General features: G+C 43.6%; 1 protein-coding gene across 1 annotated transcript; it reads right to left on the reverse strand.

The window, feature by feature from the left end:
- Positions 1-5,673: 5,673 nt before the first annotated feature.
- Positions 5,674-81,735, reverse strand: LOC135573291 (uncharacterized). The gene is made up of 2 exons (XM_065022143.1): positions 81,684-81,735; positions 5,674-7,112 (listed from the first exon to the last, which is right to left on the reverse strand). The coding sequence occupies exons 1-2, from the start codon at positions 81,733-81,735 to the stop codon at positions 5,674-5,676; spliced, it is 1,491 nt and encodes a 496-aa protein (XP_064878215.1).
- Positions 81,736-144,179: the final 62,444 nt, after the last annotated feature.

Raw genomic sequence — 144,179 nt, forward strand, 5'->3', positions numbered from 1 at the left:
CCACTTATCAGGCATCCAGGTAGGGTTTATCTTGTTCCATATCACAAAGGCATTGTATGAGGACACATCAATGATGTTATGGAAGATGACCAGGGGCCAGCGGGCAGTCATCCTCCTGCAGCTGTAAGTTCCCATCATCTTGTCCAGGTTGTCCTCTCTTGTGGTTGTAGTCCAGGATGATGGCTGGCTTCCAGTCTTCACGATCATTGATCTTAGCTGTTTTATGCAGTGTGCTCAGGAAGACCACATTATTGTTCCTCTTTGGGAGGTAAGAAACTAGAGTGGTGGCTGGGGTGAAGGCAAACTTTGATGAGAAGGCCTCTCTCCCCCTTGTTGCGAGGAGTGCAGCGGGGAGCTCAGGCTTGTTCTTTCTAACTGTGCCAACCATGGTGATCTTCCTCTTCAGGAGCTGCTGGCTGAGTTCAATTAGTAGCACACATAATCTCATTTTCTCATTGTGTGTGTGTGTGTGTGTGTGTCTTTGTGTTTTTTTGTGGTGTGTAAAATCATTGTATAATGACTCTAAGACAATCTTTGTACCCTGGTGGTGTACAGCTTTCATGGAAATATGAACAAAGGCAATGTTTCACTTTTCTAATGTTGGGGTCACTCTAGGAAAAGTCATCAAATTTCAAGTTGAAAAAATATCATTTAGGTGGATTTCTCTGCTGTTAAACATAGTGGGGGGTTTTGACCCTTAAGACAACACAAGGGTTAAGCAAGTCAGCCATATCAGCTATGTTTTTTTAAAGGCAATAAATTAGGCTTAATGAACTGTTTCGCTGCCAGACAAGTCTCCACTGATAGCCAGATGTAGCGGTGGTAAGGATTCACTCCATGGTTCTGAAAAGAAAGCTCTGCTGTTGGGACAGCTTTATTTAGGTCCTAACAGTTTGTGGGCACCGTTTGTCACCGCTATAGTGCAATTAATGTATTCTTTAGTGTTATGTTGTGTCGTGGCTTTGCTGGCACGGTTTGCCCCACCAAGATTTACATGCTTAAATCACCACTGCAAAGGGGACAACACAGAGAATTAAGATCATTTAATATTGCTATCAAAGCGCTAAGGAGAGTAAATATCAAGGGGCTAACTTAGTAATCAAGAGTCGAATACTTGAAATTGATACTGTTTTTTAGTTACATAATCATTCTTCCACAATGACTAAAGAATTAGCGCATCTTTTGTGCTACTGTATGCTTTGTTATTTCCTGGAACTGCATAAAGGAATATTATTGGAACTGAGATATCAATTTTTATTGTGATAGGACACCACTGCCTGACAAAGGCCACCCCGAAACCCAGGTCTCTTTGGACCTCCCTTCAGGCCAATGAGGAGTCATGTCCCTGTCATTAAATGCCTCCCCATCAGACTGGGCGGAGTCAGGCCCTGTGGCTAATCCAGGATTAGCCTGTAGCCCCTGGTTGTCTCTTTCTCTCCTTTTGCCTCTTGTTCTGCTCTCACCTGCCAATTTATTTACAGTCTCCGTGGTTTCTGGCCATCCTCACGTTTGCTCGCTTTCGGCTGCTGGCTCACCCTGAAAGGAGAAGAGAGGAAAAATTACTCATTATGAATACTTAAAAAAAGAGAAAATAATGGCTGTGTTTACAATGACAAGCCAAACTGCTTGGATGACACTTGGTTTTGTGGGATCCTCACTTGGCAACTGCGGCTAGCGGAGTGCATTGGTACTGCGTAGAGGGTGCCAAGGTCTTTGTTGAAGCGGGGCGAGTGTAGTACCGCCAAAGCAAGGGCTTAGCGAAAGGAAATGTTCTACCGGATAGGCATGGAATCACAGAGACTCTTATTAGTACATCCCACTCCAGCTATAGACCTTTAAAAATACATTACTGACACAGAATTCTGGCTAGGCCTATATCGAGTATCGCTGGAGACTATGTTGGCAGACTGAACCTGTTTTCATTAACCATGTGGAAACCATAAAAATCTTATCCACCCACATGACAAAAAAATAACTCATAACTCATACCTCCCCAAACCCCTTTCTTCTCCAAAAATATCTCTCTACATTCCTGGCTCTATCCCCTGCCCCCTCCCTCCTCTCCCTTTCGGCTCTGCTGAGGCAGGTTTCGGTGCTTTTGAGGAACCAAGCGTTACATAACTGGAGGAGCGAACGTCCAGCTGGGCCAAAAAGAAGACTTTCTACTCAGTGGGGGGTGGGCTGCTCCACATACCCCAGGGACAGCACACATCTAACCATAGACTGAGGAGAGGAAATAGAGGATCCATTCACTGAATAAATGATAGAGGAGTAAAAAAAACACACCGATAAAGCCCTCAATCCTTCCATCCATTAATGCAAAGGGACGAGTGTTAATAAGGGAGTGTTTGATCCTCAGGAACATAAAAGTAGAGGCCTTTCCGGACCGCTGTCCTTATTTTCAGACTGGGTTTACAGTGGACTCCTCTCCTCGTCCCCTCACCTTCATCTGCACTGTTCTGTACTGAAACAAAGAACAGGTGACAGTAATATGGTTGATCCCTATCCAGCACTTGCTTTCACCTGTACATTTCCTTCCCCTCAGAGCAGATGAAGGCAGGAGACATGGAGAGGAAGTCTCTGTAGACTATTGAGATCCCTTGTCAGGGTTTTCTCGCTTTCTCTCTATCTCATCCATGCTGCGGCCCAGTGGGCGCTGTTCCACAATATTGTTGCATTATTTGCAGGCGCACGCAGCTAATGGCATTAAAGCCTTGCGTAAGCCCAGAGCATCCAAATGTGTCTCTGTGTGTGTGACTTTGTCTGTGTATGTTTGTGTGTGTTTGTGTATGCGTGCATGGGTGTGTGTGTGTGTTTGAGAAATAGTATCGAGAGAGAACGAGTGTTTGTGAGTGTTTGTGTGTACAACAATGAACTCATCACACATCACACAATACACTCCCTGAGGGCCCAAACCAGTGCATCTCTCGCTCTCTCCCTCTTTTTCTCTCTGGAGCTAGCTGATGCCGCAAAGCATATATTCAACTGAGAGTGACTAATTATACTAACAAAGAAGATGACGGAGATGATGGATATGAGCATTGCCACACTAATCATCATCATCGTCATCCTCATCAACAATGATATCTCCATAAACACACACACACACACACACACACACACACACACACACACACACACACACACACACCTCCTACTTTGACAAAACACTGCATCATCACATTTCCAACTGTGGATCTAGAGTCATTGTCTCGTAACGGGAAGAGATATTTGTTCTCTCTAATGAGGACAGAGGAAAATACATAGTCAAACATTATGTCAGAGAGAGAAGAGTACCAGGGCTGGAGAAGCCTCCTCTGTGGCTGGGTCCTACCATGGAAGGATGGGGAGATGCAACCTACAGTTCATTGATATGCGTTCACTGTTTGAACTATATATAGTTAATGCTAGGAGAACAGTATAGAGTACGTGCTGTCTATTTCAGATCAGCCACGGGATGGAGAGAGGTCAGGTTAGTGCAGCTGATGCTCCGAGGAGGAGAATGAATGGAAAGAACAGCAGCATATATTTTGAATAGTTGTCTAGACATCTCTCAACATTAATAAAAAATCCTAACACTAAAGTCCTGAAGGCACCATTTCACTTTGATTTCTGTATTTTTCTGTGAAATGTGTTCTACCTTTCCATATGGGTGAATGGCACTCTAACCGATTGTATCAAATGATGGGTCCTATGTATGGGATAAGCACAACAATTTACTGGTGTTTTTTTGGTCTACTGATAATAACTTCTGAATTCACCAACCCTTGAAGTAATTTTCCACACAATGTGCAACCTCAATTTCAACCCAATAAACCTAGAGATTGCAATACCTCCTCCAAGTCTCCAGAGACTTATGCTTGTACGCTACCACCTCCCCACTACAGCAGTAGGGCTAACATATACCATGCTCGTATCTTTCTCTCTCTCTATCTCTCCTGAACTCATGGACACAAGGTGTATCGCTCCAGGAGTAGAAGTCCAACAAATCAAGTGATGTCAGCAATCTGTGCTCCTTCTACTCCTCTGGCCGCCCTATCACCATCTAACCCACAGGTCACCCTCCATCACCCTGTGGAAATGACCAAGAAGTGTTGTCAGGCCCAATTAATGGGCAACACAGCCGCTTTTATAATTAAGGATTGGGGTGGGGGGGTCGAGGCTGGGGTGGTGAAGGGTGAAGGTGAGGCCACCCTGGCCAGGAACAGGAGGTCCCGGAGGGGCTGTGAATGCTGAAATCACCTGGGCCGGGTCCTCCCGTTAATCATCACCTAATGGTAAATCCATCTGTATCTGGACCAGCTCTCTCACCAGGCCAGCGCACACACACACTGACCACACCACCAAGTAACAAGAGAGAGGGAGGGAGGAAGGGGAGAGGGGGATGTAATTGAAAGAGAGACAGAAAAGGAAGAAAGAGATGTATAGAGAAAGAGAGATAATAGTACACGTAGATGGAGATGTGTTTGGAGTGGAGAGAAGAATGAAGACATTGGGAGAAATAGCTAAAATGAAGGGAGGGAATAGCCTGCTGTGTGTGCAATCCAGCTAATAAAGAATGTCTGGATGCCCCGCTGTTAGGACAATGTCTGAAGACCAGACAACATTTTGTGTCGAGACAACAAATGTCGATGAAACATTTGAAAGACTTGTAACTGAATAGCTGTTCATCACACATACTTCAAATATCTTTAAAGGCCCGACATCAACCTTTGTGTTCCAGTCGTCATTTTTCGTGCTGTGGGTGGGAGCCGGAGGTCAGATAGACAACTTTGGGATGAAAATATTTTTGGGGTCCTGCAGATTATTAGGAAACGGACTTCTTTCTTCTTGGCATGGGTTAGCATTGCCTTTTGTATTGATAGCACATATTTGTTGCATTATTCACAAACTCAAAATCCGCTGCTTCGACTTCAATCAGTCTACCTCTCCTCTTCTAGTTGTGTTCGCGAGATCAAGTGTGCCTGTAGTAGTCTGATTGTGTGGGCTCAATGCAATAGAGTAGGCTGCCTATGCATGGGTGGAGAATCACGTGGGGGTTATCTTTCCAAGGAAATGAACTTAAGTATGATTAGAATAATAGTTTAGTACGGTGTCTGTAATTGAATATTAATCATGGAAAGAAGTGAAAGGGGCTCAACCAACATGAGTCGAGGTGCAGTGCAAAAATGTTTCAATAAATATTGATTACCCCATGTATTTGTCTCTGCCTGCAAATCCTCATCCTAAAATGTAGGCTATATCCTATATGCAAAACATAAGAGAAAGTGCAAGTGACCCGCTGTCATCATGCTTGCTGCTTCAAGTTCAGTAGCCATGTGTGGTCTCATAGAGTAGGCTATAGCCTACGCATGGGCGGAGAATCACGGGGCAGTTTATCTGTCCACTGAAATGTACTTAATGAATATGATTAGGCTATAGTTTACTACATTGCCTAAAAATAAATATGTTTGTCTCCGTCTGAAAATTGAAAGTGCAAGTCTTTCCAACTCTACTCTCTTCAAACTAAGACTAGTAATACCGATAGCCTAATATAATGGGCCATGTGAGAATCTCTGGTAATTTCTTTTTTTTCTTTTTTTTCTCTTAGGTTATTTTGGCTTATTTTGATATTAACTATAGGGCTCAGGTTTCCTGGGACTAAGCCTGGCAAGTGTGTTGCGTCACATATCCTTAAAATAGCATTGCTGGACTGTGGTTGGGTTTGGGACCAGTTTTTTGCAGTAGCGGGTGGGAGTCGGACAGATAGCCAGCGGGTGTGGGGCGGGTGCAGTATGAAAAGCTGCGGGTGTGGGCGGGTGCAGTATGAAAAGCTGCGGGTGTGGGGCGGGTGCAGTATGAAAAGCTGAGGGTGTGGGGCGGGTGCAGTATGAAAAGCTGAGGGTGTGGGGCGGGTGCAGTATGAAAAGCTGAGGGTGTGGGCGGGTGCAGTATGAAAAGCAGCGGGTGTGGGCGGGTGCAGTATGAAAAGCTGCGGGTGTGGGCGGGGGCAGTATGAAAAGCAGCGGGTGTGGGTGGGTGCAGTATGAAAAGCAGCGGGTGTGGGCGGGTGCAGTATGAAAAGCTGAGGGTGTGGGTGGGTGCAGTATGAAAAGCAGCGGGCGTGGGCGGGGGCAGTATGAAAAGCAGCGGGCGTGGGTGGGTGCAGTATGAAAAGCAGCGGGCGTGGGTGGGTGCAGTATGAAAAGCTGCGGGTGTGGGCGGGGGCAGTATGAAAAGCAGCGGGTGTGGGCGGGTGCAGTATGAAAAGCAGCGGGTGTGGGCGGGTGCAGTATGAAAAGCAGCGGGTGTGGGCGGGGGCAGTATGAAAAGCTGAGGGTGTGGGCGGGTGCAGTATGAAAAGCTGAGGGTGTGGGGCGGGTGCAGTATGAAAAGCTGAGGGTGTGGGGCGGGTGCAGTATGAAAAGCTGAGGGTGTGGGCGGGTGCAGTATGAAAAGCTGCGGGTGTGGGCGGGTGCAGTATGAAAAGCTGCGGGTGTGGGCGGGGGCAGTATGAAAAGCAGCGGGTGTGGGCGGGTGCAGTATGAAAAGCAGCGGGTGTGGGCGGGTGCAGTATGAAAAGCTGAGGGTGTGGGTGGGTGCAGTATGAAAAGCAGCGGGTGTGGGCGGGGGCAGTATGAAAAGCAGCGGGCGTGGGTGGGTGCAGTATGAAAAGCAGCGGGCGTGGGTGGGTGCAGTATGAAAAGCTGCGGGTGTGGGCGGGGGCAGTATGAAAAGCAGCGGGTGTGGGTGGGTGCAGTATGAAAAGCAGCGGGTGTGGGTGGGTGCAGTATGAAAAGCAGCGGGTGTGGGCGGGGGCAGTATGAAAAGCTGCGGGTGTGGCTGGGGGCAGTATGAAAAGCAGCGGGTGTGGGTGGGTGCAGTATGAAAAGCAACGGGTGTGGGTGGGTGCAGTATGAAAAGCTGCGGGTGTGGGCGGGGGCAGTATGAAAAGCAGCGGGTGTGGGCGGGGGCAGTATGAAAAGCAGCGGGTGTGGGTGGGTGCAGTATGAAAAGCAGCGGGTGTGGGTGGGTGCAGTATGAAAAGCAGCGGGTGTGGGCGAGGGCAGAATGAAAAGCTGCAGGTGTGGGCGGGAGCGGGATGAAGAAATCACTCCCGTGCAGACCTCTAACTAGGAGGTTGGGGAGAATCAGAGAGCTTTTCCAAGCTGCCAATAATAGTCATAATAGAGTCATAACTAGGACCTGACAGTGATCCATAACAATTGAATGTTGCTTTATTCCTGTCTTGACGTGTCTCATATACAGACAGGGATTTATAAGTAATGCTGGTTTCTTTTATTATATTAAATACGTCTTGGGAGATGATGGTGATGAGATAAGGCAAATTAGGGACTAAAGTGGGAATTAAGTGGGAATACATGTATCTGGAACAAAGAATATGATTTGGTAATTCTGTGTTACAGGATCTGTGACTTCATTAAATTAAAATGCAGCTAAAGCTCTACTTTAATATGATTTGTAATTAACACATTTCCCAGCCATATACATAATTTCTCTTAAATTGTGCTTACAGGCTTTTCTGTTTCAACCTATTTTGTGAAACTGTCAAAGGCTTTTATGTGTATTGTAGTGTGTGTGTGTGTGTGTGTGTGTGTGTGTGTGTGTGTGTGTGTGTCTTTGTGGTTATTGTGGTGTGTAAATTATTTTAAAACAAAAATGACCCTTAGACAATCTTTGTAACCTGGTGGTGTACAGCTTTTGTGGAAATATGAACAAAAGCGATGTTTCACTGTGTGTGTGTGTGTGTGTGTGTGTGTGTGTGTGTGTGTGTGTGTGTGTGTGTGTGTGTGTGTGTGCATTATTTGCAACATGATGTGTTTACATGTTTCCTTGTAATCGCCTCTACTGACAACCAGCCTGTAATGCTGAAAAATACGACACCATTATGTTTCACACAGACAGGCTAATAGAGAGACAATGGTATGGTGTTTAGCCAGATGCCCTTCTCAGTCATTGACAATGAGGACAGAGAAGGCCTGCTTATTCTAATGTAGTTGACAGGCCTGCTGCATCTGGTCTTTCACAACATCTGTTAAGACCTCAGAAATGGCTGCCAGTCTTATAAAACCAATGACAAGAGGGACTATTAGCAGCAACAATGCGTGATGGACATGACCTACCATGTTATTGCATTATCAGTTCCTAACTGCTCCAATGTACAACCACAATCATAGATTCTATTCAATGGTTTTACCACCCAGCGCTAATTCACAATTGTATTAACAAATGTGGATACTTAAGACACTGTGTTATGTAGTTCCAGAAGTAGGGAGGGATCGTTATCTGCCTGCCTGCCTGCCTTATTATATATATATATATATATATATACAAATAGAATGAACACAATCAGGAGAGAGATATAGCATTAATATGTCTGATTAAGTGGCTGACTGAATTAGCATGTGGAGTGTAAGGAGGGTTTTGAAGGGAGTGAAAGAGTGGGAGGGAGGGATTATATAAAAAAAGATGTCATTACAGACGGACAGCGTCCCACTGAGAAGATAATATTTCCTGGTTTTACCTCGTCTAGTCTCTTCTCTTTGATTAATTATTTTTGACAAGGAAATGTTCCTCCGATTCATCTGACTGTGAAATTGATTCCTATTCACCCTTCTGTTTTAGGTTTTCAGTAGAACACATACCAGCTGTCAATTCTTCATGAAGGGGAAGATAATTGTTTTGGGCCCCTTGAAAACTTCAGATTCACAGAATAAATGATGAAACATTTTTACTGAGAGAGATACTGGTATTAAAGATGAGTGGGCCTTATGAAAGTGCTTAACTGGGGAGAGATATGAAGGCAGGTACAAAGATAATTTCCTCCTAAGAAGAGAGAAAAAAAGAGACAATGAAGAAGACTGGGAAAAGTAGTTTGTGAAAAAGCCGAGAAGATGAAAGCCCTATATGGTGAGGCACGGGGGAGAGGAGTTAATTAACAATATATGGAATCACCCACCCCTCAGAATGTTTGAGTCTCCTATGAAAGCCTGCCAAACACTGGGATATAGGAAGGTTTCAGGCTTTAAGCATGACACTGAGGGAGTCATCTGAAGACACATTACATGCACATTTCATATTACATGTTTTAACTTTCTCATGGAGCATGCCAGCTGAGTTGTATAATACCCATAACATGTTTACTGTTGAAACTGGCCTCAAATTACACGTTTATTACAGCTGTTTTCTATGGACCTATGTGGGTGGAAAGGGGTTAGGAAACGGAGAGAAGAGAAATAGCATAAGACTAGTGGAGAGGAGTGAGGGAGGGAAAGATCAACATAGTAAAAAGAAAGGCAGAAGAGAGAACGTGATGAGGGAGGCATGGAGTAAAGGAGAGCAGTGGGAAGGAAGAGGAGTGAGGGCAAAGAGCAAAAAAGTTGAGAATGGCATAATGTATGATGGTAGAGGAGAGGAGAGAGTAGTAGAGTAGAGTGATTGGCTCTCATTCAGTAGGCCTACTCATCTGTCCACCACTGAGGCTAGTCTGGGTCACAGGGCGTGATGTCAGTCTGTCTCTCTGGGCCAGGGGAAGTGACCACATCACTCACACACACACACACACACACACACACACACTTGCAGGACCGTGGAGCATACCGGGGCCATGAAGACTCAGGCTCCTGGTCTCTCATCAAAGGGCCATGCTAAAGGACTGGGGTGATTAGACATTAGAGCAACACCTCTGATGTTCCCCTCTCTTACTCCCAGGAGACTCCTCCAGGGATCGAAGTCCTGTTGGTTCCTCAGCTGCCTCACAGGTTGGCTGCTGCTTTTATTCTACATTTAACATGGTCACATAAAGCTGTTGTTAAAGTTAAATTAAATTGTTTAACTGTGTAATAAAATCAACAGTGAATATCTGAACCATTAAGTGTTTATGCATTGATAATGTGCAGGCTTAACTAACTGCATAAAATATTTAATGGTTTGGGAAGTGACAGAGTGTGAACTGAAGATTCTGTCACTCCTTCTAACTGCCTCAGATCACAACCCATCACTCTGTCCCTCCTAACTCTTACAACTCCAACAAACAGCCATTTCCACCGACTTCCATGTATCTAGCACACACACACACATATACAAGTTCCTCAATCCGGATTCTCTGTTTCAGGTATGAGCAGCCTGTATTTGGGAGACTGAAGCCTAGATTCAATCAGATCAAGTGTTAACCAGCGATAGCAGCTATCCGCATAGCAGATGTTTTGGTGGTGTCGGATGCGGCTAAAGCGGATCTGATTGAATCAAGCTTTGTGTGTCTCAGTTTGAGAGAAGCCTCCCAGAGCATGTAAGCCTTGTGTTTCCGCACGCTTACACCCTTCTTACACCTCTCTGCTCCTCCTCAGCCCAATCTCCAAATCCTCACAGACACGTCTCACCACAAAGTGTAACAGGAGAGAACAGAACACGCAACGGGAGGAAACTCATGCGATGAGGTTTTCCATCCTTCTCTCTCAGCCAGAGAGAGAAAGACAGAGAGAGGTGAGGGTAGGTGCAGCTGTCATTGCTGCTTCCTTAAGAAAGGATCTGCCCCTTTTTTCAATTTTCGCCTGAAATGACATACCCATATCTAATTGCTTGTAGCTCAGGACCTGAAGCAAGGATATGCATATTTTTGATACCATTTGAAAGGAAACACTTGTGTGTGTGTGTGTGGAAATGTGAAGGTAATGTAGGAGAATATAGCACATTATGTATGGTAAAAGATAATACAAAGAAAAAAACATGTTTTACATTAGTTTTTTGTACCTTCATCTTTGAAATGCAAGCAAAAGGCCATAATGTATTATTCCAGCCCAGACGCAATTTCGATTTTAGCCACTCGATGGAAGCAGTGTATGCGCACAGTTTTAGACTGGTCCAATGAACCATTGCATATACGTTTATGTTCAAAATGTTGTATCAGGACTGCCCAAATGTGCCAATTGTTTTTAGGAGTACATTTTCAAGTTTATAATTGTGCACTCTCCTCAAACAATAGCTTGGTATTATTTCACTGTAATAGCTACTTTAAATTGGACAGTACAGTTAGATTAACAAGAATTTAAGCTCTCTGCCCAAATCAGATATGTCTCTGTCCTGGGAAATGTTCATTTACTTACAACCTCATGCTAATCACATTAGCCTACGTTAGCTTATCCTTCCTGTGGGGGAGGGGGGGGGGGGGGGGGACGACGACGACAATCCTGTAGAGGTTATTAAGAGGATTTCAGATATCAGCGCTAAGCATATCGTTCATTACAGGTATTGAGGAGGGGAAGTGGATGGTGGAGTTAAGAAAGGAACTGCTGACGTGGTACCAGAGAAGCAGAGTGTAATGTACCGTCTGTAGGCCAGATTAGAAGACTGCCTCGTATCAGAAGAGCTGTGAGCCAGATAGCTTCATACCGCACATACATACACACACACACACACACACACACACACACACACACACACACTCATCTGCTACTCAACAACTAGGATTGCTTGTGTGAAAAATACAGAAGGGGAGACACGCATGCCTGTGTGTATGTGTGTGTGTGCCTGTTTGTGCAAGTGTGTGTATGTGTTTGTGCAAGTGTGTGCTAGAGTGTGTGCATGTGTGTGTGTGCGCGTACTGCATAGCACCAAGGATAGAACTCAAAGGATCACGTCTACCAGATCTCTCAATAGAAACTTTGAGTGGATTCTTTAGAGGTTTAATGATTACACACAGTGCCAACAATATGCTCATTTGGTTATCTTACAAATATATCAGTTTAACAAAGCATGATTGATAAGAAGTACTATCATTTTCACTTGAATATGGACGAAAATCATTTTTTGCTTAAAATGTTGACACAAATGATGATGCTGACAATTATGTGGTTGATAACAGCTAATTGTTATGCATCAACAACAATGGCAACAACAAATAACAATAATGAAGTCAGATGATATCACTCAAATTGATTAGGTTTTATGCTTGAACAATGGCAATGAAATAAGGGGAATGACAGAGCAGAATGGGAGGGAAAAATACAGAAAACAAAGAGAAGAGAAATACAGACAGTCAGAAGGACAAAGAGACAGATAGAAAGCAATCATAGTGGGAGAGAGAGCACTACTAGAGTGAAAGAGGGATGCTTAAGAGAAAAAGCACTGCTAGAGAGAGAGAGAGAGAGAGAGAGAGAAAGAGAGCACTGCTAGAGAGAAAGAGTACGGCTAGAGAGAGAGAGCACTGCTAGGAAGAGAGAGCACTGCTGGAAAGAGCACTGCTAGGGAAAGAGGGCACTGCTAGAGAGAAAGAGTAATTCTAGAGAGACAGAGTAATCCTAGAGAAAGAGCATTTCTAGAGAGAAAGAGTACTGCTAGAGAGAGATAGAAAACTGCTAGAGAGAAAGAGTAATGCTAGGGAGAAAGAGTACTGCTAGAGAGAGAGCACTGCTAGAGAGAGAGCATTGATAGAGAGAGAGAGCACTGCTGGAGAGAGCACTGCTGGTAAGAGAGAACACGGCTTGAGAGAAAGATTAATGATTGAGAGGAAGAGTAATGTTAGAGAGCAAGAGAGCACTGCTGGAGAGAGCTGGAGAGTGCACTGCTAGAGAGAGCACTGCTAGAGAGAGCACTGCTGGAGAGAGCACTGCTAGAGAGGAAGAGTAATGCTAGAGAAAGAGCATTGCTAGAGAGAGCGAACACTTCTAGAGAGAAAGAGCACTGCTAGAGAGAAAGAGTAATGCTAGAGAGAAAGAGTATTGCTAGAGAGAGAGCGAGCACTGCCAGAAAGAGAGAGTCCTGCTAAAGAGAGAGAGCACTGCTAGACAGAAAGAGTACTGCTAGAGAGAAAGAGTAATGCTAGAGAGAAAGAGTAATGCTAGAGAGAGAGCATTGCTAGAGAAAGAGCACTGCTAGACAGAGAGAGCACTGCTAGAGAGAGAGAGAGCACTGCTGGAAAGAGAGCACATTGCTTGAGGGAAATATTAATGCTTGAGAGGAAGAGTACTGATAGAGAGAGAGAGCACTGCTCATCATAGAGAGAGCACTGCTAGAGAGAGAACTGCTGGAGAGAGCACTGCTAGAGAGAGCACTGCTAGAGACAGCACTGCTGGAGAGAGCACTGCTAGGGAAAGAGTAATTCTAGAGAGAAAGAGTACTGCTAGAGAGAGAGAGCACTGCTAGAGAGAGAGCACTGCTAGAGAGAAAGAGCAATGCTAGAGAGAGAGAGCACTGCTAGAGAGAGAGAGAGAGAGCACTGCTAGAGTGAGAGAGAGAGAGAGCACTGCTAGAGAGAGCACTGCTAGGGGAAGAAGGCACTGCTAGAGAGAAAGAGCACTGCTAGAGAGAAAGAGTCATGCTAGAGAGAAAGGGTAATGCTAGAGAGAGAGCATTGCCAGAGAGACAGCACTGCTAGAGAGAGAGAGCACTGCTAGGAAGAGAGAGCACTGCTGGAAAGAGCACTGCTAGGGAAAGAGGGCACTGCTAGAGAGAAAGAGTAATTCTAGAGAGACAGAGTAATCCTAGAGAAAAAGCATTGCTAGAGAGAAAGAGTACTGCTAGAGAGAGAGCACTGCTAGAGAGAGAGAGAGCACTGCTAGAGAGAAAGTGTTATGCTAGAGAGAAAGAGTACTGCTAGAGAGAGAGCATTGATAGAGAGAGAGCACTGCTAGAGACAGCACTGCTAGAGACAGCACTGCTAGAGAGAGCACAGCTACAGAAAGAGCAAGAGCACTGCTGGAGAGAGCACTGCTAGGGAGAGCACTGCTCGAGATAGAGAGAGCCCTACTAGAGAGAGAGAGCACTGCTAGAGAGAAAGAGCACTGCTGGAGAGAAAGAGTACTGCTACAGGGAGAGAGTACTGCTAGAGCGAAAGAGTAATACTAGAGAGAAAGAACAGTGCTAAAATGAAATAGTATTGCTAGAGAGAGAGAGTACTGTTAGAGAGAGAGAGCACTGTTAGAGAGAAATATTATTCCTAGAGAGAAAGAGCAATGCAATAGAGAACAAGCTCTGCTAAAGAGAAAGAGTCATTCTAGAGAGAAATAGCATTGCTAGAGAGAGAGAGCACTGCTAGACAGAGAGAGCACTGCTAGAGAGAGAGAGAGATAACTGCTAGAGAGAGAACTGCAAGAGAGAGCACTGCTAGAGAGAGCACTGCTAGAGAGAGAGAGCACTGCTAGAGAGAGAGAGCACTGCTAGAGACATCACTGCTAGAGAGAGCACTTCTAGAAAGAGAGCAAAAGCACTGCTGGAGAGAGCACTGCAAGGGAAAGAAGGCACTGCTAGAGAGAAAGAGCACTGCTAGAGAGAAAGAGTAATGCTAGAGAGAAAGAGTAATGCTAGAGAGAGCATTACTAGAGAGAAATAACACTGCTAAAGAGAGAGAGCACTGCTAGAGAGAGATCACGACTGGAGAGAGCACTGCTAGAGAGAGCACTGCTAGAGATAGAGAGAGCACTTCTAGGGAGAGAGAGCACTGCTAGAGAGAGCACTGCTAGAGAGAGCACTGCTAGAGAGAGAGAGAGAGCACTGCTAGAGAGAGAGAGCACTGCTACAGATAGAGAGAGCACTGCTAAGGAGGGAGAGCACTGCTGGAGAGAGCACTGCTAGAGAGAGCCCTGCTAGAGAGAGAGAGAGTTCTGCTAGAGAGAAAGAGTAATGCTAGATAGAAAGATAACTGCTAGAGATAGAGCCCTGATAGAGAGAAATAGTATTGCTAGAGAGAGAGAGCGAGAGCACTGCTAGAGAGAAAGAGTAATGCTGGAGAGAAATTATTCTGCTAGAGAGAGAGTACTGCTAGAGAGAGAGAGAGGGAGCACTGCTAGAGAGATAGAGCACTGCTAGAGAGAAAGAGTATTGCTAGAGAGAGAGAGAGAGAGCAGAGTATTCCTAGAGACAAAGAGCAATGCTATAGAGAACGAGCACTGCTAAAGAGAAAGAGTTATGCTAGAGAGAAAGAGTAATGCTAGAGAGAGAGCATTGCTAGAGAGAGAGCACTGCTAGACAGAGAGAGCACTGCTAGAGAGAGAGAGCACTGCTAGAGAGAGAGAGCACTGCTGGAAAGAGAGCACACTGCATGAGAGAAAGATTAATGCTTGAGAGGAAGAGTAATGTTAGAAAGAAAGAGCACTGCTAGAGAGAGTGCACTGCTGGAAAGAGAGCACACTGCTTGAGAGAAATATTAATACTTGAGAGGAAGGGTACTGATAGAGAGAGAGAGAGCATGGCTGGAAAGAGCACTGCTAGAGAGAGCACTGCTAGAAATAGAGAGAGCCCTGCTAGGGAGAGAGAGCCCTGCTAGAGAGAAAGTATTGCTAGAGAGATAGCATTGCTAGAGATAGAGAGCCCTGCTAGAGAGAGAACTGCTAGAGATAGAGAGAGCACTGCTAGAGAGAGAACTTCTGGAGAGAGCACTGCTAGAGAGAGAGCGAGAGCACTGCTGGAGAGAGCACTGCTAGGGGAAAGAGGGCACTGCTAGAGAGAAAGAGCACTGCTAGAGAGAAAGAGTAATGGTAGAGAGAAAGAGTAATGCTAGAGAGAGAGCACTGCTAGACAGTGAGAGCACTGCTAGAGAGAGAGAGCTCTGCTAAAGAGAGAGAGAGCACTGCTAGAGAGAGCACTGCTAGAGAGAGCACTGCTAGAGATAGAGAGAGCACTGCTAGAGAGAGCACTACTAGAGATAGAGCAAAAGCTCTGCTGGAGAGAGTACTGCTAGAGAGACAGCACAGATAGACAGAGAGAGCACTGCTAGAGATAGAGAGAGCACTGCTAGAGAGAGCACTGCTAGAGATAGAGCAAAAGCTCTGCTGGAGAGAGTACTGCTAGAGAGACAGCACAGCTAGACAGAGAGAGCACTGCTAGAGATAGAGAGAGCACTGCTAGAGAGAGCACTGCTAGAGAGAGCACTGCTAGAGAGAGAGCAAAAGCTCTGCTGGAGAGAGTACTGCTAGGGAAAGAGATCACTGCTAGAGAGAGCATTGCTAGAGAGACAGCACAGCTAGACAGAGAGAGCACTGCTAGAGAGAAAGAGAGCACGGCTGGAGAGAGCACTGCTAGAGGTAACACTGCTAGAGATAGAGAGAGCACTGCTAGAGAGAGCACTGCTAGAGAGAGAGCATTGCTAGAGAGACAGCACAGCTATACAGAGAGAGCACTGCTAGAGATAGAGAGAGCACTGCTAGGGAGAGAGAGCACTGCTAGAGAGAGCACTGCTAGAGAGAGCACGGCTAGACATAGAGAGAGCCCTGCTAGGGAGAGAGAGCCCTGCTAGAGATAAAGTATTGCTAGAGAGATAGCATTGTTAGAGATAGAGAGAGCACTGCTAGGGAGGTAGAGCACTGCTGGAGAGAGCCCTGCTGGAGAGAGAGAGAGCACTGCTAGAGAGAAAGTATTGCTAGAGAGAAAGAGTAATGCTAGAGAGAAAGAGTACTGCTAGAGAGAGAGCACTTCTAGAGAGAGAGCACTGCTGGAGAGAAAGAGTACTGCTAGAGGGAGAGAGGACTGCTAGAGAGAAAGAGTACTGCTAGAGAGAAAGAGTAATGCTAGAGAGAGAGAGCACTGCAAGATAGAAAGATAACTGTTAGAGAGAGAGCCCTGATAGAGAGAAAGAGTAATAGTAGAGAGAAAGAGTACTGCTACAGAGAGAGCCCTGGTAGAGAGAGAGCCCTGGTAGAGAGAGAGCCCTGGTAGAGAGAGAGAGCACTGCTAGAGAGAAAGAGTATTGCTAGAGAGAGAGAGAGCACTGCTAGAGAGAGAGAGCACTGCTATAGAGAAAGAGTATTAATAGAGAGAGAGAGCACTGCTAGAGGGAAAGAGTTATTCTAGAGAGAAAGAGTACTGCTAGAGAGAAAGAGTACTGCTAGATAGAGAGCACTGCTAGAGAGAGAGAGAGGGCAATGCTAGAGAGAAAGAGTAATGCTAGATAGAAAGATAACTGCTAGAGATAGAGCCCTGATAGAGAGAAATAGTATTGCTAGAGAGAGAGAGCGAGAGCACTGCTAGAGAGAAAGAGTAATGCTGGAGAGAAATTATTCTGCTAGAGAGAGAGTACTGCTAGAGAGAGAGAGAGGGAGCACTGCTAGAGAGATAGAGCACTGCTAGAGAGAAAGAGTATTGCTAGAGAGAGAGAGAGAGAGAGCAGAGTATTCCTAGAGACAAAGAGCAATGCTATAGAGAACGAGCACTGCTAAAGAGAAAGAGTTATGCTAGAGAGAAAGAGTAATGCTAGAGAGAGAGAGCATTGCTAGAGAGAGAGCACTGCTAGACAGAGAGAGCACTGCTAGAGAGAGAGAGCACTGCTAGACAGAGAGAGCACTGCTAGAGAGAGAGAGCACTGCTGGAAAGAGAGCACACTGCATGAGAGAAAGATTAATGCTTGAGAGGAAGAGTAATGTTAGAAAGAAAGAGCACTGCTAGAGAGAGTGCACTGCTGGAAAGAGAGCACACTGCTTGAGAGAAATATTAATACTTGAGAGGAAGGGTACTGATAGAGAGAGAGAGAGCATGGCTGGAAAGAGCACTGCTAGAGAGAGCACTGCTAGAAATAGAGAGAGCCCTGCTAGGGAGAGAGAGCCCTGCTAGAGAGAAAGTATTGCTAGAGAGATAGCATTGCTAGAGATAGAGAGCCCTGCTAGAGAGAGAACTGCTAGAGATAGAGAGAGCACTGCTAGAGAGAGAACTTCTGGAGAGAGCACTGCTAGAGAGAGAGCGAGAGCACTGCTGGAGAGAGCACTGCTAGGGAAAGAGGGCACTGCTAGAGAGAAAGAGCACTGCTAGAGAGAAAGAGTAATGGTAGAGAGAAAGAGTAATGCTAGAGAGAGAGCACTGCTAGACAGTGAGAGCACTGCTAGAGAGAGAGAGCTCTGCTAAAGAGAGAGAGAGCACTGCTAGAGAGAGCACTGCTAGAGAGAGCACTGCTAGAGATAGAGAGAGCACTGCTAGAGAGAGCACTACTAGAGATAGAGCAAAAGCTCTGCTGGAGAGAGTACTGCTAGAGAGACAGCACAGCTAGACAGAGAGAGCACTGCTAGAGATAGAGAGAGCACTGCTAGAGAGAGCACTGCTAGAGATAGAGCAAAAGCTCTGCTGGAGAGAGTACTGCTAGAGAGACAGCACAGCTAGACAGAGAGAGCACTGCTAGAGATAGAGAGAGCACTGCTAGAGAGAGCACTGCTAGAGAGAGCACTGCTAGAGAGAGAGCAAAAGCTCTGCTGGAGAGAGTACTGCTAGGGAAAGAGATCACTGCTAGAGAGAGCATTGCTAGAGAGACAGCACAGCTAGACAGAGAGAGCACTGCTAGAGAGAAAGAGAGCACGGCTGGAGAGAGCACTGCTAGAGGTAACACTGCTAGAGATAGAGAGAGCACTGCTAGAGAGAGCACTGCTAGAGAGAGAGCATTGCTAGAGAGACAGCACAGCTAGACAGAGAGAGCACTGCTAGAGATAGAGAGAGCACTGCTAGGGGAGAGAGAGCACTGCTAGAGAGAGCACTGCTAGAGAGAGCACGGCTAGACATAGAGAGAGCCCTGCTAGGGAGAGAGAGCCCTGCTAGAGAGAAAGTATTGCTAGAGAGATAGCATTGTTAGAGATAGAGAGAGCACTGCTAGGGAGGTAGAGCACTGCTGGAGAGAGCCCTGCTGAGAGAGAGAGAGCACTGCTAGAGAGAAAGTATTGCTAGAGAGAAAGAGTACTGCTAGAGAGAGAGAGCACTTCTAGAGAGAGAGCACTGCTGGAGAGAAAGAGTACTGCTAGAGGGAGAGAGGACTGCTAGAGAGAAAGAGTACTGCTAGAGAGAAAGAGTAATGCTAGAGAGAGAGAGCACTGCAAGATAGAAAGATAACTGTTAGAGAGAGAGCCCTGATAGAGAGAAAGAGTAATAGTAGAGAGAAAGAGTACTGCTACAGAGAGAGCCCTGGTAGAGAGAGAGCCCTGGTAGAGAGAGCCCTGGTAGAGAGAGAGAGCACTGCTAGAGAGAAAGAGTATTGCTAGAGAGAGAGAGAGCACTGCTAGAGAGAGAGAGCACTGCTATAGAGAAAGAGTATTAATAGAGAGAGAGAGCACTGCTAGAGGGAAAGAGTTATTCTAGAGAGAAAGAGTACTGCTAGAGAGAAAGAGTACTGCTAGATAGAGAGCACTGCTAGAGAGAGAGAGAGGGCAATGCTAGAGAGAAAGAGTATTAATAGAGAGAGAGAGAGCACTGCTAGAGGGAAAGAGTTATTCTAGAGAAAAAGAGTAATGCTAGAGAGAGAGAGCACTGCTAGAGAGAGAGAGCACTGCTATAGAGAAAGAGCAATGCTAGAGATAAAGAGTATTGCTAGAGAGAGAGTGCACTGCTAGAGAGAGAGAGAGAGCACTGCTAGAGAGAAAGAGTACTGCTGGAGAGAGAGAGCACTGCTAGAGAGAAATAGTATTGCTAAAGAGAGAGAGAACTGCTAGAGAGAGAGAGAGCACTGCTAGAGCGAAAGACTATTGCTGGAGAGAGAGAGTACTGCTAGAGAGAGAGAGAGCACTGCTAGAGAGAAAAAGTATTGCTAGAGAGAGAGAGAGCACTGCTAGAGAGAAAGAGTATTGCTAGAGAGAAAGAGTAATGCTAGAGAGAGAGAGAGCCCTGCTAAAGAGAGAGAGCACTGCTAGAGAGTTCACTGCTAGAGAGAAACAGTTATTCGAGAGAGAAAGAGTAATGCTAGAGAGAGAGAGAACTGCTAGAGAGAGAGAGCACTGCTAGAGAAAAGGAGTTATGCTAGAGAGAAAGAGTACTGCTAGAGAGAGAGCGCACCGCTAGAGAGAAAGAGTATTGCTAGAGAGAGAGAGAGAGGACTGCTAGAGAGAGAGAGAGAGCACTGCTAGAGAGAAAGTGTTATGCTAGAGAGAAAGAGCACTGCTAGAGAGATAGAGAGAGAGCACTGCTAGAGAGAGAGAGAGCACTGCTAGAGAGAAAGAGTAATGCTAGAGAGAAATAGTATTGCTAGAGAGAGAACACTGCTAGAGAGAAAGGTAATGCTAGAGAGAAAGAGAACTGCTAGAGAGAGAGCACTGCTTGAGAGAAATAGTTTTGCTAGAGAGAGAGAGAGAGAGCACTGCTAGAGAGAGAGCACTGCTATAGAGAAAGAGCAATGCTAGAGATAAAGAGTATTGCTAGAGAGAGAGAGCACTGCTAGTGAGAGAGAGAGAGCACTGCTAGAGAGAGAGAGAGAGAGCACTGCTAGAGAGAAAGAGTAATGCTAGAGAGAAAGAGTACTGCTAGAGAGAGAGAGTATTGCTAGAGAGAGAGCACTGCTAGAGAGAAAGAGTAATGCTAGAGAGAGAGAGAGAGTAATGCTAGAGAGAGAGAGAGAGCACTGCTAGAGAGAAAGAGTACTGCTAGATAGAGAGCACTGCTAGATAGAGAGCACTGCTAGATAGAGAGCACTGCTAGAGAGAGAGAGAGAGGGCAATGCTAGAGAGAAAGAGTATTAATAGAGAGAGAGAGCACTGCTAGAGAGAAAGAGTAATGGTAGAGAGAAAGAGTAATGCTAGAGAGAGAGCACTGCTAGACAGTGAGAGCACTGCTAGAGAGAGAGAGCTCTGCTAAAGAGAGAGAGAGCACTGCTAGAGAGAGCACTGCTAGAGAGAGCACTGCTAGAGATAGAGAGAGCACTGCTAGAGAGAGCACTACTAGAGATAGAGCAAAAGCTCTGCTGGAGAGAGTACTGCTAGAGAGACAGCACAGCTAGACAGAGAGAGCACTGCTAGAGATAGAGAGAGCACTGCTAGAGAGAGCACTGCTAGAGATAGAGCAAAAGCTCTGCTGGAGAGAGTACTGCTAGAGAGACAGCACAGCTAGACAGAGAGAGCACTGCTAGAGATAGAGAGAGCACTGCTAGAGAGAGCACTGCTAGAGAGAGCACTGCTAGAGAGAGAGCAAAAGCTCTGCTGGAGAGAGTACTGCTAGGGAAAGAGATCACTGCTAGAGAGAGCATTGCTAGAGAGACAGCACAGCTAGACAGAGAGAGCACTGCTAGAGAGAAAGAGAGCACGGCTGGAGAGAGCACTGCTAGAGGTAACACTGCTAGAGATAGAGAGAGCACTGCTAGAGAGAGCACTGCTAGAGAGAGAGCATTGCTAGAGAGACAGCACAGCTAGACAGAGAGAGCACTGCTAGAGATAGAGAGAGCACTGCTAGGGAGAGAGAGCACTGCTAGAGAGAGCACTGCTAGAGAGAGCACGGCTAGACATAGAGAGAGCCCTGCTAGGGAGAGAGAGCCCTGCTAGAGAGAAAGTATTGCTAGAGAGATAGCATTGTTAGAGATAGAGAGAGCACTGCTAGGGAGGTAGAGCACTGCTGGAGAGAGCCCTGCTGGAGAGAGAGAGAGCACTGCTAGAGAGAAAGTATTGCTAGAGAGAAAGAGTACTGCTAGAGAGAGAGAGCACTTCTAGAGAGAGAGCACTGCTGGAGAGAAAGAGTACTGCTAGAGGGAGAGAGGACTGCTAGAGAGAAAGAGTACTGCTAGAGAGAAAGAGTAATGCTAGAGAGAGAGAGCACTGCAAGATAGAAAGATAACTGTTAGAGAGAGAGCCCTGATAGAGAGAAAGAGTAATAGTAGAGAGAAAGAGTACTGCTACAGAGAGAGCCCTGGTAGAGAGAGAGCCCTGGTAGAGAGAGAGCCCTGGTAGAGAGAGAGAGCACTGCTAGAGAGAAAGAGTATTGCTAGAGAGAGAGAGAGCACTGCTAGAGAGAGAGAGCACTGCTATAGAGAAAGAGTATTAATAGAGAGAGAGAGCACTGCTAGAGGGAAAGAGTTATTCTAGAGAGAAAGAGTACTGCTAGAGAGAAAGAGTACTGCTAGATAGAGAGCACTGCTAGAGAGAGAGAGAGGGCAATGCTAGAGAGAAAGAGTATTAATAGAGAGAGAGAGAGCACTGCTAGAGGGAAAGAGTTATTCTAGAGAAAAAGAGTAATGCTAGAGAGAGAGAGCACTGCTAGAGAGAGAGAGCACTGCTATAGAGAAAGAGCAATGCTAGAGATAAAGAGTATTGCTAGAGAGAGAGTGCACTGCTAGAGAGAGAGAGAGCACTGCTAGAGAGAAAGAGTACTGCTGGAGAGAGAGAGCACTGCTAGAGAGAAATAGTATTGCTAAAGAGAGAGAGAACTGCTAGAGAGAGAGAGAGCACTGCTAGAGCGAAAGACTATTGCTGAGAGAGAGAGTACTGCTAGAGAGAGAGAGAGCACTGCTAGAGAGAAAAGTATTGCTAGAGAGAGAGAGAGCACTGCTAGAGAGAAAGAGTATTGCTAGAGAGAAAGAGTAATGCTAGAGAGAGAGAGAGCCCTGCTAAAGAGAGAGAGCACTGCTAGAGAGTTCACTGCTAGAGAGAAACAGTTATTCGAGAGAGAAAGAGTAATGCTAGAGAGAGAGAGAACTGCTAGAGAGAGAGAGCACTGCTAGAGAAAAGGAGTTATGCTAGAGAGAAAGAGTACTGCTAGAGAGAGAGCGCACCGCTAGAGAGAAAGAGTATTGCTAGAGAGAGAGAGAGGACTGCTAGAGAGAGAGAGAGAGCACTGCTAGAGAGAAAGTGTTATGCTAGAGAGAAAGAGCACTGCTAGAGAGATAGAGAGAGAGCACTGCTAGAGAGAGAGAGAGCACTGCTAGAGAGAAAGAGTAATGCTAGAGAGAAATAGTATTGCTAGAGAGAGAACACTGCTAGAGAGAAAGGGTAATGCTAGAGAGAAAGAGAACTGCTAGAGAGAGAGCACTGCTTGAGAGAAATAGTTTTGCTAGAGAGAGAGAGAGAGCACTGCTAGAGAGAGAGAGCACTGCTATAGAGAAAGAGCAATGCTAGAGATAAAGAGTATTGCTAGAGAGAGAGAGCACTGCTAGTGAGAGAGAGAGAGCACTGCTAGAGAGAGAGAGAGAGAGCACTGCTAGAGAGAAAGAGTAATGCTAGAGAGAAAGAGTACTGCTAGAGAGAGAGAGTATTGCTAGAGAGAGAGCACTGCTAGAGAGAAAGAGTAATGCTAGAGAGAGAGAGAGAGTAATGCTAGAGAGTGAGAGAGAGCACTGCTAGAGAGAAAGAGTACTGCTAGATAGAGAGCACTGCTAGATAGAGAGCACTGCTAGATAGAGAGCACTGCTAGAGAGAGAGAGAGAGGGCAATGCTAGAGAGAAAGAGTATTAATAGAGAGAGAGAGCACTGCTAGAGGGAAAGAGTTATTCTAGAGAGAAAGAGTAATGCTAGAGAGAGAGAGAGCACTGCTAGAGAGAGAGTGCACTGCTAGAGAGAGAGAGAGAGCACTGCTAGAGAGAAAGAGTACTGCTGGAGAGAGAGAGCACTGCTAGAGAGTAATAGTATTGCTAAAGAGAGAGAGAACTGCTAGAGAGAGAGAGAGCACTGCTAGAGCGAAAGACTATTGCTGGAGAGAGAGAGTATTGCTCGAGAGAAAGAGTAATGCTAGAGAGAAAGAGTACTGCTAGAGAGAGAGAGCACTGCTAGAGAGAAAAAGTATTGCTAGAGAGAGAGAGAGAGCACTGCTAGAGAGAAAGAGTATTGCTAGAGAGAAAGAGTAATGCTAGAGAGAGAGAGAGCCCTGCTAAAGAGAGAGAGCACTGCTAGAGAGTTCACTGCTAGAGAGAAACAGTTATTCGAGAGAGAAAGAGTAATGCTAGAGAGAGAGAGCACTGCTAGAGCGAGAGAGCACTGCTAGAGAAAAGGAGTTATGCTAGAGAGAAAGAGTACTGCTAGAGAGAGAGCGCACCGCTAGAGAGAAAGAGTATTGCTAGAGAGAGAGAGAGAACTGCTAGAGAGAGAGAGCACTGCTAGAGAGAAAGTGTTATGCTAGAGAGAAAGAGCACTGCTAGAGAGAGAGAGAGAGCACTGCTAGAGAGAGAGAGAGAGCACTGCTAGAGAGAAAGAGTAATGCTAGAGAGAAATAGTACTGCTAGAGAGAGAACACTGCTAGAGAGAAAGGGTAATGCTAGAGAGAATGAGAACTGCTAGAGAGAGAGAGCACTGCTAGAGAGAGAGAGCACTGCTATAGAGAAAGAGCAATGCTAGAGATAAAGAGTATTGCTAGAGAGAGAGAGCACTGCTAGAGAGAGAGAGAGAGCACTGCTAGAGAGAAAGAGTAATGCTAGAGAGAAAGAGTACTGCTAGAGAGAGAGAGAGCACTGCTAGAGAGAAAAAGTATTGCTAGAGAGAGAGAGAGCACTGCTAGAGAGAAAGAGTAATGCTAGAGAGAGAGAGAGCCCTGCTAAAGAGAGAGAGCACTGCTAGAGAGTTCACTGCTAGAGAGAAACAGTTATTCGAGAGAGAAAGAGTAATGCTAGAGAGAGAGAGAGCACTGCTAGAGAGAGAGAGCACTGCTAGAGAAAAGGAGTTATGCTAGAGAGAAAGAGTACTGCTAGAGAGAGAGCGCACCGCTAGAGAGAGAGTATTGCTAGAGAGAGAGAGAGCAATGCTAGAGAGAAAGTGTTATGCTAGAGAGAAAGAGTAATGCTAGAGAGAGAGAGAGCGCTGCTAGAGAGAGAGAGCACTTCTAGAGAGAAAGAGTAATGCTAGAGAGAAATAGTACTGCTAGAGAGAGAACACTGCTAGAGAGAGAACACTGCTAGAGAGAAAGGGTAATGCTAGAGAGAATGAGAACTGCTAGAGAGAGAGAGAGCACTGCTAGAGAGAGAGAGCACTGCTATAGAGAAAGAGCAATGCTAGAGATAAAGAGTATTGCTAGAGAGGGAGAGCACTGCTAGAGAGAGAGAGAGAGCACTGCTAGAGAGAAAGAGTACTGCTGGAGAGAGAGAGCACTGCTAGAGAGAAATAGTATTGCTAAAGAGAGAGAGAACTGCTAGAGAGAGAGAGCACTGCTAGAGCGAAAGACTATTGCTGGAGAGAGAGAGTATTGCTCAAGAGAAAGAGTAATGCTAGAGAGAAAGAGTACTGCTAGAGAGAGAGAGCACTACTAGAGAGAAAAAGTATTGCTAGAGAGAGAGAGAGCACTGCTAGAGAGAAAGAGTTTTGCTAGAGAGAAAGAGTAATGCTAGAGAGAAAAAGAACTGCTAGAGAGAGAGCACTGCTTGAGAGAAATAGTTTTGCTAGAGAGAGAGAGAGCACTGCTATAGAGAAAGGGCAATGCTAGAGATAAAGAGTATTGCTAGAGAGAGAGAGCACTGCTAGAGAGAGAGAGAGAGCACTGCTAGAGAGAAAGAGTACTGCTAGAGAGAGAGAGCACTGCTAGAGAGAAAAAGTATTGCTAGAGAGAGAGAGAGCACTGCTAGAGAGAAAGAGTAATGCTAGAGAGAGAGAGAGCCCTGCTAAAGAGAGAGAGCACTGCCAGAGAGTTCACTGCTAGAGAGAAACAGTTATTCGAGAGAGAAAGAGTAATGCTAGAGAGAGAGAGAGAGCACTGCTAGAGAGAGAGAGCACTGCTAGAGAAAAGGAGTTATGCTAGAGAGAAAGAGTACTGCTAGAGAGAGAGCGCACCGCTAGAGAGAAAGAGTATTGCTAGAGAGAGAGAGCACTGCTAGAGAGAGAGAGAGCACTGCTAGAGAGAAAGTGTTATGCTAGAGAGAAAGAGTACTGCTAGAGAGAGAACACTGCTAGAGAGAAAGGGTAATGCTAGAGAGAATGAGAACTGCTAGAGAGAGAGAGCACTGCTTGAGAGAAATAGTTTTGCTAGAGAGAGAGAGCACTGCTAGAGAGAGAGAGCACTGCTATAGAGAAAGAGCACTGCTAGAGAGAAAGAGTACTGCTGGAGAGAGAGAGCACTGCTAGAGAGAAATAGTATTGCTAAAGAGAGAGAGAACTGCTAGAGAGAGAGAGAGCACTGCTAGAGCGAAAGACTATTGCTGGAGAGAGAGAGTATTGCTCGAGAGAAAGAGTAATGCTAGAGAGAAAGAGTACTGCTAGAGAGAGAGAGCACTGCTAGAGAGAAAAAGTATTGCTAGAGAGAGAGAGAGCACTGCTAGAGAGAAAGAGTATTGCTAGAGAGAAAGAGTAATGCTAGAGAGAGAGAGAGCCCTGCTAAAGAGAGAGAGCACTGCTGGAGAGTTCACTGCTAGAGATAAACAGTTATGCTAGAGAGAAAGAGTACTGCTAGAGAGACAGCGCACCGCTAGAGAGAAAGAGTATTGCTAGAGAGAGAGAGCACTGCTAGAGAGAGAGAGAGCACTGCTAGAGAGAAAGTGTTATGCTAGAGAGAAAGAGTACTGCTAGAGAGAGAGAGAGAGCGCTGCTAGAGAGAAAGAGTAACGCTAGAGAGAAATAGTACTGCTAGAGAGAGAACACTGCTAGAGAGAAAGGGTAATGCTAGAGAGAAAGATAACTGCTAGAGAGAGAGAGCACTGCTTGAGAGAAATAGTTTTGCTAGAGAGAGAGAGCACTGCAAGAGATACATAGTATTGCTAGAGAGAGAGAGCACTGTTAGAGACAAAGAGTATGCTAGAGAGAAAGAGTATTGCTACAGAGAGAGAGCACTGCTAGAGAGAGAGCACTGATAGAGAGAAAGCTTATTGCTAGAGATAATGAGTACTGCTAGAGAGAAAGACTACTGCTAGAGAGAAAGAGTACTGCTAGAGAGAGAGAGCACTGTTAGAGAGACAGAGCACTGCTAGAGAGACAGAGCACTGCTAGAGAGACATAGTATTGCAAGGAGAGAGAGAGCACTGCTAGAGAGAGAGAGTATTGCTAGAAAGAAAGAGTAATGCTAGAGAGAGAGCACTGATAGAGAGAAAGCTTATTGCTAGAGAACTGAGCACTGCTAGAGAGAATGAGTACTGCTGGAGAGAAAGAACACTGCTAGAGAGAAAGAGTATTGCTAGAGAAAGAGACCACTGCTAGAGAGAGAGAGATCACTGCTAGAGAGAACGAGTACTGCTGGAGAGAAAGAACACTGCTAGAGAGAAAGAGTAATGCTAGAGAGAAAGAGTACTGCTAGAAAGAGAAAGTATTGCTAGAGAGAGCACTGCTAGAGAGAGAGAGCACTGCTAGAGAGAAAGAGTATTTCTAGAGAGAGAGAGAACACTGCTATATAGAAAGAGTAATGCGAGAGAGAAAGATTAATGCAAGAGAGAGAAAGCTTATTGCTAGAGAGACTGAGTATTGCTAGAGAGAATGAGTACTGCTGGAGAGAAAGAACACTGCTAGAGAGAAAGAGTATTGCTAGAGAAAGAGACCACTGCTAGAGAGAGAGAGATCACTGCTAGAGAGAACGAGTACTGCTGGAGAGAAAGAACACTGCTAGAGAGAAAGAGTAATGCTAGAGAGAAAGAGTACTGCTAGAAAGAGAAAGTATTGCTAGAGAGAGCACTGCTATAGAGAAAGAGCAATGCTAGAGATAAAGAGTATTGCTAGAGAGGGAGAGCACTGCTAGAGAGAGAGAGAGAGCACTGCTAGAGAGAAAGAGTACTGCTGGAGAGAGAGAGCACTGCTAGAGAGAGAGAGAACTGCTAGAGAGAGAGAGAGCACTGCTAGAGCGAAAGACTATTGCTGGAGAGAGAGAGTATTGCTCGAGAGAAAGAGTAATGCTAGAGAGAAAGAGTACTGCTAGAGAGAGAGAGCACTACTAGAGAGAAAAAGTATTGCTAGAGAGAGAGAGAGCACTGCTAGAGAGAAAGAGTTTTGCTAGAGAGAAAGAGTAATGCTAGAGAGAAAAAGAACTGCTAGAGAGAGAGCACTGCTTGAGAGAAATAGTTTTGCTAGAGAGAGAGAGAGCACTGCTATAGAGAAAGAGCAATGCTAGAGATAAAGAGTATTGCTAGAGAGAGAGAGCACTGCTAGAGAGAGAGAGAGAGCACTGCTAGAGAGAAAGAGTAATGCTAGAGAGAAAGAGTACTGCTAGAGAGAGAGAGCACTGCTAGAGAGAAAAAGTATTGCTAGAGAGAGAGAGAGCACTGCTAGAGAGAAAGAGTAATGCTAGAGAGAGAGAGAGCCCTGCTAAAGAGAGAGAGCACTGCCAGAGAGTTCACTGCTAGAGAGAAACAGTTATTCGAGAGAGAAAGAGTAATGCTAGAGAGAGAGAGAGAGCACTGCTAGAGAGAGAGAGCACTGCTAGAGAAAAGGAGTTATGCTAGAGAGAAAGAGTACTGCTAGAGAGAGAGCGCACCGCTAGAGAGAAAGAGTATTGCTAGAGAGAGAGAGCACTGCTAGAGAGAGAGAGAGCACTGCTAGAGAGAAAGTGTTATGCTAGAGAGAAAGAGTACTGCTAGAGAGAGAACACTGCTAGAGAGAAAGGGTAATGCTAGAGAGAATGAGAACTGCTAGAGAGAGAGAGCACTGCTTGAGAGAAATAGTTTTGCTAGAGAGAGAGAGCACTGCTAGAGAGAGAGAGCACTGCTATAGAGAAAGAGCACTGCTAGAGAGAAAGAGTACTGCTGGAGAGAGAGAGCACTGCTAGAGAGAAATAGTATTGCTAAAGAGAGAGAGAACTGCTAGAGAGAGAGAGAGCACTGCTAGAGCGAAAGACTATTGCTGGAGAGAGAGAGTATTGCTCGAGAGAAAGAGTAATGCTAGAGAGAAAGAGTACTGCTAGAGAGAGAGAGCACTGCTAGAGAGAAAAAGTATTGCTAGAGAGAGAGAGAGCACTGCTAGAGAGAAAGAGTATTGCTAGAGAGAAAGAGTAATGCTAGAGAGAGAGAGAGCCCTGCTAAAGAGAGAGAGCACTGCTGGAGAGTTCACTGCTAGAGAGAAACAGTTATGCTAGAGAGAAAGAGTACTGCTAGAGAGACAGCGCACCGCTAGAGAGAAAGAGTATTGCTAGAGAGAGAGAGCACTGCTAGAGAGAGAGAGAGCACTGCTAGAGAGAAAGTGTTATGCTAGAGAGAAAGAGTACTGCTAGAGAGAGAGAGAGAGCGCTGCTAGAGAGAAAGAGTAACGCTAGAGAGAAATAGTACTGCTAGAGAGAGAACACTGCTAGAGAGAAAGGGTAATGCTAGAGAGAAAGATAACTGCTAGAGAGAGAGAGAGCACTGCTTGAGAGAAATAGTTTTGCTAGAGAGAGAGAGCACTGCAAGAGATACATAGTATTGCTAGAGAGAGAGAGCACTGTTAGAGACAAAGAGTATGCTAGAGAGAAAGTGTAATGCTAGAGAGAGAAAGAGTTATGCTAGAGAGAAAGAGTATTGCTAGAGAGAAAGAGTATTGCTACAGAGAGAGAGCACTGCTAGAGAGAGAGCACTGATAGAGAGAAAGCTTATTGCTAGAGATAATGAGTACTGCTAGAGAGAAAGACTACTGCTAGAGAGAAAGAGTACTGCTAGAGAGAGAGAGCACTGTTAGAGAGACATAGTATTGCAAGAGAGAGAGAGAGCACTGCTAGAGAGAGAGAGTATTGCTAGAAAGAAAGAGTAATGCTAGAGAGAGAGCACTGATAGAGAGAAAGCTTATTGCTAGAGAACTGAGCACTGCTAGAGAGAATGAGTACTGCTGGAGAGAAAGAACACTGCTAGAGAGAAAGAGTATTGCTAGAGAAAGAGACCACTGCTAGAGAGAGAGAGATCACTGCTAGAGAGAACGAGTACTGCTGGAGAGAAAGAACACTGCTAGAGAGAAAGAGTAATGCTAGAGAGAAAGAGTACTGCTAGAAAGAGAAAGTATTGCTAGAGAGAGCACTGCTAGAGAGAGAGAGCACTGCTAGAGAGAAAGAGTATTTCTAGAGAGAGAGAGAACACTGCTATATAGAAAGAGTAATGCGAGAGAGAAAGATTAATGCAAGAGAGAGAAAGCTTATTGCTAGAGAGACTGAGTATTGCTTGAGAGAAAGAGTAATGCTAGAGAGAAAGGGTACTGCTAGAGAGAGAGAGCATTGCTAGAGAGAAAGAGTAATGCTAGAGAGAGAAAGCACTGCTAGAGAGAAATAGTATTGCAAGAGAGAGAGAGAGCACTGCTAGAGAGAGAGAGTATTGCTAGAAAGAAAGAGTAATGCTAGAGAGAGAGCACTGATAGAGAGAAAGAGTTATCCCAGAGAGAAAGAGTGTTGCTAGAGAGAAAGAGTATTGGTAGAGAGAGAGAGAGTACTGCTAAAGAGAAAGAGTATTGCAAGAGAGAGAGAGCACTGCTAGAGAGAGAGTACTACTAGAGAGAGCCCTGCTTGAGAGACAGAGTGTTGCTAGAGAGAAAGAGCACTGCTAGAGAGAGAGAGAGTACTGCTAGAGAGAGAGAGTACTGCTAGAGAGAGAGAGTAATGCTAGAGAGAGAGTACTGCTAGAGAGAGCCCTGCTTGAGAGACAGAGTGTTGCTAGAAAGAAAGAGTATTGCTAGACAGAAAGAGTAATGCTAGAGAGAAAGTGTATTGCTAGAGACAGAGAGCACTGCTAGAGAGAGAGAGAGTAATGCTAGAGAGAACGAGTACTGCTAGAGAGAAAGAGTACTGCTAGAGAGAAATAGTACTGCTAGAGAGAGAGCACTGCTAGAGAGACAGAGCACTGCTAGAGAGACATAGTATTGCAAGAGAGAGAGAGAGAGCACTGCTAGAGAGAGAGAGTATTGCTAGAAAGAAAGAGTAATGCTAGAGAGAGAGCACTGATAGAGAGAAAGCTTATTGCTAGAGATACTGAGTATTGCTAGAGATAACGAGTACTGCTAGAGAGAAAGACTACTGATAGAGAGAAAGAGTATTGCTAGAGAAAGAGAGCACTGCTAGAGAGAGAGAGAGCACTGCTAGAGAGAACGAGTACTGCTGGAGAGAAAGAACACTGCTAGAGAGAAAGAGTATTGCTAGAGAAAGAGAGCACTGCTAGAGAGAGAGAGCACTGCTAGAGAGAAAGAGTAATGCTAGAGAGAAAGAGTACTGCTAGAAAGAGAAAGTATTGCTAGAGAGAGCACTGCTAGAGAGAGAGAGTATTGCTAGAGAGAAAGAGTAATGATAGAGAGAAAGTCTAATGCTAGAGAGAGAGAGCACCTCTAGAAAGAAAGAGTTATCCCAGAGAGAAAGAGTGTTGCTAGAGAGAAAGAGTATTGGTAGAGAGAGAGAGAGAGAGTACTGCTAGAGAGAAAGAGTATTGCTAGAGAGAGAGCACTGCTTGAGAGAAAGAGTATTGCTAGAGAGAAAGAGCACTGCTAGAGAGAGAGAGAGTACTGCTAGAGAGAAAGAGTAATGCTAGAGAGAAAGAGTACTGCTAGAAAGAGAAAGTATTGCTAGAGAGAGCACTGCTAGAGAGAGAGACCACTGCTATAGAGAAAGAGTAATGCAAGAGAGAAAGAGTAATGCTAGAGAGAGAAAGCACTGCTAGAGAGACATAGTATTGCAAGAGAGAGAGAGAGCACTGCTAGAGAGAGAGAGTATTGCTAGAGAGAAAGAGTAATGCTAGAGAGAAAGTCTAATGCTAGAGAGAGAGAGCACCTCTAGAAAGAAAGAGTTATCCCAGAGAGAAAGAGTACTGCTAGAAAGAGAAATTATTGCTAGAGAGAGCACTGCTAGAGAGAGAGACCACTGCTATAGAGAAAGAGTAATGCAAGAGAGAAAGAGTAATGCAAGAGAGAGAAAGCTTATTGCTAGAGAGAAAGGGTACTGCTAGAGAGAGAGAGCATTGCTAGAGAGAAAGAGTAATGCTAGAGATAACGAGTACTGCTAGAGATAACGAGTACTGCTAGAGAGAAAGAGTACTGCTAGAGAGAGAGAGCACTGCTAGAGAGAAAGAGTAATGCAAGAGAGAAAGAGTAATGCTAGAGAGAGAAAGCACTGCTAGAGAGACATAGTACTGCAAGAGAGAGAGAGAGAGTATTGCTAGAGAGAAAGAGTAATGCTAGAGAGAAAGTCTAATGCTAGAGAGAGAGAGCACCTCTAGAAAGAAAGAGTTATCCCAGAGAGAAAGAGTGTTGCTAGAGAGAAAGAGTATTGGTAGAGAGAGAGAGAGTACTGCTAGAGAGAAAGAGTATTGCTAGAGAGAGAGAGCACTGCTTGAGAGAAAGAGTATTGCTAGAGAGAGAGAGCACTGCTAGAGAGAGAGAGAGTACTGCTAGAGAGAGAGAGTACTGCTAGAGAGAGAGAGTAATGCTAGAGAGAGAGTACTGCTAGAGAGAGCCCTGCTTGAGAGACAGAGTATTGCTAGAGAGAAAGAGTATTGCTAGACAGAAAGAGTAATGCTATGGAGAAAGTGTATTGCTAGAGACAGAGAGCACTGCTAGAGAGAGAGAGTAATGCTAGAGAGAACGAGTACTGCTAGAGAGAAAGAGTACTGCTAGAGAGAGAGAGAACACTGCTAGAGCGACATAGTATTGCTAGAGAGAGAGAGAGCACTGCTAGAGAGAAAGAGCATGCTAGAGAGAAAGTGTAATGCTAGAGAGAGAAAGCACTGCTAGAGAGACAGAGCACTGCTAGAGAGACATAGTATTGCAAGAGAGAGAGAGAGCACTGCTAGAGAGAGAGAGAGCACTGCTAGAGAGAAAGAGTAATACTAGAGAGAGAGTATTGCTAGAGAGAAAGAGTATTGCTACAGAGAGAGAGCACTGCCAGAGAGAAAGTGTATTGCTAGAGAGAGAAAGCAGTGCTAGAGAGACATAGTATTGCAAGAGAGAGAGAGAGAGAGAGCACTGCTAGAGAGAAAGAGTAATGCTAGAGAGAAAGAGTATTGCTACACAGAGAGAGCACTGCCAGAGAGAAATAGTTATGTTAGAGAGAGAGAGAGAGCACTGCTAGAGAGAAAGAGTATTGCTAGAGAAAGAGAGCACTGCTAGAGAGAAAGAGTTATTCGAGAGAGAAAGAGTATTGCTAGAGAGAAAGTGTAATGCTAGAGAGAGAGAGCACTACTAGAGAGAGAGCACTGCTCGAGAGAAAGAGTAATGCTAGAGAGAACGAGTACTGCTGGAGAGAAAGAACACTGCTAGAGAGAAAGAATAATGCAAGAGAGAAATAGTATTGTTAGAGAGGAATAGTAATGCTAGAGAGAAAGAGTACTGATATAGAGAAATAGTATTGCTAGAGAGAGAGAGAGAGAGAGAACACTGCTCGAGAGAAAGAGTAATGCTAGAGAGAAAGTCTAATGCTAGAGAGAGAGAGCACCTCTAGAAATAAAGAGTTATCCCAGAGAGAAAGAGTATTGCTAGAGAGAAAGTGTAATGCAAGAGAGAGAGAGCACTAATAGAGAGAGAGAGAGCACTGCTCGAGATAAAGAGTAATGCTAGAGAGAACGAGTACTGCTGGAGAGAAAGAACACTGCTAGAGAGAAATAGTAATGCAATAGAGAAATAGTATTGCTAGAGAGAAAGAGTAATGCTAGAGAGAAAGAGTATTGATATAGAGAAATAGTATTGCTAGAGAGAGAGAGAGAGAGAACACTGCTCGAGAGAAAGAGTAATGCTAGAGAGAAAGTCTAATGCTAGAGAGAGAGAGCACCTCTAGAAAGAAAGAGTTATCCCAGAGAGAAAGAGTGTTGCTAGAGAGAAAGAGTATTGGTAGAGAGAGAGAGAGTACTGCTAGAGAGAAAGAGTATTGCCAGAGCGAAAGAGTAATGCTAGAGAGAGAGTATTGCTAGAGAGAAAGAGTATTGCTAGAGTGAAAGAGTATTGCTAGAGAGAAAGAGTAATGCTAGCGAGAGAGAGAGCACTGCTTGAGAGAAAGAGTACTGCTAGAGAGAGAGCATTGCTAGAGAGAGAGAGCACTGCTAGAGAGAGAGAGAGCACTGCTAGAGAGACATAGTATTGCTAGAGAGAGAGAGTATTGCTAGAGAGAAAGTGTATTGCTAGAGAGAGAAAGCCCTGCTAGAGAGACATAGTATTGCAAGAGAGAGAGAGAGAGAGCACTGCTAGAGAGAGAGAGTATTGCTAGAGAGAGAGAGCACTGCTAGAGAGAGAGAGAGCACTGCTTGAGAGAAAGAGTACTGCTAGAGAGAGAGCATTGCTAGAGAGAGAGAGCACTGCTAGAGAGAGAGAGAGAGCACTGCTAGAGAGAAAGATAAATGCTAGAGAGAAAGATAAATGCTAGATTGAAAGAGCAATGCTTGAGAGATAGAGAACTGCAAGAGAGAGACAGAGCACTGCTAGAGAGAAAGATACATGCTAGAGAGAAAGATAAATGCTAGATAGAAAGAGCAATGCTCGAGATATAGAGAACTGCAAGAGAGAGATGGAGCACTGCTTGAGAGAAAAAGTCAATCTTGAGAGAATCGGTAATGTTAGAGAGAAAGAGTAATGCTGGAGAGAGAGCGAGCACTGCTTGAGAGAGAGAGCACTGCTTGAGAGAGAGATCACTGCTCGAGAGAAAGAGTAATGCTAGAGAGAGAGAGAGACGACCGCTAGAGAGAGAGAGCACTGCTGGAAAGAGAGAGCACTGCTTGAGGGAAAGAGTAATGCTTGAGAGGAAGAGTAATGTTAGAGAGAGAGAGAGCACTGCAAGGAGACTGCAATATTTTCCTTTTCTTTGATAATCTCTTGCTTGAGGGACAATGAAGAAAGATAGAGATATAGACAGATATTTATATAGAGAGAAGGAGAGCGATAAAAGAAGAGAGGGAGGGAGAGAGAGAGGCAGCTGATGATGAGGAGTACAGGCCACGCACCATCATCATGCGTCTCTGTCTTGCCCAGACCATCCGTCTTCCGGTGCATTCCGGAATGATCTCACCCCAGTCTAGCCCATAGCCTCAGTGCCAGCAGCAGCTGTTGTCGCCCGCCAGCCCTCCCCATCCAGGGGGTGTAGTGTACGCACCAACGCATCAGAGAATCGTCAGGGTACCACAGTCAGATACTGTAGCAAAACTGCCTGCCGTGCAGACTCCCTGACACCGAAACATAGCAGAGAGAGTTACAGTGAGGAGAGTAGTATTGGATGTTGTGTTTAGTACAGGATTCTGAATAGGTAGGTTGCAGCTTTGACAAAGGGGTTAGAGATGTGAGGAGGTAAGAAACAGAGGGAAGAACGAGTTATAAAGGGAGAGAAAGAGAGTCAGTGAGAACGTGTCTGCATGAGAGAGAGAGAGAGAGAGAGAGAGAGATGGAGAGACTGACTTTTGGTCTTTCTTTATTGAAACATTCTCAATTCATTTAAAACTCACCCCCCCACTCCTAAAATAAAAAAATATACATATATCCTGTACTGCATACATGTACCATACTCACCTTTCCATCTACCACATGATACAAAACACCATACACAAAAAACCTCTCCTACAACCGTATATCCAAAACATCTTCCCCAGCAATACAGACAGCCCCCCCAACACACCATATCTCCTCAAACATCTCCACACATTTGATCATTTTATAGAACTCAAACTCAACCCTAAGACGCGCAGAGACCATCCCATTAAACAGTAGTAAAGGGTCTGTTATCCCCCCACCTTTGACCCTGTTCCTCCTTGTTAGCCAAATAGCTAACTTTGCCTGAGCAAACAGAAAATTCAACAAAACACATTTTTCTTTCTCCTTACTCGAATACCTGTATCCCATTATAAACATCCCAACAGCAAAAACCACCCCCAACCTGTCACACAGACATTCCAACAGAGACATTAATGGCATTAACCTGGTGCACACAGAAAACACATGAATTACAGTTTCTTTCATTTGACAGAAAGGACACCCCTGCCCAATTCCCGGATCAACCCGTGCCAACCAGCTGTTAGTGGCCAGGGCTCCATGAAGAACCCTCCACTGGAGGTCCCCTGACCTCTTTGGTACTGGGGGTTTGTAGAGCGCCCTCCATCTAAAACCCACCATTCTCTCCGCCCCACATACCCCCTGCCACTGATGTGCCTTCACTCCTGTTAGGCTTCTAATGCTCCTAACCTTAACACAGAGGTTGTAGAGGGCTTTACCTCCCACCCCCTCAAACTCCCCCAGGCTCGGAGTGTTAAAATATAACAAGTCCTCCAGACCCCCTTGCCAGTCTCCAGTCTCTGCCGTCACCTGCAGTGGCGGGAACATTGGTGGCCCCTCTCCCTTTGGCCTCTCAAACACCCCCTTACCGGCTCAGACAGTGCCTCCTGGACCTCCTCCAGGAATCTCTCCAGCAGCCTAAGAGACGTTATTCCTGTTTGTTGCGCCAAGACCTCCGGGGTTTTCCACCCCTCCTCTCCCAGCCGTCTCAGGTCACCCAGCCTTTGTAAACCCCCCTGCCATCAGTTGCCTCTGCAGGGTGGCCGACTGAACCGATCTCAAAGGGATGGCTGGGTTGTGGAAGATAGGCTCCTCCCACACCCACTGCCCAGGCTCCACACCCCTTCTCGTGTGGGCCTTAGCAGCTGCCAGGCCCTCAGCACCGCAGAGTAAAACTCTGAGAGACCTGCTGTACTCAGCCTCTCCAGCTTCATGAGGAACAGCTGCCGGTCCAACCCTAATCCGCCAGCTCTCCTCAGCAGCGCGCGCATGCTGGTTCCCTCCAGCCAACATCAGTGTGGTACAGCAGTCTCTGGACCGCCTTTAGTCGGAAAGCAGCCATCCTGCTCTCCAGTTCCACCAGGCCCTGTCCTCCTTCGTGGACGGTCATGTACAAAACTGCTGCCTTCAGCCAGTGATGTCCCGACCAAAAGAAGTCCACCAGCTTGCGTTGCAGGACTGCAAGCAGACCGGCGGGGGGGTTGAGGACAGACAGTTTATGCCACAAGGAAGATGCCACCAGGTTGTTGATTATCAGCACCCTCCCTCTATATGACACTTGGGACAGGAGCCACCTCCACCTGGCCAGTCTTGACACCACTGCCTGTGACAGCCCCTCCCAGTTCTTGCTGACCCACCTCTCCGAGCCCAGGTACACCCCCAACACTTTAAGCCCTTCACAACCCCATTGCAAACCCCCTGGAAGCAGAGGATGAGCCCTATCCCCCCATGCCCCACATAACAGAGCTTTGCTCTTTCCCCAGTTTACCTTAGCTGATGAAGCTCCCTCGTACACCTTCAGACTGGTCTCTAGTTCCTGCATATCTTGCCCATCCCTGACCATCACAGAAACATCATCTGCATATGCTGAGACTGCTAATTCCTGTCACCACATCCATGCCTGTCCAGCACACTCCCCGCAGTCTCCTGCGTAGCAGTCCTAAAAAAGGCTCAATGGCTAGTGTGTACAGCTGCCCAGATAGAGGGCATCCTTGTCTAATGCCCCGTCTCACCCAGACTGGCCTACTGAGCTCCCTCCCACCTTAACCATACATGACGCCCCAGCATACAACAGCTTCACACAGGTCACAAAACTCTTCCCAAACCCAAACACAGACATCACATTAAACAGATACTCATGATCCACTCTATCAAAAGCCTTCTCTTGATCTAAAGAGACCAGTCCAAAGTTCACATTAGAACCTCTCGACAAGTCCAACATGTCCCTAATCAAGAACAAGTTGTCCGTGATTGAGCGTCCCGGTACACAATATGTCTGGTCATTGTGTATTATAGAGTCCAGATGGGACTTCAGTCTGTTAGAGAGGACCTTGGCAAAAATATTGTAGTCCGCACAGAGTAATGCCACAGGCCTCCAGTTCTTAAGTTCACACAAGTCCCCTTTTTTGGGCAGGAGAGTCAGAGCCGCCCGACGGCAGCTCATCGGCAACTCTCCTACCCCGACGCATTCACGCAACACGCAAAAGAAATCCTGTCCAATTGTTCCCCAGAATTTTTGTAAAATTCCACTGGAAGTCCATCGACCCCGGGTGCACGACCGGGGACATCTGGGTTACTGCCTCTGCCAGTTCATGTGACAACAGAGGAATGTCCATTTCATCCCTCTGTGCCCGAGAGAGCTTAGGGAGTCCTGCGAACAAGACCTGAGCACACATAGGATCACACATTTCTGCCCTATACAATTCAGTATAAAACTCCACAGTCCGCTCCCGCATCTCCCCACCACAGAGGTCACCCGCCCATCAGACAGCCGTAGACAATGCATACCCTTGGCTTCACTGCTCTGTCTTTCCAAACCAAAGAAGAAGGAGCTGGGAGCATCCATCTCCTTGAGCATGGAGAACCTAGCTCTTACAAGTGCCCCTTTGCTTTAACCTGGAAAAAACTGCCCAGGTCCCTACGTGGTCGGCTAAGTTAGCCTGGAGGCCTACATTGCCTTGCCCCACCATCTCTACCTCCATCTCACTAATACACCGCTCTAGTTCCCCCAATACTCTCCTAGCCTCTGAGGATGAGAGAGCTGTGTACTGTTGACAGAAAAGCCGAATTTGCACTTTCCCACATCCCACCATTGACTCAGAGACTCATACTCCTCTCTTCGCTGCCCCCATCTTTCCCAAAAAGTCTGGAAACCTGAGCAAAAAGTGGCATCTTGTAAGAGCTTTACATTGAACTTCCAATAAGATGCCTGCCGGGGCCCTGGTGAAATAGACAGCCGAGCCATGGTTATGTGGTGATCCGAAAACCCCACTGGGAGAATGGTAGCACCCAGCAGCCTATTGCTCTGATTCCTGGACATGTAAAAACGATCAAGTCGAGCTGCACTCACCCTAGCCCCAAAAACCTTCACCCACGTATACTGTCTTGTGTTTGGATGTTTAGTTCTCCAAACATCCACTAGGTCAAACTGATTAAAGATGTCCCTTAACACTCCCACTGACACTGAATGAGGCTCTTCCCCATTTCTGTCTTTTGTAAAATCCATTGTACAGTTCCAGTCACCTCCGATCACCAGCATCTCCTCAGGTGCTACTTGTGAGAGTTCCTGTCTAAGACTCCCAAATAGAACCCCTCTTTCTCTCCCTGTGTTAGGTGCATACACATTTATAAAGACAAACACATGTTGTTAATTTCTGCTTTAACAACAAGCAACCTACCCCTACACACCTCCTTTGAGGAGCAAATTTTTACAGCCAGACCCGGTGCAAAAAGGACTGCCACCCCTGCACTAAGATTTGTCCCATGGCTCAACACACTTGCCCCTTTCCACCAGAGCCCCCAATCAACTTCATTCACCACATCACTATGCGTCTCCTGCAGAAACAACACCTGTACTTTTTTTTGTTTTACATATTCACCCAACACACTCCTCTTTCCCGCATCTCTGGCCCCATTTATATTGAGCGAGCCTACCCGAAGAGTCTCCATAAGAAGTGGGAGAAAAGCCAGCAGAGAAATAGACCAATAGCAAAGCTCAAAAAGCCCCAGTGTCAGTAAGAAATTAAACATTTAAACAGTGTCTGAAGGTAAACCTTTACGCACTGTTGTGACCCACTTCCTCAACCTAAACCGTTTCCTGGGTGAGAGGACACCATGCCCCTCATTTCTCATAGCATGTTGTACTGATCTTACAAACTTTCTAGGATCAGGAAAAAAAGCCTCAAGATTAACTTTTTTCCCCTTAGTCTCATTCAGGAACCTTGTCAGTTCTCTCAACGTGTACTTAGACCCCTCTGGTTGACTGGCTGTCAGCTCTGGGTCAATTGAAGAGGAGTCTGAAAAAAATAACTCCTCATCCTCTTCCTCAGACTCACTTTCCTCCTCTTCTCTATCTCCCACCCTGACCACCTGCCCTTTCTCTCTGGTTAGGGCCTCACCCACAGCAACAGGCAACATTTCCATGGTGCCTTTGTCCACACCCTTTTTCCTTTTCCTCTTGACACCCTCCTCCTCCCCCCCTAATCTCTTACACTTCCCCACTATACTCTCCTCATCCACTAGAATAACCTGACTAGACGCAGTATCATCTGCACCACCCTCCATAGCATGACTAGGGCCAGCCTCAGCTACACCACCCTCCATAGCATGACTAGGGCCAGCCTCAGCTACACCACCCTCCATAGCATGACTAGGCCCAGCATCATCTGCACCACCCTCCATAGCATGACTAGGGCCAGCCTCAGCTACACCACCCTCCATAGCATGACTCGGCCCAGCATCATCTGCACCACCCTCCATAGCATGACTCGGCCCAGCATCATCTGCACCACCCTCCATAGCATGTCTAGGGCCAGCCTCAGCTACCCCACCATCTCTAGCCTGACTAGACCCAGCCTCTGCTTCTCCACCATCTCTAGCCTGACTAGACCCAGCCTCCACTACCCTACCATCTCTAGCCTGACTAGACCCAGCCTCTGCTTCGCCACCATCTCTAGCCTGACTAGACCCAGCCTCCACTACCCTACCATCTCTAGCCTGACTAGGCCCAGCCTCATCTACACCACCATCTCTAGACTGACTAGGCCCAGCCTCTGCTGTCTGCATCTCCTTACCCCTGCATTTTGACCTCGATTTCCCCACTTGCGCTTGTACCCTCACCTTGTCTATGGCCTTTATGTGGGCACGCAAAGCTCTTGTGCCCCAAATCCCCACATTCAAAACACCGTAGACTATCTGTGCTGGCAAAACCAGCATAGAGCCGCTCCCCATGCCTCACATTAAAATGCACATTTAGCTGTTGCTCATTATTGTTCAGAAACATAAACACTTGCCTCCTGAACGAAACAACGTGCTTAACGGCATCTGCCTGAAAACCTGCTGACAGTACACGGAAACCGCTAGCAAACTTACCAAAACGACTCAGCTCTTTCCTAATTTGATCATCCGTAATAAACGGAGGCAAATTTGCCACTACAACTCTTGTTGAAGGGGTAGAGAGAGGTGAAATTGACACCAACACATCCCTTACAAATATTCCGCTAGCAATTAGCCTACCGACCAAATTAGCCCTTTTCATTAACACAACCACAGCTTTGTTCATTCTAGAAGCAGAATGTATAAACTCAGCTCCTACCTGTTCACCGACCGCGAGCAGAACCTCCTCCACCTTAACTCCGTTCTCAGGAACACACCTGAATCCATGCTGTATCGACAGCGTCTCCTCCGCGCTAGGCTGAGAAGCCATTGCGCACACTACACCTTCCAACCCCCAGGAAAGTTACTCTGTCCTCTTCCACCCTAACTTTGAAAAAAAGCTTTGGATACCGCTAAAAACAAATATTGCATTAACCCTCCACCATAGAAAATAACATGTAAAGAAAAGAATCAAGAAAGTTAGTTAGGATAGAGCTTTCCACACCAAACACTCAAACTCCAAAAACACCCAGCATGCACCGAGAGAGAGAGAGAGAGAGAGAGAGCTATAGGGAGGGACAGAGAAAAGAAAGCAGGATAGAGCTGAAGAGAAACTGGAGGAGCTACAGTACAGCCTGTATTCCATTGACATGTTTGGTTATCAAGACCGAATAGTTCTGCTAGTTTTGTTTGCTCATCTATACAGTCGTGGACTGATCTGATATATTGGCCATATCTACACTCCTAGAAAAAGGGTTATTCGGCTGTCCCCATAGGAGAACCATTTGAAGAACCCTTTTTGGTTAAAGGTAGAAAGAACCCTTTTGGTTCCAGGTAGAACCATTTTGGGTTCAATGCAGAACCCTTTCCACAGAGCGTTCTACATGGAACTCAAAACAGTTACAGTGCCTTGCGAAAGTATTCGGCCCCCTTGAACTTTGCGACCTTTTGCCACATTTCAGGCTTCAAACATAAAGATATAAAACTGTATTTTTTTGTGAAGAATCAACAACAAGTGGGACACAATCATTGAAGTGGAACGACATTTATTGGATATTTCAAACTTTTTTAACAAATCAAAAACTGAAAAATTGGGCGTGCAAAATTATTCAGCCCCTTTACTTTCAGTGCAGCAAACTCTCTCCAGAAGTTCAGTGAGGATCTCTGAATGATCCAATGTTGACCTAAATGACTAATGATGATAAATACAATCCACCTGTGTGTAATCAAGTCTCCGTATAAATGCACCTGCACTGTGATAGTCTCAGAGGTCTGTTAAAAGCGCAGAGAGCATCATGAAGAACAAGGAACACACCAGGCAGGTCCGAGATACTGTTGTGAAGAAGTTTAAAGCCGGATTTGGATACAAAAAGATTTCTCAAGCTTTAAACATCCCAAGGAGCACTGTGCAAGCGATAATATTGAAATGGAAGGAGTTTCAGACCACTGCAAATCTACCAAGACCTGGCCATCCCTCTAAACTTTCAGCTCATACAAGGAGAAGACTGATCAGAGATGCAGCCAAGAGGCCCATGATCACTCTGGATGAACTGTAGAGATCTACAGCTGAGGTGGGAGACTCTGTCCATAGGACAACAATCAGTCGTATATTGCACAAATCTGGCCTTTATGGAAGAGTGGCAAGAAGAAAGCCATTTCTTAAAGATATCCATAAAAAGTGTCATTTAAAGTTTGCCACAAGCCACCTGGGAGACACACCAAACATGTGGAAGAAGGTGCTCTGGTCAGATGAAACCAAAATTTAACCTTTTGGCAACAATGCAAAACGTTATGTTTGGCGTAAAAGCAACACAGCTCATCACCCTGAACACACCATCCCCACTGTCAAACATGGTGGTGGCAGCATCATGGTTTGGGCCTGCTTTTCTTCAGCAGGGACAGGGAAGATGGTTAAAATTGATGGGAAGATGGATGGAGCCAAATACAGGACCATCCTGGAAGAAAACCTGATGGAGTCTGCAAAAGACCTGAGACTGGGACGGAGATTTGTCTTCCAACAAGACAATGATCCAAAACATAAAGCAAAATCTACAATGGAATGGTTCAAAAATAAACATATCCAGGTGTTAGAATGGCCAAGTCAAAGTCCAGACCTGAATCCAATCGAGAATCTGTGGAAAGAACTGAAAACTGCTGTTCACAAATGCTCTCCATCCAACCTCACTGAGCTCGAGCTGTTATGCAAGGAGGAATGGGAAAAAATGTCAGTCTCTTGATGTGCAAAACTGATAGAGACATACCCCAAGCGACTTACAGCTGTAATCGCAGCAAAAGGTGGCGCTACAAAGTATTAACTTAAGGGGGCTGAATAATTTTGCACGCCCAATTTTTCTGTTTTTGATTTGTTAAAAAAGTTTGAAATATCCAATAAATGTCGTTCCACTTCATGATTGTGTCCCACTTGTTGTTGATTCTTCACAAAAAAATACAGTTTTATATCTTTATGTTTGAAGCCTGAAACGCAAAGTTCAAGGGGGCCGAATACTTTCGCAAGGCACTGTATACCTGAAACCAAAATGGGTTCTACCTGGAACCAAAAAGGGTTCTGCTATGGGGACAGACAAAGAACCCTCATTGTTTCTAGATAGCAAATTTTTTTATAGAGTGTATTTGGGTAACAGCTGAAGGATATAGGCCATATTTCAGTGAATGGAGCCATGCTTGCAATGTGCTCTCTGTAATTGATGGCTATCAGTCGAGGTGTGTGTGTGTGTGTGTGTGTGTGTGTGTGTGTGTGTGTGTGTGTGTGTGTGTGTGTGTGTGTGTGTGTGTGTGTGTGTGTGTGTGTCAACAGCAGGCTTACCAGACAGAGTCTACATGTGTGTCTGAGAGTAGGCATGTGAAATGATAGAGATAGAGACAGATGGAGAGTGAGCAACTCTCTCTCTCGCGCTTCTCTCTGTGGAGAAGCAGGGCATCTGAAGAGGTTATATATTTTTCATCTGGAGATGAAACTGAAGAGCTGTGTGGAGATCCCCAGTGGAATTACTGACTAGGGATGTACACTCTTGGGGCTCACTGTTTCTCTCTCCCTATCTTCCTTTTTCTTTCTGCATTTCTCTCTGCTTTACCTCTATCTCTTGCTCTCTCTCTTCTCTTACCCTCTCTTACCCACCATTCTCTCTTTCTCTCTCTATCTCCCACCTCTCTGATCTTCCCCAGTGAGCTCACACTGCTCATTCTAGTCTCCCTCCTCCTCCCGGCTGCCTCTCCAGCCGTCTCACCTCTAATTCAAACTCCTTTCAGCCCAGACTGAACCATGACAGCCATGCTGAGATCCAGGCTCCTCATAAGTCCTGTCTGACTCTATGTGGGAGAGCACACACCACACACATAAACGTGTGTGTGCACACGCAGGCACGCACACACACATGCACACACACTTTTATTCAAGCCCTGATTATTAACAGCACCCCCATCCCACTCCACAGTCATTCAAAACCCAGCCCTCATCCCTCCGTCCTCCCATGTGTTTTCCTTTCATCCTTCCTTCTTGGGATCGGACAAGGTTTACGATGAGGACAGCGGCTCTGCTGACACCTTAACTCTGCCAGGGCTGCTGTGTAAGTTATAGTTGGGAGGTGAAATGATGCTACATAAAGCAGAGTAAAGCTGGGTCTCATAGGCCTGCACTGGGCCTGCCTGTGTCTCCCGTGGGTGATGTACGGAGCTGTACGAAAAGTGCTATGCTATCCCGTCAACTCCATCCTTATGACTGCAAGGCCCTACAGAGGGTAGTGTATATGGCCCAGTACATCACTGGGGCTGAGCACCCTGCCATCCAGGACCTCTATACCAGAAGGTGTCAGAGGAAAGCCTTACGTTTTCAAAGACTCCAGCCACCCAAAACTGTTATCTTTGCTACCACACGGCAAGCAAAACCAATGCACCAAGTCTGGAACCAGCAGGATCCTGAACATCTTCTAAGTCAAGACGGCTAAATCGTTAGTTAAATAGATAATCCAATAGCTACCCAGACTATCTGCATTGACCCTTTTTGCAATAACGTTTTTGATCACATGTGCTGCTGCTACTGTATATTATCTATCCCAACAGGATAGAACATGTATTACTAGCTATATGTACATATCTACCTCAATTACCCCATACCCCTGCACATCAACTCGGTACTGGTAACCAGTGTATACAAGCCAAGTTATCATTACTCATTGTCTCTTTGTTATTACTTTTATTATAACGTGTTAAGAGTTTTCTATTATTTCTCTCTTTTCTTTCTCTGTTAATTGTTGGGAAGGGCCCGTAGGTATGCATTTCAATCGTAGGCTACATCTGTTGTTTATGAAGCATGTGACAAATAACATTTATTTTATTGGATTTTGGAGGTTTGGAGAAGCCACATAATTAAGGTGACACTGTGGTTCTGGTGAAGTGGACCCAGGCAGCAAGCCTTCCTGCAAACTCTCACTTGATGAGAGTGTGGCGCCCTGTGAATTTACACTTCCTGACTGTTTCCTGTTTAAGCATCACTTCCTTTATCAATCTGACCCCCCGACCCAGCGTACACAAACACCCCTCCTCCTCCTCCCTGTCCACATGTGTGCTGTGAGGGAACCAGAAGAGAAACGGAGAAGAACGTCACAGATAGTTGGGTGGGTTGTCTATGTTCCTTTTTCTATGTGGTGTTTTTGTGTTTGGCCTGGTATGGAAGAATCATACTTAGGTATCCTTTTCCCACCTGTGTTTCGTGGGTGATTATTTTCCGTTTCGGTGTTTGCACCATTCGGGACTGTTTTTGTTTTCATTTTGTTTCTCTTGTTCTTTTTGTATTCTCTATTCATTCTCATTAAATTACATTATGGATACATACCACGCTGCATTTTGGCCCTCCGATCCTTCCTACTACTCCTCGTCAGAGGAGGAGGAGGAAGAAAGCCGTTACACTAACCCTGTTCAGCGGTGCCGTGGATTGTCGTAGCGGGTGAAAGTGCAAGAAAGAAAGAAAGAAAGAAAGAAAGAAAGAAAGAAAGAAAGAAAGAAAGAAAGAAAGAGAAAGAAAGACAAGGGAGAAGAGACATGGAGATTGAGAAAAAGGGAGGATGGAAAGAGAGAGAGAGAGGGAGATTATTCAAATAGAAACAAGCCCAGCCTCAGCTAATCTCCGTCACAACAGAGCCTAGAAAATGGATCTCCACTTTCTTTGCCTCTCAAAGCCCTAGACTAACAATGGACAGACAGGGAGGAAATCAAATTTTCACCCCACACACAACAAGCACGTATTTATCCACAAGCACACAAGACACACACACATCCCAGACTAGCCACTCATTCCTTCATCCCCTTTCCTCCCTCCATTCCTCCTGCATCCACTCTCCCTCCCCCACCTAGTTAACTTCATTGGTGAGGTAGGAAGAATGCTGAGGGTGCAGACTCAGGAGAACCAGCATCAATTAGAGTCTAAAGTGCACTTTGTTTTGGTCCTCTTCTGCCAAATTAAATTACGTAATCAATTAATATAAGCGCAATGGAGAAGAGATGAAGTCTAAAAATAAAACAGTCCTCAACTCCCTTTACCCCAGTGTACTGACGTGTTTTTGTAATGACTGTGTGATGGAACCACACAGTATGCTATAAAATATCCTCACATGCAAAGACACAAATACCTTTTTTTATGTTTTTACAATATTACAAATATATATCACTGCATTCATCAGAACTCAGCTAGAGTAGTAGCAGTGGGTTAGCCTTGTCAAGAGCAAGAGCCCCCACTGTGTATTGTTTGTTCTCTTGTCTCTCTTTTGACTTGGTTAGCATTTGCATATATTAGAGCAGATCCAACTGCTTTGATAATTCAGCTGAAAACACAATTAAACAAAGGAAACAAGATAACCTCAGTCAGTATGTGAGGAGGGGTGGTGCTGTGTGTGTGTGTGTGTCACATGCTTCCTAAAGAACAGTGAAATGTTTATTTACGGGCCTGTCATGCCAAATAGTGTTCCCCGGCCAAATAGTGTCCCCCTTTACGTCACAATGGGATTCGATGACTTCTAGCTTCTGTTGCTAGGGCTGTTGCTAGAACTTGAAACATTCTGACCGGATTACGTAATGAACCAAGGCGTCCATTGCTATGCTGGTTGCTTGTCTCTATTTTACCTGGTAGTGGTCGCGAAGAGAGGAGTATGTGAGCAGTTCTAGTTTAATTTCACCGCATAAATTCTTGATCAGTCCGTGCAAAATGATTACCTCAGAATTGCTCTCCAAGGATGGTGTTTTTGATGGTGACAACCTGCTGACTACCTACTGCTTCAGAGGACCGAAAATCCTGGAAAGAGAACATTTTCTTTACCATGTATGTGTCCTTATATAAGTACATATTGTTAAATAGGAATAAATCATTTAAGCTGTTTTTAGATTTACATTGTTAGCTACTGCACTTATATAAGGTTAATTTATATAACATTAGCTAGCTAGTAAGCAAGCTACTGTAACTGTTATTTTAGCTTTCTGTTTGTATGTAGCTTGCACTTCAATGGCATCCCTCGAGGAGATTCTCTTTTATCTTTCCAACCAGGCAAAGTACTATGAAGACACCACTGATCTCAACAAGAGAAGCAACATTCAGAGAAATTCACAACCATTTTCGATCTAATGTTTGCTAGGTGCTGACTATACATATAGTTCAGTGGAGGTTGCTGAGGGGAGGATGGCTCATAATAAGGTCTGGAATGGTATTAAACACGTGATTTCCATGTGGTTGATACCATTCAATCGACTCTATTCCATACATTATTATGAGCCATCCTCCCCTCAGTAGCCTCCAATGATATAGTTATATGTCTGTCATATTGAGTTGTCTATCTATAAGTTAAACCTGATCAATCAAATGGATAGGTGTAAGGAATTTTGGAAATTACAAATTCCCTTAACTAGGTGTCTTCGCTAGACAGACACAGAGAGGCGGGAGGAAGAAAGTGAGAAAGAAAGGATGAAAGAGAGAGGTGGGAAGAAAGTGGAAGACAGACAGAGAGCAAGATGGAGAGAGAGAAACAGAGAGAGAATGACAGCAGTGCAAATCTACTTAGACTTGGGTATTTCAACAACTCTTCTCTTCCAACTTGTCATATCTACTTACGGGGGAAGGATGGCCAGCCACACAGGAGGGTGATTTTTATCAAGGAGGAGAAGGCGGCTGTGCTGACCGAGATGTATCCAGATCAGAACGCCTTCGACAACTACCTTCAGGCACGGCTGAGAAGGATGTGGAGGTTTTCAATCCAGATCAGAACGCCTTCGACAACTACCTTCAGGCACGGCTGAGAAGGATGTGGAGGTTTTCAATCCAGATCAGAACGCCTTCGACAACTAACTTCAGGCACGGCTGAGAAGGATGTGGAAGTTTTCAATCCAGATCAGAACGCCTTCGACAACTAACTTCAGGCACGGCTGAGAAGGATGTGGAAGTTTTCAATCCAGATCAGAACGCCTTCGACAACTACCTTCAGGCACGGCTGAGAAGGATGTGGAGGTTTTCAATCCAGATCAGAACGCCTTCGACAACTACCTTCAGGCACGGCTGAGAAGGATGTGGAGGTTTTCAATCCAGATCAGAACGCCTTCGACAACTACCTTCAGGCACGGCTGAGAAGGATGTGGAGGTTTTCGACCAGGTAAAAAGGATTGTCTGCTGTTAATTTATTTTCTGTCCCGCCAAGAGATATGCAAGAAATGTATTTGAAAATATTACATATAATTGCATGTATTCCTGTCATAAATCAAGGTGAGACTGAACATGGACAAGGCACAGGAGAAACAGAAGGAGAGCTACCAGAGCCGAATCAAGAGGGGGACCAAGCGCTATGCCATATGGCTCAATTACTTGGTTTGGAAGAAGGACGAAAGGAAGGCAAGACCTGGGAAACCTTGCTACTCTTTCGCTCCTAGCTGGGATCAACATCTATTAAAGTGAACATAAAAAATCTCAGATAATAATTATTTGCATTTGCTCACAAAATAACCTGAAGCTAGTATTAACTTCCCTAACACAAAGAGAGATTTTCTCTTTGTCTTCCTAGGGTTACCTCGGTGGAAGTCAACAATCATCCACAGTTGGAGCAGTTGGACGGTCAGCCACTGGAAGCACTGACGCCCTACACTTCGGTGAAGCCCAATAGACAAAAGTATGTTAAGGTTTGGTTGACTTTTTCACCTTTATTTAACCAGGTAGGCCAGTTGAGAACAAGTTCTCATTTACAACTGCGACCTGGCCAAGATGAAGCAAAGCAGTGTGACACAAACAACAACACAGAGTTACACAAGGAATAAACAAACGTACAGTCAATAACACAACAGCAAAAAATCAATATACAGTGTGTGCAAATTAGGTAAGATTAGGGAGGTAAGGCAATAAATAGGCCGTAGTGGCGAAGTAATTACAATTTAGCAATTAAACACTGGAGTGATAGATGTGCAGAAATTAATCTGCAAGTAGAGATACTAGGGTAAAAATGGAGCAAAAAATAAATACATTTGGGGATGAGGTAGCTGGATGGGCTATTTACAGATGGGCTATGTACAGGTGCAATGATCTGTGAGCTGCTCTGACAGCTGATGCTTAAAGTTAATGAGGGAGATATGAGTCTACAGCTTCAGTTATTTTTGCAATTTGTTCCAGTCATTGGCAGCAGAGAACTGGAATGAAAGGCGGCCAAAGGAGGAATAGGCTTTGGGGGTGACCAGTGAAATATACCTGCTGGAGCGTGTGCTACGGGTGGGTGCTGCTATGGTGACCAGTGAGCTGAGATAAGGCGGGGCTTTACCTAGCAAAGACTTATAGATTACCTGGAGCCAGTGGGTTTTGCAACAAATATGAAGTGAGGGCCAGCCAACGAGAGCATACAGGTCGCAGTGGTGGGTAGTATATGTGGCTTTGGTGAAAAAAACAGATGACACTGTGATAGACTGCATCCAATTTGCTGAGTAGAGTATTGGAGGCTATTTTATAAATGACATCACCGAAGTCAAGGGTCGGTAGGATAGTCAGTTTTACGAGGGTATGTTTGACAGCATGAGTGAAGGATGCTTTGTTGCAAAATAGGAAGACAACTCTAGATTTAATTTTGGATTGGAGATGCTTAATGTGAGTCTGGAAGGAGAGTTTACAGTCTAAACAGACACCTAGGTATTTGTAATTGTCCACATATTCTAAGTCAGAACTGTCCAGAGTAGTGATGCTGGACGGGCAGGCAGGTGCTGGCAGAGATTGGTTGAAGAGCATGCATTTAGCTTTACTTCTATTTAAGAGCAGTTGGAGGCCACGGAAGGAGAGTTGTATGGCATTGAAGCTCGTCTGGAGGTTAGTTAACACCGTGTCCAAAGAATGGCCAGATGTATACAGAATGTTGTCATCTACGTAGAGGTGGATCAGACAGTCACCAGCAGCAAGAGCGACATCACTGATGTATACAGAGAAAAGTGTTGGCCCAAGAATTGAACCCTGTGGCACCCCCATAGAGGCTGCCAGAGGTCCGGACAAAAGGCCCTCCAATATGACACACTGAACTCTGTCTGAGAAGTATTTTGTGAACCAGGCAAGGCAGTCATTTGAGAAACCAAGGCGGTTGAGTCATAAGAATGTGGTGATTGACAGAGTCGAAAGCCTTGGCCAGGTTGATGAATATGGCTGCACAGTATTGTCTTTTATGATATCATTTAGGACCTTGAGCGTGGCTGAGGTGTGCCCATGACCAGCTCGGAAATCAGATTGCATAGCGGAGAAGGTGCGGTGGGATGCGAAACGATTGGTGATCTGTTTGTTAACTTGGCTTTTGAAGACCTTAGAAAGGCAGGGTAAGATAGATATTGGTCTGTAACAGATTGTGTCTAGAGTATCTCCCCCTTTGAAAAGAGGGATGACCGTGGCAGCTTTCCAATCTTTGGGGATCTCAGACGATACGAAAGAGAGGTTGAGCAGGCTAGTAATAGGGGTTGCAACAATTGAGGCTGATCATTTTAAAAAGAGAGGGTCCAGATTGTCTAGCCCAGCTGATTAGCACTCTTTCAGAACATCAGCTCTCTGGATTTGAGTGAAGGAGAAATGGGGAGGTTTGGGCAAGTTGCCGTGGGGGGTGCAGGACTGTTGACCGGGGTAGGGGTAGCCAGGTGGAAATTATATTATTTCAGTGTAGACAAGGAAAGGGCAGGTTAAAATAAAAACATGACAGCCAGACAAGCCAGTGTTTGAATCAAATGGATTTGCATATGAATGGAATGGTAATTAGCTGACTTCGTGATCTGTAAGGTAAGTAACTTCAATGTGTCAAGCATATTACGTGTTTTCTTTGTCATTTCTGAAACATAGCAATGTTTAAGATATGGATTTCATGTTGTAATGTTAACAAGGTACCCAAAAGTAGATTGAATTCATGTTTTCATTTTATTAGCTAAAAGAAAACTTGTTTAACCAGTGAAATTGCCACAGAAATCAGCCTTGTTTGAATAGCGATGATGAAAATAATGTAATTTAGGCTGTAATGATCTCCAAAATGTTAATCATTAGATCGTCACACCGTTGATATAGCAACGGACGGTAATTGCTTATCGAATCCCACTGTGACGTAGAGGGGGACATTATTTAGCCGGGAGACATTATTTGGCATGACTGGCCCTTCTCAACAACGCAGTGAGAACAGAAATATATATAATAGAAAAAATAATAACACAAGGAATAAATACACAATGAGTGTGTGTGTGTGTGTGTGTGCATCCATGCAAAGCATCCTTGCCAGCATGTGTTTGTATATGTAGACTGCTCTGCTGATCTGCTGAAGTAGTCATTTATGATGTGGATGTCTGGAAGATGTATCAGGACCAGAGGTGCTGAGGGCCTGTTCATTAACTCTCAGGTGTCAGATACACATGTCATGGATGAGGTAGCACTGCAGAAGAACAGGCCTCAGGTACACACACAAGCAAACACGTATATGTGTACGCACGCGCACACCCACGCGCACACACACACTTGTGCGCACACACACACATACATACACACACATTGAGCAGCTTCTCTACTTGGGGTCATCAAGGTACATATCCAGATCAGGTATATTCAGTAACACGTTTATCTAGACCTGTTATACAATTATAGCAAACAATGTGTGGATCGTTGTCTTTCATCAGCGTTGCCACTTGGCGGTTTACATAAGCAGGATTTAAAAATAGAACAAGCACAGTTACTCTCCCTGACTGTTCTCCTCTGTTCCCGTCTGGGTAGGAGAGAATAATGAGCAGGTTTGTGATACTATTTTCATAATGAGAGAAAGAAGGGGAGAGAGAGAGAGAGAGCGAGATGGGGGAAGAGAGAGAGAGGGGAGAGAGAGAAAGACAAAGAGAGAGAGAAAAAGAGAAAGAGAGAGACGCACATTCCCTTGCCACATCTGCCATTCACCTCACTGTAGTGGGAAGTGTCTTGGCCTCTTCTGTGTTCTTGGATGCTGTGTTGTCTCGGGAGTTTGAAGCTTGAGCATTTAATTTGGCATCAAAAGCATGGATCAAAAGAACAGAGCTCATGGCTTTGTTTCAGATTTGCTCATGAGAAGGAGCTTGTTGCAGTTCAAACAGGAGCAAATAGTCCATTACAGATGACGTCCGTACACTCAGTGCAAACAAGCACCGTTCTCTCGTTAGTTACTATTTGATCAGGCTCAGAGCGTGTGTGTGTGTGTGTACAAGCACCGTTCTCTCGTTAGTTACTATTTGATCAGGCTGAGAGCGTGTGTGTGTGTGTGTGTACAAGCACCGTTCTCTCGTTAGTTACTATTTGATCAGGCTCAGAGCGTGTGTGTGTGTGTGTTTGTGGTTCTCTGCCTGGCCTGAGAGACCCTAAAACTGTGAAAAAACAAGCCCAGAGGAACAGCCAGAGAAGGGGGAAATGGCTGAAACCCTGAGAACAGCCAGTCTGCCATCAGAACCCTGGGCAGCTGGGTCTCCCCATGGGCACTGTTTAGGGACGCAACCAAAATAGCCATAACACTCAATACATTTAGATGCAGGGGGGTAGTCACACAAAACAGATGTTGTATCTTCAGTGTTACAAATACCCTCTCAAGTGATGAGGTTAGGGCTGGTAAGTGATCAATCAATCTTCTAAATAGGTGAATATAATATTCACATGGTTAAGCTGTGACAAATCCCAAATCCATTTGATCACTGGTACACAAATGATAGGGTTTCAGTTGGGGACAAACAAAGCTCACCTTGGAAGACACATTCAGCTGGGTAGGATTCAACTTTAGCTAAAGATCCAGAGAGAAAGAGAGAGAGAAAGAGAAACAGATTAGAGGAAAAAGAGAGATGAGAGAAAGAGAGAGTAGAAGAGGCCGAGGAGAAACGGGAGAGGACAGAGAGAGATATAGATTAAAAAAAGAAATTAGGAGAAAGAAATGAGTGAGGAGAGAGAGAGCAGCGAGAGCCTCAAGCACTGTGTCTTAGCAGTCAGATCACATCCAGCTTGAAAGCACATTCATTAAGAAAATCCCCAGGCAGACTAATGTGAACCAGGAAGATGCTATTATTGGTAACCACTGATTTCAACTCTTGTGGACCGAACACCACAAACACCCCAATGCTCTAGAAAATGTTGTCTGACATACACTTCACAGATCAAGTGTCAAGTTCCAGAGAGTGGTAAACAAAATGGTGGGGATGTGAAATGAATGCATTCATTTGTTGTGATCGAGGCAGCCTATCACATAGTCTTTCATAATGAAAATTAAACAAATCCAATTACCTTGAGCATATTCATTCAATCATCTTTGAAAATCAATTCTAAACCTCAAGGATGGTGCGATTCGATTTCATTGAGTCCAGACACAAGACTCATTTCTCAAACCTCTTGAACCCTTCTAAAAGAACAGGTTCAAGAGAGCTAGCCATCCTGATTGGGAAACTACTAAAGAAGATAAGAAGACAGTGGAGTCTTTTCAGCGTTCTATTCTCGACCGTGTGTTCTATACTCACGACGACACACATGCTTCACCACAGCCTGTGTGCGTGTGTGTTTGTGTGTGTGTGTGTGTGCGTGTGTGTGTGTGCTAGCTTACATGTGTGTGTGACTGTTTGCCGATATTTGTTTGTTGATATATGCCTCTCTCTCTTTGGGGATATGGTCCTCTGAGGCAGCTGAAGCCCATACTAGTGGAGAGCATAGCCAGTGGAGGCATTGCCAAAGCCAGTGCCATCCTTAACACTGGACATATTCTCCATATTCAAACACATGAATTACAGCACACACCTCCCACAAGGTCCAGCACCAGCAAAGCACAACAGAGGAGTGGGGGGATGAGAGGAGAAGAGCAGGGATACAGTATTTGGAACCAAAAAATGTGAACTCTTACTTTTAATCACACAATGAAAGACGGACAGGAAGAGATGATGCTGAGAGAGAGAGAGAGAGCGAGAGAGAGAGGAACAAACAGAATCAGGAAGTTTATTAATACGAATGTAAAATGATAAGATTGAGAGATTTGTGGAAGAAAAATGCTTTCCATCCTCTCTGAATGTGGCAGTAGTTGGAGTCTATAAGAAGGGGGTTGTTGGAATCTGATTGAGGACAGATGTGTGTCAAGTCATGGCAATATTGTTGGGCTGCCGTCCTCTAGGAATGATTAGCCCAGAAGAGCTTAATATAGACAGGGAGAAAATGAGAGAAGAGAGAGAGTTGAGAGAGAGAGGAGAGAGAAAAGAGGGGCAGAGGAGGGTGTTCAGCACCACAGAGACACTTTACCTCTCCACGTCAGACCATGAACGCAGGCATTTAGCAATCTGTCTTCTAATTAATCATGCACTCTAATCAGTCAGAGCTGCTGGATCTGTGTGTGTGTGTGTGTGTGGGTGGGTGGGTGGGTGGGTGTATGAGTCTGTGTGAATCTGGTGTGAATTCATGTGTCTGTTCAAGTGTGTTTGTGTGTTCACGTGTGTATGTGTTCATGTGTGTTCATGTGTGTATATGTGTGCATGTGTGTGTGCATGTGTAGACCTGGGGCCAAAGCTTGATGCAGACTGTAAGAGGGGTCCAGTTAGTGTTTACTTCTGGACAAACTTGTTTCTCAGAATATGAGGTTGTGGTTTAAAAAACTATATTTTCTAGTTTTCTAAAGTTCGACCTGGTTATTAGACCTGGTTATTTGACCTGGTTATTTGACCTGGTTATTAGACCTGGTTATTTGACCTGGTTATTTGACCTGGTTATTTGACCTGCTTATTCGACCTGGTTATTTGACCTGGTTATTTGATCTGGTTATTTGACCTGGTTGTTTGACCTGGTTATTCGACCTGGTTATTTGACCTGGTTATTTGGCCTGGTTTGCTCCTGCTTCCAGGAATACTTTATGGGAACACGTGTTGATGAGAGAAAAAAGTGCTCATCTGTTCCAATTCCAAGACCTGAGGCCTTACTTTTAGACCATGTGAGTGAGACCAGGGTCATTTTGTCCACTGTGATCTTGTTAAATACAGGAGTCGGAGGAGATCTAGCAAAGCTAACAATTGCCTGTATTTTCCCTTGATTCCTGTCCAGGTGTGAAATCCTCAGGGTGAATAGGCTGCAGAATTCATCACTTTGATAATGAACTCTACAGTAGTGATATTACCGTGACGGGAGACGGATTGACTCCACCGCCACCAGGCCCAGCAATCATGTCTGCAGCCATCAAGGCTAATTGTGACACGGTGGCAGTGTTCTGTTTAGCAGGGGTAGCTTAGCTTAGCGGCCAAACTATCAGCACCAACTACACAATCTCCAGCTAGGTGACTAACAAAAGCACTGATGCGGTCACTTTCCAGATGAGCTGCTGTTCTCTCCCCCAACCTCAGGGCTGTTTGTGCAGGTCGGCGGCAGCCTTCTTTAAATGTCTCCCATTACCTGTGGGACGGCAGTGCCAAAATCAGCCAAGACATTGTTGCTCCCTGGAATGGCTGTCTGATTGAAGGCATGCAGGGGAGCGGATTCGGTGTGGCGCGAGTGGGGACGTGTGGGGGCCAGGGATAAACAGTTCTCTAAACCAATTACTGAGCATAGAGCATGCAGAGCACATTGAGATTAGTCAGACAGAAGAAAACGGAGTCAGGAGGGGGTAAAAAAAATATGGGAGAGAAAGAGACTCACTGTATGACAGAGAGGGGGAGATTATAACAGAGAAAGTGAGAGGGAGTTGTCTTGGTGTGTGAGCGCTAATGCTTGTGTGTGTGTGTGTGTGTGTGTGTGTGTGTGTGTGTGTGTGTGTGTGTGTGTGTGTGTGTGTGTGTGTGTGTGTGTGTGTGTGTGTGTGTGTGTGTGTGTGTGTGTGTGTGTGTGTGTGTGTGTGTGAAAGAGAGCGTCTGGCAGAGAAATACATAGTGTGTGTGTTCATGTGTATCAGGCACACAATGTGTCAGACAGATATGGAAACTAAAGAAGCCTCATGTTGGGCCCAACAGTAAAGGTCTCTCTGAGAAAGACTCAAACCCTATTCTCCATCCTCAGAATCTTTGTGTTCGTCTCTGTCTCCATACAACTACTCATCCTCTACTTGTCTGCCCCCTTAGAACTGATCAGCCCCCACAGATATCTGCTCCATCCTCAGTACAGATGTAGGATCTTCATTTAAGCCAGTTTTCTCAGTGTGTCTGCCTGCCCCCATAGAACTCTGCACCACCCTCAGTGTATACCGGCCTGCTCCCACATAAATCTACTGGAGCCTCACATGGACTCACCCTGAGGTGGCAGGCTAACTTACCCTGTACACCCCTGCAACTAAGAGCCAGAGTTTTCTGCTCTACCAGGAGTTCTGTGAAAGCAGAGACTGTCGTCTAGCTGCAACAGCACATTCTGCCCACTCGATTTGAAAAAGCCAGTGCATCATTAGCTAATGTACGTGGGTAAGAAGGTAAAGAATTTAGAAACAATCCTCATCTGATGAAGTTGAATGGCAGCCAAAGGGAAGGTATGCTTCTACGGGGATGCAATGGCTTGAGACAGGAGACTTGTCTTAGCCCTTCCTGTCAAGTCAGAGTAGGTTAGTAGGCAGCTGGATTTACTTTTGCTTGGTGTCTGAATTCACTACCCAGTCTCACAGGAGACTCACTGCCCAGAACCTGTCCAGATGCTGAACCACCAATAAAATAAAGTTGAAGTAAATGACAACGTTTCTGTTTTTATTTTTCATGTTCAAACTTTGTAAATATACTAAGAAATTCATGGAATCCACAGAGCCAGGAACAAACTAGCACTATTTCTCCCTTATACCTGAGGATCTACAGTATGTTCCCTCACATGGACAGGAACCTCTGCTGTCACAACAGCTGATGAGAGAGAACATGGCTTTGGGGAGTAAACTCCCTCCTATAAGCTTTAGCCACCCGCCCAGTCATCCATTTAAGGCCATTTGCATTTTTGACACTTATGGAAGGGCTTTCGGCGCTTTCGGCATAATTTATATGACTCGTACAGCTCATTTACGGATTGATAGCTGTCATTCCGAACAAAGTGTAATGAATGCCTCAGCAACACGTCTAAGTCAGTGTGCTGGATCAGACGCTATGGCTAACACTCCACAGAGACACTCATTCTTCATTAAAGCCTCATTTATCATTGGGTAGGCAGCGACTCTCCAATATTCTTTCTCCCACTTTTTTATGCGTAATTTCGTTCCGTACAGGAAACACAATTGTCCGTTGAGGTTCATCTCCTGAATCTGAGGAGTGATATCAAACAGACAAGGAGCTTATCCCAATTAGCCAACAGTGCCTGGGAGAGATGAGAACAGGAGAGTGGATTGGAGTGCACGGGGTAACTGTGGAGGGGACAGGTCTTAGTCTGTAGCAGCCAAAATATCAGTATGAATCATGGGAAGTAGTCTTATTAGAGATAATAATGCTAGAACCAAATCAGCGCAGTCTCTCTGATAGTGTGCTATGATACTAGTTTGACCTTGAACATATCCTCAGGGCCATCATTCAACATAACCTATCCTCTATGACCTCATTGGAATGGGCCTCAGCTCCTCAGAAAGGACAGGCTTCTCTGAGTACATGTTATTGAGTCTAAGTTGTTAAGACGTTTTAACCAAAGACTCTCTTTCCAATTCAAAAGCTGAGAAAAAGAAATAGCGCGGCAGATTTGTGCCTTTGAGCATAGTGTAGAGAAGTCATTGTGATGACCAGGCTGTGATGGGGCCTTTCTGGAATAAAAGGAAACACCTTGAGATGAAGCTAATGGATGCAGAAGGACTCCGTGTCTCTTCCATGCTCCCATCAGTGTTATGCTAATACATAACACCCCGGTAGGGAAGGGAGGCGAGATGGGGGGGATTGGCACAACACGCCAGTAACTTAGGGGTCCTACCTGTTCCATCAAGGCTTAGGATCCTTTTAACCTGGCCGCAACACCCTGCAAACACACATTTCCCGCACGGAGGGCATACCCTGTCTGATGCTGCAGCCTAAAAACAACTCAGGTTATATTGCATTTGAAATGGATGGCTGAAAATGCACCACCTGGTCCTCGCATTTTTCTGTCTCTTTATTTACATCCCTTTGTTCAGACATTGTGAGACAAAGAGATACATGTTTTTCTACAATGCAGTGCATGTCCACAGGGATTTCAACTATACAAATCTTTTCATTTCAACAGAGGTGGGATAAAAACATGATGCAGAGACTACAAGCGTTGTAACTGCTTCTCAGGAAGACTTCAACATAAATCAAAGTAGAACAGTGAAGGGTGCCTAACCTCCCTAGTCTAACACACACACACACACACACACACACACACACACACACACACACACACACACACACACACACACAGACACACGCGCGCACAAACAAGCACACGCACACACACACACACACACACGCGCGCGCGCGCACACAAACACACACGCACACGCACACACACACAGCGACACACACAGAGACACAAAGAAACACCCACCCACACGGAGACACAGAGAAACACACACACACAAAGAAACACTCACCCACCCACACAGAGACACAGAGAAACATACTAACACACATGCACACACACACACAGAGTCACCTCTGCAATCCCATAACAAAGGCAAACCTTCCAGTTCATGAATATGCTGATGAGATGCATCTGGCTCATTAACATGACACAGGCGTGACATGGAAGGCCGATTAGTACTATAACACCGTACATGGATCAGGTGGTGCCATCCAGGACCTGTAGACTAGGCGGTGTCAGAGGAAAGCCCCAAAAAATTGTCCGACTCCAGTCACCCAAGTCATAGACTGTTTTCTCTGCTACCACACGGCAAGTGGTACCGGAGCATCAAGTCTAGGTCCAAAAGGCTCCTTAACAGCTTCTACTCCCAAGCTATAAGACTGCTGAACAATTAATCAAATGGCCACCGGACTATTTACATTGACACCCCTCCATTTGTTTTGTACACTGCTGCTACTCACTGTTTATTATCTATGCAAATTCACTTCACCTCTACCCACATGTACAAATGATCTGACCTGTACCTCCGCACACGGACTCGCTACCGGTACATCCATGTGTATAGCCTCGTTATTGTTATTTTATTATGTTACTTTTGATCATTTTTACTTTAGTTTATTTGGTTTATTTGGTGACAAATAAACGTTTTCCCTTTAAGATATATTCCTGAAGGCCTATACCTGGCAGGAATATCAAACATGCATTCATGTAGACTCTGTAATCAATATGAACCACATGAAGTACAGTATAGTGAGTGGTATAATGTGATAGCTAATGGGATGTGTACAAAACAGTGAAGTTTACATATCTAACTGGCTATCTTTACTTCATCTGACATGGTATTGTTTTATAGATATATATCCATACATGTACATGTGTGCATGGATGAGGTGATATTCTGTATTGCTGCATTACCAGAGGATGATAATGAGTACTGTATGAGGACAGACCTTGGCAATTGTGTGACAGTGTTGTTCTGTTTTGTGGCAGACGGGCCTGTCACAGCCAAACATTGTGCCCCACAGGGCGAAGAGTCTGGCGTAGGCTGCAGGAGGTGTGCCATGGGGTAACACACACACACACACGCACACACACACACACACACACACACACACACACACACACACACACACGCACACACACACACACACACACACACACACACACAGCGAGATTGAGAGAGAAAGGGAGTCACAGTACCCTCCTATAACCTGCTGCCACTCCAAGTGACCAATCAGACTATTCTTTATTTTTTTTAATGACCATTCATCTTAAATCATGTTGGCATCGTAGATCTGGGCAAGGTTATGGGTGACTGTGGATGGGAGGAAGGTTGAGGGGATAGGGTAATATGTACAGGATAAGGGATAGGATAGTGTAAAATGTACATGATAAGGGATAGGATAGGGTCATATGTACAGGATAAGGGATAGCATAGTGTAAAATGTACATGATAAGGGATAGGATAGGGTAATATGTACAGGATAAGGGATAGGATAGTGTAAAATGTACATGATAAGGGATAGGATAGGGTCATATTTACATGATAGGGGATATGATAGTGTAAAATGTACATGATAAGGGATAGGATAGGGTAATATGTACAGGATAGAGGATAGGATAGGGTAATATGTACAGGATAGGGGGTAGGATAGCGTAAAACGTGCAGTACATGATAGGGTATATGATAGTGTAAAATGTACATGATAGGGGACAGTAATGGGTCAAATGTACATGATAGGGGATAGGACAGGGTAATATGTACATAATAGGGGATAGGATAATATGTACATGATAGGGGATAGGATAGGGTCATATGCACAGGATAGGGGGTAGGATAGCGTAAAACTTGCAGTACATGATAGGGTATATGATAGTGTAAAATGTACATGATAAGGGATAGGATAGGGTCATATGTACAGGATAAGGGATAGGATAGTGTAAAATGTACATGATAAGGGATAGGATAGGGTAATATGTACAGGATAAGGGATAGGATAGTGTAAAATGTACATGATAAGGGATAGGATAGGGTCAAATTTACATGATAGGGGATATGATAGTGTAAAATGTACATGATAAGGGATAGGATAGGGTAATATGTACAGGATAGAGGATAGGATAGGGTAATATGTACAGGATAGGGGGTAGGATAGCGTAAAACGTGCAGTACATGATAGGGTATATGATAGTGTAAAATGTACATGATTAGGGGACAGTATAGGGTCAAATGTACATGATAGTGTCACGCCTTGGTCTTAGTATTTTGTGTTTTCTTTAGTTATTTGATCAGGCCAGGGTGTGACATGGGTTTATTGTGTTGTCGTATTGGGGTTTTAGTAGGCATTGGGATTGTGGCTGAGTAGGGGTGTCTAGCATAGGCTATGGCTGCCTGAGGCGGTTCTCAATCAGAGTCAGGTGATTTTCGTTGTCTCTGATTGGGAACCATATTTAGGTAGCCTGGGTTTCACTGTGTGTTTTGTGGGTGATTGTTCCTGTCTCTGTGTTAGTATTTCACCAGATAGGCTGTATAGGTTTTCACGGTCCGTTTGTTGTTTTTGTATTGTTCGTGTTCTTTCTTTATTAAAGATGTATCGAACCAACCACGCTGCATTTTGGTCCGACTCTCCTTCGACGGAAGAAAGCCGTTACAGATAGGGGATAGGACAGGGTAATATGTACATAATAGGGGATAGGATAATATGTACATGATGGGGGATAGGGTAATATGTACAGGATAGGGGGTAGGATAGCGTAAAACTTGCAGTACATGATAGGGTATATGATAGTGTAAAATGTACATGATAGGGGATAGTATAAGGTCAAATGTACATGATAGGGGATAGGACAGGGTAATATGTACATAATAGGGGATAGGATAATATGTACATGATAGGGGATAGGATAGGGTAATATGTACATGATAGGGGATAGGATAGGGTAATATGTACATGATAGGGGATATGATAGGGTAATATGTACATGATAGGGGATAGGATAATATGTACATGATAGGGGATAGGATAGGGTAATATGTACATGATAGGGGATAGGATAGGGTAATATGTACATGATAGGGGATATGATAGGGTAATATGTACATGATAGGGGATAGGACAGGGTAATATGTACATAATAGGGGATAGGATAATATGTACATAATAGGGGATAGGATAATATGTATATGATAGGGGATAGGATAGGGTCATATGTACATGATAGGGGATAGGATATGGTAATATGTACATGATAGGGGATAGGATAGGGTAATATGTACATGATAGGGGATATGATAGGGTAATATGTACATGATAGGGGATAGGATAGGGTAATATGTACATGATAGGGGATAGGAAAGGGTAATATGTATATGATAGGGGATAGGATAGGGTAATATGTACATGATAGGGGATAGGATAGGGTAATATGCACATGATAGGGGATAGGATAATATGAACATGGTAGGGGATAGTATATGGTAATATGTACATGATAGGGGATAGGAAAGGGTAATATGTAGATGACAGGGGATCGGATAGGGTAATATGTAGATGATGGGGGATAGGATAGGGTAATATATAGATGACAGGGGATAGGATAGGATAATATGTACATGGTAGGGGATAGGATAGGGTAATATGTAGATGACAAGGGATAGGATAGGGTAATATATAGATGACAGGGGATAGGATAGGGTAATATGTAGATGATAGGGGATAGGATAGGCACACATAACACCACTCTATCTGTGTACATTAAAGATCCAATCTCTAATTACAAATACATTGGATTATGTCAACTGTGAAGGTGTAAATTTGGTCAGGCACCGGGAAGATAAGATACTATTTAGGTAGCACCATATTGGATAGCTTCTATATAAAAACAATAGCTGCATTATACTGTATCTCAAGGAGTTGTTTCTACCATGTAGTTCCTTCCCTCTATCATCCATGTTGTCTGGGAGTGAGTTGGCAGTCTCTGTCACAGGGCCCTGACCTTACCAGGCAGACACACTAGTACCTCATTAGACTCCCCGGAGACATGCAGGATTACATCAAGTTCAAGTCTCGTCCTGTCAGATCAAACTCCCCTCATAGGGCAAATCCAGGTAGCTGAATGACTGACGCATCAAGGACAGAGACAAGGAGAAAGAGGGAGAGAGAACGAGTGAAGGATAGAGAGAGAGAGAGAGAGAGAGAGAGAGAGAGAGAGAGAGAGAGAGAGAGAGAGAGAGAGAGAGATACAGGAAGTGATACATACTGGTTGAGATAGATGTGAAGAAAACACAGACATTGTGTACTGTGCTGTACTCTAGTATTAACTAATTGACTGGCCGGCCAGGCTCTTCCTGCAGGGGCAGAGTGGAGCGGTGCTAGCTGTGTGCTAGCTGTGTGCTAGCTGCACTAGTGTTTGAGTCCTGCCAGGCTGATTGGGTCTGGGAGTTAAAGAGAGGTTCAGGGAGACAGATGGAGAAGCCCGTCCCAGCTGTCCAGATCCCAGAAGCTCATCCTACACCCCTGGGTCTACAGAAGGCTGCAGTCTGGGGGGAGACCAACACACAGGGAGGGAGGGAGGGAGGGAGGGAGGGAGGGAGGGGAAATGGCAGCCATTACATGACTCTCCTTAGTGTTTTTATCCCTTGATCATTTGTTGAATTAGACATGTTAGTACAAACATCTGGGATTGAAGGACACTGCCTCATTGAGATATACGAAAACTAATAAATATTGATCATGAGACACCTCAGTGCAGGTAATACACATATCTAACGAAAAGCAGGACAAAACACTGATGTATAACCTCAAAGAAACCATACGAGGGACTGATCCCAGCTTTGTTTGCATTATAGCACACATCTCAACAGGACCTGAGTATACAAATGCTCAAAATGGAGTCAGAGTACATGATCATATCACAGAAAACATGATCATTTCCATTATCAAATCTGATGCTATTATATACTATGAATATGGGGTGATTATATTAAGCTCTGTATTCGCGTTAGTGAGTTTTCTGTAGCCTCTGATTAATCTAGATGTGAGGTAATATACGTGGGTGTTTGAGTCATCAGCGATGCAGGCTTCTCTCTCTCCCTCCCTCTTTCTTTTTCTCTCTCTACTCTCTGCAAGGCCCTTTCATCTGCATAGTAATAGATGTAATAGCAATCCATGATTATGTTACAGCTTCACACCATAAAGCAGAGGTTATTGTTTGCAAGGAATGACACACTCACAAACGTAGCCTAAAATGTAACATACCATGCCTTTGATGCTAACTTATGACCCGTGGAATGGAGAATTTAGAATTGAACCTTAGATTATATAATGAGGCTCCTTGACTTTGCCCAAAGTTAAGAGGCAACAGTAAAAGAGATTCCAGACACAGTAAATCTGAAACATTTCAAACACCTGGCTGACAGTTACATTTTCAGTGCATGTGCTCGGCTCAACCACCGTTGCCCTATTTCCTCAGCCAACAGTGATGAATAATGATGTCTCCAGACAACCCATGAAAGGAGAAACTCTCTGAGGTTAATGCATACACACAGGTGATATATTATGCCTGTCCTCATACTGAGTGTTGGCTTCAGCCATCACCATTCTCCCTCTAGACTGGGCTACAGTATGCCTTTGAAAGGGACTGCAGAGGAAAGGACTGCAGCAACCAGAAAATAAAACACAATCTCTCCCCAGTAACAGGTCACCCCTCCATACCAGCATCAGGGCACCACTTCGCTCAAAGTCCTTCCATCTCAATTTATAATCTTTCAAAACACCACATGTTGACAGGGGACACAGACAAGTCTGTGTTTGTGTCTGTATGTGCGCACGTGTGTGTGCATATGTGTGCTATGACACAGTCTTTTACAGAGCACATAGGCCCAGTCACCATGACTGATTTAGTCATTCTTTCAGCTTGAAAGGTTCTGCACAGGCTCTTTGTGAGGGGAAATTGCATTAATGAACTCAAATAAGAACAATCAACTCCAGCAGTCTCCCTTTTTCTGCATTTCCAAATAACCTATTACATGCAGATTACTCCTGCTCCCATCATTAACATTTCTTCTCTCTCTCTGTTTATCCCTCCATATTCTGTATTTTTCTTTTGGTCCTTTTTCGCAGTGAAGGGAAGGGATCTATAGTCTCACCTTCATTAGGAGGAGGCCTGAGAGTGGGCGGGAGGAGGTGAAAGACAACACGTCACCCTCTCTCAGTCCCTTTAACCTTTTCATTTAGCAACAGAAATTAATGTGGCGACCTGGGCCACTATCACTTTCAGCAGATGCTGTCACACTGCCCTGGAGGCAAGAGGATTGGCTTCTCTGGAGACACGTGTGTCGGTGGTGTGTTGCCGTGTGTGTATGCATGCATGTGTATGTTTTCCTTCACCCAGGCTGTCACGTCAGCACAACCTTACTTCAGGGGCCGCCACTTTCTCGATTCTGCACCTTGTACATTCATGCATGGTGTAAGGGGGAAGGAGAAAAGAGGGGGGCTATGTCATTAAGTTGAACCTCGGCAAGACTGACAAGGTGGGTGAGGTAAGACCTGTGGTGACTGACTAACGTGGCAACTTGAATTCCAGGTCACTACTTTTAGTTGAGTTTTGGGGCGGAAGAATGAGGGGTGAGGGGCGAGAGGGAAAGGGACATTGTTGAGTCACAGCACAACAAGAATATTTCAGCTTGCCATTACCTGCTACGGGTTAGACTACTGGACCACCAATATGGAGTAGACTACTTGACCACCAATATGGAGTAGACTACTTGACCACCAATATGGAGTAGACTACTTGACCATCACTATGGAGTAGGCTACTTGACCACCAATATGGAGTCGACTACTGGACCACCAATATGGAGTAGACTACTTGACCACCAATGTGGAGTAGACTACTTGACCACCACTATGGAGTAGACTACTTGACCATCACTATGGAGTAGACTACTTGACCACCACTATGGAGTAGGCTACTTGACCACCAATATGGAGTAGACTACTTGACCACCACTATGGAAAAGACTACTTGACCACTACTATGGAGTAGTTTACTTGACCACCACTATGGAGGAGGCTACTTGACCACCACTATGGAAAAGACTACTTGACCACTACTATGGAGTAGTTTACTTGACCACCACTATGGAGGAGGCTACTTGACCACCACTATGGAAAAGACTACTTGACCACCACTGCCAACCCCTAAAAGGTATGCACACGCTACAGCTGTGGTCACTTATCCAAAACTCACATGCCCCTACTCCTCCTCTGGTACAGTACAATTGGATGTAAAGGAGAGGACAGTAATAGGAGCAGTGCATGCCGGCATCCAGTGTGACAGAAGAGATGTCTCTCAGATTATTCCCTGAGATTGATGGGAGAGAGGAGCAGCCATTGATTAATCCATCGACTGAAGGAATGTAGTGCTGCTCTCCTCCGGATCTGCTGTCCTTTCCCTGGATGGCACATTCAGAGAGACAAGCTAGAGACGATGACTAATGAGCGAGCCCACTACAGCCGCTGTGTGTGTGTGTGTGTGTGTGTGTGTGTGTGTGTGCTAATGTGGGCTGTGTGTGTGCCCAGAGCACCTGTGTGTGTTTACACACACTTGTGCGTGATGCATGAGTTTGTGCCTGCCTGGCTGCTTGCATTTCTGTGCTTGTGTGTATGTGTGTATGTGTGTATGTGTGTGTGTGTGTGTGTGTGTGTGTGCAGGATGTCTGTACGTGTCTGTCGACTTAGTTGATTTAGAAAGCCAGTGCGTTGGTCCACAGCTCACTGACGTCTTCAGTCTCCACATGATTGAAATAGTAATTCTGATCCTTAACAAGAATCTAGATCAATGTCAGGAGTGCCTGAACCCAAAATCAGAAAACTCTTTGAAGACTGGATTGATTACCTTAACTACCAAAAACCTGAATGAAAACACATTGCTGTTCCTATTTACTCTACTAGTATGGTATTGCACAGGGTCGCTAATGGTGTTAAGAGCTCCAATAAAGATCAATGCCTGTGTAGATCATTGTAGTGCTACAGAATTAGCTTGAGCCGACAAAACAATAACAACCACAAATAAAACAAAATACACCAAAAGGTCCACTCTTAGCTAAGCCATTTCTACAGCCAAATAATGACTCAACATCTCATCCACAAATAAACCACTTCGAAGAGAAATTAGTTGAAAAGAATGTGCATGAATAGCTCACGATCCCAACATCCTGTGTAGGACTTCTGTATGTTAGTTTGAGTGTCGGCTTCCTGCGGCTGGGGTCAAAATACATATTTCTAAGGTCAATTGCTGTGGGGTGACTGAACTACGGCTTTGGTGGTCATGAAATTTTGTCAGCCGATTATTGTCATGAAAATAACTGCCGGTCTCACGATAATTGAACGTTAATTAACATAAACACTTTCGCATCTCCAGGCTTCCACACATAGCCTGTAATTTGAAACAGGTCCTCCTATATGCTTAAAATAGAGTTATTTATGCAACTTTAGTTGTGATGCAAACCTTAGGCTGTTTTAATTTCTAATACATTCTAAGGATGCATGATGTGACTCTAATGATAATTAGAAAAAATGTGCATGAAAGGCATGCACTCTGCTTTGTTTTAAAAAAATAATAATAATCTGGAAACACTTCATCAGTCTCTCATTCACAATTTGACAAGCTTGACAATATTCTCACCCATCTGACTATTCTCAGTGTAATCTATTCTTTACATGTAGCCTACTAATATATGCTTGGAATTATTTTTTAATTTAGAATGGCCACAAAAAAACATGTCATCCGTAAACTGCATTCGAATAGAGGAGGCGTTTTTAATATGCCAGGTAGTCTACAAAGGTTGTAAAGTGGATTAATATCCGTCATGTTAAGAATTGAGGAATAAATATAGCAGCATGAGAAAGCTGGGATCATCTTTTAAATAGTGCCTAGTCAAAACTCACACGTGATTGCACAATGACTGGGCTTATAAGAAAAGGTTTCACTAGGCTCTATAGGCTATGGGCTCTCTAACCCTGTTCCAGGGGTCATAGGCCTAAAGGATACACTTAGAGTTATTTGGCCACTTTAGTTGGAATGCAAATCTTATCAAAACAAATAGGCCTATAGTGAGCTAGGCTACATAAAGCATGCGACGATGATTTGAAAAAGTCGCAAAAAATGCATGTGCTGTTTCTTGCCTTCCTTCACAAGTGATATTGTCACACATCAGAATATTCTCAATGTAATCTTGTCTTTACATATCCTATACAATATACGTGTGCAATGAGTTTTGATTGAGAATGGGCCATTATCAGGGTTGGGTAGGTTAACTTCTAAATGTAATCAAATCAAATCAAAGTTGATTTGTCACGTGCGCCGAATACAACCTTACAGTGAAATGCTTACTGACAGGCTCTAGCCAATGGTGCGGGGAAAAAAGTATGTGTGTGTGTGCGTGCGTGCGTGCGTGTGTGTGTGTGTGCGTGTGTGTAGAGTAGCAAGGCTATATACAGACACCTGTTAGTCAGGCTTATTGAGGTAGTATGTACATGTAGGTATCGTTAAAGTGACTATGCATATATGATGATCAGAGAGTAGCAGAAGTGTAAAAAGAGGGGTTGGCGGGGTGGTGGGACACAATGCAGATAGCCCGGTTAGCCAATGTGCGGGAGCACTGGTTGGTCGGGCCAATTTACGTAGTATGTACATGAATGTATAGTTAAAGTGACTATGCATATAAGATAAACAGAGAGTAGCAGCAGCGTTGGTGGGGGGAAGCACACAATGCAAATAGTCCGGGAAAACATTTGGTTACCTGTTCTGGAGTCTTATGGATTGGGGGTAAAAACTGTTGAGAAGCCTTTTGGTCCTAGACTTGGCACTCCGGTACTGCTTGCCATGCGGTAGTAGAGAGAACAGTCTATGACTGGGGTGGCTGGGGTCTTTGACTATTTTTAGGGCCTTCCTCTTCCTCTGGCGTGGAAGTCCTGGATGGCAGGCAGCTTTTCCCCAGTGATGTACTTGGCCGCACGCACTACTCTCTGAAGTGCCTTGCGGTCGGAGGCCGAGCAATTGCCGTACCAGGCAGTGATGCAACCGGTCAGGATGCCCTCTTTGTTGCAGCTGTAGAACCTTTTGAGGATCTCAGGACATATGCCAAATCTTTTTAGTTTCCTGAGGGGGGAATACGCTTTGTCGTGCCCTCTTCACGACTGTCTTGGTGTGATTGGACAAATCTAATTTGTTGTTTATGTGGACACCAAGGAATTTGAAGCTCTCAACCTGCTCCACTACAGCCCCGTCGATGAGAATGGGGACGTGCTCGGTGCTCCTTTTCTTGTAGTCCAAAACATCTCCTTAGTCTTGGTTACGTTGAGGGATAGGTTGTCATTCTGGCACCACCCGGCCAGGTCTCTGACCTCCTCCCTATAGGCTGTCTCGTCGTTGTCGGTGATCAGGCCTACCACTGTTGTGTCGTCAGCAGACTTAATGATGGTGTTGGAGTCATGCTTGGCCAAGCAGTCGTGGGTGAACAGAGAGCACAGGAGGGGACTGAGCACGCACTCCTGGGGAGCTCCAGTGTTGAGGATCAGCATGGCAGATGTGTTGCTACCTACCCTCACTACCTGGGGGCGGCCTGTCAGGAAGTCCAGGGTCCAGTTGCAGAGGGAGGTGTTTAGTCCCAGGATACTTAGCTTGATGATGAGCTTTGAAGGCACTATGGTGTTGAACACTGAGCTGTAGTCAATGAACAGCATTCTCACATAGGTGTTCCTTTTGTCCAGGTTGGAAATGGCAGTGTGGTGTGCAATAGAGATGGCATCATCTGTGGTTCTGTTTGGGTGGTATGCACATTGAAGTGGGTCTAGGGTTTCTGGGATAATGGTGTAATGTGAGCCATTACCAGCCTTTCAAAGCACTTCATGGCTACAGACGTGAGTGCTACAGTTCTGTAGTCATTTAGGCAGGTTGCCTTTGTGTTCTTGGGCACAGGGACTATGGTGGTATGATTGAAGCATGTTGGTATTACAGACTCAAACAGGGACATGTTGAAAATGTCAGTGAAGACACCTGCCAGCTGCTCAGCACATGCCCGGAGCACACGTCCTGGTAATCCGTCTGGCCCCGCAGCCTTGTGTATGTTGACCTGTTTAAAGGTCTTACTCACATCGGCTACGGAGAGAGTGATCTCACAGTCGTCCGGAACAGCTGATGCTCTCATGCATGTCTCAGTGTTGCTTGCCTTGAAGCGAGCATAGAAGTGATTTAGCTTGTCTGGTAGGCTCATGTCACTGGGCAGCTTTGCGGCTGTGCTTCCCTTTGTAGTCTGTAATAGTTTGCAAGCCCTGGCACATCCGATGAGCATCGGAGCCGGTGGAGTATGATTCAATCTTAGCACTCTATTGACGCTTTGCCTATTTGATGGTTCGTCGCAGGGCATAGCAGGATTTCTTGTAAGCTTCCGGGTTAGAGTCCCGCACCTTGAAAGCGGCAGCTCTACCCTTTAGCTCAGTGTGAATGTTGCCTGTAATCCATAGCTTCTGGTTGGGGTATGTACGTACAGTCACTGTGGGGACGACGTCCTCAATGCACTTGTTGATAAAGCCAGTGACTGATGTGGTGTATTCCTCAATGTCATCGGAAGAATCCCGGAACATGTTCCAGTCTGTGATAGCAAAGCAGTCCTGTAGTTTAGCATCTGCTTCATCTGACCATCTTTTTATAGACCAAGTCACTGGTGTTTCCTGCTTTAATTTTTGCTTGTAAGCTGGAATCAGAAGGATAGAGTTGTGGTCGGATTTACCAAATGGAGGGCGTTACAGTTAATAGTTACCGGTCCAAAATTGTCATCAGTAACGTAACTTTTGGATTACCCAAATTCAGTAACGTAATCTGATTACATTCAGTTACCTTTAGATTACTTTCCCTTAAGTGGCATTAGAAGAAGATACAAATATGTTACCAATTGAACAACGTCTATTGCAGGATAAATCAATTTTAATGTTTACATAGCAGCTATATATGGAGGTAAAATGTTATTTTATTGGTTATGTAGGCTTCTTCTAACCCATCTCTTTCTATTACATTTAATAATATGATTAAATTATATCTATACATTAATATATATAACTTATAAGTCCGAAAAAGGATGTGGCAACTACATATTGCCCTTTTAAGTCTATCAAACGTTTACGAGTTTGAGCATGTGTCCATTAGGTCTATAGAGTTTTGTTTTTTTCAGCATGAATTAGATTGAGCAATTAAAGCACCACTTTTATTTCATAGGCTGGGATCCGCACTGTGCAGCTGTTGCATTTTTCACTAGCTGTCCACTGGTTTCAAAAACAATGATTGATTGGCAGCTTAAACTTCTTGAATTCAAACATTATTGACTTCAAATACATTTTTAGATTGTGATCAGCCATCCACAACAACCCCATTCAGTAAGCCACAAATAGCTAAATGAGAGAGCAACAGTGTGATTCACATCAATGCGCAATGTAGATATCAATAATAAGTGATATCCGTATCGCTGTAGACTATACCGCTGCTGTCATCCTTACCTCCAAGAGTTTATTCAAGTTGGATAATCTGTAGTCTACAAAAGCTTTTCCGGCGATCCATCAAACACATTTGTGACTCATTTCAGGAAACTAGCCAAATGTCGTTTCATATGCCTTAATAACAAACGTGTATCCCATCTGTAAATACGAATACAATAATTGTTAAATTACGAGCCAAGTTGGTTATGCCACAGAAAAGGACAGCAACCTTCCCACTAGCTTGTCATCATAGTGGTCTCTGACTTATGGTCAGACTCGCTCAGGTGGAACAAACTTAAATTTGAGCTTTTTTTCAATGCTGATTTAAATGTCATTAAGAAAACAGAGAATTGTCAAAGATTTTTTTTCACAAACATCCTTTCTGAATTTAAAAGTAATCTTCGAAGTAATCATCTAGTTTTTCAAAAGTATCTGTAATCTGATTACAATATTTTTGATAGTAACAACGTACTACAGTTATGCTTTTTTTGTAATCCCTTACATGTAACGGATTAAAGCTGAAGGGATATTCCTATTTTTAATAGATGCCATTAAAACTCTGTTTTCTCACGTAATTGCATAGCATAGCCTATAGAAATGTTGCGCAACATGGGTTTATGGGAACACTTATTAATTCCATGCATCAACCAGCTATGAAGAGCGGGCTCTTGCTGTGCAAGAGGTGATCCTTTTCCGCTCAAACTCTGAATTCCAGGGCTCTCATGAAGTGTTTGATTTTATTTTCGAATTCATTTGCATTGATGACAGAGTGATTAGAGGGACAATAGAGCGCTGAGTACCAGGCCATTAGCAACTGGCCGTAAGCAAGTTTGGTAGGCTACTAATGACTCGTGACTGCTGGTGTGACAATCACCATAACAGCCCTAGACTCAACCATTGCCTACATCAGCACCTAGACATGGGAAGTCATCAAGGGACTGAACTCATGTAACAAAGCACCAATCATCTGAGATGATGCATCCAGTTAGAGTTTATAGTGTATATACTCACAGCACCGCAGCACTGCCTTGGTACCCCAGCCCCCCTCCTCATCTCAACCTCCCCCATGGTGTTTCTATCTGCCGGTCTGGCAGCCAACACTTACCCCAAAAGGGTTCTACCTGGAACCAAAAAGGGTTCTTCAAAGGGTCCTCGTACGGGATAGCCAAAGAACCCTTTTAAGTTCTAGATAGCACCTTTTTTCAAAGAGTGTAGATAACACAGGACTGCCTGACTTTTTCATTTCCCTTTCACGACCAATCCAATACCCAGAGAACATTTCTACCCAGAGAAGATGAAAGATGTACGGGCGGTTCCATTATTGATAGAAGTCCCCAGCAGTCAGAGAAATGAATGCTAATGGTGTCCTAAGCTGGAGCTTTACCCAGATTAATCCGATTTAACAAATGAACATTTATTAAATGGCACAAAGCGATGGCCCTGATCTGAACGGAGTCACAGTCTGAAGAAATAAGCAACATTTCAAAGAAGGATGTGGGAAAAGGAACATGGGCATATGCTCTGTGGCTTCATGAGGGGCTGACACCTTGTCGCAATGCTACCCTTTTCTGGCTGACAAGTTCATTAATTTTTTGACAGGGCCGCTTGGCACAATTTTCAACGGATTACTGAGACCGCAACGAGGGGAGGAATTGGACATGAAACAGACGTCTGAGGAGGTGACAATGTTATCAACTGAAATCTGGCTTGATGTTAGCAGCAGCAGGACTTTTCCCTCGGTCCTCAGTACCCACACTGCACCTGCTCTGAGACCACTGCACCACTGGGGATGCCTGAGACACACTGGGGATTCTGTTGTTGTCACCAGCACATAATAAAATAAACAAACACGTAGGTGCACATGACTCTAGGAGATTATGGGAAGTTGTCATTGTATCATTGACGTTTTACAGAGCATGGACCTACAACAATGATGAAGGCTCTACTGTACGTGCTGAAATGTTGACCATCTTACTGCAATATTAAAAAACAAGAACCCCCCCCCCCCCAGCCCCAGACTGATGACTTTCTATCACCTCTATAGAAAGGAAAGCTCAGGAGGGAAGTGGACCTTTGAGAAGTGCTCAACATGCAGAAGGGATAGGCTCCTCGTAGGCATGAATCACTGCATCAGGCCACAACAAACACATGTCGTCTTTGGGATTCATAGAGTGGATTTATCATGCTAAAATCTTTGACAGGGGAAGAACATAAAATGAGCAGTCTAATTTGTCTCCCCAAGGCAACATGCTTTCTCAAATAGGGTGAAAGATGTTCACTCCCTCACTAACCTGAGGGAATAGGGGGCCACTTTAATCAGGTGACAGAAAGCTGCGATCAATTCTACAATAGTAGAATGACAACCGTAACCTCAGTTGCAACTGAAGCTATAACATTACTACTCCTATTACTTCTACTGTGATGTATTATTAATGATTGACTACTACTGTTACTACTAAATGGCATATACTTCCAACACTGAAAGGTAGGATAGATACTGCATTTGTCAATCTAAAACCAAGTCATAATATTCTCTGCTCGTTCACCAAGCCTTACTACCTGTATCGCCTAAAATGACGTACATATATCCATGATTCAATGTAGCTTTATTATAGGAGAAGATGGAAAAAACATGATGGACAAATACTATTTGATAGTAGCTTGTATCCAGTATATACAGTGCCTAATTCCACATTTTGTTGAGTTACAGCCTGAATTCAAATTAGATAGAATAGTTTATTTCGCACCAATCTAAACGCAATACCCCATAATCACAAAGTCAAAACATGTTTTCTAGAAAGTCTGACTTTATTGAAAATGAAATACTGAAAGAAATGATTTACGTAAGTATTCACACACCTGAATCAATTAATGTATGTTAGAATCAACTTTAGTGATTAGAGTTGTGAGTCTTTCTGGGTACGTCTCTAAGAGCTTTGCACACCTGGATTGTACAATATTTGCACATTCTTCTTTTTTTATCAGGCTCTGTCAAGTCTTGTGTTTTAGGTTATTGTCCTGCTGAAAAGTGAATTTGCATCCCAGTGTGTTGGAAAGAACTAGGATTTTTGCTTAGCTCTATTCCATTTATTTTTATCCTAAAAATCTCCCTAGTCCTTGCCGCTGACAAGCACACACATAACATGATGCAGCCACCACCATGCTTTAAAATATGAAGAGTGGTACTCACTGATGTATTGTATTGGATTTGCTCCAAACATAACACTGTGTATTCAGGAAATAAAGTAAACTTCTTTGCAACATTTTTTGCAGTTTTTACTTTCGTGCTTTATTGCAAACAGGATGAATGTTTTGGAATATTTTTTATTCTATCCCAGCTTCCTTCTTTTCACTCTGTCATTTATATTAATATTGTGGAGCAACTACAATGTTATTTTTCCATCCTCAATTTTCTCCTATCACAGTCAATAAACTCTGTAACTGTTTTAAAGTCACCATTGGCCTCATAGTGAAGTCCCAGTGTGGTTTCCTTCCTCCCCGGCAACTGAGTCAGGAAGGACGCTTATAACTTTGTAGTGACTGGGTGTATTGATACACCATCCAAAGTGTCATTAAAAACACAAATATTCAACACATGTTTGAACGGATATTCAATGACAGATTTTTTTTAAACCTATCTACCAATAGGTGCCCTTCTTTGCTAGACATTGGAAAACCTCCCTGGTCTTTATGGTTGAATCTGTGTTTGAAAAGCACTACTCGACTGAGAGAACTTACAGATAATTGTATGTGTGGGGTACAGAGATGAGGTAGTCATTATTGCACTATTATTGCACACAGAGTGAGTCCATATTGTGTGACTTGTTGAGCAGATGTTTACTCTTGAAATGATGTAGGCTTGCCACAACAAAAGGTTGAATACTTCTTGAACCAAGACATTTCAGTTTTTATTTTTTTTATTTGTAAACATTTCTAAAAACATAATTCCACTTTGAGATTATAGGGTGTTGTGTTTAGGCAAGTGACACAACATCTCAATTTAATCCATTTTAAATTCAGGCTGTAAATCAACAAAATGTGGAGAAGTCAATGGGTGTGAAAACTTTCTGAATGCACTGTAGAGTACCTATTTCATTGTTTTCAGACAAATGGGTGGTTGAAATAAGAAAACACAATTGGTTAAATTCACATGTAAGAGAGTTGTATACTGTATAACAATTGCTTTAAGCATGCAGATATGATAAAACCTCATTTTGAAGGAGTCCAATTTAATCCAACGTTCATTACTGGCTATATGCAAGGCCCTGTGTGTGCATGTTCTCTGTGGTCTTCTGTCTTGCTGTCCCTCTGCGAGATCAAAGAGACCACTGTGTGAAAAGGAGGGTTCAGGGTGTGTGTGTGTGTGTGTGTGTGTGTGTGTGTGTGTGTGTGTGTGTGTGTGTGTGTTTCCATGTGGTCCTAGTGCCAAGAATGAATGAATGAATGGGTGAGATGGATGAATGAATGAATGGAGAACCAATCCGTTTCAACCTATACACCATATCCCATACCACGGCACACTGTACATCAGTGCATAGTGATCAATTATCATAACTGGAATATAACCAAAACACCATTGCTTCATGTATGTGTGCTATACACCACACATTATGCTTCGTTCGTTTCTAGCCATCAGAGTTTCTAGCCTACGTTCGTTTCTAGACATCATGACGAGCGAAGCTTGTCATTTCAGCACCACGTTCATGAGAGACAGCTCCCTCAATACCAGTAGTGAGCTAACAGCAATGCCTCCGCATTAAAACAGACACTACCCTCCATGGATAGGTGGAAATGAAAGTGCATTAACTACAGCCCTATAGTGTTCTTGCAAACATCATTCTCAAAGACATGGCAGTGCTCATATGTTGCGAGGAGCCTTAATAACATAACAGTGTGAAGTCAATTGCACAGCAATGTGCTCTACAAATAGCTATTGGTGGGCCTACTGTGCATATTATAATCAGCATAAAATATGAGATATTCTGAATGTTATTTGGCCTTTGGTAGGTGCTGAAATCCAACGGTCCGAATAGAGCAAATGGGATGCAACAGACTGCATCACCACTACTCAACAAAACAGAGTCAACCATCCTCTCCACACATTTTGATCAGTTTGGGCTATTTGTGGTATCAGCATCAGCCTCATGATAAAATAAAATGTGTATAGGTTAGTCGAATAAAGGCTGAATCGACAAGCATTCCCTAGAGCGTTCCAACACATACGCACGCACGCACGCGAACACACACACACCGAATGGTCCATTCATCACATCACACAAAATATGCTTTTTTTGTCAGATTAAGTCGGATGAAGCTTTTTGTTTAGTCTATGTCGTAATATAACACGACAAAGTGAGATAGAGCAGCAAAGGAACGCGGATTTTAAATAGCCTACCTCTACCAGATTACCAATATGCTTTAGCTAAAACCGTAATTCAATGTGGGCAAGGTTTTAGTGGCATTTAGAAATAATTTCTACTAAACAAAATTAGCACATATAACTTACTTGTCACCAAAGATGCTGATGTTAGCAGGATAGCTGATTCAAACAACGACAGTTGGCTCTTCAGCTCCTTCCCCTCGAAAACTGCATCGAAAATACATCCGCAATTCTCAAGCAATTTGGCAGACTCCGTGGTGATACTTTCACACACCTTATCCGGTCCCCAGATTGCAAACGATGTAGAATTTAATCCATCAATGAATATCAATCAATCGGTTGAGATTTAGGACTTGCACATTGATAATAGAGTCAAATTATCCATCACCATAATCATATTTTTCAAAAAGCAAATAACACGGAGGCACTGTTGAAACTAATGGTTCGATGCAGAGCGATATCCCGCTGTGAGGTTAACAAGGCACAATTATATCTATGTCGCTGTCCGGTACCATTTGGTGAATCAGGAGAAATCCGAGCTCTTCCCAGATCCTGCCCTTATATTTTTATTTTCAATAAAAACAAAACAACCTCTTCAGAGCCAGACCACTAAAGACACCGTCTCACGCAGCCGTGGACCCCCAGATTGATAACATCCTCAAACCTCATCATAATCTACGGCTGAATATCATCGACATACATATTGAGCAAAAATAAAGAGGTTGATAGTTGTCTTCCCGCTGTCACGCTTTTAGCTGGAACTTTTCTCACGCTTCCCCTTGCCACTCTGCAACCCCACTAGAATCTGATTAGATTTCAACGCACAACCCAGTGCGGATTTCAAGATTCTTACTAATCTTTTCCTCCGTATTGAATGTCGTTGGACGGAGTCCCGGAGTTGATGTAGCCTATGAATTCTTCGGTGGATTGGACGAAGAATGATACAGTCGTCAGGTTATCTTTGTCTTCTGATAGATTATTCCATCGATGTTCATAGGCGTCAGTCAGTATGTTTGATGTAAGAACCTGCGGCGAGTCAGGTGGAAAATCCAGCAGGTTGTATAGCCTATAAATGCATTAAAGCCTTGTTTACAGGGTTAACAACGAAGTCCCCTTCCTTGGTCTCTGACTCTCAAATCTAAGGCAAATTTTATGAGTATGTTTCATAGGATGAACTAATATAACGCTATATATTAGGCCTATTATAGTTCCAAAGGTTTCGTGTCCCGAAGTCTCATTGCGTCTCGAGAGCCGTTTGTTCACCAAGCTGCTCCTGTCAGTTTTCCCCCACAGCAATCATAGCCTCCTCTCTCTGTTCTCTTGCTCTATACGTATGTCAGGCAGGACTCTCCAGTACCGACAATCCACTGATATCTCACAAGAGGGAACGAATATCCACCTAGTGTTTGATCCTCCGTGCGCGCTCTTCGCCAACTCAAATTGCGCGTTGGGATGATGGCCAATAGCTCTGACCACAATTTATCAGGCTAATAATTAGTTTACATCCAACAATCTACAGCTTATACATGCAATGCATTTGTGCACTCTCACATAGATCATATGATACCATGCATGTGCAAGTTCGAAGGTCTAGACTATAGATCGTGGACAGTGTGGGGAAGTAGTTTCTCCTCTGTTGCAGCGTGCCGGTAGCCTCACACCCAGAACGCACTGGCTTCCTCCCTCAATCAAAACAAGACCATTTGTATATCGCCAGTCAGTGCAGAAGAAATACTCCCTCTAGACTGGCTGAACACCTCTCCTTTGACGCACATTCATGTGTTGCGTCTGCCTTGTTGTGGGTCCCTCTATATTTTCTCCACGTACCCTTTCTCACTGTTGATGGGTGAAATACAATTATCCAATTTCCTGCCATCATCTACCCGCTGATTGGTCAATTGCATTATCACTTGATGTCATGAGGAGCGATGCGTCTGGGGGTAATATGGATGCGCGTGTGTTTGCCCCCGTGCGTGCACGACTTAAGAATGTGTGTGTGAGTTAGAGAGAGAGAGAGAGATAGAGAGAGATAGAGATAGAGATAGGTGGGGAGGCCTGTTTCTCAGTGGCTCCCTGCACCAGATGGGACACGACTGCCACCTACCGACCCCCCCCCCCCCCCCCCCCTCTATGACACCATATCAGAGCCACAGGCTACTGGAGCAGCCGGTCAGAACACGGTGCTTTTCTCATCAACTTACGTTTCACAACGGGTCCATTTTCTTATGGCCTATGCTGTGCATTATGCACACAGACACGACTCAAGATCACACCCATTGTAGCCAACATAATTCAGCGTGAGTTTCAACAAAACTTACATACTCCCATCGAGTAATATCTGTAGCACCTGACCAGATACAATTAAATAGCCAGACCATAGTTATTTTTGGCTTCAGTGCGCCTACAGTTCAATTCACATTGGGATGCGCAATTGCGACGTCACCAGAGCAGCGCAGATGACATTAACGGTTCTCAAAATGGGACTGTTTGGAAACATTCAGTGAACGGGTGACTCGGGCACACAACTATGAGAATTACCAGCGCTTTTGTCTGGTTGAATGTAACTCGAAATTATGCACATCATCATCAGGCAGTGAAAGAGGCCAATGCCTGGTACTATCGCTAATTGCTGTTGTCAGGGGTGATTTCTCAATACCAGAACAGAATTAGAGTCAATACAGTGCAGAGTACACAGTATGTACATATAACTGTCTAACATGTTATCACAATTCTGATAAAACACATGTATTTAAATCTAAACTACTGGTAACACTGAAAGTAGTGTAGTTCAGCTGGGATTTCTTTATATGTTTGGATAAAATATGCATTTGCTATGGTCTCAGACAAGGGTACTTATCACTTGACTGTAGCCCACCAAACTACCTCTGCTGCACATACTACTTATGATGGTATTCTCAGTGGCTACAAGAAGCAGCAGTGAGTGACATGACATATACGGAATATACGTATACTGTTAAAACTGGACAATATGGATAGAACTATTTGCTGAAGGGGAGGTAGGAGACATTCCACTTGCAGTGGTTGCAGGCCATTTAAAAAATACTTTGGTACTGTAGATGTGAGAAAACATTATTATGCCAGATCAAGGATCTGTCCAGCTGTCAACGTCTCATCACATCTCAACAGTGAAGGTGTTGCATCATCTATCAGTCTTCAGAAATGTCAGCATGCCTGTCTGTCAGTTGTTGGCCACTCGTCACTAAAAGTGCACTGCCATTATTCTGCATTCCTCGCCTATGATTGAGCAACTTTAATTGTTTGACATTAAAGGGTCACTCTCTCTGCCTCTGTCACTCTCTCTGTCTCTGTCACTCTCTCTGTTTGTCAGTCACTCTTTCTCTCTCTGTCAGTCACGCTACCTCTCCTTGTCAGTCTCTCTCTTTCGCTCTCTCGCTCTCTCTGACTCTCTCAACCCGCACACACACACACACACACACACACACACACACACACGGACCTTTCATTTTCTCAGACTGACCATGAAAATGTAACCTATTACAATTGAAAACAGCCACAAACAGCCACTTTCCACCTAGGCAGAGTAGTAAGTCGCTCTGGATAAGAGCGTCTGCTAAATGACTTAAATGTAATGTAAATGTAGTAACCTTTTCTAATAATCTCTCCCTTACCTCTGCACAGTAGATTCATGCTGCTCACATGTATTGTTTAGTTCATTGTCATTGCGCACTCTGCAATAATAGCAGCCATGTTATGACAGCCATGCCTAATGGTTTGGATTGAAGGCTTTCATTTGACCACTTTCTTGTGAATCAGGTGACCACTCCTTATTTACTTAAAACCCTATTTGCTCTGTGGGGGCCATCACAAGCGGTCACATTAACTCCCATTTTATCTGGAATAATGTGCCTTTTGGGGAAACTGAATGAATGTTGATTGATACATCCCACTGTTACCTTCAAAAGCATCAACCTGTTCTCTTGTTAGTATGTTCTGAGTATACAGCTTTATTTAGTCTGTAATTGGTGTCTTTATTTAAATATAATTTTTTAGTTTTGAGAAGGAACTTCATTTAACTGTAATTATTCTACAATATATTGATTCATTTCACGTCTTAACACCTAATACATGGTCAACAGAGCACTTTAATCTCTTCATATGTTTTAGTATTGTCCTTGCATACGGTTAAAAGGGTCTTGTCTTGTTACTTTATGCTAGACATCATTGCTGACATTACAGCTGTTGATGATGTCATGTCTGTTTTGACATGTGAACTAATCTAAGATCAACCTGCACGGTGATATGAGGCAAGCCACAGCAAACAGGAAAAGACAGTGTAGCTTGATAAGCACATAATGCACATGGCTCTGACAGAGTATGTGCATCTCTTCACTTAACCCACTTCCAAATCTTGGTTCAAAACATCACCCCTGAATGGCTCTGAAAATTCAAATTGCTAGTGGAGTCGACGTAGGTTGTTTTCATTATTAATGCTGTTGCTTTTGGAGGGTTTGGAGTAGCGTCACTTCGCTAGTCCTCCTGGGACTCAGAGGAAAATAGAATAATGTAGGAAATGAAGAGGCAGGTGTTGAGAGGCGAGAGCCTTAGTTTGTGTCTCTGAGAGTGCCACTCGTCACTGGCCTCAATTCCGCTCCAGCAGGCCTGGTGGCAGCTAGGGTTACAGTGGTGATAGGCGTACCTCTCTTTCAATCTCCTCTCTGTTCTCTTTCTCACTGCTTTCTTTCTCTTTGTTTTCACTGCCTTGTCTAACAGTAAATCTAACATTAAATGTTCAGCCACAGTTGTTGATAAAAATAGCAATTGACAGCTCCTCTTGTCTGCTACAGTAATGCTTTTAGTTCCTGACCTCCAACCTAATATTTGCCTGCAACACAACAAGGACTCTGGTGATACATATTGTATACACTGTAAGTGCCCAGAGCGAGGAAAAACACATGTTGCCATACAATACAGTGCAAAACTCAATGAGTAAAATCCCCACAAACACCTCAGCGACTTGAATGTGATTCATAGAGGTTCAGCAAATTTCAAGGACTTCATAATTAGGCGCATCAATTTGTTTGCCATCCTGTTTAATATCCACTTTGATTCACACTAATCTCTCACTCTACTCGTTATCCAAGGATTCTTTTGGCCCATAGGGCCACGATCGAAGAGCAGCAGCCCAGTCCTGATTCTCAACTCACTGCTAGCAGCCCCCGTCTCTGCCTTTATTCCTCTATTCCACCCATTCAACTGGCAACATTTTTATAATTCAGCGCCGGGCACACCCTAAAAGCATCCTCCGCCTTGATGGAATTTCAGTATATGACAGGTAACAGAGGGCTTGATAACTGACGGGGTTATTGGATTTAGGCTGCAGCACAGAACAGTAAGGAGAAAGGACAACGACAGTGTTCTGCACGTGGAAGGATAACAGGAGGTATGATGATCATAATCACTATCATCCCATTGATCATTACCATTCCTCAGCAGCAGCGGTAGCAGCAGGCCCACAGGCAGACGCTCTACCATTAGCAACACACAAGAGAATATACATCAAAAACACAGCAACCTCATCTTAGTACAATCACAGGTTCACTATGTTGCCCTCACAACGTATGACTGACAACTCCCGATTATATGTAATCACTTGGTACTGTTGTGAGTGCATGCATAGACCATGTAGAAGTCTCAATTACGTAGAAGGATTTTCATTCAAATTCAAGCTAAGGTACTGTACTGAACTGAAACAGAGTTTGCACTAATTCAATGTGCACCTTTCAGGAGTCGAGAGTCAACTCCATTTTGAGAGAACCCTACACCTATTGACAGATCAAATGTGACGTGTGCATTCAGGCATACTTCCAATGATAAAAAGTGCATATTTGTACCCAGGGCGCTCCCTCACTGCACCAGAGACATTATAAGTTGTATTTTAATTAGCAATATGGCTCGGTTCAGTTGTAATCACAGCAAAACATGTCACCTTATATCTTGTCTCGGCACAAACTGTTTAGGATGCTATGACTAAAAGAGATGCTCTAAAGTGGAGTAGGTGGTGGAGGAATACCCTGTAGTCTACTCTGTCAGCTGGTACATGAACAGGGTATGCCTTAAAATGCCTAAAAATAGTTATTTGGACATTGAGGTTTCTTTTGTCTTGTAGATATATATTTTTACAATTGAACTTTCCTTGTTTTAGGTCATCATCATAAACAAATTGTACATATACAGTTGAAGTCGGAAGTTTAAATACACTTAGGTTGGAGTCATTGAAACTTGTTATTCAACCACTCCACAAATTTGGATTGTTAGGATCCGTTTAGTCCGTTAGGACATCTACTTTGTGAATGACACAATACATTTTTCCAACAATTGTTTACAGACAGATTATTTCACTTACAATGAATTATATCACAATTCCAGTGGGTCAGAAGTTTATATACACTAAGTTGACATCAGTCAGAAAGTTAAGCTTGGTCGCAAATGGGTCTTCCAAATGGACAATGACCCCAAGCACACTTCCAAAGTTGTGGCAGAATGGCTTAAGGACAACAAAGTCAAAGTATTGGAGTGGCCATCACAAAGCCCTGACCTCAATCATGATGAAAGAAATGAAAGCTGAAATAAATAATTATCTCTACTATTTTGCTGACATTTCACATTCTTAATATAAAGTGGTGATTCTAACTGACCTAAGACAGGGGATTTGTACTATGATTAAAAGTCAGGAATTTTGAAAAACTGAGTTTAAATGTATTTGGCTGAGGTGTATGTAAACTTCCGACTTCAACTGTATGTGAATTTCTAAACGAAATAAGGTTACATAAAGCATAACATAACCAACAAGCACCCACATTTTCTCTTAACAGTAAACAGTAAACAATAACAAACACACACACACACACAAATCAATAATTATACATTCACTTTCAGTTATTTTCTCTCTTCCAGTGTTTCATTACCCCTAATGATCTTTCTTTACATGAAATGGTTTTATTAAATTGACTGTCACAAAGTGTGTGGCTGTAGTATACACAGTAACATACAACATACCTCTAAAGGAGTATAGAGGCCTTACAGCTATACAACAACAAAAAGAATACCATGCAACACGAAAGCCGTCCAATTGTACCAACGGAAGACCCATAGTGTTTTAATATGGACACTTCTCATTTTATCTGCGAGATTAGAGGGAAAACGTAGCTAAAAGGGGTCCCATATTGTGTAGAAGTCCCCTTCCTTGTTCCTAAATATATCACTCAGCTTCTCCAATAGCTGCACTTTAAAGATCTCACAGCTCCACTTATGTATTGTAGGTAGCTGGTAATTTATCCAGTTCAGGAGGATACATTTTCAGGCCACAAAGTCTTTTTTTAAAGAGATTGAGCTGTGCTAAGGTAAGTGACACCCAATACAAATAGCCAATGGTCCATTCTCATAGGAGATCTGAACATGCCATCCAGCTCTGTTTTTACATTTTCCCAGACAAATGTAGTCCAAAACAAGTGGCCATGGGTGCCTTTTTCCTTCTTACACCTACAGCAGGTATCAGAGAATTTGGCATTCATTTTATTACATATAATGGAAGTCCTATGGACCCTTTGCATACACTTATATTTCATCTCTTGCACCTTGTTAGGTGAACAGTCAGCTTGGATTTCTGGGTCTCTTCTCGGCTCCGTTTCCCTTACTCTAATCACAGAACTTAATAAGTTAGTTTTAACATTGGAATGTATAGCAGTATACAATTAGGATATCAAAGGTATTTCATCTTTCAACAAGAGATGGTCAACTGGGGGTTCGTATTTGGTTCAGTGGGGGGAACATCATCTGGAATTCATTAAAATGCCTTACTTGCAGATACCCAAAGAACTATCTGTACGGTACAGCAAATGTTTGTTGGATTTCCTGAAATGATAGCAATTTGTCTGATATTGATTGGGTATTTTGAATTAAATTGAAGAGAAAACTCTAAAGCACTGGGAAGCTTTATTCTGTGTGAGAAAAATAGAAAATACTATGTGACTCATTTATCAACCATTCAGGCATTTGTTTATCAGATTTCTCATTTTCAATGGGTCCACTTGAACAAGAAGTGACCCTCCCAGTCTTTTGATTTCCTCAAATGAGAAGATATGGAACAAATAAAACAAAGCCAACTGACCAACCCAGCTACAGTTTATCTCATTAATTATTTTGAAACAAACCTTGCCTCATTTAATTGTGAATTAGTAATTTGGGATGAGGACGAGGGGAAGAGTTGTTTTGCAATTATAGTGGTGCACATTATAGTTTGTCCTCGTGGAATACTGGCTCTAATAGTACCCTTTGCATAGTTCTCATGGTTATTGCTCTTCTCTATTATTTGCCACAACTTCCTAAGCCAGAAAACAACTTAATGGCAGGCATGCTATTATCAAAATATATATTGTATCTTCTTGTAATGTGCTCAGATGTTGTGATTCAAAGAGCCAGTGGTATGTTCTGCAGGTGAACCAGGAGAATGAGGATATACATGACAAACTAAAAGCAATTCTCTGCCATTTCTCCTCCGGCTGTAATGGGCACTCTCATTCACCCATTCTATTGTGTGAAGTGTATTGCCACATGTCTGTGACAAGAACATGATGCACAAATCCTCAATGCATTTGTGTAGACAGGAACAGCTTTTCAATAACAATTCAACAAAAATATGCAGAAAGCGTATGTGCAGTAATTCAGATATATTTACTTCAGCTCTGTTTATTAAATAGGAGTTTGGTTTTATATGTCTACTGACTGGTGAGGTCAAATTAGTGTCAGTTCCCCTTGTTTGGAGTATTACCAGAGGGACATGCTATAAAGGAAACAGGTGAAATCACTCAGACATTATTTTGAGTAAACTGACACGTTGAAGCTCTATACCAACACATATGCTGAATCTCTATATCTTGACTTAACATCAGGGTATGGTTCTTTAAGCATGGAGTGAAACCTTGTAATCCCCTATCATAGCAGATTTAGACTAACCCCAGTTCTGGGACTCTCGCTCGGCTTCATTTCTCATGGTAAAGAAAACAATGTCAAAAAATAAAGCCTTACTCCAAACAATGGCATACCTATTCAGTCTCAAGGCATGGAGGAGAGCAGATATGTGGCCTACATGTGACGGTGGGCGAACCCTTCTCTAATTCTCTGTGTGGCCGTGTCTGTTCAGACGCGTTGGCAGTGGAGTGGGAAGCCCTCCATCCTCACCAACCCTGCTAAGAAACACAAAGAGAGAAACTGTTAAATATACACTGTTCTGAGAAGAACACAGACTTGCGACCGAACAGACCTTACAGAAGAGACAATTGTTTGGAAGAGTGCATGTTTAATTCTGCAGCTGGTAGTCAAATTGGTATTGTCTCATGAGGATGTGTGTCGTCATTGAAGCTGTAAGCTCATGGGAGACAGGGTGCTATCTAATGAGGTGTAGAGTTGAGGTGTGTTTAAGTGTTTGTGTGATGGTTCCACTTCCACTGTATAATATTTACACCTTGAGACAATAGCGAATTCCGGGTTCACTGCATTATGATAGTCTGTAGGATTATCCTTTACAATAGATAAATAGTTTCCATAAATGTATTAATTGTTGTCATCATAAGAACCCCAATGATATTCAAGAGTTGCCTTGAAGTGGCAACATGTATTTCTCCAGATGCAGTCTGGTCTATCAGAACCTTGTGTTCATACAAACAAAACTGGGTCATGCGTGGGTCAAATGGAAAGAGTAGAGTTCAGAACATGACAGAGACCTAGGTCCCATTTGAAAAGGTCTGGCAACCCACTGAGAGACATCACACAAGTGACAATTACTTTCATCCAGCCCCGAGAAAGGTCGTTTGACAGTCTAGTTAGCTACTAACGATAAAGAGTCAATGACTGGCAAATGAAAAGATTCATAACTAGATATTCCCGAGGCTCATAGGTTATGAGACAAGGTAACATTTCTTATAGGGGTTAGCCTAGAGTTGAAGAATGGAGTGGGTAGAAAATGTGAAGTGACTATAACCATTAAATGCAGTGAATGGCCAGGTTTAACTTCCTAACCTGACAATAGCAATTGTATGTTAACAGGGAAATTATGTGTTTCCGCCATTCCAATCAAATTTGACTAATTTTAAGGATCTAATTTTCTAGTTTTTACTTGCTAATCAGCTATCAGGGCACGCACCAATTTAAAAAATGTGGAATTAGACAGCTATACTCTGTGAAGTTAGCACCTCTTGATTGCTGTAAATTGGATTGTTTTAGGATGACCCTTGTGCCAATACACTATTACAGTGTGCTTGAAATCATAAACGTAATGTTTCCTTCCTCTCTGTAATAGAATAGAATGAATTGATTGTCCTATAGACATCTTCAGCAGAGAGTCTGAGGAAATAACTGTTACAGCACTACAGTGTGTGTGTATTGAATGACAGGACTTTTTTGCAGATGTCACGACAATGTCAAGCCCCGGACTTTATTGCAGATGTCACGACAATGTCAAGCCCGGACTTTATTGCAGATGTCACGACAATGTCAAGCACCGATCTGTTTCACCTGTCTTGTGATTGTCTCCAGCCCCTCCAGGTGTCGCTTATTTTCCCTGGTGTATATATCCCTGTGTTTCCTGTCTCTCTCTGCCAGTTCGTCTTGTATGTTTTTCAAGTCAACCAGTGTGTTTTCCCGTACTGCTGCTTCTATTCTCTTTTGCATTTCCTCCTGGTCTTGACTCTTGCCTGTCCTGATCATGAGCCTGCCCGCCGACCTGTACCTCTGCCTCCCTCTGGAATACCGACCTCGGCCTGCCTTGACATGTCTTCTGCTTGCGCCTGTTGGAACATTAAACATTGTTACTTTGACAGTCTGCCTCTGGGTCTTACTTTGATTCCTGATAGTCAATGCTTTTGACCACCTCCATGGGAGTTCTGTGAACCCTGGCTGAGAGGTTGTGAGTAAATGACAGGGCATGTAACGGTTATCATTGTCCCTCTCAGATGGTCTAGCCTGCCAGCTGAAATCATCTCTGTTCAGTCCACCTGCCCTTGACTTGGTCCTTCCTCCTCCCTGAAGAGAGACACTATTCTCAGCACTGCCTGGCCACTCAAAGTCAACAGGACACTCACTACACAGGGTACTTTCAATGATATTACATGATATCACATTTCATAACTCGGAGACATTGGCACGTACTATTAAAAAGCTCTGTCATTGCCGATATGTGGTCAATATTTGAATGTGGATATACTGTATCAAAGAGACGGTGGCCAATAATGTTAACACATCCTCCCAAACCCCCTGTAGTCTGCTCAATAGTAAAAATATTATATATATAGCTGTGGAGAAGAATATGTGGAAGATATTATTGAAGTCTAGGCTGAGGGCTCTAGCTCTCCCTGAAATGTCATGGACATTTTGTCCAGTGCAGAGCGTGAAATGCAGAGATAGCTTTTAGGCATTTCTCCGTTAGCATCAGTTTAAGAGCTGCTTCACTAGCTACATTGCCAGAGACAAAAAATGCTGGCAAAAAGACACTTGATCTCTGGCCGTTTTCAGAGTGAGTAATTTTTTTTGTATTAAAATCATGTATTTCTGCTTGGGAGAGGTATAGAGTAGGTCAGGTAAACACAACATTGTTCCAGAAAAATATTTAGCAAAAGTGTGGAGTGGGAACAGATGCCAAGTGGAAATGTACAGAGTGGAAATTTTGGGCTATTTTAGCAGTTCTGTAACCAGAGTCAGTCTGGATTGTAACCACTTTTCTACAGGAGCTATTACTGTCCTGTCAAGTTCCCCCACCACTCACACATACAGCCTACTTTCTGCTTAGTAAATACTCACTCAATATTCAAAGCCCATTCAGAGTTTCGGACAACAAAAACATACGTGCCTGTACCTTACCCATCCCCACAGAAAGTCCTTGTTATATCCTTGTAAAAATCCCATCATTCCTCTAATTAGCTGCTCCCTGTCCGTTTTCATTAGCAGTGTGATAGTAGGCATGTTCATAATGATTTCGTTTTTCTTTTAGCAGACCGTTGACGAGTTAGTTGTGCATCTAGCATTTCTATGTCGATAAAACAATGCATGAATGGTGTTTTGAACCCATATAGAAGGAACAATGCACACTTACTTGGAAACAAAGACTTGGCTGTGGGTGTGACATGGGTTTTTTATGTGGTGTGTTTTTGTCTTGGGGTTTTTCGTAGGTATTGGGATTGTGGCTTACTGGGTTTTTCTAGCATAGTCTATGGCTGTCTGGAGTGGTTCTCAATCAGAGGCAGGTGTTTATCGTTGTCTCTGATTGGGAACCATATTTAGGCAGCCATATTCTTTGAGTGTTTTGTGGGTGATTGTTCCTGTCTCTGTGTTTGTTTGCACCAGATAGGCTGTATAGGTTTTCGTGTTATGTTTTTGTATTGTTCGTTTTTTTCATCGTCATTAAACATGTATCAAGAATACCACGCTGCATTTTGGTCCGACTCTCCTTCACCGCAAGAAAACCGTAACATACTTCCCCCTCCTTTTAAAGGGATACTTCAGGATTTTCGTAATGAAACCCTTTATCTACTTCACCAGAGTCAGATGAACTCATAAAAATGGTATCCATGGCTCTGCATCCAGTATGAATAATGTTAGAAGTAGTTTTGCGAGCCAATGCTAAGTCTATGGTAACAACTAGCATGCTAACTATTACCATAGATTTCCAGTTATTGTACTAACGCTAGTAAGCAATTGCGCTAACGCTAGTTAGCAAGTTACTTCAAACTGCACACAGAGACATAAAAATTATATCCCAAGTTAATCTGACTCTGGGGGAATCAGATAAAGGGCTTCATTGCCAATTCCTAAAGTATCCCTTTAACAGTCTATTGCTACTTTGTAATGTCATTAGGTAACTCAGAATGGTATTTTCTTGTAATTTACTAATAACAAACCTGCAACCTCTTTTGTCAAATTCATTGTCTTGATTTATTCTTTAAGGCAAATGGGTACTGTGTCTCATGGCCAAGGGAGGCGATAGGTAGGCACAGTTGTAGGTTCCCCTCCTTCTCTCGCAGAGGACTGAAACCAACTGGCTTGAATATCCTATGTCAGGAAGCCAGTGCTAGTGTGGAATAGGAGGTGACCATACTTGGAGAACAAGGAAATAATACAGGTAAGAAACGCTTATCTTAAATTCTGGGATGAATTATAAAAAATGGAATGTAGAATAAATCAAACAAGATGGTAATTTTACAAGAAGTAAAATGATTGGACTCACTCTACCTGTTTAAAAGTATTTTTGTTGTAGTTGAATAACTTTGGTAGAAGTTATTTCTGTTTTGATTTTAGATGTGAATCGCAGAGAAGTAAAGGAATATTTAACTTTTTTAATAACTTGTTGGGAATGTGGTCAAAGTAGCTGATTTGTGTCAAAAGTTTCAATGTTCCCAGTGAATGGAATATTGGAAGTCATGTGACTTTCTAACAATGGGGAGCTTTAATAGTTAAAGTATGAAAGATATCAATTCAGTCTGTATGTTTTAAAGTTTGAAAGATGTTTCTATCTTAAACGGTGTAGGAGGAGAAGGATGCAAAAAAAGTACTATGCTCTACGTCGGAAGTATGACATAGGTTTAGAATAGGATTTTATCACAAGTCCCGTTCATTACTTAAAGGCAGAGAAAACACAGACAACAACGTTAGAGACTGGAATTTGTTGCCAAATCGAGAGGTCAATGAGAGAAGTGAAACATTTTCTAGAACTAATGTCACGACCTAGATTTGATCCAATGTTACGTAGTTGAACATGTAATTACTCCTACTTTGTGAAAGTGACAAACTGACACATTTTCATTTGCGTCAATAACAACTTTACATCGAAATCTATTTGACGGCAGTTGAGCACAAGACGACTGCTCAAACTGATCACATGTTTCTGTGCATGAGCTTAGCTAGCCAACGTTGCCATGACATCACCTACAAGTGTGATTACTGTACTGTACTGTCTTTGCTACAGTCATAGTCAGCATCTAAAATCAAATCAAATCAAATCTTATTTGTCACATACACATGGTTAGCAGATGTTAATGCGAGTGTAGCGAAATGCTTGTGCTTCTAGTTCCGACAATGCAGTAATAACCAACAAGTAATCTAACTAACAATTCCAAAACTACTGTCTTATACACAGTGTAAGGGGATAAAGAATATGTACATAAGGATATATGAATGAGTGATGGTACAGAGCAGCATAGGCAAGATACAGTAGATGGTATCGAGTACAGTATATACATATGAGATGAGTATGTAAACAAAGTGGCATAGTTAAAGTGGCTAGTGATACATGTATTACATAAGGATGCAGTTGATGATATAGAGTACATTATATACGTATGCATATGAGATGAATAATGTAGGGTAAGTAACATTATATAAGGTAGCATTGTTTAAAGTGGCTAGTGATATATTTACATAATTTCCCATCAATTCCCATTATTAAAGTGGCTGGAGTTGAGTCAGTGTCAGTGTCAGTGTGTTGGCAGCAGCCACTCAATGTTAGTGGTGGCTGTTTAACAGTCTGATGGCCTTGAGATAGAAGCTGTTTTTCAGTCTCTCGGTCCCAGCTTTGATGCACCTGTACTGACCTCGCCTTCTGGATGATAGCGGGGTGAACAGGCAGTGGCTCGGGTGGTTGATGTCCTTGATGATCTTTATGGCCTTCCTGTAACATCGGGTGGTGTAGGTGTCCTGGAGGGCAGGTAGTTTGCCCCCGGTGATGCGTTGTGCAGACCTCACTACCCTCTGGAGAGCCTTACGGTTGAGGGCGGAGCAGTTGCCGTACCTGGCGGTGATACAGCCTACCACTGTTGTGTCATCCGCAAACTTGATGATTGAGTTGGAGGCGTGCGTGGCCACGCAGTCGTGGGTGAACAGGGAGTACAGGAGAGGGCTCAGAACGCACCCTTGTGGGGCCCCAGTGTTGAGGAACAACCTCGGAGGAGATGTTGTTGCCTACCCTCACCACCTGGGGGCGGCCCGTCAGGAAGTCCAGTACCCAGTTGCACAGGGCGGGGTCGAGACCCAGGGTCTCGAGCTTGATGACGAGCTTGGAGGGTACTATGGTGTTGAATGCGGAGCTGTAGTCGATGAACAGCATTCTCACATAGGTATTCCTCTTGTCCAGATGGGTTAGGGCAGTGTGCAGTGTGGTTGAGATTGCATCGTCTGTGGACCTATTTGGGCGGTAAGCAAATTGGAGTGGGTCTAGGGTGTCAGGTAGGGTGGAGGTGATATGGTCCTTGACTAGTCTCTCAAAGCACTTCATGATGACAGAAGTGAGTGATACGGGGCGGTAGTCGTTTAGCTCAGTTACCTTAGCTTTCTTGGGAACAGGAACAATGGTGGCCCTCTTGAAGCATGTGGAAGCAGCAGACTGGTATAGGGATTGATTGAATATGTCCGTAAACACACCGGCCAGCTGGTCTGCGCATGCTCTGAGGGCGCGGCTGGGGATGCCGTCTGAGCCTGCAGCCTTGCGAGGGTTAACATGTTTAAATGTCTTACTCACCTCGGCTGCAGTGAAGGAGAGTCCGCATGTTTTCGTTGCAGGCCGTGTCAGTGGCACTGTATTGTCCTCAAAGCGGGCAAAAAAGTTATTTAGTCTGCCTGGGAGCAAGACATCCTAGTCCGTGACTGGGCTGGATTTCTTCTTGTAGTCCGTGATTGACTGTAGACCCTGCCACATGCCTCTTGTGTCTGAGCCGTTGAATTGAGATTCTACTCTGTCTCTGTACTGACGCTCAGCTTGTTTGATAGCCTTGCGGAGGGAATAGCTGCACTGTTTGTATTCGGTCATGTTACCAGTCACCTTGCCCTGATTAAAAGCAGTGGTTCGCGCTTTCAGTTTCACGCGAATGCTGCCATCAATCCACGGTTTCTGGTTAGGGAATGTTTTAATCGTTGCTATGGGAACGACATCTTCAACGCACGTTCTAATGAACTCGGACACCGAATCAGCGTATTCGTCAATATTGTTATCTGACGCAATACGAAACATATCCCAGTCCACGTGATGGAAGCAGTCTTGGAGTGTGGAGTCAGCTTGGTCGGACCAGCGTTGGACAGACCTCAGCGTGGGAGCCTCTTGTTTTAGTTTCTGTCTGTAGGCAGGGATCAACAAAATGGAGTCGTGGTCAGCTTTTCCGAAAGGGGGGCGGGGCAGGGCCTTATATGCGTCGCGGAAGTTAGAGTAACAATGATCCAAGGTTTTTCCACCCTGGTTGCGCAATCGATATGCTGATAAAATTTAGGAGTCTTGTTTTCAGATTAGCCTTGTTAAAATCCCCAGCTACAATGAATGCAGCCTCCGGATAAATGGATTCCAGTTTGCAAAGAGTCAAATAAAGTTCGTTCAGAGCCATCGATGTGTCTGCTTGGGGGGGATATATACGGCTGTGATTATAATCGAAGAGAATTCTCTTGGTAGATAATGCGGTCTACATTTGATTGTGAGGAATTCTAAATCAGGTGAACAGAAGGATTTGAGTTCCTGTATGTTTCTTTCATCACACCATGTCTCGTTAGCCATAAGGCATACGCCCCCGCTCCTCTCCTTACCAGAAAGATGTTTGTTTCTGTCGGCGCGATGCGTGGAGAAACCCGCTGGCTGCACCGCCTCGGATAGCGTCTCTCCAGTGAGCCATGTTTCCGTGAAGCAAAGAACGTTACAGTCTCTGATGTCCCTCTGGAATGCTACCCTTGCTCGGATTTCATCAACCTTGTTGTCAAGAGACTGGACATTGGCGAGAAGAATGCTAGGGAGTGGTGCACGATGTGCCCGTCTCCGGAGTCTGACCAGAAGACCGCCTCGTTTCCCTCTTTTTCGGAGTCGTTTTTTTGGGTCGCTGCATGGGATCCATTCCGTTGTCCTGTTTGAAATGCAGAACACAGGATCCGCGTCGCGAAAAACATATTCTTGGTCGTACTGATGGTGAGTTGACGCTGATCTTATATTCAGTAGTTCTTCTCGACTGTATGTAATGAAACCTAAGATGACCTGGGGTACTAATGTAAGAAATAACACGTAAAAAAACAAAAAACTCCATAGTTTCCTAGGAACGCGAAGCGAGGCGGCCATCTCTGTGGTCATAGGCAAACAAACAAACATTTTACACTGGGAAAATTAAACCTCATTACATAGAAAGTGATATGAGAGAATATGTTAACATGAAAAACTGGTCAGATGAAGCAGATGCTAAGCCACAGGACTGTTTTGCTAGCACAGACTGGAATATGTTCCGGGATTCCTCCGTTGACATTGAGGAGTACATCACATCAGTCATTGGCTTCATCAATAAGTGCATCGATGATGTCTACCCCACAGTGACTCTACGTACATTTACCAATAAGAAGCCATGGATTACAGGCAACATCCGAACTGAGCTAAAGGCTAGAGCTGCCGCTTTCAAGGGGCGCGACTCTAACCAAGAAGCTTATAAGAAATCACGCTATGCCCTCCGACGAACCATCAAAAAGGCAAAGCATCAATACTGGACTAAGATCGATTCGTACTGCACCAGCTCTGACGCTCGTCGGATGAGGCAGGGCTACAAAGGGAAGCCAAGGCCGAGAGCTGCCCAGTGACACAAGACTACCAGACAAACTAAACTACTTCTATGCTCGCTTCGAGGCAAATAACACTGAAACATTCATGAGAGCACCAGCACCATTTTTTAAGAAGACCACCATAGTGCCTGTGCCCAAGAACACTACGGTAACCTGCTTAAATGACTATCGACCCGTAGCACAAACGTCTGTAGCCATGAAGTGCTTTGAAAGGCTGGTCATGGCTCACATCTACAACATTATCCCAGAAACCATAGACCCACACCAATTTGCATACCGCCCCGACAGATCCACAGATTATGCCAGCTCTATTGCACTACACACTGCCCATTCCCACCTGGACAAAAGGAACACCTATGTGAGAATGCTATTCATTGACTACATCTCGGCATTCAACACCATAGTGCCCTAAAAGCTAATCACTAAGCTAAGGACCCAGGGACTAAACGCCTCCCTCTGCAACTGGATCCTGGACTTCCTGACGGGCCGCCCCCAGGTGGTAAGGGTAGGTTACAACACCTCCGCCACGGTGATCCTCAACACAGTGGCCCCTCAGGGGTGCGTGCTCAGTCCCCTCCTGTGCTCCCTATTCACTCATGACTGCATGGCCAGGTAAGACACTAACACCATCATTAAGTTTGCAGATGACACAACAGTGGTAGGCCTGATCACCGACAATGATGAGACCGCCTATAGGGAGGAGGTCAGAGACCTGGCCGTGTGGTGCCGGGACAACAACCTCTCTCTCAACATGATCAAGACAAATGAGATGATTGTGGACTACAGGAAAAAGAGGACCGAGCACGCCCCCATTCTCATCGATGGGGTTGCAGTGGAGCAGGTTGAGAGCTTCAATTTCCTTGGTGTCCACATCACCAACAAGCTGACATGTTCCAAGCACACCAAGACTGTCGTGAAGGGTGTACGACAACCTACTGCCCTAAGGAGACTGAAGAGATTTGGCCTGGGTCCTCAGATCCTCAAAAGTTTATCCAGCTGCACCATCGAGAGCATCCTAACTGGTTGCATCACTGCCTAGTATGGCGACTGCATGGCTTCTGACCGCAAGGCACTACAGAGGGTAGTTCTTACGGCCCAGTATATCACTGGGGCCAAGCTTCCTGCCATCCAGAACCTCTATACCAGGCGGTGTCAGAGGAAGGCCCTAAAAATTGTCAAGGACTCCAGCCCCCCTAGTCATAGACTGTTCTCTCTGCTACCACACGGCAAGCGGTACCGGAGCACCAAGTCCAGGTCCAAGGGGCTTCTAAACAGCTTCTATCCCCATGCCATAAGACTCCTGAATTTCTAATCAAATGGCTACCCAGACTATTTGCATCCCCCCCGTTCTCCTACACCGCTGATACTCCCTGTTGTTATCTATTCATAGTCACTTCAAGGATTACCCCCTTTTTTCAATTTTCACCTAAAATGACATACCCAACTCTAACTGCTTGTAGCTCAGGCCCTGAAGCAAGGATATGCATGTTCTTGGTACCATTTGAAAGGAAACACTTTGAAGTTTATGGAAATGTGAAAGGAATGTAGTAGAATATAATACAATAGATGTGGTAAAAGATAATACAAAGAAAAAAAACATTATTTTTATGTTTTTTTGTACAATCATGTTTCAAATGCAAGAGAAAGGCCATAATGTATTATTCCAGCCCAGGTGCAATTTATAATTTGTTCACTAGATGGCATCAGTGTATGTGCAAAGTTTTGCACTGATCCAATGAACCATTACATTTCTGTTCAGAAGTTTGTATCAAGACTGCCTAAATATGCCTCATTTGTGTATTAATAACTTTTCATGTTCAAACTGTGCGCTATCCTCAAACAATAGCATGGTATTCTTTCTCTGTAATAGCTACTAGCTACTGCAAATTTGACAGTGCAGTTAGATTAACAAGAATTTAAGCTTTCTGCCAATATCAGATATGTCTATGTCCTGGGAAATGTTCTTGTTACTTACAACATCAGGCTAATCGCATTAGCCTACGTTAGCTCAACTGTCCTGTGGCAGGAACACCGATCCCAAAGAAGTTTTAATAACTCTACCTAAATGTACATATTACCTCAACTAACTGGTGCCCCTGTACATTGACTCTGCACCGGTACCTCCCTGTATATATTTGGCTATTGTATTTTACTGCTGCTCTTTAATTACTTGTTAATTTTATTTCTTATTCTTATCCGTATTTTTTGAAACTGCATTGTTGGTTAGGGGCTCGTAAGTAAGCATTTCACTGTTGTGTTTCACTTCAATTTCTATTAATTTCACACAATTTTCTCTTGGTTAAAGAGAAGGAAAACATTTGTCGTTCTCAGGCCCAGTGTCCCCTGTGATTCCGGTTGATCAGGGCTGGAATAAGAAATGACAGGTTGCGTTATTTATATTGCTAGTGTATCCATGAATTTAACAGTCAAATTGTCAGAGTAAGAGGTTACAAAACACTTATATGGATTGTATGTCTATGCCCACAACTTAACAAGCTGTATACTTGGTGCGGATGCTGCCCAAACTGTGTCCTTCCTGGGTGTAGGCATACCGGTAAAGCCCAAAAAATTGAAAAACTGAGTAAATGAGGAATACAAAGTATATGTTATGGTCCACTTGTAGAATCTATGCCAAGGCACATTGAAGCTGTTCTGGCAGCTCGTGGTTGGTGTTTCCTTTATTTTTGTTACCTGTATGTTAATTTGATAAAAATGTATCCACAGCAATTGTTTTAAAACAATTGATGGCTAAATTTGGCTAAATTATGATCTCTGGTGTATTTTGGACCACAGACTCAGGTGGTTGGATAAAATATTATAATAATACAAATAATTATGTATTTTTGGCCCCCTATGGAATTGGGCTCAGCCCCTGACTCAATTGACCAGACACATTTATTGTGCAGTTTATTTATTTTATTTTATTAATCAGTTACCCAATCAAGGCAGGACCCTCCCAGTTATCCACAAGGGCATACCTCTCCTCCCCCATCTGATGATTAGCAGAGCGGCAGCAGGCAGTAGCAGGCTATCTACACTCATTCAAGGCAGGCTCCTAAGTTCTCCTGTGGTTGGCTGATGCACTCCAAAAATATATATATATATATATAGATACTACATATATATTATACACTGTATATATAATATATACAGTATATATTTCCTCTATTCCTTTATTTTTATTTTCGCTTACTCTTGGGCCCCCCACAGCATGGGCCCAGGGACTTCAGCCCCAGTAAGAACCTGTATTAATCCAGCCCTGAGGAAGACTGTTATATTGCTGGCATGACTGTTACCCATTTAAACATTTGATAACTTAAGTTACTACATGAATCAAATAGTCTGACACTTTAAATATGTTGCGAAATATTTAACAAGGTTCCGAGAGGGTCAACACACAAAGTCACTATCACCCCTTAGAGCAAAGGTGACCATGATGGTATTAATTGAAACCTGCTCACTGAGCGAAGTATTCAGATGCCTTGACATTTTCCACATTTTCTTACATTACAGCTTAATTCTAAAATTGATGACATGTTTTTTCCATCAATCTACACACAATACCCCATAATGACGAAGCAAAAACTGTTTTTTAGAAATGATTGCAAATGTATTAAAAATTCAAAACTTAAATATCACATTTACGTAAGTTTTCAGACCCTTTACTCAGAACTTTGTTGAATCACCTTCGGCAGCATTAAACAGCCTCGAGCCTTCTTGGGTAACAAGCTTGGCACACCAGTATTTGGGGAGTTTCTCTGATTCTACTATACAGATCCTCTGAAGCTCTGTCAGGTTGGATGCAGAGCGTCGCTGCACAGCCATTTTCAGGTCTCTCCAGAGAAGTTCGATCGGGTCCTAGCTCTGGCGGTGCCACTCAAGGAGATTCAGAAACTTGTACCGAAGCCCCTCCTGCGTTGTCTTGGATGTGTGCTTACAGGTAATGAGTGCTCTGGAGTAGGTTTTCATCAATGATCTCTCTGTACTTTGCTCCGTTCATCTTTCCCTTGATCCTGACTAGTCTCCCTATCCCTGCCACCACCATGCTTCACTTTAGAGATGGTGCCAGGTTTCCTCCAGACATTACATTTGGCATTCAGGCCAAAGAGTTCAATCTTGGTTTCATCAGACCAGAGAATCATGTTTTTCATAGTCTGAGAGTCCTTTAGGTGTCTTTTGGCAAACTCCAAGAGAGGTTTCATGTGTCTTCTACTGAGTAGTGGCTTCTGTCTGGCCACTTTACCATAAATGCCTGATTGGTGGAGTGCTGCAGAGATGGTTGTCCTTCTGGGAGGTTCTCCCATCTCCACAGAGGAACTCTGGAGCTCTGTTAGAGTGACCATCGGGTTCTTGGTCACCTCCTTGACCAAGGGCCTTCTCCCCCAATTGCTCAGTTTGGCCGGTCGGCTAGCTGTAGGAAGAGTCTTGGTGTTCCAAACTTCTTCCATTTAAGAATGATGGAGGCCACTGTGTTCAGGGGACCTTGAATGCTGCAGAATGTTTGGTACCATTCCCCAGATCTGTGACTCGACACAATCCTGTCTCAGAGATCTACGGACAATTCCATTCAACCTCATGGCTTGGTTTTTGCTCTGACATCACTCTCAACTGTGGGACCTTATATAGACAGGTGTGTCTTTCAAAATCATGTCCAATCAATTGAATTTACCACAGGTTGACTTCAATCAAGTTGTAGAAACATCTCAAGGATGATAAAGGGAAACCTGAGCTCAATTTCGAGTCTTATAGCAAAAGGTCTGAATACTTATGTAAATAAGGTATTTCAGTGTTTTATTTTTAATACATTTGCAAAAATTTCTACAAACCTGTCTTTACTTTGTCATTATGGGGTATTGTGTGTAGATTGATTATTTATATATATATATATATATATATATATATATATATATATTTAATCCATTTTAGAGTAAGGCTGTAATGTAATAAAATGTGGAAAAAGTCAAGGGGTCTGAATACTTTCCAAATGCACTGCTTGTTTACCACACAACCTTTGTTAATGCTGCATAAAGATAATGTTTAACCCCAAAAGTGATAAAATACAACCTCTGACTTTTTCAGGTTTTAATAATTGTATGGTTTCAATAAAGTTGAAGGCGGTTAATAAGAGGTATTTAATGAGTATATGATTACTAGTCCAGAAAATGAATACACAACACTTCACTTATGAATGAATAGCATGCCCAGAGTGAACTGCCTACAACTCTGTCCCAGATGCTAATATATGCATATTAGTATTAATATTGGATAGAAAACACTCTGAAGTTTCTAAAACTGTTTGAATGATGTCTGTGAGTATAACAGAACTCATATGGCAGACAAAACCTGAGAAAAATCCAACCAGGAAGTGGGAAATCTGAGGTTTGTAGTTTTTCAAAGCTTGGCCTACCAAATACATGGAGTCAAGTTGCACTTTGCACAAGTTGCACTTCCTACAGCTTCCACTAGATGTCAACCATCTTTAGAAACTGGTTTGATGATTCTACTATAAAGGAGGGGCTCATGAGACCTGTTTGAGTCAGTGGTCTGGCAGAGTGTCTCAGGCTCGTGACGGGCGCTCCCGACAGAGTTAGCTCTCGTTCCAGTGCTTTTCTTCAGACATAGGAATTCTCTGATTGGAACATTATTGATGTTTTAATTTAAAAACATCCTAAAGATTGATTCCATTCATCGTTTGACTTGTTTCTACGACCTGTAACGAAACTTTTCGATGGACTTTATGGAACTTTATGGAACAAATCATTTATTGTCGAACTGGGATTCCTGGGAGTACCTTCTGATGAAGATCATCAAAGGTAAGTGAATAGTTATAGTGTTATTTCTAACTTCTGTTGACTCCAAAATGGCGGATATTTCTCTGGCTGGATTGGGCTCTGAGTGCAGTTTTTTTTTTTCTGACACAGCGGTTACATTAAGGAGAAGTCTATCTTTAATTCATTGAATAACAGTTGTATCTTTTATCAATGTTTATTATGAGTATTTCTGCAAAATCACCGGATGTTTTGGAATCAAAACATTACTGCACGTAACGCGCCAATGTAAACTGAGATTTTTGGGTATAAATATGCACATTATCGAAACATACATGTATTGTGTAACATGATCACAGCTTACAGATCGCTGCACCTGTACATAGCCCATCTATCTACCTACCTCATCCCCATACTGGTATTTATTTATTTTGCTCCTTTGCACCCCAGTATCTCTACCTGCACATTCATTTTCTGCCAATCTACCATTCAAGTGTTTAATTGCTATATTGTAATTACTTTGCCACCATGGCCTATTTATTTCCTTAACTTACCTCATTTGCACTCACTGTATATATACTTTTTGTTTTCTTTTGTTCTACTGTATTATTGACTGTATGTTTTGTTAATTCCATGTGTCAAATTGCTACGCTTTATCTTGGCCAGGTCGCAGTTGCAAATGAGAACTTGTTCTCAACTAGCCTACCTAGTTAAATAAAGGTGAAATAAATAAATAAAATAGAAATGATGGTGTTAGAGTGTTGCCTGGCCGTGCAGTCATGAGTGAACAGCGTGAACTAACTGGTGCCTGGCCGTGCAGTCATGGGTGAACTAACTGGTGCCTGGCCGTGCAGTCATGAGTGAACAGGGTGAACTAACTGGTGCCTGGCCGTGCAGTCATGAGTGAACAGGGTGAACTAACTGGTGCCTGGCTGTGCAGTCATGAGTGAACAGGGTGAACTAACTGGTGCCTGGCCGTGCAGTCATGAGTGAACAGGGTGAACTAACTGGTGCCTGGCCGTGCAGTCATGAGTGAACAGGGTGAACTAACCTGTGCCCCTGCACATTGACTCTCTACCGGCACTCCCCTGTATATATTGTTATGTTTTACTGCTGCTCCTTAATTACTTGTTACATTTATCTCTTATTCTTATCCATATTTTTTGCACTGTTGGTTAGGTGCTCGTAAGTAAGCATATTACTGTAAGGTCTACACCTGTTGTATTCGGATCATGTGACTAATAACATTTGAATTGATTTGATATATGTATATATATACAGTACAAGTAAAAAATATTGACACACCTACCCATTCAATGGTTTTTCTTTATTTTTAATATTTTCTATATTATAGAATAATAGTGAAGACATCAACACTATGAAATAACACATATGGAATCATGTAGTCAGCAAATAAGTGTCAAACAAAAATCAAAATATCTGTTTTATTTTACACTCTTGGCATTCTTTCAACCAGCTTCATGAGGTAGTCACCTGGAATGCATTTCAATGAACAGGTGTCCCTTGTTAAAATATAATTTATGGACATTCCTTCATTTCTTTAAGACATAAAGGTCAGTCCATGCAGAACATTTCAAGATCTTTGAAAGTTTCTTCAAGTGCAGTTGCAAAAACCATCAAGCACTATGAGAAAACTGGCTCTCGTGAGGACTGCCACTTGAAAGGAAGACTCAGAGTTACCTCTGCTGCAGAGGATAACTTCATTAGAGGTAACTACACCTCAGATTGAGTTCAGAGTTCAAGTCACTGACACGTCTCAACATCAGCTGTTCAGAGGAAACTGTGTGAATTAGGCATTCATGGTCTAATTGCTGCAAAGAAACCACTACTAAAGGACACCAATAAGAAGAAGAGACTTGCTTGGGCCAAGAAACACGAGCAATGGACATTAGACTGGTGAAAATCTTTCCTTTGGTCTGATGATTTTTGGATCCAACCGCCGTGTTGGATCCAAAAGACACCTAAAGGACTCCCAGAGTAGGTGAGTGGATGAAGCAATGAGGAGGAGGTGTGATGGTGTGGGGTGCTTTGCTGGTGACAGAGTCAGTGATTTATTTTTAATTCAAGGCACACTTAACAGGAATGGCTACCATAGCATTCAGCAGCAATACTCCATCCCATCTGGTTTGCGCTTAGTGGGATTATCATTTGTTTTCAACAGGACAATGACCCAAAACACACCTCCAGGCTGTGTAAGGGCTATTTGACCAAGAAGGAGAGTGATGATGCTGCATCAGATGATCTGGCCTCCACAATCACCCGACCTCAACCCAATTAAGATGGTTTGGGATGAGTCGGACCGCAGAGTGAAGGAAAAGCAGTGTGGGATCTCCTTCAAGACTGTAGAAAATGACTGAGTAGGTGTTCTACAACTTTTAACCGGTAGTGTACATCTGCAACTTGTATCTTTGCTGAGTATCTATGGTGTTGTGTGAGAAGCTCATTTACCTTGTTTATTTCCTACACACAGTCAAAATAAGGTATGACTCATGACTGAGGGTTCTTTCAGAATAGAAAGAGCCCTTGCCAAATTCCATCAGATAGCACATCACGCACAGAGAATGACTTTGGGTGCTGCATTACACTGCAAAACAGTCCCTAAGTATTGGGCAAAGTGGAGTGATAAAAAAGGGAATCATCATCATTATTGTAATAATTAGTATGAAGGCACTCAGTGTGTCCCCTAATCCTCTCGTGTAAGTCTGACTCAAGGAAAAGCTGCCAACACGTGCTCAGCATATGTGGAACTCCCTTCAAGACTGTTGGAAAAGCATTCCGGGTGAAGCTGTTTCTGAGAATGCCAATGTGCAAAGCTGTCGTCAAGGCAAAGGATGGCTACTTTGAAGAATCTAATATCAAAAATATATTTTGATTTGTTTAAAATGTTTTTGGTTACTACATGATTCCGTATGTGTTATGTCATAGTTTTAATGTCTTCACTATTATTCTACAATGTAGAAAATAGAAAAATAAAGACAAACCCTTGAAACATCACCATCACCCAGAAAAACAGTTACATTCCTCCCCAAATAAGTCCCCATTCAATTCTTTAAATTGCCCAAATGGCACCAGAAAATCAATGGCCTTACACTATGCTCCAATCATCTTCCATTTAAGTATTTTTTTCCCTCTCTGAACTAATCCATTCCGGTGTTACTTCTGGCTGGAGAGGAACATGCAGAGGAGAGGAGCATCCTTTCCCCCGGAGGATTCACTAGTCCTTCTCTCTTGCAGAGTCTTGATTTTTCGATATGGTCCGTATAGCAAGCCAGAGTATCAATCCCAATGTAATATTCCTCTCTACCATATGAGAAACAAATACAATGGCATGCCTGTGTCCTGTGTCATATGACACTTACCACTTCTTTCTCCCTCCCTCTGCCTCTCCATTTCACCTTCTCTATCTTCCCTCCTTCCTAAACAGACAAGTGTGCAAATCACACATAATTTTTCTATCCAAACACCAACACGTCTTGTCCCTCACTATTTATTTTAGGGAGGCTGTTAGCCTAGTGGTTAGAGCATTGGGCTAGTAACCGAAAGTTTGCTTGTTTGAATACCTGAGCCGACAAGGTGACAAATCTGTCAATGTGCTGTTGAGCAAGGCACTAAACCCTAATATTCTCCAGGGGTGCTGTACTACTTTGGCTGACCCTGTAAAACACCACATTTCACTGCACCCGTCTGGTGTATGTGACAATTTAAACTTTTTAATTATTTATATATTTTTACTTGGTAGTGCAGTGCATTGAGGTCACTATTAGCACTTGGGGTGGGTTAACCTGATTAGTTATCTGTGATTGGCACACACACACACACACAGTTATTTCCCATGATTAGTGTTGCCAGCAGAGACGGGTGTCTTCCCAATCTCGTCCCATGTTGTTAGAAGAGAAAGGTCACATATTGTAGGCTAGGAGGAAAACAACAAGTGAGTAAAAGAGTAAAGATCATGTTTTAATGACTGATACACTGCACAGATGAATTGGTGAGAGTTGATCTGTACTGTCAGTGTCTGTACATTTCTCCTTACCTGTGATACTAAATAAGTCAGCTTTTTTCTCCATCAATTACTTTTTCTGAAAACCATTTCTCTTTCTTGGGGCATATAGGCTGTCCCGTGTGCTTCATCCAGTATGTGCACTTGGACATTGAAACAGCCCTCAGTGAGATCAAGCATCACCAGAACACAGAGATCATCTGAAAGGGCCACCCTTACAGCTGAAACCAGCCTTTTGACTTTGTTTCACAACAAGTCAATCATCATGTCTCTTTCTTTGTCTCCAGCTGCAGATTGATGGAAACTGAGGGATAAAAAAGCATGAAATGAATGATGAAAAAGGCAACAGTGCTTTCAGAGCCTCTGGCTACAAGCCCCAACACCCCCTGCCTGAGAGCTGGGACAATCCTGCGGAGCTGAGATACAGTCAAGAATAAAAATCTACACCAACATCTCATCCTGTTACCATCAACTGCCATGACAGGTATGTATTTAAAATGATCTCACAAACTCACATTGATTCTTGACATCAAAGCAGCCTACATGTGAAAAACAAAGGAGGACTGAGTTTATTACTATCGCTTCCAACAACTGATTTTGCTCCATGACTAATACCAACATGTTTATGGGCCAATGTATTTTCATGGCCATAGAGAAGCCTGCGTCTCTGAAACACTATACCAACGATAAGTTCCAATATAGCCAATGCACTGGCAGGTTAAAGCACAAACAGTCACAATGGGGTCATCACAGACATCATCTCTATGGACGTTATAATTACATAAAAGTCCCTCAGATGTTCCTAATCATTTAGCACAGGAAGTGGAAGGGAAGGTTATAAAACATATGTAGCGTACTGCATACCTCATGCAACCTCAGCATCAGACAACTGGGGCAGAGAATGGGTTGACAAACTGTGTTTCTCCTCCCTGAGTTTGCATTGATGTTTGGCTTTGCACTCATCCCTGAGGCCTGGTGTCATGTGACAGAAAGCACAGTGCTCCCTCTGACGCCAAAAACACACTGACTACCCTGCCATTTCTCAGACTACAAAAACACACTGACTACCCTGCCACTGCTCTGACGCCAACACCACTGAATACCCTGCCACTGCTCTGACTCCAACAATATTCTGACTACCCCGCCACTGCTCTGACTCCAACAATATTCTGACTACCCCGCCACTGCTCTGACTCCAACAATACTCTGACTACCCTGCCACTGCTCTGACTCCAACAATTCTCTGACTACCCTGCCACTGCTCTGACTCAAACAATACTCTGACTACCCTGCCACTGCTCTGACTTCAACAACACACTGACTACCCTGCCACTGTTCTGAGTCCAACAATACTTTGACTACCCTGCCACTGCTCTGATGCCAACAACACTGACTACCCTGCCACTGTTCTGACTCCAACAATACTCTGACTATCCTGCCACTGCTCTGACGCCAACAACACACTGACTACGCATCCACTGCTCTGACTCCAACAATACTCTGACTACCCTGCCACTGCTCTGACTTCAACAACACACTGACTACCCTGCCACTGTTCTGACTCCAACAACACTTTGACTACCCTGCCACTTTTCTGACTCCAACAATACTCTGACTACCCTGCCACTGCTCTGACTTCAACAACACACTGACTACCCTGCCACTGTTCTGACTCCAACAACACTTTGACTACCCTGCCACTTTTCTGACTCCAACAATACTCTGACTACCCTGCCACTGCTCTGACTCCAACAACACTTTGACTACCCTGCCACTGCTCTGACTCCAACAACACTGACTACCCTGCCACTGCTCTGACGCCAACAACACTGACTACCCTGCCACTGCTCTGACGCCAACAACACTGACTACCCTGCCACTGCTCTGACTCCAACAACACACTGACTATGCTGCCACTGCTCTGACTCCAACAATACTCTGACTACCCTGCCACTGCTTTGGCTGCTGCTTTCCATTAAATCATTTATTCATGTGGTTGACAGGTGTCACCATCACGGTAACACCCTGCAATCTGCAGGCAGTTTCTGCAGGGCCACCTGAAGTTCAATGCTGTTACATGCCTCAAATTAAATTCAATGGTAATTTAGTGGGGGAAATTTATGAATCTCTTTTGATAATGTAATTTAGTACAGTAGTTACATGAGTATTCCTAATATTATATCATCATTGCATGGTGGCCAATGTACCTGAACAAAAGAAAATACAGCACAAATGAATCCTATTTGGTATATGTGGGCAGGAAGGGAAGAGTTAAGGTCAATAAAACAAGGGAAGTGGAACAGTAGGCCCACTCTAGAATATAATCCCATACTCCCAGGACAAACGAGTCAGGCATGTCCATTAGAGTTCACAACCCTGCCAGCTTTGCTGTTTAAATCCTGTTCTATGCCCTTCCCGAGCTGTCATATTTCACCATGCTAATTAGCTCAGCAAACACAGGGCCTCCCAACCACACAGGTTAGCCATTGTGCTTGTTTATAGAGTGGGCCTAACCCTATCCAGCATTTTCACTAGGCCTTTATGGGCTCAACAAAGGCACACTCACTTTGAGAGGGGATGTATGAGTCAGACTTACACGAGAGGATTAGGGGACACACTGAGTGCCTTTATACTGATTATTACAATAATGATGATGATTCCCTATTTTATCACTCCGCTGCCACCACTTGGCCCCATACGTAGGGACTGTTTTGCAGTGTAATGCAGCACCCAAAGTCATTCTCTGTGTGTGACGTGCTATCTGATGGAATTTGGCAAGGGCTCTTTAAATTCTGAAAGAACCCCGTCATGAGTCATACCTTATTTGGACTGTGTGTAGGAAATAAACAGAGTAAATGAGCTTCTCACACAACACCATAGATACTCAGCAAAGATAAAAGGTGCAGATGTACACTACCGGTAAAAAGGAGAGTGATGGTGCTGCGTCAGAAGACTTGGCCTCCACAATCTCCCGACCTGAAGCAAGTTGAGATGGTTTGGGATGAGTCGAACCGCAGAGTGAAGGAAAAGCAGCCAACAAGTGCTCAGCATATGTGGGATCTCCTTCAAGACTGTGGGAAAAGCATTCCAGGTGAAGCTGGTTGAGAGTATGCCAAGTGTGTGCAAAGCTGTCATCAATGCAAAGGGTGGCTATTTGAAGAATCTCAAATATAAAATATATTCTGATTTGTTTAACACTTTTTTGGTTACTACATGATTCCATATGTGCTATTTCATAGTTTTGATGTCTTCACTATTATTCTACAATGTAGAAGATAAAAAATAAAAATAAAAACCTTCAATGAGTAGATATTTTAAAACTTTTGACCGGTAGTGTATATACATTTTTTAAAACAAATACAAATACATCAACATAAACATTCAATTGAATTAGTGTAAAGAATGGGATTTCCTCTGGTGGGAAGTTAATTGCTGGTGTTGATTATACTGGTGGAGGAACAAATGTCACCAGAGTTGCGTGAAAGAGCTGCAGTGGTGTGCATTGACAATATTCTAGGCTGACAGTGGTGAGTCAGAGCAGGGGCAGACAAGCATGCACACAAACATACAAACACACTAAAATGTCACCACAAAAACGCAATCCAGTTGGTGCAGACTGTAGGCCCATAGCACTTCCATCTATACAATTTGTATTATTTGACCTTACAGGGGATGAATACCAATAGTTTTACGAGTTGTACCCTTCCTCTTTACCTCTAGCCTTGTGGCCTTTCCCCAGCCTCACCCAGCATTTAATGTGATAAACACATCTGAATTAGTTCCTCATTCAGAAAAAATACGCTTTGATTCACTGAATTATTTGCATGATTCTTGAAACAGTTTTTTGTACTGCATCATATCTCTCTGTCTCTTTCTCTCTAAAGACATTCCTAGTCAAAACATTTCTGTAAAATAAGCAATGATAAAGCCTTATGCCCCTATGTTTTTATTTGTTTCACTCTGCTGGTGGTAGGTGCACTTGATTCAGCAGCCCTAGCGTCGGGAAGGCAAAGTGTTCCCATTTTGAACCATTTTATGTGTCTGAAGGTAGTACTCCGCCTACCCGGCAGGCCCAGAGAGCAAATCAAGTGCACATATAGGCCTACCACTGGCCAATCAGATAGCTCAGATCACCGTGTCTGCACAGTTTACTTGAGCCATGAATTGGTGCATGAGGCAGAAATACTGCAGTGCGACTTGAGTTTCGCCATCACCTGGAAGACTGTGTCCCCTTTTCTCAGCAGAGGGAGTGAGAGCGGAGGGACGATGTTGATGAGTCGGGTGAGAGGCAGCCGCACTGCTGCTCCCTCAATCCCTTCAGACTGACCATTAGATGCAGGCCATCAGTCTAGTAAAAAGATATATACAGTATACAGTACCGGTCAAAAGTTTTGACACAGCTACTCATTCAAGGTTTTTTTCTTTTTATTATTTTCTACATTGTAGAATAAAAGTGAAGACATCAAAACTGTGAAATAACATATATGGAATCATGTAGTAACCAAAAATGTGTTAAACAAAAATATGTTTTATTTTCGATTCTTCATAGTAGCCACCCTTTGCCTTGATGACAGCTTTGCAAACTATTGGCATTCTCTCAACCAGCTTCATGAGGTAGTCACCTGGAATGCATTTCAAGTAACAGGTGTGCCTTAAAAGTTCATTTGTGGAATTTCCTTCCTTTTTAATGTGTTTGAGCCCATCAGTTGTGTTGTGACAAAGTAGTGGTGGTAAACAGAAGATAGCCCTATTTGGGAAAATACCAAGTCCATATTATGGAAATAACAGCTCAAATAAGCAAAGAGAAATGACAGTCCATCATTACTTTAAAACATAAAGGTCAGTCAATGGAGAAAATTTAAAGAACTTTGAACATTTCTTCAAGTGCAGTTGCAAAAACCATCAAGCACTATGATGAAACTGTCTCTCATGAGGACCGCCACAGGAACGGAAGACCCAGAGTTACCTCTGCTGCAGAGGATAAGTTCATTAGAGTAAACCAGTCTCAGAAATTGCTGCCCAAATAAATGCTTCACAAAGTTCAAGTAACAGACACATCACAAAATCAACTGTTCAGAGGAGACTGCGTGAATCAGGCCTTCATGGTCGAATTGCTGCAAAGAAGCCACTACTAAAGGACACCAATAATAGGAGGACACTTGCTTGAGCCAAGAAACACGAGCAATGGACATTAGACCAGGTAAAATCTGTCCTTTGGTCTGATGAGTCTAAATTTGGCATTTTTGGTTCCAACCGCTATGTCCTTGTGAGACTCAGAGTAGGTGAACAGATGATCTAAATGTTCCCACCGTTAAGCATGGAGGAGGAGGTGTGATGGTGTGGTAGTGTTTTGTTGGTGACACAATATGTTTACAGAACCAAGAGGGTTCTTTGTGGCGTACTCTAACCATCTGACTTCCAAAGAGGAGTGCTTCATGTTTATTAAGACAATCCACTGAGATTGCCAGACGGAGTAGGAACAGAAAAAACTGAGTTCATAGGATCAGCTGGGAATAGAGCGTCTTGGATGGTGTATTATTTCAGGCTATAAGTGCAGACATCCATAAATAACACTGAGACCGGGGTACGGCAGTTCACTTATTGAAATGTGTGTGCCTGCGTGTGTGTGTGTGTGTGTGTGTGTGTGTGTGTGTGTGTGTGTGTGTGTGTGTGTGTGTGTGTGTGTGTGTGTGTGTGTGTGTGTGCATGCGTGTTTGTGTCTGTGTGTAGGAGACAATAATCCATGCATTGTTTAATCTGTGGAGGAGCGAGGTGTGCCCCTTGACCTCCCTATATTAATGTATTTTACTTTGGTACGGAGTCCAGTATCATTAGTAATAAACTTGCCAGCTTCCAACATTAACACACACACAAACTCTTAAAAGCAATCCTTGTGACAGTACATGTTACATAATGGTTTTGGTTTGTGGCTAAATATTCATATCCAAGACAATAGAGATGATGTGGAGGGAACTTGATTCCAGCAGATAATCACTCTGTGGCCCACAGCATGAAGAGACTTTCTCCAGTCAGCTCACATCTCACCCAGCGGGGGCAGAACCCACCCAGCTTGGTGTGTGTGTGTGTGTGTGTGGCACAACCAACACAAATCAATACCATCAAATGGCAGCCTGTGGATATCAGATAATTAGAGGGAAACACAAAGAGAGAAGGCGAGAGAGCGCCTGTACACCCTGGCAGAGGCATTAGCCCTGTGTTTTCAACCCACTACTCAACCTGTTTCACCAACACTCATTCTCTCCCGATCGACCAGCAAAGCTCCCACATTCTGCTCAAAGGGCAGACAAGTGGCTTGGCTGGAAATTGGATTAGAGCCTGAGTAGTCCTAGACAAATCACCTTTGAGACATCGGTGCACACTTCTGAACAGTAAGCTAACAGATAGCATATCTATCTACTAAATGTACACTGAGTGTACAAAACATTAGGAACATGTGCTCTTTTTATGACATAGACTGACTAGGTGAATACAGGTGAACGCTACGATCCCATATTGATGACACTTGTTAAATCCACTTTAATCAGTGTAGATGAATGAGAGGAGACAGGTTAAAGAATGATTTTGAGACAACTGAGACATGGATTGTGTATTTGTGCCATTCAAAGGGTTAATGGGCAAGACAAAATATTTAAGTGCCTTTGAACAGGGTATGTAGTAGGTGCCAGTTGCACCGGTTTGTGTCAAGAACTGCAACGCTACAGAGTTAGTAACCAGTACTACTAGTTACAGTAAAGCATACTACTGCATGGCCCCACTTCCAGCTCTGAGTTGCCTAGATGGTAGCTTTCTAATTCACCCCATTGACCAGAGAGCATACAATACATACACAGATAATAATATAGAAATGAAAGGAAAACTAAAGTATTGAGTGCCATACCGGTAATACATATCATTTCAATGACAATAAGAACAGTGACGCTATATGAGCCATTGAGTGCACTTCCTCTGAAGCCCCTCTGCTTCACAAACTCTGGAAAACAGCGCTGAGTGTCAGATGAGCCAGGTCGCCTTGACAACCTCTGACAGATAGTATCTCTGTGTCCATTTGGGGAAGCAGTGGCGGCCAAAAAGCTGCTTGACTGTACACCCCGCTGACAGTTACAAACATTCAGTTAATTACTGTCTGGGAGTTGATTTCAATCATAGGGGTACAAAAATGGACACAACACTCAATGTCCCCCCTGTATCCCTCCCTCTCTCTCTTCAAACCCGTGAGCCCCCACGCCTTATGAAGGGCTATGACAGATCCAGCGTGTTGCCTCTTAACACATAAGATTCTAAGCCCTGTCTACTAAGCCAGGGGGGAATGACATTAGAAAGGCATGACATGAAACACATTTTTTGTACATTCAACCCCTAATTTTAGTCAATAAACAGTCTCCATATACACTTCCATAATTGTTTTCAACTGATACCAGGGGACTTTCAGACAAGTCTTGTGAGGCCTCAAAACAACTGACATGTGTTCGTGAGAGTCTCAGCTTTACACAGAGGGGTCATATTAGTGTGTAGCCCAAACTGTTCGGACGCTACAGACAGAAGTTGGCAGATCGGCCGTACCAACTTCGGAAGAGTCCCAAGGTGCTTTGGGGGTTGTAGAGCACCATGTTCGTGAGAGTCTCATCTTTCCATAATAGTTTAAAAGGCCAAACCGTTCGGACACAACAGACAATTTTGTGAGAAGACTGATTTTCGGGATGTCTCATGGTCTGACAAACACCTGTCTAGCTTTGTCACCTTTCACCGCAGATGCGGAAGTGTTGGATAGGTGGATGTAGTGGTTTGAGATGCATCCCATGTAAAACAGATATCGCTAGCTTAAACTGATAGATTTTAATGGGGATTTCTTTATTATGCTAATACGATTTCCACGGGTGTGTGGACATCAACCACAGGGTTTTTTAAAGTGCCAATTAATATATATTGCAGCTCCTGTATGTTCCTACAGCCATCTAATCGGCCGTCCATTATGAGAGTCAGCCCACTTAAGAGCTCTTTGTCTGAGCGTAAACACCCATCTCAATCTCTCTCTCCCCTTTTCTTTCTTTCTTTCTTTGTCAATCACTCTCTCTCTCTTTCTCTCCATTCCTCTCTCACTCTGCAGGTATGTCAGAGCAGAACAAAGAGGCATGGTAAAAGGTTTAGGGCCCTTCTGCTGACACAGCACAGACCATTCTGATATCATATGCACATACAGTGTAGTTGATTTCACAAAACAAACAATTGGTATTATGTTACAGGCATCTGATGTCCCTGAAAAATGGTCTCTACAGAACAGGACTTTCTGGTGTAAATCTGCCTTGTGTATGATGATCAGATTCATCTGACAGGTTCAAAGGAGGAAATAAATCTATCTTTGCCCATGCACAGGCCAGAAGAAAGCCAGACTCGCATTTATAACACTTTCCTCTCCCATTACAATAATGCCCTTTCGAGTAAATGAGCTTCATGTTTCAAATGTGACAAGCAGGTTTCCAGCTGATGCATGGATTATTCTCTCTTTCATTATGCCCTTCATTTTTATTCTCTGTGGCCACTGTCCCTGATTCCTGCTTGATGACTAAGTACCCTCAAACATAAACACCAAACACAGGAAACAAAATGTCTTCTCTGGGGGTCTGGGAGCTGATTGGTTCGCAGTGTGTGTCTTTACTTTGCTCATTTAGTGTGTGATTCTGGCCATGGGGTGAGTGGAATTGCCCATTGTTCCCTATACAGTTCTGAGTATTCATCGTGACTTCTACAGTATGCATCCCAAATATTTTGAATGTGTAATGAATAAGAGAGCGCTTGTTTGATTGACCACAGGAGAAAATATATGATCATGGAAAATATATGATCATAATAATGTATTTTGGGTCTTGTGCCTTGCATGCAGTCTACCCTACCCTATTTAGATTAGTCCCCCAAATAAAAACACAGAGAGATGAGCTCTATTTTGTGCATTGAACTGAATGATATTACCCCGTTATTCCAAATGTCAAATGAAGGATTCACCCCTTTCTCACACCAATTCTCACTCCATCCCTTTCTCCCTGTCTTTTCTCCATCACTTTATCTCCCTCCCTTTCCCCATCTCTTTCTCTCTCTTCACTGCTCCCCCTCTGAGCTGTGAGCGTTGGCCTGAGAGATCTCATTAATGGGGACATAATATAGGAAGTGTTTAGAGGGGTCCACAGCCAGCCCTCACACAGCAGTTAGTACTGTAATGCTCGCTGCAGTCTCTCTCTCCAAGCTGCCGAGAGAGAGAGAGAGAGATAATCATATCATACTGGTAATGAGGATGGCTCTCTTTGAACACACATACACACAGCCATAATGACACACAGACAGGCACTTTCACTTTGAGCAGCTGTGTGAAGGGCTGTGCACAGCCCTTCACACAGAGGTCAGCGCTACGTCCTCAACACACACATATTAACATATGTCTTTCAACAGCTCTAGCCTTTTGATAAGAGCATGTTAGAAAAATACAGTACATAGACTATCATAGACTGAGTGTGCATGCGTGAGGGCCTACTGTATTTTTGAGAAGACAATGCGAAAGTCAATGGAAAAAATACAATTATATCTGTTTTGATTCATCCAGGCCCAAGAGGAAATTCATTGCACTCCAAACCTCTTTTCAAAGAATCAAAGCACACCCTTTTAGCCTAGATACAGTAAATGTATAGCTGGATTGATGGGTTGAAGGACAGAAGAGAGACAAATTGAGCACCTACATAAAGAAAACCACTGCTTGGTCATTTTATTCGAGCATGTGTAAGCACTACTTTGATGCACTAACACTTGTCTCTACCCGGAGCCTTGTGGAAAGAATTTGACCTTGCCTGAGAGATGTTTTTTTTGCCAGGGGATGAGATCAATATTGTGGAAGGGAGTATGATGGTGCTGGACAGGACGTGCTGTGAGGGCCGAAGATCCCCTGCCTGCCCTAGGATGCAGCTTGACAGTGGGAGACTGCGGCTTGTGAAGTAACAACACGCATGATTTATGGGATGCATACTGTTGATTCTTTTTTTTACGATGGCAGCGGGAGAGATATTCATACCAGGTGAATAATTTACTGAGAGCCTGTGGATGGCTGCAGCAGTGTGTACACACACACACAGGCACACACACACACACACACAACCGCATGGACACAAAAATACACAAAGACACACACAGACAATGTTTATCTGGGCCCCGCATGTAGCCCCTGTCCTGTTCAGTAGGACTCTGCACTATACATTTTGGTACAGAGCTGAACTATACAAACGATACATGAAGTGAAGTTCTCAAGTTCACCTAAATGTAGCACAGATTCACAAGCTCTGACGCAATAAGGTCAGCTCTTACTACTCAATGTATCTTGTTTAGGTCGAAATATCAAAAGGTTTTCAAGACTTTTGTACAGGAGCTGGATGGAAAGAAGAGCGCTATATTAAGCAAACATTGAGCTGAAATTAATTTGTGTAGGTCATGAATCTTCACAAGGCAAAACCAGAGGATGGCTCATAATTTTGACAGTATCATTTTTAATTGGACAAAAGTGGCAATTTTTACATTTATGATATATCATGGCACAGCCATTAGACTCGAAAAGATTATATATTATTTTTTATGTAAATGGAATGTTAAAGAAGGGTCCAGACACTCATTGTGCAGTGAGGAGGCTATGAAAAACATTAACAAATGCTCCTAGAATGTACTGAGATGTATCGCTCGGGTCTCAACAAAATCAAATACAATGTTGTGGGTGAAGTTTCAAAATGATAAACATCCAAAGACCTGCATCACTATACAGAGATCGTTAATTTCTAAAAGGACGCATTTGAGTGTTTTTGGAGCATTAGTTCATGTTTTTTTCAGAGCCCCCGTACTGCACAAAGAGGAGGACGAAGTTAGATGACATAAAGAATTGTTTTAAGATGGTCATAACATGGATCATTTAGATATTTCATAAAACAATTTAGGACCCCTTTAGCTATCCCCCAAAAATATTTAAAAAATGATTTGATAAAATGTTGAATTTGGCTTTTACTACTGTAGCCCATAGACAACAGGTAGCAAGATTGCTAGATTAAATCCCCGAGCTGACAAGTAAAAAATCAGTCGTTCTGCCCCTGAACAAGGCAGTTAACCCATTGTTCCTAGGCTGTCATTGTAAATAAGATTTTTTTCTTAAGTGTCTTGCCTAGTTAAATAAAGGATAAAAAAAAGAAACACATTGAATAACACATTCATAAATGGCAAAAAAGAAAGCCCCCACAAAATCATAAGGAATAAGATTTTGATGTGTCTGTCCTATATCTATGAGATATAAGTACCCCTTTTTTTTGGTTAGGCACACAACTAACTCCATACTTCCATTACATTCAGATGAGTCCTGTGACACTTGTGGGGGTCTTAGAGCTAAATGGAGAATACCATCGTGTTGGTTAGAATCACATTAGTTTGCAGGCCAAACGGTTCGGACGCTACAGACAGATATCTCTAGCTTAAACTGACGGATTTTGATGTGGACTTTTTTATTATGTTATTTAGATTGATGCACCGGTGTGTCAATTGACTCTATGGGTTGCTCTTCTATGAGGTTGACTCCACTGCACTCAGAACAGCCCAGAGGAAAACCCCCGGTTAGGTGTCCACCAAAAGACTGAATAACCACAGCCCTGTTACCACTGAGAGCCAAAAGAACAAGTGGGCTTAAACACACACATATTGCATGTGGCCATCTGAACTGCAGAGGAGGTCTGGCATGGCCTAGCTCGGAGTACTAAAATCACTTTCAGCTTCAATCACTCTGCCTAGATGACTCCAGGCATATGTGCCATTTTTAGTCTCTCTACCCGCTGTATCATCAATATACTATGGCTTCTAACAATCATCAAGACATCTAGAGAGCAATATCTAAATTATGTTTTAAGATTAAGGTAGTGTCTGTGAGAAATGGATTGTCATGCCTATTGGCATTATTGACTCCTATCTTCTCCATTGTGATAGCTGTTGTGTGGTTCGCTTCCTTTGCAAAATAGATGCTGTTGTATCATCACACTGGTGGGTGTTGCATATTGGTGGTGGACGAGATAAGTTCTTCAACAACCTTCTTGTTCTGTGTCACCATGGTAATCAATGTAAAACATCCTCTCTGTGTTCTCAGATTGGCCTACCAGAGCTGAGCTCTCACATGTCACTTGTCGTTAGGCAGTGGAAGGACGCTCATGGTTTGTGACAGAGACAGATTTAATTGGAATAACACTGGTGAACACAGAGCAACCCCGCTCTGTTTGTCTGGAGAGACACGGACCCACCTCGTTACTCAGATTAAAAATGGCTCGCAATTAGAGAGGGTGAAATTGAAACAAGCTTTACCTGGATTTTGTATTACTGTGAGCCAATTGTCACTGTGATGCTGGTTTCTTAGAGACACTATGAAAGTGCATTTGTTCTATTGTATCACAAAGTTGCTGTGGACATATCCCTTTGATGCCTCATCAATTGATAGGATGGGTTGTATAGTAAGAGAAAGAGGTTTTTTTGTTTAATTTAAAGGATATGGAAACAAGGCATCTCTATGACCAGGCTGAACAGAGGCCATATTATCCTGCATCCTTTGAGAGCTACGGTCCCACTGAGAAATGTCTTTAATCTTCAAAACCTTTGATCAAATAAAGCTCCCTCCATTTGTAGCTAAAGAGATTTAAGAGATGCCGGGTCATGTGTTCTCTGCCATTTCAATGAACCAGTCAGAATAGCTTGCTCAAGTACATAGTGTACTGTAAAGCATATCCAGAATATATCAAGAGTAGTATAGTATATCAGAGTCTGAACAACAACCCACTGGGCTCACACTGTTTGAGTCAACGTTGTTTTCACGTCAATTCAATTAAATTATGTTGAATCAATGTGGAATAGATGTTGAATTGACATGTTTTCAGACATAAAATGAATCCTTTTCTTGTTTATGAGAAGATTACTGGGAGGGATATCTTGTGACTGATTAACCAGGCTCATTGGAAAGATTTCACATGTTCTTAATTTATTTGATTCACACAGCGGGCATGGAGTAACAGATGGTATCTGGGAGTAACACACTCTCATTAGGAGGTCCAGAATCTGCACTTCTGAGGAAAAATAACAAAAAAAGAGGGGCCAAATATCTTCTGAGTTTTGGCAGCACTAGACGCTCTGACCTTCTGTCCAGTCTGCTGGCTGGCTGACGGCAGGAATGAAAAGATACAGTGGAGGAGAAAAACTGAATGCAGAAAGTAACAGGTAACAGGAGCTGGGAGTTGGGAGATGTGATCTGAGCCAGGCTTAATCAGTAATCACTGATACACTGTGTCCACCATTTATACTGTGTCACGCTGGTATATATGATTCGGGAGACAGGTGCAGGAATGAGTAATAGTTTTTTTTTTCAGCCCAAATGACGGCGTGCCGTGTAAAGGCACGAAGACGAAGACCAAACAAACACATAACAAAACATAGGGATGAAAACTAAAGAAAAGAGTGAGGAGTACCTCACTCAATAAATAACACAAGCGCACAATGATTAACACACGGGACGAGACCCGTAATCATCTGCGCAATCCACAATGGCACGAAAGCCAAAACACACAGCACAGGTACTCACACGCACCAACGGACATTGTAACAATAATCGACAGCCCAAAGGAAACCAAAGGGCACATATATACAACTACAATCAGTGGGAATAGGGGCCAGGTGTGCGTAATGAAAGTTCTGGACAGATCCGTGACACACCGCTTTAGCTGGAGAGAACAAATCAATAGACAGGAATAGGGGTTCCTGGCCACGACATAGGCCCGAGAGGCAGCCTCAAAACATTTTTGGGGGGGAAACACGGGTTGGTCGGCGGAGCCGAGGTGTGAACCAGAGCCAGTCCACATTGGGGTGGTTGGCGGAGCCGAGGGTTGAACCAGAGCCAGTCTGGGAGAGGAAGGTGAACTTGGAGGGGAGTGAAGGGAGTGAATCAGAGACAGTTAAGGAGTTGATGGGGAAATTGGAGGAGAGAGTTATGAGAGAGCTGTTGTGTTGATGCATGAGGCACGACATTCACCCTAAGGAGCGTGTCTCAGTTTAATGCCACCTGAGTCAGCTCTCCATACTCATCCTGAGGAGCGTGCTAGCCGTCTGGTGAAGACTGTGCCGGCCCTACGCACCAGGTCTCCAGTACGCCTCCCCAGCCCTGCAAGTCCTGTGCCAGCTCTCCGCACTCACTTTGAGGACCATGTTATCGTTCCGGTACAATGTGTGCCGGTTCTACGCACCGTGTCTCCAGGTTCGATTCCGGCGACAATCCCCGCACCAGAGGCGCCACCAAAGTTGGCGGAGCCAGGAGTGGAGCGGGGTCTGCGTCCCGCACCGGAGCCTCCACCGAGGTTAGATGCCTACCCGGACACTCTCCTATAGGTTCAGGTTTGCGGCTGCAGTCCGCACCTTTGGGGGGGTACTTTCACACCCTAACCTTAGAGATCCTTTAATTCTCTATGTGGTTAGGTCAGGAGGCTTCCCGCACCGGATCCGCCACCGAGGGTAGATGCCCACCCGGACCCTCCCCTATAGGTTCAGGTTTGCGGCTGGAGTTCCCACCTTTGGGGGGGTACTGTCACACCCTAACCTTAGAGATCCTTTAATTCTATATGTGGTTAGGTCAGGGTGTGACTTGGGTGGGCAATCTATGTTTTCTATTTGTTGGCCTGGTATAATACCCAATCAGAGGCAGATGTCTATCATTGTCTCTGATTGGGGGATCATATTTAGGCAGCCTTTTCCCACCTGTTGTTTGTGGGATTGTTTTTGTGTAGCTGCCTGTGAGCAGCCCAGAACAACACGCCCTCCTCTCCCTTCCTATTTAAGCCCTTGACGACAATGTAACCTCCTGTTCCGAAGATGTGAGGACGACGGTGCATTTTCCTTGTCCAAATGGGCGATAATTTAGAATGCATAAGATACTGTATCTACGATAGCACAGCTTCTTCCCTTTGTTCCTCAGTCTTTTCGCTCTTTCACTCAAACCCAGCCCCTTTTCTTTTGTGTCATATCTGTTCCGCCCGCCAGGGACGTTTTCCTTTATGACGTAATTTGTAATCAAGTTATCATTAATTATGTGTATGTGTAATTCTGTGTGATTAGTTAGGTATTTAGTAAATAAATAATTAAACCCAATGTTGTATTGCTGATTCAAATTGTTAGCCAGGGTTCGTGCAGATAACCAAGAATTTACAACTTTCAGATGAGACTGAATTACGATGACGATTAATATTGACTGCTATTGATGTAAAATATTACTAGGTCTTTAAGAGTATATGCGGAAGATAACAGCTCTATAAATATTATTTTGTGGTGCCCTGACTCTCTAGTTAATTACATTTACCTGATTAGCTCAATCAGGTAATATTAATTACGGAGAAATTATTTTATAGAATAGCAAGTTAGATCACTTAATCAGGCATAGCCAAAAACACGACAATGTTAACATCATCTTTTCACGTGTGTGGAGAAAAACCTATTGTCAATCCCACAATGTGATTCTACAATTCCACATGTGAGAGTGAGATTTTCAAAGTTGGAGTTTTCTTGCAGGTGAAGCTGAAATTGTACTTTTAAATGTGAAATTGCAAGCTCACATGTGGATGTTTTTCACATGTGAAAGTACATCAGACTCCATAAAGATAAAGGATAAATAGGAATGTGCAACCAATACTCTTAAAGAGCTACAGGAATAAACTATCAAGGAAGGTCTGAGAATGAATTCTTAATACAAGGCATACAGCTTAAGTTACAAAGCATTAACAAAAATAACAAGGGAAATTTGCTCGTTGACACAACAGTGGTAGGCCTGATCACCATCAACAATGAGACAGCCTATTGGGAGGAGGTCAGAGACCTGGCCGTGTGGTGCCAGGACAACAACCACTCCCTCAATGTGATCAAGACATTGTCACCGACGGGGCTGCAGTGGAGCAGGTTGAGAGCTTCAAGTTCCTTGGTGTCCACATCACCAGCAAACTAACATGGTCCAAACACACCAAAACAGTCGTGAAGAGTGCACGACAAAACCTATTCCCCCTCTGGATTCTGAAAAGATTTTGCATGGGTCCTCAGATCCTCAAAAGGTTCTACAGTTGCACCATCGAGAGCATCCTGACCGGTTGCATCACTGCCTGGTATGGCAACTGCTCGGCCTCCAACCGCAAGGCACTACAGAGGGTAGTGGGAACGGCCCAGTATATCACTGGGGCCAAGCATCCTGCCATCCAGGACCTCTATACCAGGCGGTATCAGAGGAAGGCCCTAAAAATGGACAAATACTCCAGAAACCCTAGTCATAGACTGTTCTCTCTGCAACCGCACGGCAAGCAGTATCGGAGCAGGTTTCTAAACAGCTTCTACCCACAAGCCATAAGACTCCTGAACATCTAATCAAATGGCTACCCAGACTATTTGCATTTCCCCCTCCCATGCATAGTCACTTCAATAACTCTTCCTACATGTACAGTTGAAGTCAGAAGTTTACATACACCTTAGCCAAAGCCAAATACATTTAAACTCAGTTTTTCACAATTCCTGACATTTAATCCTAGTAAACATTCCCTGTCTTTGGTCAGTTAGGTTTACCACCTTATTTTAAGAATTTGAAATGTCAGATTAATAGTAGAGAGAATTTTTTTTTTTTTCCATCACATTTCCAGTTGGTCAAAAGTTTACATACACTCAATTAGTATTTGTCCTTGAGCCATTTTCCACAACTTTGGAAGTATGCTTGGGGTCATTGTCCATTTGGAAGACCCATTTGTGAATAAGCTTTAACTTCCTGACTGATATATTCAGATGTTTCTTCAATATATCCACATCATTTTATTTTCTCATGACGCCATCTATTTTGTGAAGTGCACCAGTCCCTCCTGCAGCAAAGCACCCCAACAACATGATGCTGCCACTCCCGTGCTTCACGGCCGGGATGGTGTTCTTCGGCTTGCAATCCTCCTCCTTTTTCCTCCATTCATAACGATGGTCATTATGGCCAAACAGTTCTATTTTTCTTTAATCAGACCAGAGGACATTTCTCCAAAAAGTACGATCTTTGTCCCCATGTGCAGTTGCAAACCGTAGTCTGGCTTTTTTATGGCGGTTTTGGAACAGTGGCTTCTTCCTTGCTGAGCGGCCTGTCAGGTTATGTCGATATAGGGCTTGTTTTACTGTGGGTATAGATACTTTTGTACCTATTTCCTCCAGCATCTTCACATGGTCCTTTGCTGTTGTTCTGGGATTGATTTGAAGTTTTCGCACCAAAGTACTTTCATCTCTAGGAGACAGAACGCATCTCCTTCCTGAACTGTATGACGGCTGTGTGGTCCCATGATGTTTATACTTGCGTACTATTGTTTGTACAGATGAACGTGGTACCTTCAGGCGTTTGGAAATTGCTTCCAAGGATGAACCAGACTTGTGGAGGTGTAACATTTATTTTCTGAGGTCTTAGTTGATTTCTTTTGATTTCTCCATGATGTCAAGCAGAGGCCCTGAGTTTGAAGGCAGGTCTTGAAATACATCCACAGGTACACCTCCAATGACTCCAATGATGTCAATAAGCCTATCAGAAGCTTCTAAAGCCATGACATCATTTTCTGGAATTTTCCAAGCTGTTTAAAGGCACAGTCAACTTTGTGTATGCAAACTTCTGACCCACTGGAATGGTGATACCGTGAATTATAAGTGAAATAATCTGTCTGTAAACAATTGTTGGAAAAATTACTTGTGTCATGCACAAAGTAGATGTCTTAACCGACTTTCCGAAACTATAGTTTGTTAACAGGAAATTTGTGGAGTGGTTGAAAAATTAGTTTTAATGATTCCAACCTAAGTGTATGTAATCTTCTGACTTCAACTGTACATACATGAGAAAACTTACTGACCTAATCAGATGATATTGAATCAACCCAATCAACTATAGTATCTCCACCTATGCTATGGTGAGTTGATGTGCCTCCCATTGACTGGATTGGCTAAACAAAGTACTATTTCCATAAGATAAAGTATCATCAACCAAAATTAACAATCTGAAAAATATTTTATTTCCGTTCTATTACATGCTGCAGAGCCGCAGGCGAGCAACCACTTTCTGGACCGAATGCAGGTCAACTGAGTAGTGGGACCACTGTGTTCCACAATTTACAGACACCCAATGGATTGATCAATTCTGCATGTCGGCAGAGACTTTCCAGTTCCTCTGCAACAGGCTGAGTCCTGTTATGAAGAGACAGGATATGGTGTTTCACCTTTGTGTCCATCTCTGGAAGCGAATTTCCATTAGCCCTGTGGAAGCTGGCCACAAATTCACCATACCGCAGTGTAGAACACCTTTTTGGAGTTGGGAATACAACTTTGTGGCACTGGTGAAGCCTTTTGCAGATACTCGCAGACTGAATAAACAACAACAGAGATTCAGTGAGAAAATCTGCAGGGCCAGGGCAGTGGTCGAAAATGCATTTGGCAGACTGAAGTGAAGGTGGCGGTGTCTTATGAAATGCAATGACTGCAATGTGGATTTTGTCAAACGGATGACTCTTCCATGTTATGTACTGCACAAAAGTGTGAGCAACATAATGAAGTGCTCAGAAGGGAGTGGAATTCTGCCCCAGGTAATGCAACATTACAGCAGCCTGCATTGCCAGTTCTGGAGAGGATGGGGGCTAATGCAAACAGAGTGCTTGATAGACAGATGCTGTCAGGTGTTTAGGTAGACAAAAAAAACAGATTTGACATATTTTCTGTCTTTGTGATTTTCTCCTTCCTCTCACAGACACCCAGCTCCACCAACACCCTTTGGACAACAAAGTACCTGGACCAAAAACATAACTATTATATTGACAGACTAAGCCCGGTCCCTTAGCTTAGTGGTTCTCTCCTTTTTTGGTTACTGTACCCGCTATCAAATTAATTTAATCTTGGGGATTCATAAAGTCCTACTATACTCCCTTTACCACTAGACCTATGTTCTTATAAGTATTCGTTTATCCCTGGTGAATACCCAACTACACAATTGTATCTTCTTTTTTCAACCAATGTTTGTTGCCAAATAAAAGTGTGTCAAAATCATAGTATGCCTAATCTTCATTTAAAAAATGTTCAAAATACACAATTAAGCATGTTAAATAAGTGTATTGCTCCAATATGTACATTATTTTCATTGTTTAATGTTATGCTAAATTAAATTGACATAGAACTCTAGTTTAGTCCAGTTTAGCCTAGTGACATGTCTGCTGCTGGTGTCTATAGTGCTTTTATGGCCTGGATAAACTGTCCAAAGACTGCTATGAAGCTGATGTTAAACGAGGCGGTCTGGGCAATCTCAGCCGCCCTAGCTGCCCTGTCTGCTGCACTAGCTGCTGCCTCATCTTCACACAGCTGATTGAAGTGCTGATCCTGCTGCTGACGCTGGACTTCAAGTGTTTCCAGGTATGAGGCCTCGGTCACCCTCATGAAGTTCAGGTATCTGCTGGTTGTGCTCGCAGTGTGTTTTCTCTCCCCTGGGAAAATTAAATATTTATACAAAAGTATGTGGACACCCATTCAAATTAGTGAATTAGGCTATTTCAGTCACACCCGCTGACTGAGACCTGTATAAAATTGAGCACACAGCCATGCAATCTCCATAGGTAGTAGAATGGCCTTACTGAAGAGCTCAGTGACTTTCAAAGTGGGACCGTGATAGGATGCCACCTTTCCAACAAGTCAGTTCGTCAAATTTCTGCCCTGCTAGAGCTGCCCCTGGCAACTAAAAGTGCTGTTATTGTGAAGTGGAAATATCTAGGAGCAACATCGGCTCAGCTGTGAAGTGGTAGGCCACAAAAGCTCACAGAACGGGACCGCTGAAGCACATAGCATGTAAAAATCATCTGTCCTCAGCTGCAACACTCAGTACCAGATTGCTTCTAGAAGCAACGTTAGGTTTCCATGGCCGAGCTAGTCTAAGATCACCATATGCAATGCCAAGCATTGGCTGGAATGGTGTACGCCATTGGACTCAGTGGAGTGGAAATGCGTTCTCTGGAGTGATGAATCACGCTTCACAATCTGTCTGTCCGACGGACAAATCTGGGTTTGGCAGATGCCAGGAGATCACTACCTGCCCCAATGCATAGTGCCGACTGTAAAGTTTGATGGAGGAAGAATAATGATTAAACAGTTCAATTGATATTGAACTGTTTACCAACAGAGAATGGATCCTTGGCACCTCAAGGTGCAGGGCTGCATCTCAGTGCTAGATTCGTCATTACAGACCTTGATTCGATTCCAAGCTGTATCACAACCGGCCGTGATTGGGAGTCCCATAGGGCGGCGCACAATTGTCCAGCGTCGCCCGGGTTTGGCCGGTGTAGGCCGTCATTGTAAATAAGAATTTGTTCTTAAATTACTTGCCTAGTTAAATAAAAAATAAAAGGGAGTTTCTCCCATTCTTCTCTGCAGATCCTCTCAAGCTCTGTCAGGTTGGATGGGGAGCTTCGCTGCAGAGCTATTTTCAGGTATTTCCAGAGATGTTTGATCGGATTTAAGTCCGGGCTCTGGCTGGGCCACTCAAGGACATTTAGAGACTTGTCCCGAAGCCATTCCTGCGTTGTCTTGGCTGTGTGCTTGGAGTCGTTGTCCTGTTGGAAGGTGAACCTTCTCTCCAGAGGTCCTGAGCGCTCTGGAGCATGTTTTCATCATGTTTTCATCTCAGTATTATGCTCCGTTCTTCTTTCCCTCGATTCCCTCGATCCCAGTCCCTGCCGCTGAAAAACATCCCCACAGCATGATGCTGCCACCACCATACTTAACCATAGGGATGGTGCCAGGTTTCCACAAGACGTGGAGCTTGGCATTCAGGCCAAAGAGTTCAATCTTGGTTTCATCAGACCAGGGAATCTTGTTTGTCATGGTCTGAGAGTCCTTTAGGTGCATTTTGGAAAACTCCAAGCGGGCTGTCATGTGCCTTTTACAGAGGAGTGGCTTCCGTCTGGCCACTACTATAAAGGCCTGATTGGTAGAATGCTGCAGAGATGGTTGTCCGTCTGGAAGGTTCTCCCAACTCCACAGAGGAACGCTGGAGCTGTATCAGAGTGACCATCGGATTCTTGATCACCTCCCAGACCAAGGTCCTTCTCCCCAGATTGCTCAGTTTGGCCGGATGGCCAGCTCTAGGAAGAGTCTTGGTGGTTCCAATTTTGTTCCATTTAAGAATGATGGTTGCCAATGTGTTCTTGGGGACCTTCAACGCTGCAGATCTTTTTTGGTACCCTTCCTGGGATCTGTGCCTCGACAGAATCCTGTCTCGGAGCTGTAAGGACAATTCCATCAAACTGGCTGGCTTCCGGGTTGGATGCGCACTGTGTTAAGAAGCAGTGCGGCTTGGTTGGGTTGTGTATCGGAGGACGCATGACTTTCAACCTTCGTCTCTCCCGAGCCCGTACGGGAGTTGTAGCGATGAGACAAGATAGTAGCTACTACAACAATTGGATACCACGAAATTGGGGAGAAAAAGGGGTACAATTAAAAAAAAAAAAAAAAGAAAGGAAACACTTTGAAGTTTGTGGAAATGTGAAAGGAATGTAGGAGAATACAACACATTAGATCAGGTAAAAGGAAATACAAAGAACATCATCTTTGAAATGCAAGAGAAAGCCATATTGTATTATACCACAGGACTCCAATCAAGTTGTAAAAACAGCTCAAGGATTATCAATGGAAACAGCATGCACCTGGGCTCAATTTCGAGTCTCATAGCAAAGGGTCTGAATACTTATGTAAATAAGGTTATTTTTAATACATTTGTAAACATTTCTAAAAACCTGTTTTCACTTAGTCATTATGGGGTATTGTGTGTAGATTGATGAGGGAAAATGTCATTTAATCTGGACATCGACCTTAGGGGTTTAACAAACATTACATATAAGAGGTCAACTCAAATGTTTTATTTAATTTTTTTATTTCACCTTTATTTAACCAGGTAGGCTAGTTGAGAACAAGTTCTCATTTACAACTGCGACCTGGCCAAGATAAAGCATAGCAGTGTGAACAGATCAAATGATCAAATGATCAAGCAATTAGTTGAAACATTGATAAAACCAACTAATTATATAAAAAGAAAGCATATTTAGTTTGTCTCTCCTTTCATCTTAGAATAGCTTGTCAACAGCACTATGTACTCAATTCCAGGTGTTTTGTTTCTCTCTGTAGAGAACATGTCAGCCTGCCTCTCCATAACACACCATGGCAGCTGAACACCATGCCAGGTAACTGGACAGACACGTGCCAAGTAGGCAGATGTGCTGTTAGAAACAGTCGTTGGTCTATGTTTTATACCCATAGGATCACTTAGAGGCACAGTTGAACCTGCTGCCTCATCACTGAGACGGGTCACAAAAATGATCAATGTGAGAACATAGTGTGCATGGGAATAACTTTTCTCCTTTGAGAGTTTCCTTTCCGAGTTCCAAGTGTACATCAGTAGCACAGTAAAAGTAATGTAAATGTACTTAAGTCCAGGGCCCCATTTCCCTGATTAGACGGTTTGTATACTTATTGTGATCACCATTTTCAGTCATTGAATCTGTTCTGCTCCACTTTCCCTTTCGCCTCATCTCTCGTCCCATCATTCCTCTCTTCTTCTTCTTTCCCTTACTGGTTGTGACGACCCTCCCACTCTGTCTGCCGTATTCTCTCTGTTATTTCCTTATTAGGATGCTGGTGGGCGGAGTTGGGAGGGTCGTCAGCTACATGGGAAACACCTGGGCCCGGTGTCTCCCAGGATAAATACACCACTTCCCCATTCATGGAGGAGACTCTTTCCATGCAGACACCCTCTGTAGATTGTGTTGTGGTTCTTGGTGGCCGTTTGTTTGTTTGTTTGTTTGTTTGTTTGTTTGCTTTGGCACCTTTCATCACCCTGCATTATCACATTCATGCATGCAAAACACTCACTTACACTACTGATTACACATACCATTGTCTATTATACTTAGTTGCTTTAGGTAATAAATACATATTTTGCTACTCATTATCTCCACGTTGTCTCCCTTTGTTACGGGCTTTGAGCCGGTTCGTGACAAGTGGGAGCTCATCCGGGATATTTGAACTATTGGTTTGGGAGACCGTGGAGGTACGTGTTTGGGTTGCATATTGTGTTTGATAGGCCCAGTATTGGTTGCCTTTTGTTGTTTGGTTTGTGTGCTGTGTTGGAGAGACTATAATGGTTAGTTTCCAGGCCCTGCCTAGCCTGAACTCTTGTTCTACTTTCTGTTGGGACATCAGTCTGAGGTGAGTAATCTGCTGTGTACCTCGGTGGGAGATTTGGGTAGGGTAGTGGAACTTGCTACCCGGAGCTATAGCCTTTTTCCCCTGATAGGTTTAGCGACGTGTTTCATTTTTTGGAATATGTTGGGCATGGTTAATGTTTGTTATTTTTGTGTGGTGTCTGTGGACTGAGCAGTTGTCTCGGGGGCCCATCCGTGGCTTGGTGGAATTTGCCAGCATGCTGGGGAGTTCTATTTCCTTGCCAGCGGGCTACAGTGCGTAAATTCCCACCGCAAATCTGCACGAAGACTAGGGTTGAGTTATTGTAGGTTTTGGGGAAGCTCCGTATCTCATCTCTCTTCTGTGGTACTCAGGGTGATTGTCAATTCTCGGGTTGTGGTCTGGTGTGCTCAGCAGAAGGGAAGAGCCAGAATTTTTTTTTGTGTGATTATGGCGTCTTATGTAGATAAGTTCATTCGCTCTCCATCAGAGGAATTGTTAGATTTAGGTACTAAAGAACAGCTGTTGAAGGTCGCGGAACACTACAAGGTTGAGATTAGTGATAAACATCTAAAGAATTCTATTAGGTTGATATTGAAGGCCAATCTGATGGAGAGTGGTATTCTAGAAGTTACCACTGGGCCAGCCTCTGCTGAGGATTTGTCGTCTCCCCATAACGTTACAATGGACATTCCATCGGTTAGTCCTAGTAACCTTCTTTTGAACAGCAGAAAGAACTGCTTTTGTTACAGCTGGAGCATGATCGTGAGAAGAGAGAGCATGATCGGCAGCATGATCGTGAGAAGCTAGAGCATGATCGTGTAAAATATGAAAAGGAATTAGCATTTAAACAAGATATGGAGCGTGCTAAAATCAAATTGCAACAAGAACGTATAGAGTTGGTTAGGGAAGGAAAGATCTCAGGGAGAGTTTGTTTTGGGAAGGTGACCCAGATTTACCTAGGGTAGTTCCGCTTTTGGTCGTGCCCCAGAGACATTTGATATTGTTGGGAACTTACGGTTATTGCCTCGGTTTAATGAAAGGGACCCCGAGACATTCTTTTCGTTGTTTGAGCGGGTTGCTGACGCTAGGAGTTGGCCTGATTCTGACCGCACTTTAATGTTGCAGTGTGTGCTGACTGGTAAAGCGCAGGAAGCATATTCAGCTCTTAGTGTACACGATAGTGCCAGTTATGATAAAGTTAAAACAGCTGTGTTACAGATTTATGAATTGGTCCCTGAGGCTTACCGCCAACGATTTAGAACTTTAAAAAGGGATGATAACCAGACTCATGTTGAGTTTGCGCGACAGTTGTCTTTACAGTTTAATCGCTGGTGTTCCGCCTCAGCAGTTGTGACTTTCCAAGGGCTGTGTGATCTGATTATGTTAGAGCAATTTAAGGACACAATTCCTGATCGTATTGCCACGTATATTAATGAACAGAAAGTAAAGAATGTTGCTGAAGCTGCAGTTTTGGCAGACGAGTATGTGTTGACTCACAAAAGTGTCTTTGCAGAACCCCGTATTCGGAAAGAGTGGGGGCGTTCGGATAGATTTGGGCTTCGCTCACGGAGATACTTTGGTTCTCGGGCAGAGTTCTATTCAACTAGGGTTGAACCTGACTCCCATGGTAAAGCTGACTTTGGGCATGAGTGTCACTACTGTCAAGGTTCAGGGCATTGGAAAAACGAATGTCCACTTCTCAGGGTAAAGGGTGCTTACGCTAAATCTAAGCCTACTGCATTAGCTGCACCTGTTCCACATCAGTTCATTCATGACTCATTTCCTCAGGCCCAGGAGAATGTGAAAGTCCATATTGATCCAGACTATTTACCTTTCATTACAGAAGGTTTTGTGTCTATGTTAGGAAGTAAAGACCTAGTGCCAGTGAAGATCCTGAGAGACACAGGTGCCTCTGAATCATTTGTGTTGGAGTCTGTGTTACCCTTTTCTGCTGAGACTGATTCGGGGAATAGTGTTCTAATTAGGGGAATAGGTTTGAACACTCTGTCAGTTCCATTGCATAAACTGATGTTGGATTGTGGGCTGGTGAAGGGTGAAGTTGTTGTGGGTGTGCGTCCTTCGTTGCCTATTGAGGGTATCGATGTTATCCTTGGGAATAACTTGGCTGGTGAGCGTGTATGGCCTGTCGTGTTTCCATCTCTAGTGGTTTCCACTAAGCCGTCATTTGTTGGGATTCCTGATGAGAGTGTACAGAGTTTCCCAGAGGTGTTCTCTGCGTGTGCAGTGACACGTTCTATGAGCCGTGGCGAACTGGTCACTGCGCCGACTAATGATAATAATACAAAGTATGTCACTGTTTTCCCTGTTATCCCGTTATCTGTAACCCGCTCAGATCTAATCAATGCGCAACGGGATGACCCCACGTTGGAAGAGTTGCGTGATCAAATTGTGCCTATAGAACAGTTGGGAGATGTCGCCCATGGCTATTTTCTCCAAGAGGATGTCCTGATGAGAAAGTGGGTGTCTCATGATAGTGTTTTTCTGGGGGAGGCAATTAGTCAGGTTGTTGTACCAGTTAAGCTTCGTGAGTTGGTGTTGGAAACTTCTCACAGCGACGTGGCTGGACATATGGGGGTGAGGAAAACCTACAATCGCATATTAAGACATTTCTTTTGGCCTAGATTAAAGAGGGATGTTTCTGATTTTATCAAAACTTGTCACACCTGTCAATTAACTGGTAAGCCTAATCAAGCTATTAAACCAGTACCATTGTTTCCTATTCCTGTACTCAGCCAACCTTTTGAGTATCTGATTATTGACTGTGTGGGTCCTCTGCCTCGTTCTAAAAAGGGTAGTAGTTACCTGTTCACTGTTCTTCTCTCATTGTTTGGAATCCCTAAGGTCATTCAGAGTGATCAAGGATCTAATTTTACCTCTAATCTGTTTGGTCAGGTTCTTCAACAGCTCCATATTAAACACAATTTGTCTAGCGCCTATCACGCGCAAAGTCAAGGAGCACTGGAACGTTTCCATCAAACACTAAAGTCTTTGTTGAGAGCTTATTGTACTGAGATGGATAAGGATTGGGAGGAGGGGTTGCCTTGGTTACTGTTAGCTGCTAGGGAAGTTTCACAGGAGAGCACAGGTTTCAGTCCAAATGACCTTGTGTTTGGACATAGGGTGCGTGGACTTTTATCTGTTCTCCAGGATGACTGGAAGTCTCCCGAGCCTCCTCAGTCCCTGTTATCGTATGTGTGTGATTTCCGGCGACGGCTGTATGCCGCTGGTGAAATGGCTAAAGAGAAGTTATCATCTTCACAGGAGAGGATGAAGGGCATATTTGATCGCCGAACTGAGCCTCGTCACTTTAGTCCAGGTGACCAGGTTCTTGCTCTGCTGCCAATTGTTGGTTCTCCTTTTCAAGCCAAGTTTCAAGGTCCATATACAGTGGTGCGCCAGTGCACTGAGCAAAATTATCTAGTTGCCACTCCAGAACGGAGGAAAGCACACCAGCTGTGCCATGTAAATCTGTTAAAACCCTATTATGCACGTTCCTCTGAGACTGAACAGTGGGATTCTACAGAGGACGGTAAAACCTGTTCTTTTGGCTGATACCGTTGTTTCCTTGGGTTCTTGTCGTGCTAGATCTGTGCATGAGGAGGAAGATGTTCCTGGTCCTGACGATTGTATATTGCAGGGTAGATTGAAAAATTCAGAAACACTGGATATTTTAGACAGTCTTCTCACTCACCTACCTGTTGATGGGCGGAAAGAGATAGTTGGTCTGATTCAGAGATTTCCAGGTTTGTTTTCTGATACACCTACACGTACAAACTTAATAGAACATGATATTGACATTGGAGGTGCTGACCCCATTCGTCAGCGCTTCTATAGAGTTTCTTCAGAGAAACTACGTTGTCTGGATGCTGAGGTCAAGTACATGCTGGAGAGTAAGATAGCAGAGCCTTCTTTCTCCAGTTGGGCTTCTCCCTGTATCTTGGTCAGTAAACCGGATGGAACAAACCGTTTTGTACGGACTACCGTAAGGTAAACAGTGTCACAAAACCAGATTCATTTCCTCTTCCTCGGATGGAGGACTGTGTTGATCAAGTCGGTGCAGCTAAGTTTGTGAGCAAATTTGACCTGTTAAAAGGCTATTGGCAGGTGCCACTGACGAGTAGGGCACGTGAAATCTCTGCCTTTATTACACCCTTTGGTCTGTACTCGTATTCAGTTATGAGTTTCGGTCTGCGCAATGCACCTGCCACTTTTCAACGACTTATGAACAGGGTTGTCGCCGGTCTGACCGGGTGCGCTGTTTATTTGGACGATGTAGTGATCTATGCAGATACTTGGGAAGAACATCTGTCCCGTATTCAAGCCTTGTTCGAACGTCTGGCTGCGGGTCGCCTCACAATCAATCTGGCAAAATGTGAGTTTGCTCAGGCGACCGTTACATACCTTGGAAAAATGGTTGGGCAGGGTGAAGTGCGTCCTGTTCGGGCTAAAGTGGTGGCTATTGATGCTTTTCCACCACCAACTACTAAAAAGGAACTGATGCGTTTCTTGGGCATGATTGGTTATTACCGTAGTTTTTGTAATAACTTCTCTACTGTGGTCGCTCCCTTGACAGATATGCTGAAAGCTAAGGCTGTTTATGTTTGGTCTACTCGTTGTCAACACGCTTTTGAAGAGGCAAAGAGGTTGCTTACCTCAACTCCAGTGCTGGCTGCTCCTCGCATGGATTTGTCATTTACCTTGCAGGTGGATGCTAGTCATGTGGGGGCAGGTGCAGTTTTGCTGCAAGCAGATGTGTCTGGGATTGAGAGGCCTGTTAGTTTTTTTTCAAAAAGTTTAACGATTATCAGTTGAACTATTCGGTTATTGAAAAGGAATAATTTGGGCACTACAACACTTCGAAGTGTATGTCGGGTCGGGGGTAGTACCTATTGTGGTCTACACCGACCATAACCCCCTCACTTTTTTGAGGTCCATGATGTGTCCAAACCAGAGGATAATGCGATGGTGTTTATTTTTACAATCATTCCATCTCGATGTGAGGCACATCCGGGGGACTGAAAACGTGATTGCTGATGCGCTCTCTCGTGCGCCCTGTTCCTAATGTTTACGTGACTGACCATTGTTTCGTATTGTCATGTTCTCTCTGTCCTGTATGCTCCCTCCTGGTCTTGTTTTCTTCTTTCCTCTTAAATGTTGCTTCCTGTGCGAAGGTCGCTGAGGTCTGGGGAGGAGGTTGGCTGGGGCAAATTGTAAGTGTGAACACGTAAACCCTCATCAATTTGTGGCGCAGAAGCTGTGTCAATTTGGAACTTAGAGGCTGGTATTTTGTTCCGGGGTCCTTGTTGGTCCCCGGTTTTATGGGGGATGTGACGACCCTCCCACTCTGTCTGCCGTATTCTCTCTGTTATTTCCTTATTAGGATGCTGGTGGGCGGAGTTGGGAGGGTCGTCAGCTACATGGGAAACACCTGGGCCCGGTGTCTCCCAGGATAAATACACCACTTCCCCATTCATGGAGGAGACTCTCTCCATGCAGACACCCTCTGTAGATTGTGTTGTGGTTCTTGGTGGCCGTTTGTTTGTTTGTTTGCTTTGGCACCTTTCATCACCCTGCATTATCACATTCATGCATGCAAAACACTCACTTACACTACTGATTACTGATTACACACACCATTGTCTATTATACTTAGTTGCTTTAGGTAATAAATACATATTTTGCTACTCATTATCTCCACGTTGTCTCCCTTTGTTACGGGCTTTGAGCCGGTTCGTGACAGGTACCCTCACCCATTCTCTCGTCTCCCTCTCTCATTGGTGGCTCCAACAGATGGGAGTCATTACCCTGGTCCCCCCTGCCAATTGTGTTTGATTGACTGATTGGCTGGTCCTCACCCCCTTAGCTCTGGCCCTCAGAAGAGAGAGAGCGAAAGACCCCAGGGGGAGCGGCCCTCATCTCTCCCAGGCCACCCAGCCGCGGACCTAGCCCCAGCCCTCTCTGCTGCCTGCCACTGCCCCACTTAGGGACTCAACAGTGACTGAGGATAAAGGGGAATAGCGTGGATGGGGAAGAAGGCCTGACAGTTTAATTGGAAGCAAAATAATGGAATTAAAAGAGCCAGGCATGGCAACCCTGAGTGATAGACTTTTTCTATCCAATTGGATATTGTGAGTAAATGACAGATGAACAAAGGGATCTCTGCTAGCCTACCCAGAAAATTATTTTTGGTATTGATTCTGACAATATCCAGTCTACAGAGACCCGCTCTTCTTCTGACTGATTTTATAGAGCTCCATAAACGTAAGTATGTGTCCTACTTACAGGAAAGCTATACACAGAGATAGAGAGAAAGAAAGAAAGCGCGATAGCGAGCTCAACAACTCTCTGTCATCTGCTTCAGAGAACCAGCTCCTCACTCTCCACTCTCTGCTCCCTGCCTGTCCCTGTTAACACCCCAGCCTTGCTGCTCCTGCTCTGGGGAGGCTGAGTGATGTGGCTCCAGGCCTCAGGGCCTGCCAAAGGGGACATGGCCTTGCACAGCACACTGTCTGTCTCATCCTCTGCCTCACAGGGCAGCCTCAGCTCTGGGCACTTGCCACAATTCCCAGGTCCCCCCAGGTGGGGGCTTGGAAGCAGGGAGCAGTAGAGCCAGCGGAAAGGGGCACAGGCAGCTAACGAACACCTGGCTCTTGCTGCAGGTGACAAGGCTGCCCCAGGACTGTCTCTACCCCCAGCCACTGAGCCATGGAGGCTAGTGGAGAAGCTGCTTTGATATCATTCTGCAACAACAGCCCGATCAAAACGGATGCTTCAAAACAGGTGCAAACCAAAAGGGCCTGGTTTGGTTTGAGTTATGAAAAAGCACAGCATAGAAACAAATGTCGACATCAATTGAATTAAGTCTTTGATTCATGTGTGTGCACAAAATCCCTTCATTTACTTGATACACCACTGGACAAGATTGGAGGCCTCATGTTCCCATTGTAGACATCCCTGCAATGAACACTGATGGTGTATCCGGCTCAATGTTAACTGAAACAATCATACGTAGCTTTAATTCTGCCCATGATCCATGGCAGTTACATTACCATTTATGAGCCACTGGTGTGGAACAATGAAAAAAATGGAGCCGGGTAGAATAGATAATGAAATTCTTTCCAGACATATGATGTTTCATAAGGAGATATGGTATTTCATTAGCAGCCATATGCGCTTTGGAATGGGTACTGTCTGTGCAAACGATCTGTAAGATCAACGACACCTTCCGTAAGATCAACGACACCTCCCCCACCCCCGATCCCTTTACTGAAAAAAAAACAAGCTTGTTTTGTACCTTATATTTTTTGGGTCGCCTATGTGTAAACACTGTAAGAAAACAGTCTTGTTTTCCTCATAACATCTAATGCAACTGCACATTTTGTAAATACTTTTTCAAATGTTTAGAAATCAAAATGAAAACCTTGGTGCATAATGCATACAAATGGATGGTTTCACTTCTCTGTTCTGATATTTTATAGGCAACCAAAAGCAGAAAGGCTGTTTTAAATGCCTCAGAGTTTTAAGATTATTTGACATAGTCATGTGTATCCTAAAGTGGTGCCATTAAGACTGTCTTTGCAAATGGCTCATATTGGAGAACAACAACGAAAGATAGCTTTTACGGTACATCGTTCTCATGCACCAAACACATACTATCTTTGCAGGATTTACTCACTAAGATATGGAGATCAGACAGCTACGAGAAACTGCAATCATACGAAATATAATTGCTATGAAATTATCGGATTCAAATGGGAAGCCGAGGCTACATACTGCATGTATTAGAGGCTACATACTGCATGTATTAGAGGCTACATACTGCATGTATTAGAGGCTACATACTGCATGTATTAGAGGCTACATACTGCATGTATTAGAGGCTACATACTGTATGTATTAGAGGCTACATACTGTATGTATTATACAAATGCATTGTGTAGTTAGAAGTGTATGTTTTAAATCCACCTCCTGCTGAGTCCATTTGAATTGTCAGTTTTAAATGATATTTAGGATATGTTTTTTAAAATCCCTCACACGTGTGCGTGTGTGTGTGTGTTTGCAAAAGAGAGCGAGCGAGAGAGAGAGAGAGAGAGAGAGAGAGAAGAGAGAGAGAGAGAAAAGAGAGAAAATAACAGAGATAAAGAAAAAAGTAACGTAGGAGAGCACAGGCACTTACACAACACCGCCCTCTCCTCTGCCTGAGCGCTTCAGCAACACCTGCACATATGCTATCACCAGGTTGTGCCATCAGCTTCTGGGACTGCAAATCACTACTGGTAATGCAGCAATTAATGATGTCTGGGGGAAAACCCTGCACTGAAACATGTTGATTTGCAGTCTGCTCTACCCTCCACATTCCCTCTGCTCCCTGTGATGCTCTGGGCTTCCCAGGGTCCATGTGAGAGAGTTTCACCCATCCCCCTCCTCCCCAGGGGGCAGGGCACAATGTAGGGGCAATCATCTCAGCATCCAGTAGGTCTGGAACCTGAGAGACCAGCAGGAGATCTACAGAGAGGCCTATTATCTAAGGGAGAGTACATTTTTCCTGGCTAGAATCCTTTTGGAGAGAGCCTGTCTTTATATCCAAGGAACAAACGCAGGTGTTTAGGATATGTATTCCGTGTAGCTCAGTTGGTAGAGCATTCGGCTTGCAAGGCCAGGATTCTAGGTTTGATTCCCAAGAGGCACCAGTATGAAAATGTATGGACCTAATACTATAAGAGTGTCTTCTAAATTACTTAAAAATGTATGATTAAGGATCAGACAAATGATGTCATTTTGCTCTCATTATTGCATTTTCAATGACCTCAGGTACTGAACATCTTTTGTACTTTATGTGTTAATCTCCCTTAAACATTCAGAGAAAGCTTAATTTTAATGGGACAGTTGTATCCTCGTGTGATTTTCTTAAATGGCTCTGTCTCTCCCAGTGATGAATCAATTAGTGTGTCCTGTGACAGCCCATGTCTGACAACGTCAGAGGTGAATGAATTATGAAGTTGCATTTATAATCTATGCTCCAGATGAGCAGAATGGAGCACTGCTTAAGCCAGCCCATAATGGTTTGAAAACGAGCTTTAATTGCTTCAAACTGAGATCCTCAAAATTCTTTGTCCAGATCATTTGAATTGGTTGCCAATGCTCTGTGGCTGTCTTTTCTGTAATGCTCTGTGGCTCTTTTCTGTAATGCTCTGTGGCTGTCTTTTCTGTTTGTGAATATTGTATATCCAAAACATAAACGCAACATGTAAAGTGTTGGTTCCATGTTTTTAATGAGCTGAAATAAAAGATGTCCAGCTAATTCGCACAGCCATTGAAGAGGAGTGGGACAACATTCAACAGGCCACAATAAACAGCCTGATCAAATCTGTGTGAAGGAGATGTGTCGAGCTGCATGAGGCAAATGATGGTCACACCAGATACTGAAAAGTATCTGTGACCAACAGGTGAATATCTGTATTCTCAGTCTTTACTGATATGAACTGTAACTCAGTCCAATCTTTGAAATTGTTGCATGTTGTGTTTATATTTTTGTTCTTTCCATATATACATTACCAATCAAAAGTTTGGACACATATACTCATTCAAGTTTAATTTATTACAGCTTTGCACACTCTTGGCATTCTCTCAACCAGCTTCACCTGGAATGCTTTTCCAACAGTCCAACCATGCTTTTTGAAATAATCTGTGTTAAATTCATATATACAGTACAAGTGTCAAGTAACCCTTTAATATATCCTATATGATTCTTAGTCTTCCAGTAAAAGGGAAAGGATAGCAGATAAGCATTCCAATTACTTATTTGGCGTCGGTAGCATATAGTATTTATTCTCATTATGCTCTGGCAGTAATACAGTGATGTCTGCCTACGAGAGTTGAAATTTTAAAGAGCAACTTCCCCTTGCTACTTCTCATTTAGAATCCAGCACATGCGGCATCACCATGAGTCAAAAACATTTATTCTACTGTCAAATGGACTACAAAGTGTAGATAGAATAACATTTGTCGTTAAGTCAATCTCGTCAAAAAATACATTTTATGACGCGTGTGGTCATCCCTGCATCACAACGTGAAGGAAGGTTGGGTTTGTTTAAATCCTGCCTACAGCTGGTAGCACACAAGTAATCATCAATTCTTCATGCAGATGAATGCGACCCAATCGTAATGCCCATGGTAAGAATTGGTAAATTGGTAAATTATACAATGTACATGAGATAACATCTTAAAACTCCCAATAGCTCTAAATATCAATTACTTAAAAACCTCAAACCCAGTATAAATTGCAGAAAGTCATATATAAATATAGAACTAATTTAATGAGGAATGTAAAAGGTGTGCACAGTGGTAAAGTACTATTCAAGTAGTTTTTTTGGGTATCTGTACTTTACTATTTATGTTTATGACACATTTTATTTTTACTTCACTTACATTCCTAAAAAAAATTATTGACTTTTTACTTCATACATTTTCACTGACACCCAAAAGTAATTGTTCAATTTTGAATGCTTAGCAGGACAAGAAAATGGTCCAATTCACATTCCTGGTCATCCGTACGGCCTCTGATCTGGAGGACTCACTAAACACAAATGTTTTGTTTGTAAATTATGTCTGAGTGTAGGAGTGTTCACCTGGCTATCCATTAATATAAAATAAAAACAGAAAATTGTGCCGTCTGGTTTGCTTTAACATAAAGACTGAAATTATTGTTTATGCTTTAGTATATTTTAGCAATTATATTGTAGCGACCCGCACAGACAGCTGTGTGTTATGTGTTGTACTGACCAGTACCCGGTGTTCGCGGGGTCCGACATGTCAATCAACCTGCTATCTGCCAATCACGGGAATGCCTGGAATGTTCTGATGCCGGGCATCCTGGTGGTTGGTGGAGTGGCGTGGAGGGGGTTGGGCAGGGGGGTGGAGCATTGGAATTTAAGACCAGGTTCCGCTTTTGTTCTCTCTCTTACGTCTGGGCTTCACAAGAGAAGGTCACGATTGGCTTGTGGGTTATCTGTCATCTTTTTGGCGTGTGCTACGGCCCAAACAGTAGCCTGTGTAAAGTTGGTTTAATAAACCGTCAATTCGCAAACTCAAGCCTCTGTCTGGACAATTGTTCATTTATGATCTAGTCAGGTCATTGCAATATTAACTTTTGATAATTAAGTATATTTAGAACCAAAGACTTTTAGACTTTAACTCAAGTAGTATTTTACTGGGTGACTCACTTTTACTTGAGTCATTTTCCATAAAGGTATCTTTACTTTTACTACAGTATGACAATTGGGTCCTTTTTCCACCACTGGGTGAGCAACATGAAAATGTTGTCTCATTTACATTGTGTCATTTAGTGAATGTCCCTAACTAGACCCGGAGATAGGCTATCCAAAGTCAAACCAGTTTTGCCACTGGCTGAAGCTAATTGGCAAAATAATTTGTAAATAAGTCTTCCCACCTGCAAATACACATGAGACACCCACATCAATCTACACCCTGAAACGAACCCACGTTTAAATTCAGTCATGGCTGCCAGCATTTCTTAAAGAACCAAATTTAAAAATGGCCAAATCAAGAAATGCAGTCGCCCTTTAACTTCTGCTTGTCTGACTGCAGGCTGAGGCAGTTGGATCTGGGCTGATCTGCACCTAGCTGCCTGCCTGTTCCCTCTGCCTGGCTCACATGTGAAATAGCTGTTTTAACATGTTGAGCTTAAATTTCACATGGAAAACCTTAACGATTGCATGTTAACACCACCTTTTCACATGTAAGAAGAAAAACTTAACTTGTGAAAATCAGTCTTGCAAAATTTGCAGCTTTACATGTAAGAAACAATCACATTTAAAAATCACATTTACAGGTTCACATTTAAGAACATTCCACATGAAAATCTCACTTTCACATGTGGAATTGCAAGTTCCCATGTGAAAAACCAATATATAAAAAATATTATCTCTCTCTCACTCTCGATACATGTGGAATTGCAAGTTAACATGTGAAAACCATTCACATGTGAAAATCTTAATTAGCAGTTTCACATGTAAGAAAATCGAACTTTCACATGTCGAATTGGTGGAGTAGCAATGTTTCCACATATGGAGTTGCAAATTCTGTTATGCCATTCTGTAATAATAATTAAAGTGTGTTAAAATGAATTATTTCTTAATTTTTAGCCATCCATTCGGAGTGTTATTAATGCAGGCACACGCCTCTCTTCTTCCTAAATTGGTCAGTGACCGTTGGAAGAAATCGAATGAAAGAACAGAGAAGCTAGCGCTCAATACATTTACATTACATTTAAGTCATTTAGCAGACGCTCTTATCCAGAGCGACTTACAAATTGGTGCATTCACCTTATGACATCCAGTGGAACAGTAGTGCATCTAAATATTTTAAGGGGGGTGAGAGGGATTACTTTATCCTATCCTAGGTATTCCTTAAAGAGGTGGGGTTTCAGGTGTCTCCGGAAGGTGGTGATTGACTCCGCTGTCCTGGCGTCGTGAGGGAGTTTGTTCCACCATTGGGGGGCCAGAGCAGCGAACAGTTTTGACTGGGCTGAGCGGGAACTGTACTTCCTCAGTGGTAGGGAGGCGAGCAGGCCAGAGGTGGATGAACGCAGTGCCCTTGTTTGGGTGTAGGGCCTGATCAGAGCCTGGAGGTACTGAGGTGCCGTTCCCCTCACAGCTCCGTAGGCAAGCACCATGGTCTTGTAGCGGATGCGAGCTTCAACTGGAAGCCAGTGGAGAGAGCGGAGGAGCGGGGTGACGTGAGAACTTGGGAAGGTTGAACACCAGACGGGCTGCGGCGTTCTGGATGAGTTGTAGGGGTTTAATGGCACAGGCAGGGAGCCCAGCCAACAGCGAGTTGCAGTAATCCAGACGGGAGATGACAAGTGCCTGGATTAGGACCTGCGCCGCTTCCTGTGTGAGGCAGGGTCGTACTCTGCGGATGTTGTAGAGCATGAACCTACAGGAACGGGCCACCGCCTTGATGTTAGTTGAGAACGACAGGGTGTTGTCCAGGATCACGCCAAGGTTCTTAGCGCTCTGGGAGGAGGACACAATGGAGTTGTCAACCGTGATGGCGAGATCATGGAACGGGCAGTCCTTCCCCGGGAGGAAGAGCAGCTCCGTCTTGCCGAGGTTCAGCTTGAGGTGGTGATCCGTCATCCACACTGATATGTCTGCCAGACATGCAGAGATGCGATTCGCCACCTGGTCATCAGAAGGGGAAAGGAGAAGATTAATTGTGTGTCGTCTGCATAGCAATGATAGGAGAGACCATGTGAGGTTATGACAGAGCCAAGTGACTTGGTGTATAGCGAGAATAGGAGAGGGCCTAGAACAGAGCCCTGGGGGACACCAGTGGTGAGAGCACGTGGTGTGGAGACGGATTCTCGCCACGCCACCTGGTAGGAGCGACCTGTCAGGTAGGACGCAATCCAAGCGTGGGCCGCGCCGGAGATGCCCAACTCGGAGAGGGTGGAGAGGAGGATCTGATGGTTCACAGTATCGAAGGCAGCCGATAGGTCTAGAAGGATGAGAGCAGAGGAGAGAGAGTTAGCTTTAGCAGTGCGGAGCGCCTCCGTGATACAGAGAAGAGCAGTCTCAGTTGAATGACTAGTCTTGAAACCTGACTGATTTGGATCAAGAAGGTCATTCTGAGAGATATAGCGGGAGAGCTGGCCAAGGACGGCACGTTCAAGAGTTTTGGAGAGAAAAGAAAGAAGGGATACTGGTCTGTAGTTGTTGACATCGGAGGGATCGAGTGTAGGTTTTTTCAGAAGGGGTGCAACTCTCGCTCTCTTGAAGACGGAAGGGACGTAGCCAGCGGTCAGGGATGAGTTGATGAGCGAGGTGAGGTAATGTCTCCTCATCCATTTTAACATGTTAAAATTAGTCCTGTCAGAGTTAATTATTAACTCAAGTTAACTTTTTGTAACTTTAATGCACCATTTTTTTAATCGCATTGTCTGAAATCGTTCAAAATACACTGAAAACATCCAAAATACAGAATTTATACAGCTAGAAACAGCAACGCAATGTAAAACAACTGAGGTTAAACAGTGTGTTTATCAATTTACCTCATTTTGATAACTGTTACTTGAAAAAAATCAAAACAATCACATTCTTGTCATGCTTTTTGTATAAGAAATCTCAAGCTCAAGTTTAGCAAATTATGAATTTGCGATTAATCATGATTGCAATAAACTCGATGACATTTTTTTATCGTTTGACAGCCCAAGTTGAAATGTGAAAATGTAAATATGAAAGTGTAGCGGACATGAGTCGGTCATGGTTGCTCAAGGTTACGGAATGAGGTAGTCCCGCCTGCGACTTATACATTTGCGTTGGCACTCTTGGTCGAATGGTCAAGTCTTTGTCTTCTCCCATGGTAGACCTGGGTTCTAATCCTAACAGTTACAAAAGCACATGTGAAACTTACAATATCATGTGAATTTTTGGGAAGTCACACGTGTCTGAGTCATGTGAAAAATGTTCATGTGAAGTGTCCGAAAGCGATGAGTCACCTGAAACATATTTGAACATTCTTCATGTGTTTTTTTTAATAAGGGTATCCAGATAACCAGGCAGGAGCCCATATATAGAGGATCACCACCACACTGCCATCCATCTAACTCTGCTCACTAGCTAATCACATAAGCGCCCAATATCCTCTCCCACAATGCTCTCTGCTATTAGGGACATGGGATACGGTACCTGCTCGGCACTCTGTAAAAAAGTAAAATGCCTTCAACAGTCTAATCCAAATAGTAAAGCCTGGCACCCCTGATTCTAGGCAAGTAATAACTTGTTTGGGGGAATGGAATACAGCTTTTACTGACCACAACCTGCTTAGATATTACATACTATATTTATGTCAAAGCTGGCTCTCCCTGATATTTTGTATTTATTATGGATCCCCATTAGCTGCTGTAGCAGCAGCTACTCATCCTGAGGTCCAGAAAAATTAAGGCAGTTATACAATTAAAAAAATTACAATACATTTACAGATTTCACAACACACTGTGTGCCCTCAGGCCCCTACTCCACCACTGCTATCTGCAGTACTAAATCCACGTGTATATATAGTGAGTATGTTATCGTGTGTGTGTGTATGCATGTGTATGCATGTGCCAATGTTTGTGTTGCTTCACGTTCGCCATTCCCCGTGAAGGTGTTTTTAATCTGTTTTTTTTAAATCAAATTTTACTGCTGGCATGAGTTACTTGATGTGGATTAGAGTTCTATGTAGTCATGGCTCTATGTAGTACTGTGTGCATCCCATAGTATGTTCTGGACTTGGGGACTGTGAAGAGACCTCTTGTGGCATGTCTTGTGGGGTATGCATGAGTGTCCGAGTTGTGTGCCAGTAGTTAAGACAGACAGCTCGGTCCATTCAACATGTCAATACCTCTCATAAATAAAAGTATTGATGAAGTCAATCTCTCCTTCACTTTCAACCAGGAGAGATTGACAGGCATATTATTAATATTAGCTCTCTGTGTACATCCAAAGTCCTTTTTTGTGGCACCTGACCACACGACTGAATAGTAGTCAAGGTGCGACAAAACTAGGGCCTGTAGGACCTGCCTTGTTGATAGTGTTGATAAGAAGGCAGAGCATCGCTTTATTATAGACAGACTTCTCCCCATCTTAGCTACTACTGCATTTTGACAGCAGCACTATTTGGAGCATGACAAGTCAAATTTAAATAGACTCGGAGCAGGAATGCAAAAAAGCATCACTATTTCCACATTTGCACAGATGTAATTGAATGGTGTCGGAGGCCTATATAAATGTGTTAGGGCTGATCAACAGAATGATAGTATTCGTGTTCATATTTCTGCGATGGCCAACTTCTGCATCTGTGGACAAGCGAAGAAAGGGACGGTGGTGCCATCGTTCGGCGGCTTCCACCCGATTACGTAACCCTGCACCTTAGAGGCTGCAGCCCGATATGCATAGAATCACTGGCCACTTTAATAATGGAACACTAGTCACTTTAATAATGTTCACATATTTTTGCTTTACTCATCTCATAGGTATATACTGTATTCTATTCCACTGTATTTTAGTTTATGCCACTCCGACATATTTATTATATATTCCTTAATTCCATTCTTTTACTTTTAGGTTGTGTGTAGTGTTTGTATTGTTGTGAATTGTTAGATATTACTGCACTGTTGGAGCTAAAAACACAAGCATTTTGTTACACCCGCAAAACCATCTGCTAAACATGTGTATGTGACAAATATAATTTGACTTGATTTGATGCTACTATAGGTCTGTCTGGGGTTCCATTACTCTGTGATATTACACATCCAGCAGCAGTAAAGACATGCATGTGTGGCTTTTCGCAGCGTGAGCCGGTACACACCAGTGGGGAGCTTTGAATCCCAGTAGGGCCAAAGGCTTGAGCTGACCTGTGTGGCAACCCCTCTGATTTAGTCAGAACAGCAGGGTTGATTGTTAAACCTGTTTGAATAGAAAAAGGCGCCTTGTGGGTCGAAACCGTGACATGATTGACAGACATCTGAACGAATAGGGATAGGCAAAATGATTTGATTTCTAAATTAGATTAGATGCCTTCTTCTCTATGTAGTAACATGAATGCATGGAGAGAAAGGGGTAGACTAAGACATGTAAAATGTGTGTTCCACTTTACATGTCTAGGACAGAGTTTGGGGAACCTGGTGTAAGTTCTATGGTTGGCTCTGAACCTGGTCCAGGAAAAATATATTCAGTAGTGTACCTAGGATAATTTCTCCTTGTGTGAGAACTGTGGAGGCCTGCGTGTGGCACCCTCTCCAGTCCCCATTGCGCGTACCATTAACATAATTAGGCAGCACATGTAATGGCCACTCCAAAGACTTAGGCAGCACATGTAATGGCCACTCCAAAGACTTGATCTTATTGCTATTATTTAACTCTTTAATTATGTTCCATGTCCTAGTCTGGCAGGGTGGGCAGGGTGGGCAGAGTCCCACTCAGGGTGACATTGAGATGGACCTCAATCACACCGATCACCTGGAGATGTCGATTTAGAGACAGACTTGGAAGTGTTGCTATATTCATTGATGATATACCTACTGCTGTTCCCACTTTTTCATATAATAATTCCGTCTCATAATAATGTACCACAGCAGGTGCAGCAAATGACAATCACAAAACCATGTCAGTACTGTATCATTTTAATCATTTTAGTAAGCTTAACTTTCTGAACATTCGAGACGTGTAGTCCACTTG

The sequence above is a fragment of the Oncorhynchus nerka genome, linkage group LG9a (genome assembly GCF_034236695.1).
Source record: "Oncorhynchus nerka isolate Pitt River linkage group LG9a, Oner_Uvic_2.0, whole genome shotgun sequence".
Lineage (NCBI taxonomy): Eukaryota > Metazoa > Chordata > Actinopteri > Salmoniformes > Salmonidae > Oncorhynchus > Oncorhynchus nerka.

Bases quoted from the DNA above. Each gene is read 5' to 3' on its own strand.
- LOC135573291 (XM_065022143.1), bottom strand. From the start codon at position 81,735: ATGGTAGAGCGTCTGCCTGTGGGCCTGCTGCTACCGCTGCTGCTGAGG. The intron at 7,113-81,683 runs GTAATGATCAAT...CCAACCTCCTAG, and splicing joins ACCGCTGCTGCTGAGGAATG to TTAGAGGTCTGCACGGGAGT.